General features: G+C 32.7%; 13 protein-coding genes and 2 long non-coding RNA genes across 22 annotated transcripts; 2 read left to right on the top strand and 13 right to left on the bottom strand.

The window, feature by feature from the left end:
- Positions 1-21,759: 21,759 nt before the first annotated feature.
- On the bottom strand, positions 21,760-22,719 carry LOC112706940 (uncharacterized). The gene is made up of 2 exons (XR_003155927.3): positions 22,374-22,719; positions 21,760-22,275 (listed from the first exon to the last, which is right to left on the bottom strand). It is a non-coding gene; the product is annotated as an uncharacterized lncRNA (long non-coding RNA).
- Positions 22,720-25,956: 3,237 nt separating this feature from the next.
- LOC112706939 (uncharacterized) lies at positions 25,957-29,145 on the top strand. Its single transcript, XR_011865019.1, has 2 exons — positions 25,957-26,433; positions 27,602-29,145. It is a non-coding gene; the product is annotated as an uncharacterized lncRNA (long non-coding RNA).
- A 20,187-nt stretch (positions 29,146-49,332) lies between these two features.
- LOC112706938 (uncharacterized) lies at positions 49,333-51,777 on the bottom strand. 2 transcript variants are annotated; one of them, XM_025758469.3, is made up of 3 exons: positions 51,364-51,777; positions 50,907-51,008; positions 49,333-49,730 (listed from the first exon to the last, which is right to left on the bottom strand). In XM_025758469.3, the coding sequence occupies exons 1-3, from the start codon at positions 51,394-51,396 to the stop codon at positions 49,563-49,565; spliced, it is 303 nt and encodes a 100-aa protein (XP_025614254.1). In that variant the 5' UTR covers positions 51,397-51,777; the 3' UTR covers positions 49,333-49,562. The 2 variants fall into 2 exon arrangements, with proteins under 2 accessions (XP_025614254.1, XP_025614253.1); XM_025758468.3 differs by having other exon boundaries at positions 50,907-51,097; positions 51,364-51,759.
- A 6,450-nt stretch (positions 51,778-58,227) lies between these two features.
- On the bottom strand, positions 58,228-61,670 carry LOC112706937 (NAC domain-containing protein 89). Of its 2 annotated transcripts, none has more exons than XM_025758467.3 (4): positions 60,027-61,670; positions 59,687-59,940; positions 58,808-59,386; positions 58,228-58,703 (listed from the first exon to the last, which is right to left on the bottom strand). In XM_025758467.3, the coding sequence occupies exons 1-4, from the start codon at positions 60,217-60,219 to the stop codon at positions 58,356-58,358; spliced, it is 1,374 nt and encodes a 457-aa protein (XP_025614252.1). In that variant the 5' UTR covers positions 60,220-61,670; the 3' UTR covers positions 58,228-58,355. The 2 variants fall into 2 exon arrangements, with proteins under 2 accessions (XP_025614252.1, XP_072057798.1); XM_072201697.1 differs by having other exon boundaries at positions 58,560-58,678; positions 60,027-60,352.
- Positions 61,671-64,394: 2,724 nt separating this feature from the next.
- LOC112705232 (uncharacterized) lies at positions 64,395-66,993 on the bottom strand. The gene is made up of 3 exons (XM_025756071.3): positions 66,314-66,993; positions 66,096-66,221; positions 64,395-65,899 (listed from the first exon to the last, which is right to left on the bottom strand). The coding sequence occupies exons 1-3, from the start codon at positions 66,725-66,727 to the stop codon at positions 64,577-64,579; spliced, it is 1,863 nt and encodes a 620-aa protein (XP_025611856.1). The 5' UTR covers positions 66,728-66,993; the 3' UTR covers positions 64,395-64,576.
- Positions 66,994-68,315: 1,322 nt separating this feature from the next.
- On the bottom strand, positions 68,316-70,402 carry LOC112706936 (photosystem I subunit O). Its single transcript, XM_025758466.3, has 4 exons — positions 70,016-70,402; positions 69,843-69,921; positions 69,584-69,763; positions 68,316-68,640 (listed from the first exon to the last, which is right to left on the bottom strand). Exons 1-4 carry the CDS (start codon positions 70,071-70,073, stop codon positions 68,550-68,552), a joined length of 408 nt encoding a protein of 135 aa, XP_025614251.1. The 5' UTR covers positions 70,074-70,402; the 3' UTR covers positions 68,316-68,549.
- Positions 70,403-72,710: 2,308 nt separating this feature from the next.
- LOC112706935 (F-box protein At2g27310) lies at positions 72,711-74,482 on the bottom strand. Its single transcript, XM_025758465.3, has one exon. The coding sequence runs from the start codon at positions 73,780-73,782 to the stop codon at positions 72,802-72,804; it is 981 nt and encodes a 326-aa protein (XP_025614250.1). The 5' UTR covers positions 73,783-74,482; the 3' UTR covers positions 72,711-72,801.
- A 6,805-nt stretch (positions 74,483-81,287) lies between these two features.
- On the bottom strand, positions 81,288-84,546 carry LOC112706934 (uncharacterized). Its single transcript, XM_025758464.3, has 10 exons — positions 84,325-84,546; positions 84,167-84,238; positions 83,993-84,085; positions 83,538-83,619; positions 83,276-83,332; positions 83,101-83,165; positions 82,916-83,011; positions 82,667-82,753; positions 82,481-82,561; positions 81,288-82,395 (listed from the first exon to the last, which is right to left on the bottom strand). The coding sequence occupies exons 1-10, from the start codon at positions 84,421-84,423 to the stop codon at positions 81,718-81,720; spliced, it is 1,410 nt and encodes a 469-aa protein (XP_025614249.1). The 5' UTR covers positions 84,424-84,546; the 3' UTR covers positions 81,288-81,717.
- Positions 84,547-84,842: 296 nt separating this feature from the next.
- Positions 84,843-87,533, top strand: LOC112706933 (uncharacterized). Its single transcript, XM_025758463.3, has 9 exons — positions 84,843-85,168; positions 85,365-85,531; positions 85,659-85,766; positions 85,908-85,964; positions 86,110-86,190; positions 86,346-86,380; positions 86,528-86,617; positions 86,880-87,039; positions 87,134-87,533. Exons 1-9 carry the CDS (start codon positions 85,003-85,005, stop codon positions 87,245-87,247), a joined length of 978 nt encoding a protein of 325 aa, XP_025614248.1. The 5' UTR covers positions 84,843-85,002; the 3' UTR covers positions 87,248-87,533.
- Positions 87,534-87,898: 365 nt separating this feature from the next.
- LOC112706931 (mRNA-decapping enzyme-like protein) lies at positions 87,899-92,517 on the bottom strand. 3 transcript variants are annotated; one of them, XM_025758461.3, is made up of 9 exons: positions 92,119-92,517; positions 91,979-92,019; positions 91,844-91,893; positions 91,201-91,345; positions 90,979-91,035; positions 90,023-90,149; positions 88,740-89,207; positions 88,473-88,538; positions 87,899-88,359 (listed from the first exon to the last, which is right to left on the bottom strand). In XM_025758461.3, the coding sequence occupies exons 1-8, from the start codon at positions 92,275-92,277 to the stop codon at positions 88,482-88,484; spliced, it is 1,104 nt and encodes a 367-aa protein (XP_025614246.1). In that variant the 5' UTR covers positions 92,278-92,517; the 3' UTR covers positions 87,899-88,359; positions 88,473-88,481. The 3 variants fall into 3 exon arrangements, with proteins under 3 accessions (XP_025614246.1, XP_025614247.1, XP_025614245.1); XM_025758462.3 differs by having other exon boundaries at positions 87,899-88,205; XM_025758460.3 differs by having other exon boundaries at positions 87,899-88,538.
- A 1,712-nt stretch (positions 92,518-94,229) lies between these two features.
- Positions 94,230-98,895, bottom strand: LOC112706930 (OVARIAN TUMOR DOMAIN-containing deubiquitinating enzyme 6). Of its 4 annotated transcripts, none has more exons than XM_025758456.3 (10): positions 98,578-98,789; positions 98,352-98,382; positions 97,416-98,268; positions 96,605-96,766; positions 96,376-96,453; positions 95,647-95,725; positions 95,422-95,579; positions 95,146-95,211; positions 94,885-95,056; positions 94,230-94,620 (listed from the first exon to the last, which is right to left on the bottom strand). In XM_025758456.3, the coding sequence occupies exons 3-10, from the start codon at positions 98,088-98,090 to the stop codon at positions 94,421-94,423; spliced, it is 1,590 nt and encodes a 529-aa protein (XP_025614241.1). In that variant the 5' UTR covers positions 98,091-98,268; positions 98,352-98,382; positions 98,578-98,789; the 3' UTR covers positions 94,230-94,420. The 4 variants fall into 4 exon arrangements, with proteins under 4 accessions (XP_025614241.1, XP_072057796.1, XP_072057797.1 ...); XM_072201695.1 differs by having other exon boundaries at positions 95,422-95,567; XM_072201696.1 differs by having other exon boundaries at positions 94,230-94,617; positions 95,422-95,567.
- A 3,469-nt stretch (positions 98,896-102,364) lies between these two features.
- Positions 102,365-103,684, bottom strand: LOC112706929 (casparian strip membrane protein 5). The gene is made up of 3 exons (XM_025758455.3): positions 103,249-103,684; positions 102,999-103,122; positions 102,365-102,721 (listed from the first exon to the last, which is right to left on the bottom strand). Exons 1-3 carry the CDS (start codon positions 103,572-103,574, stop codon positions 102,503-102,505), a joined length of 669 nt encoding a protein of 222 aa, XP_025614240.1. The 5' UTR covers positions 103,575-103,684; the 3' UTR covers positions 102,365-102,502.
- A 507-nt stretch (positions 103,685-104,191) lies between these two features.
- Positions 104,192-108,244, bottom strand: LOC112706928 (mitochondrial fission protein ELM1). The gene is made up of 10 exons (XM_025758453.3): positions 107,712-108,244; positions 107,377-107,621; positions 106,728-106,824; positions 105,768-105,917; positions 105,531-105,657; positions 105,323-105,435; positions 105,154-105,217; positions 104,978-105,071; positions 104,724-104,832; positions 104,192-104,602 (listed from the first exon to the last, which is right to left on the bottom strand). The coding sequence occupies exons 1-10, from the start codon at positions 107,916-107,918 to the stop codon at positions 104,501-104,503; spliced, it is 1,308 nt and encodes a 435-aa protein (XP_025614238.1). The 5' UTR covers positions 107,919-108,244; the 3' UTR covers positions 104,192-104,500.
- A 2,409-nt stretch (positions 108,245-110,653) lies between these two features.
- On the bottom strand, positions 110,654-112,631 carry LOC112706927 (capsanthin/capsorubin synthase, chromoplastic). Its single transcript, XM_025758452.3, has one exon. It carries the CDS (start codon positions 112,349-112,351, stop codon positions 110,849-110,851), a length of 1,503 nt encoding a protein of 500 aa, XP_025614237.1. The 5' UTR covers positions 112,352-112,631; the 3' UTR covers positions 110,654-110,848.
- A 14,110-nt stretch (positions 112,632-126,741) lies between these two features.
- On the bottom strand, positions 126,742-128,216 carry LOC112706926 (NAC domain-containing protein 90). The gene is made up of 3 exons (XM_025758451.2): positions 127,965-128,216; positions 127,593-127,885; positions 126,742-127,383 (listed from the first exon to the last, which is right to left on the bottom strand). Exons 1-3 carry the CDS (start codon positions 128,122-128,124, stop codon positions 127,042-127,044), a joined length of 795 nt encoding a protein of 264 aa, XP_025614236.1. The 5' UTR covers positions 128,125-128,216; the 3' UTR covers positions 126,742-127,041.
- Positions 128,217-143,561: the final 15,345 nt, after the last annotated feature.

Genomic DNA, 143,561 nt, shown 5'->3' with positions numbered 1-143,561 from the left:
AGTCTTTGTTCCTTTAAAAGCCACCAAGTTTTGGGCCCTCCAAATGCCTTAACAAAGAGTTGTGAAGAGAATTAAAAATAACACTCTACCAGTTAGCTCCATTAGGGAAAGAAATTTTCTCTCAGAAGAAGGAGAGAAATTGAATTGCCTCAATAGGGAGAGACAACCACAATTCACCAAATCTTTCATCTTCTAAACCAAACCTTTTCCTAACTGAACCTTTTCATAACTATATTCAAGTTCAGATTCCTCCTAGACCTGAAACAGAAGCATAGAGACAAATGCATCACAACATCATCATTAAATCTTTTAACCACTATCGACAAAACTAGATGGTTGGAACATACCAAATTTCTATTGAGGGTAAAACAATCAGATTCAAGCAAGAAGGGCACAGAGTTTTCAGAACAGACTGCCTCAATCTTATAGAAAAGTTTATAACTGAGAATAGAATACAAACAAAGAAAGCATACATTCATGCAACAATCATAATAGAGAAAATGCACAACCAAGTATGATGCATGTCTGCCTATGCAGGCCATGTGCTCACGTGTCAGTTTACGTCCTGCAGCCCGACATTACCTAGGAACAAGTCCTAGATATGGTTTCCCTTTATGTCCTTAGTGCATACGTGTCGGTGGTAAGAATACCACTCCTTCGTGACTACCGGCAGTCGGCGCAAAGCCCGACCCCTTAATATACGCACAAGGGGAAACAGTGATCTTCAGTTCGTGGGCGTCCCCGAGATCAATTCACAAATAAAATAATGATCCTCAGTTCGTGGGTTTCCCCGAGATCAACATACAACAACAAATACGATCCTCAGTTTGTGGGCTATACCCGAGATCAATACTCAACAATACAGTAATCTTCAGTTCGTGGGTTATACCCGAGATCAACATACAAACAAAACAACGATCTTCAATTCGTGGGTTATACCCGAGATCAACATATAACAGTTCGTGGGTTATTCCCGTAATCAATGATTATCAGTTCGTGGGTTATTCCCGACGTTACCCAGTAACCTCTGTCTAGATAAGGCTTTCATGTTGGTAATATCCACTGCAAGCAACCTTTGTCTTGCAGGGCGGAACTTATTAGCCGATATACGCCCAACACACTCACTGTAAGCAACCTCTGTCTTACAGGAGCACATTGATCTCGATACCTCTGTAAGCAATCTCTGTCTTACAGCAAAACATTATAGCAAGGTATCCCAGGAAAGCATTTTTTGTGGTCATACTACCATCCATCTGGCTGCCACAATGCAACAGATGAACACATAGATATCTCTGGGGTTGCCTTAACGCAACAAATGACCTTTCAACATGCTCTTTACTTGTTCTCTATTCTCTTTATCATATTACTCATTTCTCCATATATCTTTTTACTCTGTTCTGGTTTCTCTTTTCTCTGTATCTCTTTACTTTTCTCTGATTACTCTTTTCTCTGTATCTGTATTACTCTTTTTCTCTTTATCTCTTTACTTTACTCTGATTACTCTGTTCTCTGTGTTTCTTTGCTTAACAAATGTATTTAAAGCTTATGTAAATTTCGGTATGAATGGTTAGTTTGTCCCAAGTATAGGTTCATTAAGTCTATACTGAAACATTTTAACTTTTCATATTATACCTAACCCTAGTCGCAATTCAAGGACTAACTAAGTTGCCCTAGTTCGTTCACTAATCTCTGTCTATTTTTCTATCATTAAAACTTTACAGACTTTTCTTTGGTTTTTATCTTTTCTTTATCTTTTTATCTTTCTTTTATCTTTGCCTCACTAATATGTTCTTACCACTCCCTAAGTGTTTTATGAAGGTAATTATGAGATTCTGCACTTAAAGTTGTCTTTCTAAAGCTTTTACAGAAAACTGCCTTTTCCGTATTATTTTATTATTTTTATTAAAATATTATTTTTAATTAAATATTATTTAATATTTTATTATTATTTATTATTTTATTATTAAATTTTTGAAAATTACCCCACTTTAACCTTTAACCTTTAAAAATTCACTTTTTACCACCCGTAACTTTTAATATATCTACTTTAACCACCCTAACTTTCAGAAATTACCAAATAACCCCTCAAACACCAAAATAATTAATTCCTTGCCCTTTCTAAGATCTAAAAGGTGTTCTTCAATGTTCTTCACCACACTCAAAGTGTTCTTCGTGTTCTTCGTAAATTCTTCAGATTCTTTCTCTGTTTTTACCTAATTTTCAATCTTTTCAGCAACCGATTTTTACCATAATTCATAATAAATTTTTAGCCACTAAAACCCCATCATTTCCACATGATTTTAACACAAATTGAACCCTAATTTAAGCTATAGGATTCATTTTTCCAGAAGCCCTCAAGAACAACATTCATAGCTTGAATATCATCAAATTTCATCAAAATTTCAACAAACTTTCACCAAGAATAACTCATAGAAGCAATCAATTTCAAGCATAACCAAACCATATCATAATCACACATCTCAAATACAATCAATCAAGATTAAATTCGTCACACCCTACCTGGTTTTGCTGCTCCTAATTCGGTTAGACTTTCAGGTGGTCCTTAAGCACTTTTTCCTCCTAAATCACATCAAGAACAACTTTAAATCCAAAAACTCTCAACTGACCAAATCTCACTCAGCATGTTAGGAAGGGATTTCTCACCTTAGAGTTGCTGGAAATTAACATTTCTTGGCCCTCAAGTCAAGTTAAGCATGATTCCTAAGGAAGAACATCAAGAAAACACATGTTTTGCATGGTTTTCCTTGAAAACTGAATTGAAGAGGGAGGGAGACAGCCATATCACCTTATTTTCAGCCTTGATATGTTATATGGTTATGTAGAGGAAGAAGAGAGGATCATTTTGGTGAAATCGGAGTTTTGATTTGAGTTTTAGTTCAGAAGAAATCAAGCTTTGAAGATTAAGTATTCATGAAAGTTTCTCTCTTTTCTCTCTTCTCATTTTCGTCCAAAGGGAGTAAATGACCAGCCTTAGAGTGTCTTGGGGGTGTAGAGTGAGTTGTGATTGGTTGGTTTGGAGGTGGGTTAAAATAATATTAAAATATCTCAAGTATATAACTACTAAAACTAGGTGTATCGGAACTCTTGTAAAAACATCTCTAGAAATTATTTTCTGAGCTACTAGCATAAATGACACTAGTAACATATTTATTATGAGAATAGAACATGTATGATGAGGCCTTAGCTTTGCTAAAGTCATCAGAGAGTGCTAGTGCTAAGCTGCACCAGTAAACTGTGAATCCGGTTAAATTGATTTTCTGTTTTTAACTAAAACTGACCAGGTAACCTTATAATATCATTCAAGCATCTTCTAATACTAATGTAATGATAATATTATACTATTATCCCTCTTCTCTCATGAATCAAGTCTTGTTCGTCAAACTGAGACTATTTACGAAAAATAAAATCAAAACTCCTAACCGATACGGTTCAAAAACTAGGTTCTTCGTGACTACGTTATTGAGCTTCCCTCAGAAAAGGTTCTATCTTAAAGATGACTTAATAACAATGAGGACTGTGATACTTGATGATATAGCAGAAGTTCTCCCCTTACTGATCTTTCGGAGAAATCTGTATTTTCAAAAAAGATCTCACATACTCGAAAATCGCTGTTGTTACACGAAACGTCTTCAACAGGGACGACAATGGAAGAAAATGCAGTGGGTATCGCAGCAACCATTTCAGAAGAACTGGAGGCGACAGATACCAACCGGCGAAGACTTCTTCAATGTTGGCATGTTCGGGCTTCAAGAGACCACGGTGATGCGGGCTACGACGGCGTGGCGGGCAGAAACGAAAGGGCAAGCGACAGAGGCAGCCAGGCAGGGATGGCAAGTATCATGAGACATGCACAGTTGAGGTTGCTATTGACAAGAATGATATAGGCGATGGCAACGTGGCAGACAAAGGCAATAAAATGGACGACTGCGGTGTGATGCAATTTGAATTGTATCCGTGTGTTTTAAAATCCGGATCGGGTTGGAGTTGGAGCTTCGTTAGTATTTGGATCTGGGCCGGATTGGCGGTTCGGGTCATGACAAAAAAAACAATCTACCATGCATTCTATTGACCACCTCCTGCCACCAAGCTTCGAAATTTGAAAACCCATTTTGTACAATCGAGTTATCAATGGGGGCATATCTCCAGATTTTAGGAGCTGGGACACACCACCTCAAATAATGCATGACCGATTCATTCTCTTCTCTACAACGAGGACAGAGCGCTGGGGTTAATGGAAACTAATGGTTGAGGATATCCATCACATGTAATTTTTCGTCAATAACTCTCCATATGAATATCTTCTCTTTCGATGAGATTTTGAGTCTTTAAAATCATTTTCATATGACTTGATTTTTCATGACGGAGGAAAGTTGTTCAATAGGAACGTGGGAAAAGCTATAAGAAACTCAATACCCATATGCAACCTCATATTATTTGATGTTATTTTATGACAATTGGATTCTATCTCTACCTTTTTCATTCACCTGGATGGAAAGGATGTAATCTACAAATTTCGGTAAAAATAGATTATTGATCATCTCAAAATTTTATCTTCTATCTAGTATAAGTAAGTCCCTCACTCAATAAACTCATGTGCCTGGATTGTTGTTGAATATAATCTGAAATAGATGAGGGCAGAAAGAGCCAAGAATCTTGCCAAATACAAATGTTCTCTCTACTCCCAGCACTCTATCTCAAACCCTTTTCTATTATCTTCCTGTCCTCCAAAATACTTTGTCAATTCCAAGATAGGTGGACTCCTTTATCAACATGCAATGAGTTGGTATATTTACCTTTAAGCATTTGTGCAAGAATTGAATTGGGATTTATTGTTATACATAAAAATTATTTTTCAAGTAATGCCAAATTTCATGCTCTGAGGTCCTTGAAGTCTAATTCACCCTGGTAGTTTAGGTCTCATCATGTAATCCCAACTTATTTGCCCCATTCTCTGTTCCGAATCTTTTTGTCCTCACCAAAACTATCTTAGAATACCATGTATGTCTTCCAATAATAAATCAGGAACAGGATATGATGTACATAGGTATTACTTCCCCTACTTCTTTTATAAGCATGTGCTTGCCTCTTGATGATAACAAGTTCCTCTTCCAAGTCTGGACCTTTTTTTAGCCTTATCCTTTATGGCATTGAACGTATTCTTCTTAGAACTTTGATCGATAGAAGGGAGTCTCATGTACTTATTTTGAGCTCCAACATGTCCAATATTTAAAAGTTTTACCAAATGATGTCTACGATCATAGGGGTATTGTTACTAAAACAACTGTTGATTTATCTAAGTTCACCTTCTGGCCACTTGTCACCTTATAGTCATATAGAAGATTTTGAAGATTAGAGCATAAAATTTTGCTTCTATTTGGACTGCGAGAATGATTATGTAGGAGACAATTTTATTTTGTCTCATAAATCATGAAAAACAAAATTAGAGCAGGGAAGAAGAAGATGACACAGTCATGTATCTTGGTTCAACTGCCTTGTGCAATGCAACCTACATCCAGTCTCCACCACAGTTTTATTATCTTATCAAGTATTACATACACCAAAGATTCTACTTAATCCTATCAGGAACAAATCAAGTTTCATTATAAACTTGACTTGGCTACGTAACTCTCTAGACTCTTAACATACTAAGTGCTCACCCAACTTAGCAAGGGATATCTCTTAGGTACACATGATACAAAATAGAAATACAATCAAAAGAGATAAGACATAAACCTTGGTTTTTTCTTTCCAAGTTTTTCTCTTTGTCTTTTCTCTCAATGGCTCTTTTTCAATGCCTTACTTATATGCCTTTTACCACTGAATAAAAACAAAAAAAAAAATGCAACATACGAACATAATAATTAATAATAAACCATGAAGGAAATGATGTTGAAGAGCTCAAACTCTATACGCTTAACCCAGTTTTTGAACTCTCAAATGTAGCTATTCATCTTGGCGGAATGCTATTTTTTGTGTAAGTGTAATGCCTCTAAGACTTCAAGCTTTGATTTGTGAGGTTTCTCTAAATTCTGATTTCGGATTCTCTCTCTTTGCCTTTCAAACTGAAGTGATTTTTTTTATGTATGGAGTCCTTTAGCCACGACTAGGATTTGCTTTCTTAAGTCAAATTCTTGAATTTTGAACCAGCTTAAGTTTTCTTTTTCTTTTCTTCATTCAGGCCAGAAAATTAGGAATTTAGAATTAGAGTTGGTCACAACAGTGGAGAGATGAGCAACATCAACTTGCTTACTTAATGAGTTTGCCAAATTCAAACTCTTAATTTTGTGCTTTGACCCCAAAATTCATTATTAGCTATTGATTTACAGCAGAGTAAAATAGTTACCACTTTCTTTATATTGTTTGAAATAATTGTGCAGAAAGAAAAAAAAATCAATAAATAATTAACCTGCATGTTAATGGAAACTTCATACCTTTATCCTTTGATTTTGCTTAACTTGTTTATGTTGATTTTGATTTGACATAGCCTTTTTAATTAGTTTTTCTTTCTTCTATTTTGGCTCTTGATAAGAGAAAATAAACTTCATTTTCTTCTGTGTGTATTACCCAAGATGACTAAGACTAGAACCTTAATCTAAGTAGTTATGCCTCAGATACTTGGTTTCTTTTGTTTAAACTGCTCAATGATATTTGAGCTTGCAACACTATCTAAGCCATCAAAATATTTGTGGACTTTCAACCCAACCAAAATCATGTTTGTCATCACAAAAAATGTTATTAAAATTTACTAAACTCAACAAGTGTCACTGCTGGTGTTGTATTCATCAAGAGCTAATTGATCTTTTCCAGCCTCATTGCCTTCAAATTACTCTGTTGCCCCTTCTGTTGGCTATCACGTATGATTATAGCACTTTCATTGCCACCTTCTTTTTTCAGTGTCTTCATCCGTCTCTTCCACCATGTTCCCCTTATCACCTCTCTTACCCCTTTGTTTTTCTTTGAAACTATGATTAGAGAGCCCCTCAATTAGACATGATGACAGCATCTTCTTTCTATGAGAATTCTTGCTCTATTGATTTACCATGTTTCCTTTTGTCTTTTCTTTTTTCCAATTTCCACCCTTATTCCCACTTGATCAACACGAACCAAATCTCCTATTTTATCTTCTTTTAGTCGTTCTTCTTTCAAACCTTTCATGAATTGTTGATATTTTATGATCATGCCTAATCTTTACACAATAACTGTAGATTGTTCTCATTCCTTCATAACATAAAACCACCACAGTTTATATCCACCTCCACTCGAGCTTTGATGATCTTTGATTCTCTGGCTTTCACATTAAAGAGCCTAATTATGAACCTCTACTCTCTTTTTGTCCCCTTTCTCCAATCAAATCAACTTTTTTTTTTATCTTCATCACTTTTTATCGTTGAAACTCTACGTAATTCTCCTTATGTCTGCAATGCAATGATGAGTTGAGATTATTGATAATAATCACAATGTTGAGTGAAAAGATTTGAGCAAATAACGTTGACTTAGACAGCACAAAAATTCTGTTAGTTTAAAATTCTGGTAGAGCAAATTTGACCTATAAAAGGCATAAAAAAATACATATGTTGAAAAAGAAATGATGGTATTTATATTTTATAAACAACTTAAAAAAATTGGAAATAACACTCTAATAGACAAATATGAGAATAAAGGAGTAGTTTAAATTTAAACCTATAAACAATATGACAACAATGTGTATACGCATCTATTCTTGAAATTTCTTGAGACGCCATCCTATACATGCCCTATAAATTTGCCCTTCAATTTAACGTTGCTAATTGTAGTTTTTATTTTATACTGGAATGTTGCTTAGCCTCCATAATAAAAGGAATGTATGAAACTCTTGTCTGATAATTTATTAAAAATATTATTTATACATTAAAATTAATTATTAAAATAAATAATCATATATTTATGATAGTAATAAGTGGCTAAGAGAAAAAGGGTTGAATTTTAATCCCTTTTTGCCATCAATATTACTTTATGACTTTTAAGGAAATTTCAAGAGATATTTCTGTTTTTTGTCTCATGTTGAGTTGAGAGACACTTTTGTTTTGTTTCGTGCTGAGTTGAGAGATATTTTTGTTTTTGTCTCCTGATAAACAAAAACAGAAAAAGGAGTAGGGAAGAAGAATTAACACTAGATATATACTGGTTCAGCCACTAGGTGCAATGTGGCCTACATCCAGTCTCCATCACAACAATGATGGAATTTCACTATGTTTTCACAATATTACAAACACCAATTTCTCCCTAAGAACTACCCATTCCTATCTGGGACAAATCCAGATTCTACACCCAATCTAAATTTGACTAGGACTCAAAACCTAGCTTTCAACCGTAAAGTGCTAACCCAACTTGTAAGGGAATCCCCACAGGATCATGAAACACAACAGAAAGATGTACAAAGAAACTGAGACATCTTTGTCATTTTTCTCTAATTTTGATCACTGCCTTTTTTCTCTCACTGGCTTTTTCTTACAAACCTCACCATGTTTTCCTTTTTCACCATGAGACAGACAAAACTAAGAAAAAGAAAACAAAATGAACACCATTGAAGGAGAAGAACTGAGGAAGCTTGGGTAGCTATGAGAACTCTGTGCTTTTTCACTTTCTCTCCTTCATCTCAACTCTTGGCCGTTTACCTTTAATATAGAAGGGGAAGCTTACAAGGTTGAAACCGGTTCAACCAAGCAACTTCTTCTCCAACTAAAAACAGCAGCGGTTCGGACAAAGAGAAGAGAGAGGAAAAATTGAAAACCAACATGCATGTAGCTCTCTCAACCCTTTTCATTAAACTTCTTCAATCTGAAACCTTGATCTTGTCTTTGACTCCAAGAAAGGATTCGGACCCTTGATGAGCTTTTGACCTAGGACAGCTTCTTGCCTTCCATTTTTGTTTCTTCCTACGTGTAGCTCAGTTGCTATCTTCTTTCTTTGATGAACAAAAATGGAAATAAAATTTTGCAATTGAGATCTTCTTCCTGACAGAGACGGATTGCTTCTATTTTTGGTTTCAAAAATCTTGAAGCCCTTCTTCAATTCATGCCTTCAATGGCAAAAATCTTACTTTGCCTTTCTACATATCTTTGAGGTGACGATCTTCATTAGACTTTTTTTTCATAGGCTTCTTTGTGACTTCACTTTTTTTTTCTCTGTTGATTGATATGACCGAAAAGCAAAGAGAGAGGAGAGAGAAGAGATAAAGCTTTCAATGCACAATAAACTCAATTTAATTTTGAGTTTCGGTTACCAAGGAAAGTAATCAATTGAAATGAAATTTGAATACCATTCACCAAAGGAAGTGGGTAACCTAACCAAGCTTTGGATCAATCCTTTCTCACTTCTTCCAATTCAGACCAAAGATGATGTTGGTCCATGATAATGTTGACTTGAGTTTTGTATTACTTTCTTGGCCCAATCTGTTTTATTATCCTATTAAAGATTCAACCACATAGTATGAAATAATTTTGGATAAAGGCTGAACATTCTTTAATTACATTGGGCTTGATTTAATTTGGCCCAATACAAAATCTGCACACTAACAAACCTATCAACCAAACAATTGGAGGCAAATAATAATTTAATAATTTTTTAATCAATGTTTAACAATGTTTGATCATCAAATTTGATACAAGTTTTCCAAACTCAACAATCTCTCTCTTGATGACAAACATTATTACACTGAATTGAAATTATTAGGATTAGAGAACTTTCCTTTGATGGTTTGGCCGAATCCTCCCCCCTTTCTTTTATTCAATATGCTCTCCCTTTATGTGTGCCTAGTTACCAAAAAATATTCATGGAAGCATCACCTGTATGTATGTTCTAGAAGTTTCAAAATGATACAAATTTTTAAAACATGGAACCTTTAAAAATAGAGCCATATTTTATCAAATAAACACCTTTATCAAGATGTTCACAGATTCAAAACAAAGCACCAACAGATCAAAAAAATAGAACTGAGTGCATGAGAATAATAAAACAAAGCAACCATCCATCTAAACATCCAGCCATCAAAACAGAGCACAAAAAATAATAAATCAAAGCAACCAGCAGCGCTAATTTCAATTTCAAATAAGCCATCCAGCCATCAAAACAGAGCACAAAAAAAATAAATCAGAGCAACCAACAACCCTAATTTTAATTTCAAATCAGCCCTATTTTTAGTCTTTTCCTCCCCCTTTTGTCATCAAGGAGGGACCCTATAAAAAATTAGAGAAAGACAATGCAGTCCATAATATATAAAATCGTATCAAAGTATTTAGTTACAGTTATCCCAAATAAAAACAGTTCAACTGAAAATAAGTTTAAATGTAGAAAAATAAAGTGTATCCATAGACAGAAACAGCAGAGATCAAATTTTAGGCATCAGACAAGTTGGTATCAGATTCAAAAAAGTCTTCTTCTCCTTCAGAATTGGCCGCGTCCTTGTCAATAGATTCAAAATGCTTGATAAGCTAGTTCACTCATTCACGGCACTTTGTCCAGACTTTTTCATTCTCAAAGGCTTGCTTTCTAGCCTCTTATATGATTTAACTATCAGATTGGACATATTGGGAAATTTAGTGAGGACATCCTTTATTGTTTTAGAGAACTGAGTTTTGTCAGAAGTTTCAGCAGGGGGAAGACTTTCATCTTCGCTTTCAGAAAATACAAATGCCTTTGAACTTTTAGCCTTTTTTTTTGCAGATTCGGTAACTCCCCCACCTTTGATTGTAGAGACCCTATTCTCTACCAGCTCATTACTAAGATCAACTTGAAAGTACTAAAAAATACATGTAAAAAATATGTCATAGGGCATATTGCATTTTTTGTCACTACAAACACAGTCCCACATATGCCTAATCATGAGATATGTAAATGAAATAGGGGCAGAAGTTAAAATGACAAATAATACAAGAGTATCACAACTTGTTACTCTTTGATAAGAGCCACTCTGTGGCACTATGACATGATTAATGATCCGATGCAACAGAGCTCACATAGGACCGAGAGCCTTCTGAGTTAAAGTGGTGTCATCTAGAGAAGAGAAATTCTCACTTATCCGAACCAGGGTGTCTTTTAGGAAAATACCAACATGTTGATCCCATTTTTCAGACATATAGGCCCTGGCCCCCTCAACTTGATATCCCAATGCAGTACTTATAGTTTCATTATTCAGAGAAAGATGAACCTTTTTCACGTAAGAATGGAGTTTATCATCATGAAAAATTAAGTTTGCATAAAACTCACACACCAAGTTTGGATAAACATGATTTAAAATTTTAAAAATGTGAGTCTATTCTAAATCATGAAAATATGTTGTAAAATCAATTCCTTTCTCAGCAAGATTTTTCAGATTAATAACAAATGAGGCACATAAGAGGCAGTTTACCAAAACTTGGGAATGAAACTCATAAGCCGCACAGGAGATAAAGTGGTAACGGTCATAGTGAGAACGGTTTTTACCATATTTGTTCTTGAAATTCAGAGAATCAAGGTTTGGTGGTTCTCGGGTGTCATGAAGAATAGTCCGTTTAGGATGCTGAGATGGGCAGAGCGGCCCGAGGGATGAGGGGTGGAGCGTCGTGGCGGTGGTGAACGACGAGAAGGTGATGAGGGGGAGTCTTCTTCCTCTTTAGGCATAGGCCCTTCCCCTTTGAAGCCTTCTTTTGTGATGATCCTACTTCCTTGCGAGTTGAACCTCTTGGATGTACGACTTTTCTAGCCATAGAATCAGCGGAATGAGAGGAGGGTGAAGAAGATGAGTGAGTGTGAATGTGTATGTGAGTGTGGGTTTGAGGTCCTTTGGATGATGGAGGATTTTTAGGAATGGGATTTCGGGTACTTCTTCGGGTAGGAAGTTTCTTTCTCATGTTGAAGGAAGTAAAATGGAGAAAAAGAAGATGAAGAGAGTGCCGAAGAGAGTGGAAGGTGGAGAGAGGTTACACCATCATAAATGCTTAGTGAAAGATATCTCATTTAAAGCAATCAACATTGAATGAAAACAGTTTTCAATAAGGAATTTAAAAATAAAAAAGAATAACCGAAAAGACCTTTCCTTGAAAAGCGGGAGAAGTTATAGGAAAAAGATTTGATTTGAAAAAACTCCCCTTTTAGAAGATATGATGTGAAAACCTTCTTAAAATAAAATATTTAAAAATAAAAAATTATGATACCCAAAAGATAATGAGCCAGTATCATAGAGTATGCCCCAAGGTGGTTGAACAGGCTTGAGTTCAGGGTACCAAATTTCAGTCTCTCCCTATTTAATGACTTATTCATCACTTGCCCATATTTGTCTCCTTGTTGTCTACGAGACAAAAGCAAACAGAGGCATGAAATTCACATTTTTCAATAGAACTTAAGTCCATCATCCCTAAACTTTTTCTCATGGAACAAAATCTGTCTTCACACAGGGGTTTAGTAAAAATGTCAACAAGTTGCTTTTCGGATTTAACAAATTGAATATTAATAGTTCTCTTTTGCACATGTTCCCTAATGAAATGATATCTCACTTCAATATGTTTAGTTCTAGAGTGCAACATAGGATTTTTTGAAATGTTTATTGCACTCATGTTGTCACAAAATAAGGGTATACTATTGATTCTCAATTTGTAATCTTCCAATTGAGTTTTAAGCCATAAGAGTTGAGAGCAACAAGCAGCCGTGGAGATATATTCGGCTTCAGTTGTGGATAAAGCAACAGTGGCTTGCTTCTTGCTTGACCACATGTTAAGTGAACTTCCAAGGAAGCAACATATTCCAGACGTGCTTCTTCTATCCACTCGGTCTCCCGCGTAATCTGCATCACAAAATCCTACTATAGAAAACTCATTAGATTTAGGATACCATAAGCCAAGATCACATGTGTCCTTAATGTATCTAATGATGCTTTTGATGGCTGAAAGATGGGATTCTTTGAGATGAGATTGAAATCTAGAACACACACCCACACTTTGAACAATATCCGGCCTAAAGAATGTAAGATACATAAGTGATCCTCACATTCCTCTATACTTTGTTTCATCCACATCTTTGCCTTTTTCATCTTTGTCAAGTTTAATGTTTGGATGCATTGGTGTTCTCATTAGTTTGGAATTTTCTAAACCAAATTTCTTGATTAACTCTTTGGCATTTTTTTCTTGGTGAATAAAGATACCACTAGGAGTTTGTTTGATTTGAAGACCAAGAAAGAAAGTTAATTCTCCCATTAAACTCATTTTAAACTCACTAGCCATTAGTTTCCAAACTCTTCACACAAGGACTCATTTGCCGATCCAAACACAATGTCATCCACATAAACTTGAACAAGTAAGATATCATCATTAGATTCTTTTATAAACAAATTAGTATCGGTGGTACCCCTTTAAAAATTACTTTTCAACAAGAAGGCACTAAGCCTTTCATACCAAGCTGTAGGTGCTTGCCTAAAGGCATAAAGAGCCTTTGATAGTTTAAAAATACGATTTGAAAAATCTTCATTTTCAAAACCGGGGGGTTGAGTCACAAATACTTTCCTATCTATAAAACCATTAAGAAAAACACATTTGACATCCATTTGAAATATTTTAAAGCCTTTGTGGGTAGCATAGGCAAGAAACAACCTAATTGCTTCTATTCTTGCAACTGGAGCAAATGATTCATCAAAGTCAATGCCTTCCTCTTGATCGTAACCTTGGGCTACTAATCTAGTCTTGTTACAAACAATACTATCAGCCTCACCCAATTTATTTTTGAAATTCCATTTTGTATCGGTTACCTTTTTACCATTGGGATTCGGTACAAGGATCCAAACCTCATTCTTATGAAATTGTGATAGCTCTTCTTCCATGACTTTAACCCATGAGGGATCTTCAAGAGCTTGCTTCATATTAAGAAGTTCTAATTGGGACAAGAAGGCAACATTGCTTAGTTCCATTTGCTTTCTACTTGAGGATCTAGTGGTTATGCCTTGTGAAGGATCTGCAATGATGAATTTATGAGGGTAATCCTTCAGAAATTTTCATTCACGTGGCCTTTGAAGAAAGGTTTTACCTTGATGAGTTTCAGTAGGCAACTCTGTTTTGGATTCTCTGATTTGTTCAGGAGACAAAACAGAAATGTCTCTTCCGTTCTGAAGAGAAGTTTTTGGACTGACAGATTTAACAGTTAGGACATATTTAACAGCTGGGATAGATTTGGAATTTTCTTGATTGGCTTGTTGGTTCACATTAGTTTCACTACCTGCATCATCATCCAACACAGCACTTGGAATAGAGTTAGAATCACAAAAAGACACATGTATGGATTCCTCAATTGTTCTATATTCTTTGAGGTAAACTCTAAACGCTTTGCTAGTGGTGGAGTATCCAACAAACATTCCTTAATAAGATTTTGGATCAAAATTTTCAAGATTTTCTTTGTTGTTAAGTACAAAATATTTGCATCCAAAAATATGGAAATACTTAAGATTAGGTAGGGTTCCTTTCCAAAGCTCATATGGAGTTTTCTTTAAATTTTTTCTAATGATGGTTCTATTTAGAATATAACAAGCTGTGTTTACAGCTTCAACCCACAAAAATTTTGGAACATCATTTTCACAAAGCATTGTCCTTGTCATTTCTTGAAGGCTTCTATTCCTTCTTTCAGCAACCCCATTTTATTGGGGTGTTCTTGGGCATAAAAAGTTATGTGCTATTCTAAATTCATCACAAAAATTTTTAAAATATTGATTTTCAAAGTCCTTTCCATGATCACTTCTCAAGCGGGCAATTTTTAAATCTTTTTCATTTGGATCTTTTTTCAAAGAGATGAGGAAGCATAGAACGCATCATTTTTGTGAGCTAAGAAAAGAACCCAACCAAATCTAGAGTAATCATCCACCACTACCAAACCATAATGTTTTCCTCCCAAACTTTGTGTTCTAGTAGGACCAAAAAGATCAATATGTAACATTTCCAATGGCCTTTTAGTGAAAATTCCATCTTTGAATTTAAAAGATGATCTTACTTGTTTGCCTAGCTAGTTGACAAGCATCACAAGTAATATCTTTATCAAATTTAATATTTGGAATTCATCTAACTAAATTCATTTTAACAAGCTTAGAAATTTGGTACATGCTTGCATGTTGCAATTTCTTATGCCAAAGCCATTTTTCAGATTCAAGAGAGGTAAAACAAGTTACTTTTTGATCCTTTAAATTCTCTAGAGTTAATCCATACACATTATTGCATCTTTTTTCTTCAAACAAAATATCACCGGATTTTTCACAAAAAGGCAAGCAATCCAATTTTCTAAAAATAACCAAATATCCAAGATTACACAATTGGCTAATGTTTAGTAGATTGTGCTTTAATCCATCAACAAGCAAAACATCATTAATGAAATAAGAGAAATTCTTACCCACTTTACCCATGGCCACTATTTTTCCTTTACCATTGTCACCGAAAGTAGCAAAACCTCCATCATACTCATTAAGTTTGATGAAGAATGTTGACTTTTCGGTCATATGCCTAGAGCACCCACTATCCATATACCACATGTTGTCCTTTCTTTTGGATGCTAGGCAAACCTCATTAACTATGCAGCCATCAAACATGTTTGGGACTTGGATTCTGTTTTATCTTCTTCATCTGAATCAGTCTCCAAGTCTTTCCATGATGCCATGAGTCCTTTCCTCTTTTCTCTTTTCGCTTTGTCCTCCTTCTTCAGTTTTGGACAATCAAACTTGAAGTGTCCAGTTTCTTTACAGTTGTAGCAGATCAGCTTGCTTAGGTCCTTCTTTGGTTTTCTTGAACTACCTCCTTTGTTCCATTCCTTCACCTTCATTATTTTTCTGAATTTCTTATCAAACAAAACAAAGTCATCGTCAGATAAATTATCACTGGATTCATCATCTAAAGATTCAGTGACTGATTTGAGAGCAACTCCTTTTTTTAGAACATTTTGTAGTCTCTGTTCAGCATGTCTATTCTGGATCTTTTGACTTGGGTTGTGCCTTTATGATGATAATCAGTGAATAAGAGAGGGGGGTTGAATCTTAGCCCCTTTTGCCATCAATATTACTTTCTGACTTTTAAGGGACTTCAGGAGATATTTCTACTTTTTGTCTCGTGTTGAGTTGAGAGACACTTTTGTTTTGTCTCGTGCTGAGTTGAGAGATATTTTTGTTTTTATCTCCTGATAAACATAAACAGAGAAAGGAGTAGGGAAGAAGAATTAACACCAGATATATCCTAGTTCAGGCACTAGGTGTAATGTGGCCTACATCCAGTCTCCATCACAATAATGATGGAATTTCACTATGTTTTCACAATATTACAAACACCAATTTCTCCCTAAGAACTACCCATTCCTATCTGGGACAAATCTAGATTCTACACCCAATCTGAATTTGACTAGGACTCAAAACCTAGCTTTCAACCGCAAAGTGCTAACCCAACTTGTAAAAGAATCTTCACAGGATCATAAAACACAACAGAAAGATGTACAAAGAAACTCTAAGACATCTATGACTTTTTCTCTAATTTTGATCACTGTCTTTTTTCTCTCACTGGCTTTTTTTTTTACAAATATCACCATGTTTGCCTATTTCACCATGAGACTCAGACAGACAAAACTAAGAAAAAGAAAACAAAATGAACACCATTGAAGGAGAAGAACTCAGAAAGTTTGGGTAGCTATGAGAACTATGTGCTTTTTCACTTTTTCTCCTTTATCTCAACCCTTGGCCGTTCACCCTTAATATAGAAGGGGAAGCTTCCAAGGTTGAAACCGGTTCAACCAAGCAATTTCTTCTCCAACCAAAAATAGCAACGGTTCAGACAAAGAGAAGAGAGAGAGAGAAAACCAAAAACCAAAATGCATGTACCTCTCAACCCTTTTCATCAAGCTTTTTCAATCTGAACCCTTGATCTTGTCTTTGGCTCCAAGAAAGGATTCGGACCCTTGATGAGCTTCTGAGCCAAGACAGCTTCTTGTCTTCCATGTTTGCTTCTTTCTACCTGTAGCTCGGCTGCTATCTTCTTTCTTTGATGAACAAAAATGGAAATAAACTTTTGCAACTGAGATCTTCTTCTTGACAGAGACGGATTGCTTCTATTTTTTATTTTAAAAATCTTGAAACCCTTTTTCAATTCATGTCTTCAATGGAAAAAATCTTACTTTGCCTTTCTTCAGATCTTTACTGTGAGATCTTCTATAGCCTTTTTTTCCTTAAGCTTCTTTATGACTTTACTTTTTCTTTTGATAACTTCTATCATCTTCTCTGTTGATTGATATGACCAAAAAGCAAAGAGAAAGGAGAGAAAAGAAACAAAGCTTTCAATGCCCAATAATAAACTCAATTTAATTTTGAGTTTCGGTTACAAAAAAAAGTAATCAATTGAAATGAAATTTGAATTTCATTCACCAAAGAAAGTGGGTAACCGAACTAAGCTTTAGATTAATCCTTTCTCTCTTCTTTTAATTCAGGCCAAGAATGATGTTGGTCCATAATAATGTTAATTTGGGCTTTGTATTACTTTCTTAGCCCAATTTATTTCATTATCCTATTAAAAATGTAGTTATATAGTATGAAATAATTTTGCATAATGACTGAACATTCTTTAATCACATTGAGCTTGATATAATTTAGTCTAATACAAAATTTGCATACTAACAAATCTATCAATCAAATAATTAGAAACAAATAATAATTTAATAATTTTTTAATTAATATTTAATAATGTTTGATCATTAAATTTGATATAAATTTTCTAAACTTAATAATTTATATTTAAATATATATAATTTAATTTATTTTTAATATATATTTTATATTTTAGTATATTTTATTTTAATAAGTAATTTTAATAGTTAATTTTAATATATAAGTAGCGTGATTAAATTCGAAATTCTGATGCAAAATAATAGGTAATTATTAATACTTGTTTACCTACACGGTTGCAGTGATTTCACATTTGCATTAGAAAAAGAAGAATGGCTAGCACGATTTACGCGTGCCAGCAATCCCTTTCGTGTATTACAGAAATCGCTCTTATTATAAAATAGTAATATGATACGATTATAGAAATGGCGGCGACTAAGTGGTTGATTATTCATTTTTTGCACACATGATAACCTTGCCTAAATTTAGATACCATGAAATGAATCATGTTGTGTCAATATCTATCCATATGATATACGTAAAGGGTACCCCACTTGGCTTCATCATGATATAGAACAAGGCCAATTCTATGAATTGATATATAATTTTTACTATTAGAAAAATGGAGTTCGCAAATATAATTTTGAATTTATTAAAGATCATTTATAAAATATAATTTTGAATTTATTATTTAAGTTATTCACTTAAATCTTATGTTTTTGGTGACTGTACTATTTATATATCTTATGACAACAAAAAACACAAGCCTAAGAATATTTAGTAATAACAAATTTGAGTCTGGTAGGTTTTAGCTAGAATATGCGACAGTTATATAAAAGATTCTAAGAGAATATATTAATCCCAGTGATTATAATAATTATTTTGTGTTGTTTTAGAGATAGGATATATGCTTTATTAATTTATGAGATAAAAAAAAAGATTTGCCGACTCAGCAAAATACTCGTATTATTTATTGTTAGGATTTGGTTGAATTAGTCCCACATTGCTTAGGATAGCAAATGGAGTGGGTGGCCTAGGCTATAAATATGAGGCTAAGTTCTCCATTTGTTTTTGCACCAGTCAGAAACACTTTAAGCTTGTATCTGATTTTTCTTTTCCTCTGTACTCTTTGATTAGAGAGTGTTGTGAGGTGTAGTTAGATATTTGCTTTGAAAGAGTGTGGGTGTACTGGGGTGCCGGTGAGAGAAAGAAGTCTATGTGTTGTAACAATTTTCACATAGTGATATTCTCTGGTTGTCATTTGACAACGGCCGTGGTTTTTTCTCCGGTAATTGGAGTTTCCACGTTAAATTCTTGTGTTGTGATTGTGTCTATTTTATTTCTCTGTCAAAGGTGTTTTCTCAAGGGGGAATTGTGTCTTATTCCCAACAAGTGGTATCAGAGCTTCGGTTCGGTGGGATTTATTCTTAGTATGCTCTGTGGTTGCAGCCTAGTCTAATCTCTTTGGTTGCTGTTGTTGTTGCTGGAAGGCAGTGTGACTCTGTGAGAGTGCAGTTTGGAAAAGGTTCTGGCTAAGGAAAGACTTGGTATTTAAGTGTGTCCATTGTGACCCACCTCTCTTTCCTGGGGACCCTTCCTAGTGCACGGTCTACAGTTGAGTTATAATATTCCAGTATACGGTTGCAACAATGTCAGGATATTCAAGTGCTGTGAAGCTTGAAATAGAGAAATTTGATGGAAGAATCAATTTTGGCTTGTGGCAAGTACAAGTCAAGGATGTGTTGATACAATCAGGTTTGCACAAGGCGTTGAAGGAGAAGATCTCTGGTTGCTCTCTCTATGAGAGAAGATGATGTTCTCTAGAAGACAAGAAGTATCCTCATGGTATTACCGCACTGCCATGGATAAGGATGAGTTGTGGCAATCAGGTCCACAATTGCACACGGGCATTGGTTGGCGTTGAGATGCAAGGTGTGTGGCGGAGTTAGGTCGATGGCTGAAGAACTTCCAGGAAAAGCCAATTTGGAAGTTGCACCATGAATTTTCAGCAAGGTTTCGATCTGTACCAAGGCGAAATTCTTGGAGTGGTCTAATTCCAAGTGAGTATACTTTCATGGTGGAGTATGATAGTTCTCTGAACTATGATTGTCGGTATAGACAATGGCAGCAAAGAATTGTCGGTGTTGACAATGGAAGCTGAAGATGTGTGACTATTTCAATCAAGGTGGAGATTGTTAGGATTTGGTTGAATTAGTCCCACATTGCTTAGGATAGCAAATGGAGTGGGTGGCCTAGGCTATAAATATGAGGCTAAGTTCTCCATTTGTTTTTGCACCAGTCAGAAACACTTTAAGCTTGTATCTGATTTTTCTTTTCCTCTGTACTCTTTGATTAGAGAGTGTTGTGAGGTGTAGTTAGATATTTGCTTTGAAAGAGTGTGGGTGTACTGGGGTGCCGGTGAGAGAAAGAAGTCTATGTGTTGTAACAATTTTCACATAGTGATATTCTCTGGTTGTCATTTGACAACGGCCGTGGTTTTTTCTCCGGTAATTGGAGTTTCCACGTTAAATTCTTGTGTTGTGATTGTGTCTATTTTATTTCTCTGTCAAAGGTGTTTTTTCAAGGGGGAATTGTGTCTTATTCCCAACATTTATTAATTAATTCAACGCATGGTTTCAACGACCTACCTCAAATTAAATAATGTTATGAAGACTCAACTGGAGTATTTGCAACAAGCTAAGTAGTATATGGGCACGTGCAGTTTGTTCTTCTTATAAAGAAAATGTCAACTTCAACTTTAGGTAGTGGTAATATTTTAAAGTATATGTATTGCAAAGTGTATATAAAAAATAACTAAATAGGGATTAACAACATGATTATAGTGTGCATGCATAAACCTGAAGTTATTAGTGATTCAACTTCGTTCTTTGTTTTCAAGTGAAAGGAAACATCCAACAACTAACTTGGCCGTCCGCCAACCATCTTTATGAAATAAAAAACCATAATAATAAATAAATAAATTTTTTATTTTTTAATTAGTCTGCTTCTATGTCATAGAAAAACAAAAGAAACAAATTTTAAGTAGCAGGAGTTAAGTTAGTTAGATGAGTTTGAAAAAGAAGCACATATAAAAATCAATTAGATAATTGAAATTGGATCAATCAATTTTTTATTAAGAAAATTGAAAAAAATGAAAATTTTAATCCTTAAAAAATAAAAGATAATAATATAGTTATTCCTATTTTTAATAATATCATTCTACACATAATATTTTGTATTGATGTTTGCATAAATTTATTTAAAAAAACTGACATTATTAAATTAAAATAGGAATCATGATATTCATTTTCTATAATAAAATGTTAAACATAAATAGGCGGCTAAACAAAGTTTGTTTCACTTACTGGTGCCTGGTGGTTGGCGTTTTTTTTTTTTTTTGGATTAACAGAGTTGACTAAATTTTCAATTTTTTAAATTAAATTAAATGGGTAAAATATTTTAAGAAAAATTGGCTAATAATTAATAGTATTGCGGGGATAACTCATCATTTCATAATAGTTTTAATTTTGGTGTCCATAATAATTTGGACTAAATTATTTGGAGTTTAAAATAATTGATACTTATGATTGCTCTAATAAAATCGAATTATACTCTGATATTGGACAAATTTAGTAGCGGCAAAAACTATCTTTATAAAACAGTAAGTAATAAGGAAGAGAGGTAGCTAGAGTGATTTTTCAAACCTTTCAAAACTTGATTCTAAACTAAACTTTTCCATCTTTTAAACTAGTTTGGAGGTATTCAATATCCATGCCAAAAAGTGATGATGAAGATAAACAATCAACAAAAAACAAAATAATAGAGAGATATATATAAGAATTTCATAACAATACAATAACAGTTAAATACTTGCAATTAGTACACATATATCATATATGGACTTAATGAAAGTTATAAGTAGTTGAAATTATTACATCATTAAGTTTCTACACTAAGTAAATAATTAACAAGTATATTTAAAAGGCCTTTGATCTGATAAAAGGCCTTGTAAAACATATTGAGGGAAAATTTGGAACAAATTTAAACAAAACATGTTGTATATGCAAAAGACAAAATTGGGTGATGGGTCCGCATGATTCTGATCAATAAACAAAGCATATATAATCATGTTTATATTATAAATCAAATCTCCTGATCTTCAATTCCCTTCATCATACACAAGAATTGAATACAAGATACAACGAAGAAAATAATATAAATAAATATAATCTAGGTACTATTATTAATGAACAAGCGGTAACAAAAGAAAAATAAAATAATCTGAAAGAGATACATGCATGCACTTTATTTTTGAAGTTGGAAGCTAGCTATGGAATTGGGTTGTTGATCTTCTCGTTCTTGAGGATATCAAGAAGGACCCTACTGTTGCAGTTGGGGCACTTAGGGTTGGGATCAGCACCTGAAAGAAGAACATACATCAAGCACCCAAGACAACCTACCAGCACCATTGGCTTTGCTTCTTCTGATGAAGACACGCACGACATCTCTGATGATGCGTTCGAAGATTCCAATGATGATTCATCCGTTGTTGATGATGATGATGATGCTGGGAAACACAGGTTCAGCTTCAGTTCCAACTCTGCACCACTCTTTGTTGTATCCCCTTTCATCTCCTTAAGAAAACATGAGTATGTAATCAATCATCCAAAGAAAAGAAAGATAGATAGATAGATATAGATGTATAGACTGATTGATTGATTGAGATGTTTACCTGCTTGCGGAAAGACAATATGAATAGAAGGTTTTGTGTGAGTGATTCTGATTCATACGGTGATTGTTATATAGTTGAATTGAATAATGAAAGGTAAATGTCAAGAACATTATACCACGCGAAATGCAATGTATGCAGTAGATACGATGATAGTTTATGGTGTGCCAGCTACCCCCTTTCATTAATTATGCTAAACATGCTTCCTCTTCTCCCATTTTGACACGCTATTATTCATGTAATTATAAGCTTCAAAGTCCAAACACTAGTTCTTTTATCCCTCCTGTGCAATACTTGTTTCTTATGTTAGCCTTTATAATATTTTTTAGTTCTAATTTGGTAAAATTTCAAAGATCTAGAAGTCTGTTCTTTGTTTACAATGGGATGACGTGACAACATTTTAGTATTTAATGCATTTCAATCTCAACAAGTTAATGATAAAAACTAAATTAAAAACTTTTTAAATTTTGTTAGATCAAAATTAAAAGAAATTTTTATAAAAAATTTACGTAATTTTATTTCTTATACCCTTTCTACTACTATAAGTACTTATTTAAATATGAATATCTTTTTGTTATAATAAAATATCTCTCTCCATAACATATACATATATATATATAGAATGTTAGAAGTCAATATATTTTGTAATTTGTAATTATTATTAATATTTTTAATAATATAAAAATATATATTTAATGATATAGAATTATATATTTTTTATGGTTAAATGTTAGTTAAATTTTAATGAAAATATTAATTTTAAAATTTTTTCATATATATATATATATATATATATATATATATATATATATATATATATATCTTAAAATATCATTTTATGAAAAAGCAAGTAAATAAATAAAGCAAAATTCATCTGATTCTATTAATACCCAATATATTTTTTCCACAATGCCGATAGAGTCTTTTATACATCATCACGGATCTTAATTAATTAATGCATTGTACATGTTAAGTGGAGAATAGACTAAAAGTCTCCTTAGTATTTATGGAGGTACAGTGCTAGGAGAACAATGATTATTTTAAACAACATGAATAATCATCAATTAAATATAAGTATATTACATCTTAATTTAATGTTATTTATTAAATTTACTCTTCTAACTCTATTAATTCACATTGTACACGTATTATTCAAAAATGTTATTAGTTACTTATACTTTTTCTTTATGGAATGATGATAACATGGCCGGGGGATATACATGTGGAATCAGGAATAATCAAAGCATTAATTAATATAATAGATATTTTGTTTTGAGGCCAATAGCATCCATAAATTGCGAAATTTGACCATTCTTCAGTTAGAGAGTTTGACAAGATACAAATTGTCATCACAAATAATTAAAATTTGCACCTACATTTGGTTGAGTTATAATCATACATATATACAAAAAGTATTAGGTGTCTTTGTTGAGTTTCTCGTATTAATTTTCCTTTATATTTTTCGTCCACGTACAATTTGTGCTCATATTGCGTGTTGTTTCTAAGTTCTAATTACTAATATTGATCATAGAGTTGAAGGAGTTGCAGTCAACTCAATTGTTAGAAACTGTCATACTTAATTTCATGTGTGCCGGTGCCGATTTAATGTAGTAAGATTATTATTTTTAACTTTATTTCAAACTAAATGTGCTTGAACTCACTTCACTATGCTACACTACTAGAAATAGGGCTTTTTTGGACGAAAATTTCAAACGAAATTTATTCCGTCTGAATGACTTTTTCATTTCAGACAAATTTGAGACAAATTTTGAACAACTTTTAGTGGAGGCATTGGAATAATATATTTTGTCCTAAATTTGTCTAAATTTTGTCCCAAATTTTGGCGCCAATTTTTTTTTGGATGGCGCCAAAATTTTCATACAGATTAGCAACACATTTCGGACAAAAGCTATAATTCGTCTGTATTCCATCTGAATAACTTTAGACAGATTTGGGACGAATTTTAAAAATATTAATTCTATCCCAAATTTGTCTATAATTAGTCTTAAATACTTTTACTATAGCTAACTCTTCGAAATAGCCAAAATTTTTTCCCACAAACTTGGGACGAAAATAGCATCATTTGTAAATTCCGAATAAAAGTACATCAGTTTTCAAACGGATTTCATATGTTTATTGAAAAATTATAACATTTAGTATATATATATTAAATTTATCTATGATTTATCCCAAATATTTTTATTATTCCAAAATAAAGTTTCTTTTTCCTAAAATAACCTTAATTATATATAACTTATAAAAGAGTACACTTTTTGTTTCTAAAACTCTAAACAAAAATATCCATACTATGAACAAGAAAATAAATAGAAAATTGATAAAAAATAAAAACTTAACAAAGAATACTAATAATGATATTAAAAAATTATTTGTTTGTAAAACATAACCATGAAAAAAATTCAAGAACTTTGACGATTGTTTCTAGTATCTCTTATTACAAATGAGATTAAATGACAAAACTGACAAAAAAAAATAAAATTTTTAATTAATTTTTCAATTTAACAATTGAACACAAACGCTAAACGCAAAAAACTATAATTTATTGCTTCTGATGAACGGGAGTTAAAATCCAGAATCATGTTTGTGTTTAGAGAAAAAAAAATTGCCAAATAAAAAATTATAGTGTTCAAAAAGATTGAACGAGCTTCTTGTGTTTCTAATGCTAAACCAAACACATCCTAAATATTTTAGAAACTGAACTAAACTGCTTTTTCATATAACAATTGAAAAAAATGCTTAGTTTTAATATTATTACAGTAAAATTAAATACCAGTTTTATTTGATTTAACAAACTAATTTTTATAAAAGAAAAAAATGAGCATTAATACACACAAAGATAGTTACTAAAAAAAGAACCTTCTTATATAGAATTTCTTTCAAAAGACTTCTTTAACAGATTTATCCAAATACCGTAGCTCAAAAAAGAATTTACCGTAATCCCTACAACAAAATTATATATATATATATATATATATATATATATATATATATATATATATATATATATATATATATATATAAGTGTAACTTGTATATGAATTTATCTATTGATTAATGATTGTGACACGCAGGTAGAAACTATATAAACACCTTCAGAAATTTGAAAAAAAAAATTACTTATAATCTTAATTGAAACCTATTGACATGCATCATCAAAAAAAAATATATATATATATATATATATATATATATATATATATATATATATTCCATATATTCATGCTTTTTTAAATAATTATAAATATATTTTTTAAATATATCATAAATATCTTTAGCTATCAGCTAGCATTAATATTAAATTTAATTTTACTAAATATTTATTTTTTAAAATTATTATATAATAAAAATTTAAAAATATAACTTAAAATTAAATTTAAATTTAATTTTATTAAATATTTATCTTTTAAATACCAATATTCCAAAACTTATCTTTTAAATACTAATGATATAATCTTATTTTTTTAAATTTATTGGTAAAGTTTAAAACTTTAGATATAATTTAATTTTAAAGTTTTAACATATGTAGTTGTTTCAAAACCACCTCTTTACTCTGAGCCAAAAAGCCAAATTTTATTCCAACGCGCCTTTTGGTTTCAATTTTTATCTCCTTTTTCAAAACTGCTCTGCCTCCTTATGGTTTACAGAGAGCCTTCACTCACCCACACTGCTCTCCTACCTGTGACCACCATCAATCTTCCGGGTCGCACTCCAGCCAACCTCCGCCCTTGCAACTCAGGCGACCTCTACCCTCTCTCGTTCTTCACGCTCACAGATTACAGAGCCCTAACTCGCTCACCTGCTCTGCCTTGTGGCCGCCGCGGCGCTTATGATCTTCCGGGTCGCACTCCAGCCAACCTCCGACCTCGCAACTCAGGCGACCACCACCCTCGTGATTCGCGTTCACAGGTAATAGCTCTCACCCGCTCACACTGCTCTGCCTCGTGCATGTGGCCGCCTCCTCCGGTCTCGGACCTCGCACCGCCACCAGCCTCTAATCCTTGCCCCTTTGCGTCTTTGTGCGATCTCTGTCAAGTCCCAATTTTTTGTGAGTAGTGATGTGATTCTTGTTTGTTTCTTTGTCAATTTGCTTGTTAATGATGGTTCTCATTATCAGACTATGGCTTGGAGTTTTATCAATGGCCCTTTGGTCTTTCTAAGGATAAAATTAGAGTCCTATTAAAAAATTTAGGGTTTGTTCTTAACTCTTTGGATATGAATGATACTCTCTTCTGTTTTGCATCTATTGGATGTCTTTTATTTCATTCTTGTTTCTCCTTTTCTATCACCATCTTAGTCATTATTTCCATTCGTATATACATTCTTTTAAATCTTTCACCATTTAAATTCTTTTTCTTGTTTATATTTACACTTTTTGCAGTAACATTTCATTGTCTTCATTTTAGTATTCATCACAATTTTAGTCATTATTTGTTCATTCTAAAATTTTTCATATGTATGAAAGTTTAGCAAGGTCAAATTGGATTAATTAAATTTAGAATTATATATATGGAGTCTGAATGCTAATGGTTGAATAATTGGGGGAAAGATGGTAACATTAGCCGCATTAAGCCATAACCCAGGGCAATAGTGAAAAAACCCATAACAATCACAATGCATATCACAAAAATGGAAATACCCACAATTAAAATGATTATAATTGTGACAATATATTTACAGTCGTAACACAGCTACAATTTGAATTAGAATTGTGAATTTTATCAATGATGTCAGAATTCTGTTTGTTTAACAGTGAACACCATGTTTGAATCATGGGTTCAATGACACGCCTCACATTAATAAGCTTACTGTAAAATAGTTGTAATTCAAATGCATGGAGTAGATGTATATTGTGGTGTGGTGTAGTGTGGATCAAGATCATAGCAACAGGAAATATTCTTTTTTTTTTAATTAACTTTAATTACCATATAATTTTAGTATATTCAATTATTCATCATTTATTGTAATTTTGTTGCCAAATTAAGCTGAAGTAATCAACAATGTTAAACCAGACATATACTTATCATTTGTTATCTTACGGATTTTTAAAGTAGATCACTATTCATATCTTCTAAAGGTATGTGCACAATAAGACTTATATATACATGAATATATGAGTGTATAAATTAATATTATCTATGGAATCCAAATTCAAGAATTACTAATTTTCATTATTAGCTAGCATTATATTCTCTGAATGCTTAATTTCCATGTAGTCAATCGGCGCTCAATCCTCACCATGAATAGTACGAGGTAACTATTTCTTCCCTCTGTTTCTCTGTTCTTATGATAAGGGCTATTATTTTGGTTCCCTGGCTGTGAATCTGTTCTTGTGTTGCAGATGTGAAAATGAAAGTTTAAATTTTGGCATATTAAATTTAGGAATATGTTAGGATCCAATATTTTTACCGAAAAAAAAAAAAACTAGAATTGACTTGTTGTGAATCTGTTCTTGTGAATCTATTCCTGTGTTGCAGATTGTGTATCATCAAGTTTAATTGTGCTTGCTCTGAAAATAATATATATCACAACATAACTTTCTCTCCAAATTCAACTATCTTCTTTTTTCTTTTTTTATTTTTCCCCCAATAACCGTTGGTGCTTGTATTACTATGCTAAAAATAAGAATATCTTCAAGTTAAATTTAAGTGTCAGCATTATTGTTTGCCATGTATGTAAGCTTGTAACTATAGTTTCTATGTGTATATATAAATCATGTGGGATAGAGAAAATAGAAAGAAAGAAATGGTGAATAGTTTGCTCTGAAATTAAAGAATCTTGTTTAACTAGTACTCATCTAGCATTTTGTATTTTGTTGTTTTGGGTTTAGAGTCAGTTAACCTTCTCTAATTTGATTGCATTTATTTTGTTTTGTGTCATGTGACAGAGCCTTGAGCAAATTGGTAACAGAGCAGAACGCCTTAGGGTTAAATCAGATATATATTTATATTCAAGTATTGATATTGAGGTGGAAATATGGATTTCCTCTGATTAATTTGGCTGCTAGCATTCTTCTTGCTATATTATTTTCTGTTTTATACATGGATTTTTATAGAAGTTATTGTCTGGGTCCTATTAAGCAATTATTTCATGTAATAGCCTTAACTTGCGAGAACTGTATGGTGAAGTCTAGATACTTGTATGCTTTTTTATCTTAATTTAGTTTTCAATATATATTGAAGAAAGCTCAGCTTTTTTCCCCTCATGCTATGGTTGTTGATTCAATACAAACTCTTGATCCTATTAACACTGTTAATAGTTTTCCTTCAACTCTATTAACACTTTTCTTTTTCTATCATTTGCCAATGTCTTTGAATTTAATATTTTGTTTTGATTTATGTATTCTCTAGTGGTTAGAGCAAAAGGTTAAGTTGAATGATGCTGAGCACAAGTTAAAAGATCAAGGACGTCAACTAAAGGTTCAACAGAAAAGAATTGGTTATACTAAAAAGACAATTCATGCTTTGTATAAAAAGTTGAATCTCCCGCTTCCTTCAACCTTGTCTGATCCTGCAGAAGATGAGCTTGGGACAGGCTCTAATGATGATGAGGATGATAACATAAGTGATTGATGTCAGGAGTATATGTTTTTTCTGATTTAGATTAAGGAATTTTTAGGTGAATTAGTTAGTACATTTTATTATATTCATGATATTTGACCTTTTTAAAGGCTTTCTTTGTTTTAGTTTAAGTATTTTTTTTTATTTTAATTTGATTACATTTATGGACAAAAGTATTTTAATAATAAATATTTTTTTAACTCTTTTATGGTAATTAACTTTTTTATGATTTTATTATATGTTTATAATTTCGATGATGTAATATGAAAAAAATGATTATGATGCTCTTAATATAAAAATTAGATCGAATACAATTTATTTTCTAAAATATTTATATATTAAATAGCAAATTATTTTGTATGAAAATTATTTAAAATATTATATTAAATTTGTAGAAAATTTGTGCGAAAATAATTTTTTATTTTGTCTGAAATTTAATTGAAAAGAAATATTTGATTTGTCTAAAATTTGTTCGAAAAAAATTTGTTATATTTGTCGAAATTCGTTAGAAATTTGTCTGAAATAAAGTATATTTTTTGTTTGAAATTTGTCTAAAAATTAATATTTTTATGTTTGAAATTTGTTTGAAATACGTTATTTTTATGTTGGCTAATCTGTCTGAAATTCGTCTAAAATACATTATAATAGTTAGAAATCTAGCAGATAAATGCCTATTCGAAATCTGTCACAAAATCGTCTGAAAAAAATTTCGGACGAAATTTCAGACAAAATTTAAATTAGCAACAAGGCTTTTTGGGACAAAAAAATTTCGTCCCAATTTTGTTTGAAAAAAAAAATTTGTCTCTAATTTGTTCGAAATTTATTTCAATTTCGTCTCAAAATTCGTCCGAAAAAGCCCTATTTCTAGTAGTGCTATTCCCATTCATTTATTCATTTCTCAAAGTGGTTGAATATGTAAATATCATATTTCAAAGTAGGTCGAAAGCTTAAGGTATCTGAATATTGCTCCGTTAATCCCAATCAGTTAATTATATATCATCAGCTTCCTCAAAGGATAGGTCTTTCTCTTCTTGTCTAGGACGTAGTATATACTTTTTGGAAGATTTTGCATGTAACAAAAATTCTGACACTCAAATTAGTATAGAAAATATATATTTTTTTTGTAAAATCTTAAAGGGAAAGTTTAGAACAAAAACATATTTTGCGCTGTAAATTGGATGTAATCCAAATATAATGATCCCATTAAATAGAGTAATACTAGAAAATTTTGTAAGCATATGTAAAAGAAGGACAATTCTGTCATGCTCATAAATTTTGTATCTAAATTGTTTAAATGTGAACGTTGGGAAGTGAAATTTACGTTTTTATAAAGTTGAAACATGTGTAATTTGTAAGCACTATAGAACACCTGCTAAAATAGATTCTGACCTTAAAATAGTATAAGAAATATTCTTTTTTGTAAAATCTTAAAAAAAGTTTAGAACATAATATTACTTGCGCTTTAAGTCGGATTTAATCCATTTATAATGATCCAATTAAATAGAGTAAGGTTAGAGAATCATTTTTTAGCCATCATCAATTAATTATTTTAAAATTATTTTATCTTAAATTAAAGATCTTAAATCATAAACTCTTAATCCTAAATACCAAATTATAAACTTAAATTTTAAACTTGGCTAAAAAATTTTTTTAATGAAAAATAAGAAAACTCGAACCCTAAATCTCTTAGATAATGAGATAGGAAGACTATGTTATTTGAGTTATATCTCATTGACAAGTTGACTAAAGTTGAAAAACTAAAAGTTAGTTTTTATACACTTTCGATTAAATATGATTTTTTCAACCTTATAAAGGGGAAAAAAGAATTAACGTATTTAATTAATGACACTCAATAACCAACAAACCAACGTGTAAATTATAATTTCGCCTGCAAAAAATTTCTTTCAACGAAACTTTGATTTAAAACAAAGAGTAGTCATATGTTAATTGTGCATATGTAAACTTGTTTTAAGTGTTGAAATTAGCTTCCAACTTGACAAATAAAGTACGCAGAAAGTACAAAGACAAAAGAAAAGAAAAATTAATGAAATCAACTAACAGAAGAAGTTTTACACATATTGAAATAGTATATATGACCAATGTCAGTAGTCATGATAATTTTATAGATCACAACTAACAACTAATTAATCCTCTTATCTTTGTATGTGCACTTAGAGATAAAAGATGACCTAGAGAAATTAAACATTCCAGCTAGACAATAATTATTGTTAGCTAGCTAGGTGTTTTAAAAAGATTTAATTATAATTAGCTCTTTGTAAGTTTCGATATTTTTTGAATAAAAATAGTACGTAGAGAACCCTAATCCAAATAAGTGGTTTATTGAATGAAGATTGAAGAGTATCAATAGATTGATGATGTTAATTATTTGCAGCTAAAGTTAGTTCAAATTAAACTTGGGTTACCAACTCAGTAAATACCTTACAACTCAATTCATTGAATTGCTAATTAATTAATTAAAACGGAGTAGAGGGGTTTGTTCTTTGGCATGCATCTGCCGGTGGGTTTGCTATGATCAAAACTCATCAACCACAACTACTGCTTTTGAAGCTAGTGATCATTCAAGAAAGTAGATTGTTAGTTTCTGAATTATATAGGCTCTAAAACTGGTGGCGATGCTGTAGATGAATGAATATATAATGTTGATGTACCAAATCTTTCATGATAATCACATTTAATTTGATAACTCCTCTTAAACCGCTCATCTAATTCAATCCAAATTGAAAATCGATTAAAATCGCATTAATTCGGATTTGATTGGATTCTATTTTTTGCAAACCGCTAGATTGGATCAGATTTCGGATCTATTTTTCATAACCGATCCAATCCAATCCAAACCGCACAATGTGCTTTAATATTATTATTTTATTATTATATTTACAATTATACTTATAACATGTTCAATTTGTTATACATTTTTCTATTATTCATGTATTATTATTATTTAATAAATATTTTATGTTCAAAATATTATTTATTTATTTATTTTAACTAACATATAATTTTATTTCTATTGTTATGTTATCGTTAACTTTTTAAGATATTGTTAAGACTTGTTATGTCATTATTGGTTATTTAAAATTTGATGTTGAGACTTGTTATATGTATTTAGTTTTTTTATTTAAAAAACCGCAAATCCAAACCAATCCAAACCGCTTGTAATCGGATCGGATCGGATTTCGAAAAAAAGTTCATCCAATCCAAATCGCACCGCACATAAATTAAGCGTTCGCATCGGATGACTTTTTCCCTTAAAACCGAACTAAACCGCACCGCGAACACCCCTAGCCTAAACGTCATCGCATTGCATCTCCGTTATTTCGCTGCCGCTATTTCTGTGCAATCTTGCGATCGTAGCCGTGCATTTTTCACGAACCTGTGCTCCTGTCGTCACTGCGATTCACGATACCAGAACTGCTACCGCAAGCTGTTGGCTCGTGACCACTGAGGGCAGCGCCACTACTGCTAACCCAAGCTCATTACACGTTTTTTGTGTTGAAAACATGATATTGAGACTGTTGATGGAATCATCAAAGGGTGAAAGGTATGTCATGAAAATTTTATACGCATGTAAATGGTTATTTTTTATGTAAATGAGATATTTATTCTTAATATAAATGGGATGTTTGTTTTTAATACAAATGGAATGTATGTTTTTCACGCAAATGTCATTTTTGTTCTTAATATGACATTCGAGGTTGGTGACGGTGGAAGACGGTGGTGCTAGAGAGTTTTCTCGTCGGCGAGGGAGTCTTAGGATAGGTGACAAACAGCTGACTGCGTTGAAAATGAGGTTTGAATTAGAATATGATGTATTTAGATCAAAATGAAATTAGGTAAAAGTGGTAAGTTTAGAATAGAAGTGAAATTAAATTGTTAGTGGACTTAAACCACGACCTATTATTCACCTAGCAGAACTGATAAATTTTAATTGAAGTAATGTTGTATTGTTGTTAAACAAATTTTCTTTGTTTTTTAGTTCTTTGATATATTTTTATCATTTATTAAAATAGTTAAGATTTCATTTTAATTTTAAATTTTAAGTGTATACTAAAATCAATTATTAAAATTAGTTATTATGAATTTGTGTATATAAATATAAAATATAAGTGTAGTTTAACTCATTTTTAACGTATATTATATATTTTAATATATATTTCATACCAATAATTAATTTTAATGTACATCTAATATACTTATTTAAAATATATATAACATGACCGTGTATAAATATGTATTATTATTAATGAAATTCACCATCTTTGGAAAAAAAATTAATGTATTACATTACGTTGTTCAATTAAATCTTTCATTGCAAATATATAATTTTTACCGTGACTAATATTAAATAGAAAGATATATAGACGTAGAAAATAAAATAACAAGTTCGTCAATTTTCTTTTATGATACAAATCGAATGTTCCTAAAATATTATTTAAGTGAAAGTGAACACATACAGGTCATTAACTAATAACAAAGTAAATAAAATCATGTAAATATTATTTTATTTGAATTAAGCTGAATTGATATTTATAAACTTAAATTCAAACTTCATTCAATTAATGGCATTGATTTAACAAAAAAAAAAAGGGAAAACATGTAATCAAATTCAAAATTTTGTAATTTTAATTACTTTTATTTTGTAAAATTAGTTTAATACTTAATAGTTATGATTAAATTGATTGATTTTGAACACTTCTGCCCTTTATATGAGACATTGGATGCTTTCAACAATATTCAGGTGAGCATAAGTACTATGTTTGATGCGAACCATGTATGGCTTCTGACAAATTATGCTTCCTCCTGCCAGAGCTCCAGTAACCTGTTTTGTTCTTTGTCTTTCCTTTTCTACGCAAGATATAAAATTGTGCACAAATAAATTTTATTTTCACCGTCTATCTAATCCATCTAAATATAGTAAAAGTGCGTTAAGTGCTGGGTTTAAGAATATAGCACTAGCAGTCACCTATTTTTACATTGGTGAGAGTGGATATTAATTTATTTTTAATGCTTACGGTAGATGTTAATTTGTGGTTTTGGTTAGGCAATTTACTTTGGGAGCTACTCAAATGAAGATGCAAAAAACATCTTTTTATGAAGATGCTTTGTATAAAAATGTGATTTATTGATTTGGCCACACTTCAAATAAAAACAACACTTTTATAACATATCAAAATCTAACCCTACACTCTATCATCTAAGGGTCAAAAAGAAAAATCATCACATGAAGATAATTATAATATCTTCATGGGAGTACCCACCATTTACTTTACCAGGTAAATAAATTAAATACTTTAAAAAACGTAGTACACAAAGTAGTTGAACAGTTATTGCTGTGATTTTACGAAGCTACACCCGAATGGCAAGAACTTGTTGGTCATCGAGTGTGTAACATGTTGTGTGTTGACTGCGGATGTGAGAGGATGTAGCTTTCATAATTTAATTATTCTCAATTGTTATATCATTGGAATTTATTATGTGACATTTATTTTATACAGGGTAAATATATTTTTTGTCATTAAAGTTTGGCTAAAATTTTAAAAATATTTTTAAATTTTATTTTGTTTTAATTTTGTCTCAAAAATTTTTTATTTGCATCAAATATATCTTCGACGATTAAATTTTCAAAAAATTTAAGACCAATACAATAATAATGCATGAAATTATGCTTGATTTACTTGTGTTGAGGATTGTTCTTATGAAATTGTTCTTGAATCGGTCTTGAATTTTTTGAAAAATTAGCCGTTAGAAATTTATTTGAAATAAACAAAAAAAATTTGGGACAAAATTGAAATAAAATAAAATATAAGAATATTTTTAAAACTTTTATTAAATTTCAAAGACAAAAAATATACTTTTTTTTTTACCAAAGATACAGAGACTCGAATCCACGACCTCTTAAGTGAGTATGAAGATTTATTAATGCTTTTTTTTTACCTAACAGTGAAAATAGAATTGAATAGGTATAAAATATTTAAAATATAATAAAATAAAAAATAAAAAAATATTAATATTTATTTCAGATATTCAAAATAAAATAAAAACTTACGTATAACTATTTTTATATAAAATTGATAATTAAAAAAATGTTAGATGCTAATTTAATTTGGATAGTTTTCACCTTAAGACAAACTAATCTATTTTATTCATTTTATTATATAAAAATTAAATTTTTACATCTAATGATAAAACTGATGTGACATACTTTTGGGAAATGGATCCTCTCCAGTGAAAAAATCATTTGAGAGAATAAAGTATGATCTTTTACTTTTAATTCTCTAAGTGGGATCAAAATTAAATAGAAAAGAGAAAGTAATAAATGGTTAGATTAAACATTGGAAAGCATCCAATTTTTTTTCACTGGAGAGGATCCACCCCCGTACTTCTGAAAATATTTTCTAATTTATTTCTTTTAATTCATTAAATACAATTTATTATGATGACTTAATTATATTAACTAATTAATTTGATTAGATATTTAAGTATCACACAATTTAATATTATGTATATCAATTAATTAAATATAGGGTAAAGTATATTTTTTATCCCTGAAGTTTACTAAAAGTTTCAAAATTACCCCTAAGTTTGAATTTGTTTCAATTTTATCCCAGAAGTTTTCGATTTGCATCAATATTATCCTGTAAGTTGACGTCGTTTAAATTAGTCACAAACGTTAGTGATATGGCAAAATATGGTGTGTGAGGTGGCAAAAAACGTGAAACTCCCAAAATACCCCTAGCTGAGTAACCCAAGTATACCAATTAGCAACTTTTTTCAAACATAACCTGTTTGTCTTCCCTTTGGCAAGAAGCAACATAGCCAAAGAAACAGAGTCAGACGAAGAAGCTTGGTGGGTGGTCATACTTGGCAACGTTGTCTTCAGGCCGCCGTGGTGACGTGCAGGACGGCACAAGTTGCGACACCGTGGAGACTGAGGGAGGAGTCTGGGATAGCATTCAGTCATCAACGATTCATTCTGGGGTAGCGCAATTCTGATCAACGTTTCTGACGAGGTAGGCCACCATTCTGATCAATTTTGCTACTGCATGTTTGAACAGTTAGGATTTAGGGTTTTTTTTTGTCACTCTTGATTACTGTTAGGGTTCTATTGCATTCAGGGGTTGAGAAATTTTTGTTCTGTTTTAGTGAAAAATATAATTTTTACGTGGTCTATATTTTTGAATGATTAGTTACTCTGTTCTTTGGTCTGAAAATAATTTCATAATGGCAAGATGGATGATTTCAGTGTTAGAGTTCATCACAAGGGTAGGTTTTGTAGTGATAAGGATAAAACTGAATATATTGATGGTGAGGTGACAACGGTTGACTGGTGTGACAGAGATAGATAGAGTGTTATAGAGGCTTATGATGTGGTTGGAAAACTTGGATACATTACTGAGAACATTGAGGTATTGTGGTATAAAGATACTGAATTAGAATTAGAAGGGTTGAAGTTGTTGAAAGGTGATGAAGAAGCAATGGAAATGGCAAATATAGGAGTTGAAAAAAAGGTGGTTGATTTGTATGTGGTGCATAAGGTTTCTGTCCCTGATGATTTTTGTGAGGACATTGGTTATTTAGATGTTGGGGATAGCAGCAAGGTTGTTGAGGAAGAGTGTGTGGATGCTAAAAGTGGGCCAAGTGATATTAGACAGGCCCAAAATATTGAAGTAGAAGCCCAAGGTGGAGGGGCAGATATGGAAGCCCAAATGTAGGGATTAGTTGATGTCCATTTAAATGTTGAAGAAGTGGTATAGAATGTTGGTGATGGGGACAATAGTAAAGAAGAGGATGACACTGATGACCCAGATTATGAGGCTAATTCAGATCTTCATTTTAGTGATAGTGAAGATGATTATTGTGGTGATGATGGGCTATTTGATGTTGATATAACTCTTGGGGAGATGCACCAAGATATAAGAAAGTCTAAGGAAAGTAAGAGTGCTGTCGAGAAGTTAAAGAAAACTCAAAAGGTGGCTGTTGAAAAGAGAAAGAGCTCTCATTTAAGTGATGATGAAGGATTAAACAGTGATGAGTTAGAGGAGGTATCGAATGAGGATGATGAAGCCAGCAAGAAGAAATTTCACGTTCACAAGGAGTTAAATGATATGAGCAAGTATAAGTGGGAGTCTGAAACTCTCTATGCAACAAGAGAGGAGTTCAAAGAAGCTGTGACATCATATGCTGCTCATACTGGGAGAAACATAAAATTTTCAGTGGTGGACAATGTCCGGGTGAGGGCTAAGTGTGGAGATGGGTATGAATGGTTTGCATATGCAGTGAAGATGGCCAATGAAGATAGTTGGCAGCTAAGAACTGTTAATGATCAACATTCTTGTAACACTGTATTTGACATAAAAGTGACGAAGTCGAAGTGGCTGGCAAAAGTCTTCAGGAGGAAAGTAGAGGAGAATCCGAAGTTGAAGCTGGGCACCATACAAAGTAGGACTCTTAGGAAGTGGAATGTGCAGATTTCAAGAGCAAAGACATTTTGGGCCAAGCAGATTGCACTGGTTGACATTAATGGAACTTTTAGGGAGAAGTATAGAAGACTTTACGACTACTGCCATGAGTTGCTGCGCACCAATCCTGGTTCATCTGTGAAGCTGCAAGTCCAATTACCTTCAGCAGCCCAAACTGAGCACCCCGATACATCAGTTGACTTAAGTCCACGATTTTATAGGATTTATATTTGTTTAAAGGCTTGCAAGGAGAGTTTCATGAAGTGTAGGCCTATGATAGGGCTTGATGGTTGCTTTTTGAAGACACCATATGGAGAATGGCTATTGGTTGCTATGGGGTGGGATCCAAATGACCAGATGCTACCAATCGCATATGCAGTCGTAGAGGCTGAAACAAAAGATTCATGGACGTGGTTCCTCTCAAACCTGATTGATGATATAGGAGCGGATAAATTATTACGTAGCACGTTCATGTCTGATCAACAAAAGGTAATCTACTAACATGTATTTTAGTGTAATTAATATTTTGCACTACATATTAATGTATAGTTGAAAACTCTTGTGAATTACTTCATCATTTGAAAACTCTTGACCACTATATTTAAATGATGGTATTTGCTGCTGTATTAAACTGTATTGATAGGATTTTTTAACCACTATTTGATCATTATATTAAAATTGTGCACTTTAACCAACAGGGCTTGGTGCCAACTTTTGATGAATTACTTCCAGGTGTTGATCACAGATTCTGTGTGAGACACCTTTATGCCAACTTCAAAAAAAAATTTCCAAGGCTGAATCTTAAGAAAAGAATGTGGAGGGCTGCAAAATGCACATATCTAGCAGCATGGAAAAATGAGTTGGCCGAGATCCGAGCCATTAGTGAGGGTGCCTATCGACACTTGATAGGAATTTGTCCAAAGTATTGGACTAAATCAAGGTTTGAATTCTATTCTAAATGTGACGCTCTTGTCAATAATATGTGTAAAAGCTTCAACTCTGCAATTGTTGAATCAAGAGAAAAACCAATAGTGACCATGCTAGAAGACATTAGAGTTTATTTGATGAAGAGATGGGCTGAAAATAGGGTACTTATTGAGAAGTATAAGGATGATATTCTTCCTAGGATTAAACTTAAGTTACAAAAGGAAATAGATGCTTCTAGGTGGTGGTTTCTGGTTGCTGCCGGTATTTCAAAATTTGAAGTAATAAGAGGTAGGGACAAATTTGTAGTAGATCTTCTGAAGAAAGAATGTATTTGTAGAAAGTTTCAAATGACAGGTTTACCTTGTCCACATGCAGTTAGTGCAATTAATTGTGCTAAAGATGATATTCGAAAATATGTTGCAAGCTGTTACACTAAAGCTGCTTATGTGGCTTGTTATACACCTATGATTAACCCTTGTAATGGACATACAATGTGGGAGAAAACTGCTCATCCAGATGTGATGCCTCCACCACACAGAGTGCCAATTGGGAGGCTTAAGAAGAAAAGAGCTAGAGGGGAAGGTGAAGAACCACAGGGCCAAGCACATCTAGGCTGGGGTTACAACAAAAATGCTCTCGTTGTCTAAAATTGGGTCACAACAAGCGAGGTTGCCCTATTAGAAGGCCAAGCGTGAGTACTTGTCTATTAAATATGGTTCCTTACATAACACTGTTTCTTATGCTGTTTACCTCTTTATGATTGTAACTTGTTGCTGTTTTTTGTTCATATCCATCATAGGAAACAACTGCTGCCACATCGTCAGCATCGCCAGCCCAAAACGATAATGTTGGAACTGCTACAGCATCACCAGCCAAGCACAACACTACTAGGAAAGCTGGATCTACTGGCTCAGTTTATAAGAGGACCAAGTTGGCCAATCCTCCGGCAGGGCCTAATACCCAACCAAGTGCACACAAAAAATTCCAGCCACCAAGACCAACTAGAATCCTTAGGAGCAACTCCACTTCAACTGCAAAGGGACAACCCTCATCACAAGGGAGTCAGACTCAGAGTGCTTTCATAGGGTCTTAGTTGTGTCACATCTTGTGTTTGGTGTTTGTTTTAAAAGATTGAAAAATGTTAACATTTTGTATTATGACTTTTGACTTATTACTCCAACTCTTTTTTTGTTGCTGAATTACTTTGCTTATGACTTATGTAATTAAGCTTTTACTTTGGTTCAGACTTATGTTAATTACAGATTATGTTGATTAACAATTTACGTTATTTTGATAATGACTAATGTGATGGATTCATTCATGCAAATTTATTTTAGTACACTGTTGAAATTATCTCTCATTACTTGAGTTTGTCTTTGCCACAACAAGTTCTTAATGCCAATTTTAGTGCCAAACTATTTTAATCCTTTCATGGATATTTTTAAAACATAATTTAAATTTCAGGGACAACTACATTAACAAGTTTTTTCGAGTTGAGTACATTGCCGTAACTGAATACAAAAAGCGACCATATTCTTACTTCTGCTAATTTCAGCTGTCCCAAACGCATTAATACCCTAATCTCAAATGGGTTCCATTCTTCACCCACAAATAAACCATTAAAATCACCATAAACCAACCCAACACAACAAAAATAATAGCCACCAATAGTTTGCATTTAGCATAAACTAATTTAGCCTTCAAGGTGGAAATCTTCATCTTCAACCTTGCAATCTCAGCCTTTTCTTTCTCTGCACATCCATCTGCCCAGGAAAAAAATGTGCATCCCTTCCCAATCTGCAACAAAAATAAGAAATAAGAACTTGAAAAACTCATGAAGACATCAAAATTAAAATCACTCAAACTTATATCAAAGTATACACAGCTCCAAAATCTCCGGTCGAAATTTTCTGGTGTCTTCGACCATTTTAGTATAGGGGGTTCACCACAGTTGCATGTCAATGTTCGTCGTCGCCGACTACTTTTTTGTGATGACACAAAGCCTTGGGAATCCTTGGGAAGAAGATGAAGATGTAGACGTACATGAAGAAGTTAACTTTAGTGTTTGAGGTTGGAATTTTTATTTTTGTAATATAAATTTTTAAACAAAAATTAAAAATTATTTAAAAAAACGTTTTAGAAATGACTCACACACATAATTGCCACATATAACTCCTTTATTGCCACGTCACTAACATCTGTTAATGATTTTAACGCTGTTAATGTTCAGGGGCAAAATTGATGCAAATCGAAAACTTTTGGGATAAAATTGAAACAAATTCAAACTTAGGGGTAATTTTGAAACTTTTAGTAAACTTCGGGGACAAAAAGTATACTTTACCCTTAAATATAATTGTTAGATTATAATTAGGATCAATTAGATCAATTAGCATTATTCAACATATCTGATATTTATTATAGGATATTACGTCTTTATTATTTCGATTTTTTTATCACCTATAAATACCCTTCTATATTGTATCGTTCTACACAACTTAAATACTCACAAACATTTTTTCTATTGCTCCCTCTCTCCATCCTAACATGGTATCAGAGCTATAGTATCCTCCTTGAAGAGGATAAATTGATTTTCTTCTGATGAAATCACCATACTTTTCATACTTTTCTTTCGTGTCATTTTTTTTCTTCTCTTTTGTCAATGCTTTGATGCTTTTCTGACCTTACCGATTAACTCATCCACTAACCACTACTTATTCTCATGGAGAAACTATATGTTTTTCGTCACCTGCCTTCCGATAGTTTGTCATCTCTTTGCACTTTGTCACTTTTCAACAGTTTTTCGACAGTTTGTCAAATTTTCAGCAATTGGCCGCTCTTGCGGCAGTTCCGACTGCGTTCTCTTCCGGCAGTTCCGTCTATGTTTCCTTGTGGCAGTTCCGTCTACGCTTCCTTGTGGCAGTTCCATTTGTGCTTCCTTCCGGTAGTTTCGTTTGTACTTTCTTCTGACAGTTCTATCTGCGCTTTCTTCAATCAGTTCCGTCTGCACCTGTTCTATCAGTTTATGTATTTTTTTATTTGGTTGTTTCAAATAAGTTTCAAATGAGGGATACTAGAGTATAATTAGGATTAATTAGATCAATTAGTATTATTTAACAGAGAAGTGTTAGGAGGCCAGCAACTTTTGTGTTTTGTAACTATCAATTGGTCATTAATAGTATTTTTAATGGTGTGAGATTACATCTAATGGTGGAAGATCACTCACTTTTCTCTTGATGGTTAAGTGCTGGCCACAAAATACAAAAGTTGCTGACCCTCTAGACTTTTTCTATTTAACGTATCTGAATATTTATTATAGGATATTATGTCTTTGTTATTTTGATTCTCTTATGATCTATAAATTCTCTTTTATATTGTATTATGCTACATAACTAGAATACACACAAACCTTTTTTCTACCACACTCTCTCTTACCCTTTCTAATAATAAATAATATAATTTAATTTAGTTATAAGTTTATTGTTTTATAATCTTTTATATATATATGAAATATGACAGAATAAAATTGTAATAATAATCTTTTTATCACTTTGAATATTTTAATTCTTTTTTCTCTTTACGTGTAATTTTGTGTTTCGCGTTAACTTTGTTTATTTAATGATGAAATGTACTCATGTTAATTCTATTATATAATAGTTTATTTTTCTCCTATGTATTTTGATTATGTTTTTATTTTGTTATGATTTGATAATTTAAATAAAAAACAAATAAAAAAAAAAACCGATGACCAAAGGCAGAGACTAAAAGCTTAAAGCAACAACATTATTCCTCAACATTATTATTATTAATACAAACTTTATTATTTCTTTTCTAACATTCTTTAATATGAACTTCATTTATTTTTCTTTATTATTATTAATGCTTTTATTATTTTCTTCTCTAATTATAAATTTCCTTATAATAATTCCTTGATAAAATATTTTTTTGGTCTAATAGATTTTTTTTTCCTATTTTTTTATAAAAAATAATCTATATTAGAAAAAAAAGATACAAATTAAATTTTAAAATTCAATTTTTTAAATAAGAGGTGTAAAGGGTAACTATTGAATTAATTTGATAGATTTAAACTTTTTGTATTATCGACATTGAAAATTTCAAATACTATTATAAAATTCTACATATTTTTTATCTTATTGTTCTTAAATTATATATTATACGGTGTATTTGAAGAATTTCATCTTTTTTAAAATAAGTGTGACGTTATATACTTTTTTTGGATACAAATTGATAATGAAGTTGAAATGAGTAACAAAATTAATTATATAATAAGATATAAATTTTTAGAATTTCTAACACAATTGACAAATTTTTATTTCAAAATAAATTTTTACTCTTTTTTTATCCTTTATTTAATTTTTTTTATAATTTTTTCTTGATTTTCTTAATTAATTACTATTGTAATAATTTCTCACAAATTTGTGTTTTGTTGAAAAAATTTATCAATCATAAAATATAGAAGAGTTAAGAAAAAATTTTAAAAATATTGATTAATTACAAACTAAAAAAAACTATGAATTGTGCTTTAATTATGTTATAAAATACAAATTGAGACTATTTAAAATTAATTTTTTACCATTAATGTTAACTTAAATTATAATAAGATAAAAAGTAAAAATTATATATAATAATTTAATTTAATTATTTATACTATCAAAATTATTCTTTATTATATTCTATCCATTTTTATTCATAGGTGATCTTTAATTGTCTATTTTAAATAAAAATTTGAATGGATTGAAATGATTTTTTCAATTAGTAATATAATTATTGTGACATTTGCTTTGCTCAATAATAATTTTTAATTTATTTAATTTAATTAATCATTTTTTCTTATTTTATGTTAATTTAGCTAATTAAAATTAATAAATTTTTAGTTATTTTAATTTTTATAAATTTTTATTCTAATAATTTATTTTGATTAATGTATTAATACAATTTTAATATTTATATGTCATTAATAAAAATAATCTCATTTTAAAGTGAAGTTTTATCTCTAATATATATATATATATATATATATATATATATATATATATATATATATATATATATATATATATATATATAATATGTCTAATTGTAGAAAATTTACTATTTCTTGATACGATTAGATTAGACGTATTTATATTTAATTTATTTGATTACTTAATTAGAATTAATTATATTAAAAGATTAGATTAAGATTTTAGTAGACTAATTATATTGCTAATAATTAATTATATTAAAAGATTAAGATTATGATAGATTATTATTATTATTTTATTATTTTTTATTTTGATATTAATTTAGATATTTAATTTTTTTTTCTCTTATTTTATGTGTTTATTTCTATAAAATCTTGCTAAATTAAATAAAGTACCGTATATTTTTTTATTTCTCTTTTATATACATATAAAATTTATTAAATTATTTCTCTTTTATCTAATAATTTTATTTCTCTTCTAGTTATATTTCTTTCTTTCAATATTTTATTGATTCGTATTTTTTTAAATTTTATTTTAATTCATATATTTATTTTTATTATACATAATATTTTTTATTTATGCGTAAGTATAAATTTTAGATAATTAGTAACTAATTAACTAATAAATTAATTATTATTTAAAAAATTAATAAAAAATTTATAATTTAAAATATTAAAATAATTATGTTTTTAATATTAAATATATCAGTAATTCATATATTTATTTTAATAAATAAATATATGTGATTTAATATATCTAATTTTAATAATTATTTTTTTAATAATATTTTATAATAAAATTCATCTTTATAACTTCAGAAAGTGCCACGGTTCACCTTATATAGCCACGTCGTCATATATATATACACACGTTCATAAAGTAGTTTAAATCCGGAATGCTTCTTTATATATATATATATATATATTCAGATGGATATTTTTGTTTCGAAATTCACTAAGCAAAATAGAAAGAAAAGAAAGAGAGAGAGAGAGATCGTGAAAATCTCTGGCTTTTTGGTCTTGATTTCTTGAAATTTATTATTTTAATAAAAAATTTAATTTGGTAAAAGTGTTGTATCTTTTTTTTTAGGTATTGGCGTTATTTTTATTCGGTAAAAATTGATGGTGACATAGTTCTCTTTTTTTTTGAGTTCGGTCAATTAGAGTTCTAAGAGGCATAGACGATTTCTAACGTTTTTTTCTTCATCATCTCGGTTGAAAATCTTCTCTAAAACTTCGAGTATTTTAATTTCGTACGGAGGTAGGATTTGGTAATTTTATAATAATTAAATGTGAATTTGATAAATGAATGTTGGTTTGACTGATTATTGTTGAATTTGAATGAGTTTATGTTGAATTATTGTTGTTTGTGATTTGTTAGTTTAATTGTGAGGAACAGCTCGGTTGTAGTTGTTTTAATAGTTTTATGACTGTTGTGATGTGCTATTTTGAGGAAATTGAGTGCTGTTTGGGTCTTAGTGTCAAGTGTCTAGTGAGGACGGCGATGCATAATACTCACTTGACACTATAAGGACGACTCAGTGGAGACGGCGATGCGTAACACTCACTAAAGATCAAAAGGAAGGTTCTCCGTGAGGACGGCGATGCGTAACGCTCACAGAGGAGACATTGGTTGAGATAAGGACGGCGGTACGAAACGCTTATTTCAGGACCAGTGTCAGGAATCGAGAAACAAACCGACACATGAACTCACGGCCTGTATAGAACTAGACATGTATCATATTTGTTTACACATATTTGTTTTTGATTGTGTTTTCTATGATTGTGTGTGCTTGTGATTCAATTCTATGTTTTGTAATTGTTGAGTTGGATTATACTTTGTTGACTGCTATTATTGACGAAGAACATAATAAAACGAAGTTAGCTTCTAACTCCGACCCTACTAAGAACTCCCTAGTTTTTATCCCCTATCTCCGCCTTTTCAGCTACAGGTGCGAAAGTTTAGTGCGGAGCTACAGGAACATAGAAGATGATTTTCACAAGTTGAGTTTTTAGAATTTATTTTTTCCTCGTCGTTTATTGTTTTTAGTTTTTAGATGGGATAGAACTTGTATTTAAAAATCTTGAAATAAATCTATGTATATAATGCTATAATGCTATATATATATATATATATATATATATATATATATACTGTGATTAAAAATAAAACCTTTCTATTTTCTTATTTAAACTTTTAGTTCATACTCGCGAAATCTCAATATTAAATAAACATAGTATATAATTAAAGGAATAGAAGTAAATAGCACTTGGATTTTTAGTGCGATCATGAAATGCTAAAAGTTAGAATGTTACATGTAATATACATTCTTATATATATTATAGAAATATGATTTAATTCCATTAACTTGTCAATTTTTTTTGAAAAATCTAAAGTTAAAGCATAAAAATATATTTATAAATAATTTACTTTTTTAACTAAAAAATATAATTTTTTTGTCATATTTATTGAAATTCTAAGGTAAATATGAATATTAATTTTTGAAATAGAATAAATATATTTTAAATTTTTTACATTTAAAAATAATATTCTATTAATGTTAGAATTATTGAGATACATAAGTAATAGTGAATATAGAATTATTTAGAATGGATAGAACTAAGTATATTTTTTTATTAAAAATATAAATTTAAAAATATTATATTCAATTTTCAATGGTCAACCTCTCATTGAACTATTGTATGTTCAAACTATTTTTGAAGAAATAAAATAATTTTAGGTATATAATTCTTTGTAAAAATTTAATTAATTAATTCAAGATATTTATTGTCGTTGATTAAAAAAGTAAATTGAAATGACAATTTAATATTTTTATACTCTTAAAATATTATTTATTTATTTTTTTAACATTCTTTATCATCCAATGATCATATTAATATAATTTAATTCAATAAAGTTATTTATCATAATTTAATTGAATAAAAATTCTATTTTATTTAAAAATTTTAGGATTTCTCAATATCAAAATCATTTATGTTAAATCATTAAAAAATATAACTCAGAGCACGGAAGCGTCCCTTCATTCGAGAGCATGATTGAGATCAGAGAACTTGGCTCTTGTGGTTCTTTGATCTTCGTCAACCAAAATTTTCTGTATCCCTAATAGGGCTGAATCACAACTTCACTGCGGAAAAAGAGCTACGAAGACGAGTTTGATATGTTAGAGACCAAAATCCTAAAGTCATTATTTATATTTGAGTGTGACACTCATTAAACCCTAAAACTCAAATAAAATAGTATCTATGGTTTTAATATCATTTATCTAAATCAAAAGTAATAATGACTTATTTAATTCAACATTTATGACAATAAATGAGATTACCGTTATATAAGTCATTTAATGTGAAATTACTTAATTTACATTATAATTAATATATGTATTGTCCATAAATATATTAAAAAATAATAATTTCTTAACAATCTTCACTTGGGCTATACATATATATTTTTCTGAGATAATCACATCTTATAAATTTTATGCGCACATCTGAATGTTATTTCTCTGATTACTTTAATAATCTAGTTTGTCTCATATGAAATTACCGTAACTTTTATTACATTAGTATCACAACGAAACCAGGATGATCGCCATACTAAAATACTAAATCACATAGATCAAATTTGGATGAGAAAATTTAGAAATTACATGCAAATATGATCATGCATGCCTATTTTCAACTGGTCCAACTTGAATAAAAAATTTATTTTACTCGGTGATAGACTTAGATGAAACTGCAACAGCAATACCCGAGCTCATAGCGACGGCGACTAAGTGATGGGTCTGTGGAAGAAGAAGAGAAGAACTTAACAAACTCACAGAGAGAGGGGGTGAATCTACCTAGAGAAAAGGAACTCGGTAGGAGAAAGGTGGCGACGGGCTCAACAACGACAGTAACGTAATAAGCAGTAATGATGACATGAACTGTGAAGGGATAGGCAGTTATGGGCTCAACAACAACGATGACGACGGAAGTTATAAGGTTTTTTGTGAAGAAGCCCAGAAGAAGAAGACTTTGGGTGAGGATGACTGGGTTTCTCTTGCATGGCTATAGAGTATGGACTGAAGTTGTGAATCACTGAATCTGTAATATGAGGCAAATCCTAATTCCTAAAAAGTGTTTATGTGTATATATTTGGGGCGGGTACACCCTAAACCCGATCATGCCCTTTTCTAAGCAAAATTTGTCCCGACTCGGGTCAAGTGATTACCCTCCCCAACCAAGATGGACAGATCGGGTACTCGCATATTCAGGTACTCCTTTCAAATCTAACCACGTATTGATACTCTATTTATTAAGAGTTTACCATTAGCCAATGAATTGCTACACACAGGCGAGATTCTAACTTGTAATAGTTGCTTAAACGGACGAGTGAAATGATCACTCAATAAACTCAAATTGATTAAGATAAATACTAATTATTTTTAATATTTTAATATTAAAAATTCTAAAAATTTAATTTTAATTATCTTTATAAAATCTTTATAATAATAATTATTATATATATTTTATTTAATTTTTTAATAAAAAATTTTATATAATTTTATATATTATTCTATACAGAATGCAGAAATATACACTAATAATAAATAAAAATCATCTTTATTGATCCCAATAAAAATGAAAGTCACAATTCACCGATGCACTGTTTAGCTTGAAACGATTTTGCATTTACCCTTAGGAAGAAATTTTATTTTTATGAATTACTTAATTTAGTAAAGTTTTTATTTTTTAAAAATAATTTGTAAAAAGTAAAAACTAATTTGGCATAGGATTTAATGGTCCCAAAATATTTGGATTATTAAATAGTCTAATAATAAAATATATTTTTTAAAATCTTTTAATAATTGTTAAATAGTCTTTATTTAATTTTAACAATTTAATTCTTTATATATTATTTAATTATTAAATTTATCCTCTATTCTATAAATTATTATTTTATTATTCATCTATCAAATTTATTAATAATTAGAAACAAAAACAATAACAAAATAGATTTTTCATTAATCGTTACCTTTATAAATATTTTGACAATGCAAATCAACGAGTTTTTTTTATCCTTGATCCGTTACATCTGTAAACGCCTGAAAAATCGTGTTTCTTGGTGATTCAATCGATTGTAAAAGCCTAATATAACTTTATATATTAGACTAATTTAAAAACCTAATATAACCTTATATGTTAATTAATTTTTAAATTATATATAACGTTATATTAGACTTTTAAATTTTGAAAAGTACAAACTAATTTTAAAAAGTTTTACTTTAGATCCTTTCAAAAGTACTCCCAATCTTTTAATTTACCAAATACAAAATGAAGACATTATGCTTTTAAAGAGCACAAACACCTCTTCGAAAAATTTTAGCAAACCAAAACCTAAAAATAGTTTATACTTTAAAAAGACGTTTAGAGTTTGTTTGAGTAAGTTTCTAAAAAAAAATATTTTTTCAGTTTTTTTTTTTTAAAGATCTTATGGAAAAATAAAAATAATTTTATATTTGATTATCCCGTACAAAAAGATCCTTTTATCTATCAATTATGTTTATATATAACGATATAAAAGTAATTATTTATTTATTTATTTATTTTATGAAAAATATCCTTTTTTTAAGAAAAAAATCTTTTAAAAAAATATAAAATACAGTTTCTCAAAAAAAATATTTTTTTATTTTTCTAATATTTTTACTTTTACTATTAATAATTTACCAAATACGTTAAAAAAAAATTTCATTGAAAAAATATCTTTTTCTATCAAAATAATGACGCCCAAACAAGCACTTAATCATACATTGTCCTATTAATAAAATTAACTACTTTTTAAATTTACAAGTTGAATAATAATAATAATAATAATAATAATAATAATAATAATAATAATAATAATAACTACTTTTTACTAGCATCCTAACATTTATGCTTTCTTAATCTCCTGCTTCCAGCTACTTGGCCGACAATAGTTGGAACTCGGAATCACATCATCATAGTAATCCAAGCCATATTTTGTTATTCATTGGTTAACAGATGATTCAAACAATTTGCACCTTCCACTGGATGAGATTATGTGGAAATCGCATTGAGATGGAGTTCAAAATCGCAAATCATACAGGGAGCAAATCTTTTACAACATTCCCTTGTAACGAATTATAAGATACAACTTTACAAATGGGGCAGAAAGATGAACACCATGAATATACTTGCCACATTTTGTTTAATCCTCTAAAATCTGTTGTCGCTCGAGCTCCAGAATCCGCTCTGCTAGAGGGCTTGCAGTGCCATTTGTAGTTCCATTGCTTCCTCTACACTGCTGCAGTTGTTCCTGGAGATGCCGCACAAGCTCGTTCAGTCTTCGTATATTCTTTTCTTGTACTAAAATGATCTGCAGAAGCAACAAGCATTAAAAGAAAACTTTAAGTAAATAATAGATAGAATGGCTACACCAGATAATTTTATAAGTAAATATTAGTTACATAGAATAATACATGGAAAAGAAAAGCTAGAAGGTATGTGATTATGTAAACATTTAACAGTGCTACTATGATTAGTTTAAAGGAACTAGTATAGCCACCATAAACTCAGACTATGTCATTGTTGGTGAGAGACAAAATGTATGTACCACTAAGCAACGTCATTAATGGTTCCCAAACATATCACATAACTAATCAACATTCAAACAACTAACTAATGGTTTACTATGCTTTTGGGGAAAAAAAAACCTAGAAAGTTTACTATGGCTTCTACAAGTCCATATGTTCACTCAAAACAAGGATCCAATATGCAGAGAGATGCCAATCAAAGCAATATATTATACAACTAGAAGAATATCCTCTAAGCTTATGTGAATAGATTTTATCGGCTATAAGCAAAGAAGACCAAAGGGGCAACAACACAATTTCTTGTCTTACATATATAAAGCAATTTGTTAAGCTAAAGAGCTAAAAGATGGTTATTCATAATAAATTACCTCCCCCTTTCCCATTAATTTCATTGTTTAAAGAAGCAATAACCAACAATCATGAGATTCAAACCAAAGACATTAACCCCAACCCCACAAAAAAACCTTGCTATCTGTGGTAACCTAAGGAAAATATAGCTTCCACCAGTGCGGCCAGTCTTGCCAGACCAGCAAAAGTTATCTTCTTGTCAACAAATTCATAAACTTCTAGTGCACGACTTATCGAGTCTCCTATGTCCTAACTTAGCAGCATGAATGTTTTTTCAGGAATCCTCCTCTCTCTCTCTCTGATGTCGAGATGTTTGGGTCACCAATCTTGGTGGGGTTAATAACCATAAACAAAAAGGGTACATATGTTGGGAAGATGTTTTTGGCATCTTCATTGAAGTCGGTGCCATGTATATTTATACTCTCTCTCAGAGATCTCTCTCTCGTAAGAGAAGTTGATAACATGCATCTTGAATCAAAGTGCAACCTAACAGACTTAGAACAACAACACACCAAAGAGATACTGGATCATAGCTAAAATGCTACAAATTATAAAACAGAGATGCACAAAAACCAAACAAAGTGGAGAATGGGGATAAACCAAAACAACACCTTCTCCTTCACAGTTTCTTCACCCTTTGTAATCTGATGCTGCTTTTGAGATAGAGCGGTATTTGAGTCAACATCGGCCACTAGCTGTTGCTTCCACTCGAACTGCGAAGTGATTATGAGTATAAGCAGCAGAAAAACAAGCAACATGGGCCTCGACATGATTCCCAATTAGCTAATTACACGCTAAACACCTGCTTAACATTAAATAAAGAAACACCAAAACAATAGTAATTACTTCAGTTGCTTCTTCCTGAAATTAGAATGGGGAATTTGGGAATTCTTACATAGTTATGCTTATGTACAATATAAGTAGCTAAAAATCCCAAATTGCAAATGGACAAGTCAAAGGAAGTCAATGAGCGAAATCAGATAAAGGTCGTTGAAATTAGGGTTATATTGAGAAACTCAAATGGTATTAAAGGGGAAGAAATCGAGATCAGCGTGAAAAAGAACTTACAGATTGATGTGAGCGAGAAAACCCGAAATTCATTATGGATCTGCAACCTACGTGCTCTGTCCTGTGAGGGAGAGGTTTGTAAAAGCGCTAAAAAGAATTAAAGGAAGCAGAGAGAAGGCGAGTTTTGTGGGAATATCGGAAATGGGAATGGAAACAGTTAGAGGTGATTGAGGAAAACGGAAAGGGGATTCCGGGTAGTAATTTAGGGTTTTAGGGATTGGGAAGATGAGAAACGTAAGTAAGGAACAAGAAGGAGTGAAGGACCAAGGAGCAAGAAGTTTCAGCTGCTTCTTTTTCTTCTTCTTTCCGTATAGCTGCTCACCAATTTACAGTGGTAACTTTGGGAGACGAAGGCTTATTGTGATTTGCTGCGCACCCTCCAGGGAAATACCCCCAAAAGAGTAAAGGTAAAGGTCAATTCTATAACAAGAATATTGCATGAACATTTAAATTAATCACTAAAATAAATCATTAATATAAAATATATATTAAAATATAAATATATATTAAAAATAAATTAAAATATATTTTATATATCAAATACATTAATAATTAATTTTAGTAATTAATTTTAATGTATAAATAATATTTTTTAATTTTCTAAACATAGATGTTAACATATGATATTCTTTTTATTTTTATGCTTATCTAATTTTCACTTGAAAATTTAATTAAACATTTAATAAAATCAATTTTACTAAGTAGATAATAAATTTTTGTGAACAATTAGTTTTAGAATTGGCCCAATAAAATAAAAAAGTAACCTATTCTCAAATTATCTCCTAAATCCTAATATTAGGATAACCATTCGTAAATACAGTGAATTGAACATCCAGCTATTATTAACTGTGCATGAGTAAACCAAATCAAAAGGAATAAATATCCAATTAAGAATCAACATAACCATCTGCATATCTATTAAATTAAACATCCGACATATGTTACTAGTGACTACTTAATCAAACTAGCTGCATAAATATTAGACTAACCATCAGTATACCTAATGAACTGAACATTTAGCTTATTATCTATTAGTAACTACATGTGAATGAGAGAAATTTTCGTTGGTGAATGACGATGGGGCATCACAAAGTAGTTCATTCAAGTTGGACTCCATTTACGTACAAGTGACTAATATGCATGTATGAAAATGTAGCAAGGTATGGCGCTAGACGTCGAAAACACTACCATGCACGATGACGCTGCAATGGGACCTGCACGGCCGGCGACGGGTGGACAGCGGAAAGGAGGATGCACGGGGCTGCGCACGCGATCTCGCATCGCAATAGAATGCAAACGGGATGAGGAGAGGCTTGACAGCGGGGATGTGCAGCGGCGCTGGAGTGACTTGGCGGACCGGAGATCGCAAATGAAGAATGAAAGGTTAGTGTGATATTGGGAGTAAATTTTGTTAATTATGATTTTGTTTAATTACAAATCTTTATTTTTTAAAATTCAAAATCTGAAATTAAAAATAATTAATTAATAATTTAATTTATGATTTTAATTTTAATTTTTTATTCTATTATTCACATTGTTTACTATTCTCATTATCTCTTTATACTTTTTCTTTTGAGTATTTGACTTGTTCAATAATTTCGCATAAGTTAAAATTATTCTATCGAAAATTTTCAATCATCATCCAAACCTTATTTTAAAAAATATATATATACATTTTCAAAATATAAATACAGTTGATTTTGTCTAAAATAACTCACTTATATAAACACTTCAACAACAATATAACATAATCTTAATTTTTCAATAATAGTATAACATATTAAAAAAAAAACATAATAACAATAAGATATAACTCTACTCTTAATTATATTCTCTTAATAGAGAATAAGCAAAAACTGTTACTCTAAGCTCATATTGTATTATGAACTTCGCTTAAATGATATTATTACACATGATGTTTATTTATACATTTGAATATGCTATTTTTTTAATCACCAAGTCATGGCTAATCAACTCCAACTAATATTTCTGCAAAGTTCTCGCATAGCAGATTGGCAATCCGTTTAGTTTTACGACTTAATAATAATTTCATTACATGATAATATAATTGTGATAAATTCTAGTCACAAATTTTAACTTCAAACAGTGAGTATTGTTGAGGATTAATAATATTGGTTTGGTGGATTTTTTAGAAATTTAGATGAGAATTTATAATATGTATGTAGTTTTGAGTGGATGTTGATAAGATTAGAGAAAAAGAATAAAGTTTTTTGGATTTAGAGAGAGAAAAGAGGTTAGGAAAAATAGTGTTGTTATGTTTAAAAAGGGGAAGGAGGCTGAATACGTATAGTTACCAGAATTAATATATAGCGCGTTTCAAATTTCAATCGATTAGATTATCATACTGATGGTTTCAGTGGCTAAGAGAAGGGGGGTTGAATCTTAGCCTCTTTTTGCTTGCTATCACTTGCTGAACTTAGAAGAGACTTTTCTGTTTTTATCTCGTCCCTAGCCACGAGACATTTTCATTTTGTCTCGTCACTTGACACGAGACATTTTTTATTTTTCATCTGAACAGTAAAAACAGAATTGAAGTAGGAAGAGAGAGAGAAGATTACACCCAGATATATCCTGGTTCAGCTGCTAAGTGCAGTGCAGCCTACATCCAGTCTCTATCACAACAATGATGGAATTTCACTATAATCATCCAGATTACAAGTTGTAAAGTGCTAACCCAACTTACAAGGGGATTCCCACAGAATCATGAAACACAACACAGATGTACAAAGAAACTCTAAGACATCTATGGCTTTTTCTTTTAATTTTGCACTCTCTGCCTTTTTTCGCTCTACGGCTTTTTCTTACAAACCTCACTGTTTGCCTTTTTCCATGAGACTCAAGACATGACAAAATTAAACAGAAAAATACTAAACAGAAAACATTGAAGGAGAAGAAGAACTGCTAGCTTAGGTAGCTTTGAGAACTCTGTGCCTTGCACTCTCAAATCTTACTCCTTGAGTCAAACCATGACTGTTCACCCCTTTTATAGAGAAGTGAAGCCTTCACGGTTGAAACACAAACCCGAGCTCAGCTTCTTTTCCTTCACAACAAAACCGGTTCGGCCACAAAGAGAGAAGAGGTAACTCATGCAAAAACCAACATGCAAATACCTCTAGTCCTTCCTTAGTCATCACTCTTCATCAATCCGGGCTCTCCATCTTTGACTTGCTCTCCAAGATGGATTTCTGGCCCTTGATGCCTTATGATGATAATGACTTCATCTGCTTCAATCTCTGCCTTCAACCATCACTTCGCCACTCTAGCTACTCCCTGTGGTGGTTGAGCAGAATCAAAGACAAGCCATGCCTCCAAGATCTTCCTTGCTGGCCGAATCTTCATCCTTCTTTTTTGAGTAAGAAGGATCCGAGATTACCTCACCAAATCTTACCAGATTAGGTGATAATCTCAGCCACAGCTCATTTTTATTTTAGTATGTTTTCTTGCCATCATTAGCTTGATGGTCTTGATGCATGCTTTCCTTTCCTTTCGGTAGCTCCAAGTAGCTTCCATGGATTCCTGGTTAATAACCGAAGAAGGAAGAAGAAAGAGATGAGAGAGAAGAGAGAAAATATTCAATGGATTTGAACAATAATCAATGAACAAAGAGAGAGAATAAAAGTGAATTAAAGTTTCCCACTTCCCTTTGTTGAGTAGCGTGTAGTGTCATAATGGCCATCAAATCAATCTTCTCTCACTTTCTTATGTTTCCAATGCATTAATTAAATTTGAATTCCATTCAAAGAAAAGAGATGGGATCCGTTGAGAAGCATGAAAGCACTTCATTTGCTTCATGGATTCGAATAAGGCATGGAAACATTCATCAACATTGGGCTTGGTAGCAATACATTTCATTTTTGGCCCAATATCATTTTCTTCTCAGACCATAGCATGCCTTAAAACACATTGGGCTTACTGAATTTTAGCCCACTAAAAGCATTTGCTTTCCTGGTAAGTTTGGTTTCGGATCAAACACAGGAAGCTTTCATCAAAAATAAATATGGGTTCAGTTGTGATAACATTTTGTTTTTCCGGCCCAATTAAAAAAACTGCATCACAAAATTATCAATTAGTATATGATTAATGAAGATTGAATTAATAATTTTGTAATTAAACATTTTAATAATGTTTGTTTATCACAAATATTAATTTGGAGTTTTCCAAACTCATCACATACCAATCGATTGGATGCAGATAAAAACTTATTTACATCACATTTCAATCGATTGAATTTTCGTACTAATCGATTGAATTGGAATATGTCATTAGTCACGTAAAACTTCAAAACATAACCAATCGATTAAATTAATTAAACTCATATTGCTTTGATGAGTTAAATCGATTGGGTAATAAGACCAATTGATTGATTTTTGGGTAAACCATACTGCCTTACAACTTTCAATCAATTGTTTTGTGATAACGATTGAGTTTTGGAAACCTGAAATTCAATCAATTGTTTTGTTAATCCAATCGATTGAGGTAACGGATCAAAGATAAACTTTTAATCGATTGGGATTACCAAAAATTTATTACGATCAATGAAAGATCTAATTTGTTATTGTTTTTATTTTTTATTGTTAATAAACATAATAGATGAATAATAAAATAATAATTTATAAAATAAAAAATAGTTTTTATAATTAAATAAAATATATGAGGTTAATTTGTAATTAAAATTATAAATAAAATAGCTTTTAGTCATTCCAATGAATTAAAAATTATAACTCAATCGATTGGATTACAGTCGACTGAAAATTGCAAGACAGCATGATTTTCGTATAAATCAATCGATTGATCATAATATTTCAATCAATTAGTCCCATATAAATTAAGACAAAAAATATTTACTTAAAACTATATTAAATATCGTAGAATAAACAGCACCCTCTAATCATTTGAAATTTCTCTTAACACGTCAATCATTGTTCTAATGTTATCGCATCTTAACCCTTTTTTTAAAGAGAAGGTTCGTGCTCATTGGTCAAATGTTTAAGAAAATTAATGGCCTCATTTTTATAGAGAGGCTTAAGAAAATTATCGATTAATCATAGTATTTTAATATATTAAAATACTATGACCAATTGATTGATTTATGCGAAAATTATGCTGTCTTGCAATTTTTAATCAATTGTTTTGTAATAAACTGTAATACAATCGATTGAGTTATAATTCAATCGATTGATTTTTAAGAAAACACGATTCCACGGCCTGGACGAATGTCACGGATCAAATATAATAGTTTTATTACGATCAATGGAAGCTCTAATTCGTTATTGTTTTTTATTGTTAATAAACATAATAGTTGATTCATAAAATAATAATTTATAAAAAAAATAGTTTTTATAATTAAATAAAATATATGGGGTTAATTTGTAATTAAAATTAGAAAAAGACTATTTAGCAGTTATTAAAAAAAACTTAAAAAACATGTTTTGTTATAGGAAAATGTTCTAGGACCACCAAATCCTTTGCCTGATAAGTTTAGTTTATTTTAACCATTTTAGATCAAACTAAACTTTGAGAAGAATTAGCATGTTTATTTTTTAAAAATAATAGAAGTTGCAATTAAATAAACTATTCCTCTTTTCTAACTTGAGCTATTCATTCCTTAACAGTTTTACAAGTACATTTAAAATCGATAAATATTGTTATGTGACGATATTGTAAATTTTTAAATAATTTAACATATTTGACTATATAAATTTAAATTAATCATCTAACGATTGATGATATTATTTTTTATAAAATATCTCTTTTAAAATAAGAAAAGAATCTGCTTTTAAATCTAAACTTTGACTTAAACTTTTAGTTAGGATTTTTTTTAAACAATTTTGTTTGATTTTGTAAAATTGCTTTTATCACAATAGGTGGGAACTAGGAAGAAACTTGCTGCTTTGCCTCTTTAAAACATGAAGTCTAACAATGTATATTATAAAAGATCAACTAAGAGGTCCGTTTAAAAAGTTTTAAAAGTAATTCTTTTGAATTTTTGACTTATAAAAAGTAGTAGTATTAATGTTTGGTACAATTTTTAAAATAAAGTTACAATTTTTTAAAAAATTTTTTCAAAACTTATAGAGAAGTTAAAAAAAAATAACTTCTATCATAATACTATTACTTCTTATCATACCTTTATAAAATAAACATTTTTAGAACTAAAAATCCAAACACAAAATAACTTATCTATAAACTACTTTTAATATAATTATTTATTATTTAAACTATTTTTTCAAAAAAAGCTTAATTAAATTTTTTACTTAAATTAAGCTTAACAAATTAATTATCATATATTTATGTATAAATATATATTATTTAATTTATTTTTAAAATATATATATTCTACATACATAACCAAGTTGATAGCTACATGATTAATTTATTAATACACCGTTTATGGTATGGGCAAGAATGTGTGACGTAGTATAATATAAGTGGCATTTATTAGAACGGTGTTGCACTTTATAATAAGTAGTGAATATCCATTAAAAGTTCCCGGTTATATGTTATTTGTGGTTGTGGACAAGTACTAGCCTTCAAAAATAAACGCAAAATAATGGAAATGGTGCAATTTCCCATATATAAGAGCCAAATCTGTGATTAACAACATACCCATACGGCCATATCTATCCATCTATCCCAAGATCCTCCTTGCAGCGTCAGCCACGTGCCATTGCCCACACCTTCATACTTGATTGGCGATCCAAGCATGTATGAATAAGGAAGGTGCTAATCAATTGATTTAGCTTGCTTAATCATATATTTAGTTATTTAATATTAATAATGATGTCCATGCATTCAACGTTGGTTTAATATGTATTCAGATGCAAAATAAAGGAAGGTAACGAATAATATAATCCTTATCCTTACTATTTCACTATGAAGAGTGCATATTTGTTTGTAATTTTGTATACAACGTAACATACTAACATTGATCCAAAGGCTATGCAACACTAAACACTAATTAATTAATAGTCTTAATTAACTCTAGAGAGGTCTCGAGAATATTGCGCAGTAGTTTGGGACCTCCTAATAAGAAAGAAGCCTAGAGCTAACAAAGTGAAAACGAAGAAAGTGAAGACCACCAAAGCATATGGCAGGAAGGTGTTAATTTTGTTTGATGATTGCGTGGAGCAATGGCAACCATTTCCTGTTGGAACCGTTGATTTGGGAACCCTTGATTTGGGAACTGTTGATTTGGGAACCCTTAGCCTGATTCTCCTGTTTGCTGTCCCTTGTGGTGGCGATGGCCGTGAGAGTGTTGATTCATCTAACTTGATGATATCATCATTTAGGATCTCTGCATAACAATCATCTTCGTCCACCTACATGTTACCATAATCTTATTCAATTCCATCACACTTTCCAACCACACATCACAACATATCAAATCATTTTTCTGTTTTTCTTATGCAATTGTTCAAGTTACCTGAGGGTGATTTCTGGGATTGGCTTGATTGGCTACATTGGCTTGATTGGCTTGATTGACTTGATTGGCTTCATGGACTATATTGACTTCATTGGCTTGATTGACTTCATTACCTATATTGACTTCATTGGCTACATTGGCTTCATTGGCTTCATTGAGTTGAATGGTTTCATTGGCTTCATTGAGTTGATTGACTTCATTGGCTACATTGACTTCATTGGCTTGATTGACTTGATTGACTTCATTAGCTATATTGACTTCATTGGCTACATTAGTTTCAATGGCTTCATTGACTTGATTGGTTTCATTGGCTATGTTGACTTCATTGGCTTGATTGGCTTCATTGACAACTCTATGACTGGATTCAATTTGGCCAGTAGTAGTAGAAGGAGAACTATTACTACTGCTAGTTCTCTTGGAGCTGCATCCAGTTTCTTTGTCTTGAATAGGCACATAAGTGCCCCCTTGAACTGTAGCTCCTTCTGAGACTCCACAATCACTATCATGTGAAGTTTTATTAGAATGATCATTAGCACGAAATTCTGTATTTTTCTTCAGCCGACAAATCACCAATGAATCCTAATTCAGAACACAAGATGAATACCAGGTTTGATGTCATGTAAAGGTAGTGAATTGGGAAGTACAGAAATTGATTTTACGAAAATATATGCTAAATTAGTATTTAAACAAATCTTATACATAGCTATTTATACGGAAAATTAACACATGCAAAGTGCTATGTACTCTCAAAAATGAAATCAAGATTCACTCTAACTAATTAATTCACAGCTACTTAATCAAATTTTGATTTGGTTTAAATCTTAATAATACATGAATTCTCTTACACAATCAATAGAAGAAAAATATGAACGAATGAACCTGAGATTTGTCATTGACACAGTACTCATGCATAATCCATTCAGTTCTTTCGCCTTTAGGAGCTCGACCAAGATGAAATACTAAAGTGCGTTTGGTACCAATAACATCCTGACCGGATTTTACGATGCGTTCTTTTCCTGTGGCCTTCCAATACCCACATTCAGTTGCCCTTTTACTCTGTGAACCATTGGGATACTTTCTCCCCCGTGGCGAGAAGAAAAACCACTCGGTGTCTGATTGAATGAAAGATTTTCCTGTTTTCAAACATTCTTATAATAAATATTTATGTGGCTCAAGAAATAAGCAGATACATCATTCAAAAAGAAAGAACAAGACTGACCTGGCAAATCCCAAGGCTCAAAAGTGCAAAGTTCAAGCTTCGAAATGACTTGAACACTGTCTTCATCACCGTCCAGCTTTTTCCTGAGGTAATAAGAGATCAACTCCTCGTCAGTGGGACAGAACCTGAAGCCAGGGAATATGGAAGAAGCTGCTATTGACATGTGTGCTTCGCTTGAATCCGTGTCCACCATGATTCGAAGGTGAAGATAAAAGGGTTTGGTGTCAGAGAGGGTTATGTTGTTCTGTTCTTTACTTGTTTGTGAGTAACAACAACTTGGTATGGCAATTTAGGCTTTAGACTTTGAGTGAAACAGGGTCGGCTAGAAAACCAAGCAGGTTCGGTGTCATTCTTGTGACGTGGCATTCGCATGTTATCTACTTCGATGGCAACTAATCAGTGCTTCCGCTTTTATCTATCACCCCATTCTAACATCCCACCGTTTCCTTAGCTGCTTCATCTCATTTTTTATTTTCTTGTCTTAATCCGATTAAGTATTTGTTTGTATTAATGCTTACACACAAAAAATTTATATAAAATTAATTTTATAGATTTGATTTTAATAAGAAGTGAATTAATGTTAAATGTAATTTATGTTTAATAATTTTGTATTAAAATAAATTATAATAAAATAAATATTATTTAGATTATATTATTTAAAATTATGTTTAAATAAAAATTAAAATATAAATTTATATCATTTAAAATTATAATTTTTTAACATTATTTGATTATATTTAAAAAAATTAAATTTATGTATTAAAATTTAGTATTTTTTATCATAATTTTTTAGTATTGTTCTTTATTAGTACTCTTTTTTATTTAATTTGACATTTTTAATAAAATTAATAATTTATATTATAAAAAATAACAATAATAAATAAAATACATACTAATTTAAAAATATATAATAAAAATGATACAAAGTCAAACAAAAAATAATAAAATTTCATAAAAAATATATATGTTAATAAAACTAATTAAAAATTCTATTAAAATAATACAACTATATGCATTAGAGAACGTCAAAGAAGAAGCTTTAAACAAAAACATGATACTATGAACAAAAAAAATGAAAAATTGATAAAATAAAAATCAAAACTTAAAAAAAGTACTAAAAATGATAGTATAAAAAGAATAATTGTTTGTAAAGTACCGACCATAAAAAATACAAAAATTCTAATAATTGTTATTGATATCTTATTACCCATGAAATTAAATAGCAAAATTAGCATAAAAAAAATTCTTCAATTACTTCTCAATTTAATAATTGAATGCAAACACAAAAATTACCACTATTTATTGTTTTTGGTGAACGAAATTAAAATACAAAATCATGTTTGTATTTAAAAAAAATAACCAAATAAAAAATTTTGACTTTCAAAAAGATTGAATTTATTGTCTTTTTGTAAATTGATTAACATCACCTTAAAAATTTCTTCATGTTTTTTGATAGAATTTCAAATATATCAGATTTTGGTCAAATTTTGAACAATAAGATAACATGTTAATAATTTAATAGTAAAAAAAATACGATCATCTATTTCATAACTTAACTAGTATAATATTTGTCTTTTTTTCTTGTTTTCAGTTTTCATAAATACGTTATCATCTTACCGCCTGATAAATACACAATTTTAGCTTAAAATGTTGCTCATTATGATGTTTAATTTATAGCACTGTATTGTGTTCAAGAGTACATGTGTGGATGACCACTTGGTCGGGAATATTTTTTTAATAATAATGCATTTCTCTTTACTGATTAGTAATACAGACTTTTTACGTAACAAAAGTAACTTTCCATGCACACAAAAGCTCTAATCTCTGGACAAGGAAAAGAAAGATACCTTAAACAAAGTAAAGGTTAGCATCTACTTGCATCATAAGCAAAAACAAGTAGAATTTAGGAATAACTATTAGAATATCTTAACTTAGTCGTTTCAATTTGATTGCAGGTGCAGTTAACATGCTTGGATATCTATGGTTCCTACTAAATGAAGCATATTTTGAGTGATTGAATTTTTGGTTTCTACTTAGAAAGTCAATTAATTAATACAATTGTTTTCTTTTGGTCAAGTTTGTTGTCTCCTGTTGACAATTTTCAATGTCCATTAATATTAATCACCGAAAGTTATAAACTAGCGGTGAACATATGTTGTTCTTTTCTTTATTTCATTTGTGATATGAATGAGGAACTCATACAATATAAAAAAGGCCATAATTGCTAATTAAATATATATAGGATTTAGCTAACGTATATTCTAAAAATAAAAAATATTATAAATTTATTATTAATAGAAAATTTTAAATATTTTATATTTTTAATAAAAAAATTATTTGTAATTTTAATATGTGTGTTTATTCTTTTTTTAGTTCTTTTTTCTTTATAATTAAAAAAAATCAATTTTCATTTCAATAAAAGTAAGCCATCGTCAGATTTTTTTGTTGTTGGGAACTATCTTTGGTTTGTCCTCAGTAATCCATAGCGGATAATTTTTTTTTTGGTCTTGAACTTCTGTATCCGTGGGAGATGGGTTTTTCTGCTAGACCATTTTTTTGTGCAATACGAGGCCAGTTATATATCCATTGCCGTAACTAAACTAATGGGTCTCGTTGAACTTGTTTGGGCATTGTTTGGCATCACTAAATAAGTTGGTATAGATAGATAAAAGTTTGTGTCTTTTAATCATCTTTTCTAGGTGACTAGGTTCTATATTCATTGGAGAATAAGAATAAAACTTACTTACTTGGGAAAGTCGTTCATTTTATCTCTGTAGTATATGAGAGATTAGTCATTAAATTTCTAGCCTGTTGGATATATTGATATAAAAAAAAAACACAATATTTTTTATGCATGATATGTTTATAAGTTGTTGAAGTGCATATCATGCATAGGAGATATACGTTTTTGGTGATGTCAAACAATGTCCAAACAAGGAGTAATATTCTAAATTAGTTCTTTTAAAAAAATAAATGAAATATTTTAATAAATTTTAATTATTGAAAATTTTTTTAAAGTTTTATTTTATTATAAATTAATTTTTATATCAAATTTTTTGTTCATAAAGATGAATTGATTTAAAAATTTTAAAAGTTTTTTAAGATTGATATATCTTTATTAAATAAGATAAAAAATAATGTCTAATGATTTTTTATTGAAATTTAATGTAAAATTAATTTGTCTCAAGCAATAAAATGTTAAGAATTGATTTGATAATTAAAATTTGTTAAAGATTAAAATATAGGACTAAAAATATTTTGACAAGTGATTTAGGTATTATTTTTTATGGAGTGTTAAAATTTCACTAAAAAACTATATAAGGAATGGAATATAGAAATAACGGGAATCTTGATTTAGGGATGTATATGATTCGTTTGGATTTAAAGTATTTTTGTATATGTTGGCGCGGATTTAAAGTAGCTTGGGTTTGACCCGAAAAAAATATTTGAAAGAATATCTCAATTGGGTTTGGATTATAATTCAAGTCACCCGATCTTATATTTCAAAAATATTTCAAAATTAATGTTTTGTGTTTTGGAAGTATAACTTTAGATTAATATATAATATTTTATATTATTTATATGTGACTTAAATATTTGGTGTTATTAATATTAATTTGTGATTATATTTTAATTTTAGAATTTGGTTAGTATTTATTTTTCTATATTTTTTAAATGAATTTCATCATTTGAAATTATTGTTAAAAATTTAGAGATTCTTCCGTACTAATATTTAAAAAAATAATAAATTGTCTTTAAATTTGTGTTTTTTAATTAATATTGTGTAATATTAATTATAAATTAATCTATTTATTTTTAATAAAAATTATAAAATTAAAAAAGAGATACAAAGATATATGAAATTATAATTTATGAAAAAATATAAGTTTAATATTTGCTACCAACTTTTTCGTAACAACTAATAACTAAATTTTTTATTTTTTTTATAAATTATTATTAAAGGTCCAATTTTTACTTAATTTTTATCTAGTATAATTACGACTCAAATATGTATAAAATTTATCAAATTAAAATCGAGTTATAATTTAAAAAATAAATTTAATATATATTTAAGATCCAATTTAAATCGAGAGAAATCCGGTCCACATCATGAACACCCATACCCTGGCATATGTAAAAGTAAAATATACCTGGTGAGAATGTATTTTACCCTACAAAATGGTTGATCCAGGATAAGGCGGCAGATGGAAAGTATTCAATAATATGAAGTGATGTGTCAGCCGGTGACACCTACTACTTTTCTCATCCAACTCACTTGTCTTCTCACTTCTCAGTTCTCACACTACCATCACCAATATACTACTTTGCTCTTTTCTCATTTTGATTAATTAATTAACTAAATAAGGAGATCCAAAACTGCTAGCATTTCAATTGTAGTCAATACTTACATTTTGTTGTTGCTATCACTTAATTAAGACATAGTGACATTGGAAAAGCCTTGAACATCATTCAAGAGAAATAGAAACAGTTTCAGACACAAATGGCATAATCTATCTATATGAATATGATGCTAAACTACCAAAACTCTTTTAACACGTGAATTTTCTTCCAGCAACTTCTTGCTTCAGATTGTGTCCCTCAGCTTCACCATTAATACACTGCAAATTCAATGGTTGAACTCTTCCTTTAGCAGGACTAACACATGATAAACAATCTCTAAGACTCGTGATTGGCACATTGCCCTCATTTTCTTCCTCCTCATCATCATAATCATCTTGTCTCTCAGCTCCATATAGAAATTCAGTTGACTTTTCTCCATTACACTGATCAGAACTTCCCTGAATGCTTATAGTAACGATGTCCCTCTTCTTACAACTAGAACTACCCTTGTTGAAGCAAATACTTCCCCACTGAATTTTCTCAGAGATAGATCTCCTCCCTCTTTCTTTTTCAACTGAAACTCTTTCTTGAGCATCATTTTCACAAGCATAACTCCACTTGTAGCTCTTATTATCATTGTCCATGTTCAATTCTATGGACTGAAGATCACTATCATCTCCATCTAAACCATTATAGTCTTTCACTGGATTTTGGAATTCCCAGCATGATGTGTTTAAATAAGACTCAAGATCCTTGAATCTTTTCAACTCAGGATTAACATCAACATCACCATTTTCTTCTTCTTTAGTCCTGATGAATCCCTCAAGCTCATTTCTCAGATTTTCCAACAGAGCATTTTTCTCCTCAAATTGATACTTAGCCTCTGAGAGCTTCATCTGAACTCTCTCCTCGCGCAAAATATCGGCTAGCTGAAGCATCTCCCTCTCCTTTTCAACCTCTTGGCGGACTTTAGCTGATTCCCTCTTGAGCTTCTCTACCTGCTCTCTGTCCTCCCCAATGCCTTTGGCTAGTTCATCACAAACTTGCTGCAAAATCTCTTTAGCCCTTTTCTCCCTTTCAAGATCTTTGGAAACTTTTAAGTAGGAGGCTTTTGCACCAGCCATTTCTCTGGCAATCTTCTTGTTTAACTTCTCTGTTTGCCTTCTTAACTTCTTCTCCACCTCAAGATCTTGTGCTATACTTGTTATTGCTTCGCGAATCCTTTCTCGTTCTCTTCTTCTCCAAGCAGCCTTCTCTTCTGCAAAATTCTTCATGAGACACTCCATGTCATTCTGGTTTGATCCCTGATCTTGGATCAGTTGATCGATTTGGTTGCGCACACGATCAAGCTCACTGCGCATTGCCAAGATGAGGGGTATGCTTGATGACTGCTGCTCTTGAATGCACATATCATTCAACACCTTTACCAGCTTCTTGCATGTAGATATTCCATTTCTAGCTTCCTTCATAGGGTTCTTGAATCCAACCCTGCATTTACCACAATTCTTCTTGTTTCTTATCTGATTCCCTTCCTGTTGAACATTTCAAACATTAATTATTGGTAAGAATCTTCAAGCATTATGCAGAATACAACCCTCAATTATTGAACCAGATCTAGATATATGCTTTTGGATCATGCTATTAGCTTCCCAATGAAACCAAAATTTCATGTGAATGGCATATCAATTTTGAAATTGATGATTCTGAGACAAATTTGTGTGCTGATACCTCAATGAAATTGAGAGTAGAATGAGCATCATCCATGCCCTCCAAGAAGTAATTAGCCAAGTGAAATTGATGAGATGAGGCTGAAACTCTTCTTTTGCATTTCTTATTTTCCAACCTTTCAATTCCCTGTCACAAACAATTATAGAAACAAGAAACCTAATTCATGCTAAACCCATTACTAACTATCCTTCCAAAAAAAAAGTTAAAAAAAGAATTACCTCATAGAAATGAGTATATGATGGATCTGAGATACGTGGCTTCAATAATCCTGATCTCAATAAGGCAACACTTTTATCTTTTATGGCTTTGATTGGCTCTGACTCAAGCTCCTTCTCCACCCTTGAAGGAGGCAAATCATTGATTTCCCATAGAGTAGCAGCGAGTTTCCTTGCAGACACATACAGCTCCCTCTCTTTAGAGGGTACCCCATGAAGAAGATGCGCCGCCATAGAAGGTGACCTTGATTTCCTGGTTTTCCTAACCAAAATAGCTCTCTTGAAAGGGCACCTTCCCACCAAAGAGGAGGAAGAAGAAGAGTTGGTGGTAGAGGAGAAAGAACAGGCTCGCTTCCTGATGATACTGTTGTTGTGGTTATTCTTCTGTTTGAGATTACTTGTGTGGCACGAAGACATAGTTTGAAGAAAGAAGATCGTGTTTTAGCGCTAATGTTGAGGGACCAATGATGATTTTTGATTTGGACAAGGAACGAGGGAAGTATGTTTAATTAACTGCAGAGAGTTCATAGTAGTAATAGTAGGTGATGGAAGCATCATGTGTCTCTTTCGAATGGGTGAGAGAACTTTTAGACCTTAAATTTAGCGAAGTGGGTCATCCAAAGATCCTTCCATATATATACTTTCCTTTCTTTCTTTCTTTCTCCTTATTCCCATTCTATGGCGTCATATATATTTGAATCTGTAAATGCTATATAGAACCTGCTGTCATATTCAGATACGTTTTGATGGAAAGCTTTGAGAGGGAAAGAGGAAAGGACACTGTTTATTGGTCGTTAATGACTTGAGAAAGAAAATGCTATTCACTTAAAAAGACGTTAATGGATGACGTGGCAGATCCAATCAGGGACGTGCATGTGAGTGCGTAACATTAAAATTTACGTTGTGTCTTCACTCTTCACTCTTGGTTCTAGTATGTTTTGATTGATTCATTTAATTTGTGAAAGAAAAGATATGTAATTAACGTAATGATCCATTTCTAGTATGTTTTGATTGATTCATTGAATGATAATGCAAGCGATGATTTGATGGAAATTAAGAGAGATTATTGTAGCTAAATCCAAAATTAGAATCAATCATGGCACTATTATTGTTATTATGAAAATAAAGTGAAGGGCTTGCCATAACTCAAAGGGCACGAGGTGGGGCCCCACCAAAGGGCACAATAATGTTTGGACTTTGGAAAGTCATGGCTGGATTTTACAGGTTTATTTATTATTTATTATTGAAGAAATGAATGGAATGGTCGTAAAGTAAACAAACACAGTGGCCTCATGGGTGTGATGCATGGAGGACCCCGCCACCACCCCAATTTGGTTCTCTTGCCGATTTGGTCACTCCATTCTTTTGATCCTTTCTCTTGCTAGGGAAACATACTATGTGGTTATTACTTGTCCTATCTCCACTCTGCCATCACTATTCAAGTACCAAGGTAGGGTACTTCCATTTCCATATACCAATTGCATTTTCTTTTTTCTTTTTTCTTTTTAAATTCTACTAATCATATTCTAAAAGGTGACTACTCATCATTTCATATTATTCTTAACACATAAACATTTTGAGTGCCAAGTAATTTTTTTTTTCTTTCATGTTATATTTGCAAAAGGCCCATACCTACATAGGCATTATTGGACACATGAAAATATGTGGCTAGGGAAGTGGAATACGTTGACATTAGCGCTTGGTGACATTATTAAGATAAGAAAGAAAAACCAGTTTATTGGAAGGCAGCTGAGAGATTATTAAAACTTAAAGTTGCAAAAGAGATAATTTTGGGCACTCACATGTTCAGGTTGCAGAAAGACGTCATTAATTATTATTACAAACATTGCCAACAAGGCAAATAAGATATGCTCACCATTATGTTTTATTCCTTCACAGCATGCTATGAATGTATAGTTAAATGAATTAATTAATTTAAAAATTGCAGGCCTAGCATGAGACATTAGCATACTTAGAGCTGAAAAGTAAAACAATAGAGGGAGGGTTAGGCAATTATATTACACACACCATTTTTTTCAAAGTAACAAAGAAGAAGGAAAAGGCTAAGAGAAGAAGGAATCAGAATCCAGTAGATTACGTTACATTAAATTACAAAGTCCAAAAACAAGAAGAAAAAGGAAAAGGGGGAATATATATATATATATATATATATATATATATATATATATATATATATATATATATATAGGGTATGAGTAGGTCATAAAAGTTGGGGAATTCAAAAGTAGTCTTCAGTCCTTCCCTTGAATCCAATTTGGCCAAAGGTGAGGCAGAGGAAAAGGCCCAGGTGCCACGTAACCAGCCACAACCTGCACATCATTAAGCAAGGTTCTTAAATTAGATATATGTCAGATACAATGACGGTGAGCCTTCAAATCTACTCAAATCATTGTATATGCCTAAATAAATGGCAATTTTTAATATCTAATTAGGACTATGCTGATGTGAGGAGATGTGACTTGCTACTTGTTGCTAATAGTACTACTATTCATTTCGGAATCAATACACATTGAACTTTTTTTTTAATTCAGATATTTTTAAAATAAATTATTGAGTTAATTATTAAATTAATTTAATGATTTATTTATTTATTTTTAGTTATTCACGGTATCTTTTAATTCAGAAGAACAAAGATTCATTTGTGGTAATGGTGAATTGAAATTCTATTTGAATTGTTTGTATGCATAAAGTGAAATTTGAATTCTTAATACTTATTTTGGTTTATGAGCTCCATTCAAGGGTCTGTCGTTGGCCAATGAGTTGTTGCATGCACAAGATTCAAACTCCCGACACTTGCTTAAGCGGACGAGTGAGCTGACCACTCGACCAACCCAAGTTGGTTTTTATTTATTTATTTAACAAGTGGTTTTCGAACAAGATGTCAATTTCTTCATTGGGGAAACATCAGCAAAAATTTACGGGCTGCAGGCCGAGTATTGGGCTCAATAAAAGAAATGGGCTTACATGTTAACAACGTCAAAAATTGGGTTTAGAATTATAGGTTTAAAAATGGTCTTACATGTCTGATAAGCGTAGGTATAAAAATTGAGAGGGAAAAAAAAGTGTAGGTTTAATTTATTTAGAATATTAGTTTTTAGTGTATGTATGTATGTACAAGACAGAAACTTCAAATTGTAATTAATGAAATTGGGTGGAAGTGTGGTGTGTATCTTAGGCGTTGAGAATAATGATGTAATTAGAAGAATGAATGGATAGAAAGTGAAAGGGAAAAGGAAGGGAGTAAGTAATTACCAAAACTGGGAAGTGAGAGCAGGAGGGGTAGGGAAGTGAGCAAGCTCAGCTCCAATGCTCTCAAAGAAGAGTCCAGTTAGACTGTTGCCATTGATAGCCGGAATGCTGGAAGGTGCTAACCAACCAATTAATCCAAACCCAATCACGTTGTAATCCGTCCTCAACCAGTTCCTCTCGAAGCTTCTCTCATCCATCATAATATCACATTAGCATCTTAATAAATACTAATTCATGTAAAACACAAATAATAAAAGCATACCAGGTAGCCTTTCCTCCCCGTACAGATGGGCAAGCTAGCCTTAACGGGTTCCTAGCATTCACTGCCGATCTCACAAATCCTTCAAATAACCATAAAATAACCTCTCATCTCATCCAACATCCATCCATCCACAATTATTAACATAAACAACATAAAAATAAAAGGCATGATACCTGAAGTCAGGCGACTTGTGCTGCCAAGTCCTACAACGCTGCCCAAACTTGCTGCCATTGCTCTCTTGTATTGTAATACTGTTCTTGTTTTTCCCCTCAATCACAAAAATGTAAGCACACTTGCTCAATATTGGATTTTCTTTTAGTTTTTTTTCAGCGTACAAAATGGATTTTAATTGGATTGTGTCTATGCGGTTTTTACTCAATAACGTTCTGCCACGTAGGAGGATCAAGATAAAGTGGGCTCTACATTCATCTCTTCACGATAATATCCACTCCATTTTGCAATTCACACACTAAATATATAAAGAGAAATCATAGAGTGATTATGGATCCAATTTAAATGGGCCTTCCCCCCTGGCTTAGCCCATTTGTATGGTTCCCCCAAAAATTAGAAAAATAAAACCACGTTATTTTTATATTACATTTGCATGTTGCTTCTTGCTTGATCTGCTTCCTCATTACACACAGATGAAGTTTAAGATTAGGTAAAGCACGTGCAAAGCTGAACACAATGGATGAGATCAATACCATATCATTTTCAAGAGCGTTAACCACGCTTTTGATATTACATATATTAGGTCACTTTTTGTTGTTTATTATATCTGTAATTGTCGGCACTAATTGGGAAACTGGGAGCTAATATAATATGATAATCGTAGGACTAAGAAATTACTTTTTTTTATTATTATTTTCTTTGAAAAGTGTGTTTTTGTGACGGTCAATTATATTGAAATCTAGCTAACTATAATTCGTTAGATTAAGTTACTATATATAGTAATTACAGAGACTAACGGAGCAAAGCTAGTCCAAGTCAAGGTGATGCACATCCCCGGTAAAAAGTCTAGGTAACAGGAGACCGTATTAGGTCAAATTCTAGATAATCCATGACTACTTATAAATTATATTATAATTAAAAGCATCACGATTATATATTATTTATAAGTGTAGGACCACAGTTTCGAATTTTCGATAAGTGTATATCATGGAGAAAAGAATGAGATAAGACTAAAGAGGTGTGAATGGTGTCAGCGTCCTCATTATTAATTAATTAGTATTAATAAAAAGAAAACACAATTAGGGTAAAACATGCAAAGAGAATTCTTACTTTTACCCCTATATTTTATTTGTTAATTAAAAAATAATTTAAATATAAAATTAAATAATAATTATTGTATTTTTATATATGCGTCAAGAGAGTTTGGTACATGAATAATAGTATTGTATATAATTTAACAATAATAATGTTGTAAAAAAACCCATGGATCGGCAAGTTTCCATTAAGTTTTTCGTGAATAATGTGTTGTACACCAAAGATGCCTGTAAAGTGTAAACTAATTAACTTCACTTTGTGTGTGCTGAAAAATGTGCACAATGCATATAATATGGAATAGTATAATCCCATATCAATTGACTGAATAATTGTGAATTTCAGTCTTATCATATTGTTAAAATTAAATGATATTCTTTTTAAGAAAAAATAGATATAAAATTAATGAGGCATATAATATAGGTTTAATTATTCTATAGTTTTGCAAAATTTTGAATCAGGTCTTTATACTTTTTTTTAATTGAGTCCTTACACTAATTTTTTTTTAATTGAATTTCTACGTTTTTTTTTTATTTAGGTTCTTATACCAATTCTTTTTTTTTTAGTTGAGTCTCTATAAAATTAAGCCAATTATTATTAAGAAAGAGTTAATTGAAAAAAAAAATTTAGTGTAGAGACTCAATTAAAAAAAATATATATAGAAACTTAATTAAAAATTTTAGATAACTATAAGACCAGTAGAGTAATTAAGCCTATAATATATGTTTTTTTTATTATTTTAATTTGGTCACCAATGATGAAGTATGCAATGAATATATCCATTGAAAATATAAGATTACACAGGATATTCACGCCTTAGTTGGAATTCCACATATAGTGGTTGTAGACTTGTGTACTCAATCATCCAGCGTTCTGCTACCATTCTTCCTCCCTCCCAGCGTCCCTATATTTAGTTATTTAGTTTGATTTTTGAATTTTCTTTCAATCTATTCCAAGTATATTTTGTCCAAATTAATATTTTAATATATATCTCAAGCATAGTTCAGAGTAATGTGAAGAAGGAATCAAATGAAAAGAAAAGAAAAGAAATACTCATGTATTTTATTAGAAGCAATGCTTACTGCTATTATAGTATATGTTCTTGGGGGTATAACTCGGTTTAATTCAGAATTAATTTGGATTTTGACAACGATTATGAAACCTGTTTTTAGTCCGACGATGAGCTTATTAGTTTTAAAAAGAGAGTGCTAAGTAAATAATGATTATTTTTAAACAATATGAATAACTATTAATTAAATAAAAATACAGTACATCTTTAAATTAATCATTTAAATCTTAATATTAAAATAACCATCTATATATCTAGTAAAATAAATATCTAATATATTTATTATTCACATTATTTAATATTTTTATTGTCTATCTATACTTTTTCGTTTTAAAATTACATATAAAATTGTACTGAAATTTTGCATGAGCAATTAGATTAACAAGAGCTCTATATCTAGGATTGAATAATTAATGTTTGCGATGCTGAATTACAAAGCTGTTGATAAGGACGCATTGCAATCAAAATTGTGCACTTATTAAAGTAGTGGGTAATTCAGATATATAGGAAAACATTATTATCATTGTACTTAGGAATTCAGAAATGTAAATTTTTATTGCATTAGTGTAGTATTACATTTGTATGTGTGAAAAGAAAAGAAAAAAAGAATGAAGAAATAATAAATAGTCAAACACAGACATAGAACCTGAGGAAGCAAAACAAGGTAACGAAGACGGTGAAAGCCACGAACATGGCAACAGTGTCCATAGTCTTCTCTCTCTTGATCCTCATCTCTCTCCTCTCAATCTTCGTATCACAGAACTTTTCATACCTCTCCTTGGCTTCTACCACATCGACCTTCTTCCTCTTACTACTCTCCATCGCCCTCTGCAAAATTACCATGCTGTCCCTCCCCATCACGTGCCGCCCATCAAGGTCCTCCATCGTCAAACTCACCTCCCTCACCTGCATCTCCCCGCCCGATTTTCCGCAGCATGTCACCTTCACGGCGCACTGCGCCCCTCCTTCCTCCACGCCCACGGCGTACACAACCTCCGCCTCTCCGGTCAGCCAGTGCCGCCGGGCAGACACCGCCCTCCGGCTCGACAGGTTGGCCGCGCGCTTCAGGCTCGGGTCGATTAGGATCCAGCTGAGTTCCAGATTCTCCTGGACGTGCCTGAGCCAGTCGTCGTCGTCTTCGCTTTTGGCGAACTTCAATGGCGTGGGAACCGTCTCGTTGGGTTCAAGTATATCGATCCAGAGAGGGGAGCAGAGGAACCATCCCTTTTGGGTTTCGGTGCGGTGGACGCGGGAAAAGACGGGTTTGCCGTTGTAGTAGATGTCAACGGCGGAGATGAGTTCTGGCGAGGGCGATGGCGGTGGTTTTTGGTTGTTATGGAGGGCGGATGGGTGAAGGGAGGGGAAGGAGTCGGAGAAGATGGAGCGGTGTTGATTGGGGAGAGTAGAGATGAGATGTGCGGCAAGGGGGTGGGTGAGGGAGGGCCAGGTGGAGGTGCAGATGGTGGTCCAGAGGTGGTGCTGGGTGCAGAGACGGCGGAGGTGGGAGGAAGAGGCGGCTGCGGAGGCGAGGGTGGGGCCGTCGAGGCGGGTGAGGATGTGGGAGTTGATGATGTCAGAGTGAAGATTGGTGATCATATCGATATCCATTGAATTGAATTGAGTGTTAAAAAGGAAAGGGGGGGGAGAGTGGGTATTTATATTAAGTGACAAGTGTGGAGGGGAGACCGTTCTCGTGTCTGGTAGGAACAGCGAATGCGAATCAGTATTGAAAGTAGAGTCAATACTGGTTTATGCGCGGTAAGCTCGGCGGAATATTCAACTTGGAACCATCCTACGCATTTCGCTCTTACATTTCTTTTTCTCATCTTCCTTCAAATTGCATCTTTCTCCACCAATTCTACTTATTCAACTCTACTATTCGCTCTTACCCAACTAATTCGTTTTTTCTTTAAATAAAACCCGTTTTAGCATTTTTTATCTTTTTATATCACTTATGTTATGGACTTAATTTAATACTTTTTTTTGGGTAACATTTTCATTTCTAAAGAATGAATTAAACTAGTTTAAGGTATGTTTGGTTTTGCGATGGAGAAGAGAGAAGTGCATTTGAGTTTCTTGAACGCTTCATTTACATTTTTATTCTATAAATGCAGAAGTGATTTCTGTTTTTAACTATGGTTTATTAAAAGCTACAAATTTTAGTTTTTTTGTTGATATTTTCACGTTGGATTGAACTTTATATTCTATATACCAGTGATGTCCTTCATATTCATATGTTTATTGTTTTTTTATAATATTTTTTTTAATACTCTCTTATGTATATTATTATTTTTTATAAAATTTCTGATTTTTTTATGAGTTTTTTTACTGTTATTGTTATTTTTTTATATGAAATATTTTTTATTTTGTATTATGATTCTATTAATCCTATTAGTGTACTAAAGAATACTGAAGGTACTAAAAAAATATTAAAATTTATTTAAATATTTAAAATAAAATTATAAGATAATATAAAATAATTATTTAAATTCATGTCCTTTTCTATAATTTTCTATCTAAAAGTGATTTTAAATAATGTAATCCAAACAATATTTAGTTTACTATAATCCATTTTAAATAAAAATTACTAAACATAAACTACGTGTATTTGTCAAGGTTGCGAGAACCGGACCGATTAATAAACCGATGAAGTCACTGATTTAATGGTTCACTGGTTCGACCAAAGTTTAACCGGGATTCAACCGGTTTAATTAAATATTAAATAAAATTATTAAAAAATCTAAAAATAATTTTAAATATATAAAATCAAGGCTTAGCTTTGAAGTACTACAGTATCACTAGTGATTGACACAATAGTAAATACTAAATACTACTAGCTTTTCTTTTTGGCATTACAAGGGTGTGGCTACTTTTCTCTGCCAAAGATGTTTATAGAAAGCATTCAAGTCTTATACAGATACAAAGATACTCAGCAATAAAAGTTTCATGGATAATGTTCTTTTCAAGATTATTGAACAATTTAGCCACTGCTTTGTTATCACCTTACCAATTGATTTCGGAGTATTATTGTTCCAAAGCTTCAAATGTTTCCGGAGCAGGTAAAGATCATGATGCTTCATCTTGAATGGTTGAGTCCTGTTGTGGAAGGAGTGTTCTCTTTGACAAAGATAGATGACATTGCAATTGCTCAAGGTTCTAAGACTCGGCCAATTTTTAAAGTAACTGCTCATTGGAGGAAAATTTTATTCAAGCAAACTTCTTATACTTTGTGATTGTTCCATCTATAACAATCAGAAAATCAAAGACAAGAAGCAATAAGAACAAAGTGGCAAGAAAATAGAAGCAAACAATGGATGAATCATGAATTACCCCTATACTCGTCACTGAATCAAACAGAAGCAACAAAACCCAATTTCTAAACAGATTCATGAAGCAGCAAAAAGTAAAAATATTCTCAAATCCACAACTATTGGCTATTGATTACAAACACACACAGTAACAAGAAACAACTCTATAAATATTAATAAGCACACATAAACACACAGAGAAAAGAAAGATGACAAATTTCCCAGCTGCCTTCAACGCCCCAGCCTCAATTTGCTTGCAATGATCATCATTCAATCCCAAAAACAGATTGAAGATTCATAAAAAAGAAACCAAAATCATGTAATCCAGATAAACATGAAGCAGCAACTCAAAATCATGTAATCCAGATAAACATCAAGCAACAACCAAAATCATGTAATCCAGCATGAACAAATAGGAACAGAAACATGAACAGAAAAATCAAATTATAAACATGTTCTGAACTTCTGATGAACACAGCTAACAAAACATGAATAGATGAACACAGACTTAACAAATCATGAACAGAAAAAATCAAAAAATTATAAAATCAAGCACAGAGTAGGCGACGATTAAATAGGAGCCGAGGTGGAAGGCAGAGTATTACCGGCGACGACGGTGGAGGTGGAGAGCTCCGCGACGGCGAAGAGGGGCTGTGGAACGGCGAAGAGGGGCTGTGGGATGCGGTGGCGATGGCGGTGGGATGCGGTGGCGATGGTGGTGGCTATTAGGGTTCCTGAGAGGGTGAGAGGGTGAGAGTTGAGACTGAGATACTGAGATAGTGAGATGAGGATTGGGACCGAATTAGCCATTAGGGTTCGTGGCTTCTGCGTAGCCCTTTTCTTTTTTTTTTTCCTTTTTTTTTCTTCAAAACGACGCCGTTTTGAAGTTTAATATGCAAACCAATAAACCGTAAAAAAACTGGCTGGTTCTCCCGGTTCACCGATTAACTGCCGGTTTAACCGATTTTTTACCAATTTTCTGTTAGACGATTTCTGACTTTACTCGGACCGATTAGGTGATTGGTTCCCGATTTTTCCGATTGAACCGGCCGGTCTGGTTTGGTTTTCAGAACCATGGTATTTGTAACAATAATAATAAACGGGAGTTTGCATAAAATTGATTATAAACTCATTTTATAAAAAACAACAATATACATAAGTAAACTCATAAAAAATAACAAGAGTAAACTCATAAAATTGATTACAAACGGGAGTTTTTTTACTATTATTGTTATTTTGAAATCCATTTTAATAGTTAGTTCACTTTAATTTTCCACTCAAAATCTATCAAAATTATTAGGCCAAAAAATCACCCACTCTGCTCTCTATCTTATAAAATAAAATAAAAAAGATTAATAGTTCTTTGTAGTTTTTCTTTAAAGTAATTATTCAATATGCCTAATAAATGTTTAAACACCTTTAAGTTTAGACATTTATTATTAATTTATGCCCTTTTTTTCTTTTTCGTTTTATATTGATCACAACAGGATCATGGGGTCCATATTTCACTCGGACATTAATATTGAGCTTTTGTTTGAACTTTCAAGCACCACAACTTTCAGCACATGTGAATTTGTGAATATGGGGAACCAGAAATAAGGTAAATATACTTGAATATATTTCAATAAACGGAAAAACATAAAATAAAAATATAAATCACATGTCAAAAATGCAGGCAATAGTACGTATGTTCTACAAAAAAACACGTGGCCTGAGAAAGAATCTCTTGATAAAATGCATAACCATCACGTTGTCAGATCCAGCGTACCATGAACCAAAATATATGGATGACAAATAAAACAGAAATTGCAATTCACAATGTTGAAATCATTATATTAGTGTTGTACGATGAAAAACTTTTATAAAAATAAACAATCAAATAATAAGTTTTAGGCTCCCATCTATATCTCTATGTCTGTATTTAGGCCACATTAATATGAAGATGGTGCATGGTGTCCCGGCTCAGGACGGTGCCAATCGAACAAATGCTGAGTCATCTCAGATTACTATTGGGCCAAAATTCAACAACTACTAATGATGATTAATGACGATGTTAAATAATATTATATCATATAATTAAAAAAGGTTGTTATTAACCGTGCCACTGTGAAAAGCATTGTATGTACACAGACTAGACATTCGAAAAATACAAATAAGCCGCCCCTAGAATGAATATTTTCTACATACTAATATTTATCATTAATTTGTTAAGCCCCACCTGATCTATTCGTTGAATAACAATACATTGACATTGCATCAACTATGATGTATCCCAATAGTTAATTAGCAAGAGAGAAAGATAACGCGCTCGCACGTCGTACACAAATTTGCATACATTTATAGCTACTACATTATGGTGCAAGTGGCTCTCTTGTTAGTCTCTTATGACTTATTATATCCCCCTTCTAGAAATGTGTGTATACATATATATATGCCGTGTTCTTTCGCAAACTATAATTGACATTTAAGACTACGTTTCGCAAGAGAGTAATGCCACAAACTTAAATTTAAAAGAATGGGGGAGCGGGTTGAGAATTATATATATGTGTGTGTGTCAAATTAAAGAGTTATATAGTTACAACTTACAAGATGGTATATTGGTATTAGTCTTAATGATTGAAAGGAAAATATAAAGAGAATAATTATTGGTTTACTTTTACTCTATTTTCTTACAACAGTTGATAGACAAGTGAAGAATGTAAAGCGATATTAAGAGGTGATGATGAGGGATGGTTTTGATTGATACGTATATCCACCAATAATACAACGCAATTTGCTTCTATTAGTTGCTAACTAGTTGAGGACTCCACTGCGTGTTTGTACTGGTTCGTTTAGAAGTAGTTTCATATAGATAGACGACATATACCCTCCAACACTTTTCAATTTGCACAATTGCACACCAATTTTGTGTGTATGCTTATCTGAATGTTCATACGCGTGCATTTTGCTCAATATCTTTGGTACCAAGTGGTTCCACCATCAATCAATGCAACTTCGCTTCAATATTAATATCTTGACTTTTTCGTTTTTGGGTTAGGGTATTAAGCCCATCTCCAAAAGAGCATAATATATACCATGCATATCACATTATCACCAATCGACTCGAATTTAGTACATCCTTCGTTAGGCTGCGTTTGATTAAAAGACGGCAAAACAAGGTTAGATGTGATATACTATATTTAGAAATATTAAATTAATATATTTTGTGTTCATTTTAATACGAAAAAAATAAAGATACTAATAAAAAATATATATTTTTTGTTTTTCTTTCATTATTATTCTTATTAATTTTTTGTAATTATATTTTGGATAAAATATAGTTTTTGTTTCTGAAGTTTGACAAAAATTTTAAAAATATGTTATTTTGTTTTAATTTTGTCCCAAAAAATTTTTATTTGCATCAAATATATCTTCGATGGCTAAATTTTTAAAAAATTTAAGACTAATCTAACAATAATGCATGAAAATTATGCTTGATTTGCTTGTGTTGATGGTTGTTCTTATGGAATTGTTGTTGAATTGTCTTAAATTTTTTGAAAAATTAGCCGTTAGAGGTATATTTGAAGCAAATCGAAAATTTTTGGGACAAAATTAAAACAAAATAAAATTTATGAGTATTTTTAAAACTTTTGCCAAATTTCAAAAACAAAAAATATACTTTATCTTTATATTTTTCTATAATTATATTTTTTTTTCAAATTTTTTAAATAAAAAATAAAAATAAATTAAATTTTTATAATTTGTTATAATTTATCATTAAATAAAATATAAAAATATTAATTTTTACATTTATGTTTTTTTGTTTTATTTTCAGTAACTTGTCTTAACCCGTTTTCAGAACCAAACGCAATCTTAGAGTCGAGTGATTTTGTCTATGACCACTTGGGCATCTTGAAAGTAATAATCATATAGTAAATTAATTGGTACAGGCTATTCAAGGCTTATTTGATAAGGAACTGGCCTTCTTCTGCGTACCATCGCTTTTATAAGACTTAATTCTGCATAATAGACTTTGAAACCATAAAAGGCTAACACTAAATTACGGATAAGGCTACGATATAATAATCTTGTTGGTTAAATATCATCCTATTATTAATTTATTAGTATGATATTTACGCGATTCAATTTGCAACTGTTGTTTTCCCCTTTTGCCTTTTTGGTTGGGAAATAAGTAGTTAAGTACAGTATTCAAGTGCATTCGTGTGAACTGCTACTACTTAAATAGCAACCTCTTTAGTTTTATATAAATAAAGGTTATGTTAAGCAACCAATGAATTTTTTGAACAAGATGAACAACGTGCCTTAAAATTGACTCAATTCAAGTAAAACACCTTACACTCTAAAATACTCACCTAAATCTTAATATTAGAATAACCATCCGCACAACTAGTGAATTGAACATCCGATATATTCATTGTTCACATTGTTTGATATTTTCATTCTACTTATACTTTTCCTATATTAAATTATAGATGATGAGTACTTTTCTTCAACTAAAACATAGAGTAAGCATAAGTTAGCTGCAATAATTCATATTATTATTACAAATAAATTAATTAAAGCACCCAATAATGCCTCTTAACTAGCTATATATAGATGCAATTGAAACCAAAAAGCTACTAGTACATATTTAAATAGCAGTTAGCACTTAACATCTTAATTGGTCATGCTTTAAGATTCTTTATGCACCCCATCTCATTGACATTTCAAAAATTACCTAACCAATCGATAAAGAAATTAAATTAAATTTGAATTGATATATATAAGGCATATAGTTTAATAATTTATAAACGAATTCTGAATTGTTTTGAGCATCAACTACAGTGGTCAAACTAAGTGTATCGTTCTGTATCACCAGCAATTACATACATGCATCTATCTTGTGAATTACTTTCAAAGACATAGAAGATATTATCTGCAGTAACTCGTGATAAAGTCAGAAACAACTATAAAACGTGCGTAAGAAAATACAGTTTCATATCAATAATATCTTCATTTGCTGATATTTCAAACCGTATACCGCTGCCGTATTATAAATGGTGTTTCAGACTAATTTGGTCAATCAAACTTGGCGCCTTGTATATTTTTTTATATAGTATACTATACTTGTTTGAATCAGACAAATCACTTGATGATTATATCTTGTGTATAAAAAATGACTGCGTACAAACTAGGAAATGAATGAACTATAATAAAATTATAAAATAATGTGAGAGCAAATATATGTATTTCTAGCATTCTTCTGCTTTTTATTTAATGAAGTTGTTTGATATTTAGTATAGTCACGTAACTGCATATTAAAGTCAGAAAGCCACATACACAAAAGGCAAAAGCCATGCGGAAAATAAAATTGTCCTTTATCTCATTCTCGTGCGTGCTTTCTTTTTCTTTTTCTTTTTCTCATTATTTTCAGTCAAAGTTGACTTATGGCGTGTTCATATTTTGGATACAAGTCCAATATTGCTTCTTATCTAGAACAGTTTCGGTCTTTCGGATATGCACATTTTCGTAATGACTTGTTCAACCTTAGATAGTTAGATTGTTGTGCGTGTGCTAATTGGGGTAGCTCGAGTGTTTAAGACGAGACTAATTTTAACTGTTTTCATATTAACATTGAACAATAAACCAAAGTTAAAAATAGAACAAATGTGCAATTTTTTTAATTATAGACAGATGTCTCTGCATGTTATCATGATGTAGTTTCTTAATGGTAAAAATTCTAACAAAGTAACTACTCCTAAATTAAATTTCGAAATCAAAATAGCATTTGTTCTAATATACCAAGCAGTTACTAGAGACATGAAGTTGCAAATATATCCACTCTTTTATAACAAAAATTAAAGGCTCCCTTTCAAAATTTAACATTACATTAATATAGGAACGGGGGCATGAAACATAAAGTAAAATACTTTAATAAAATGGTTCTAGCTACTGCTGGAATTAAACTATTTGAGGGGCAGTAAAAAGTATGATCAGTAAATGGATCCAGACTATGATGTTTGCACACCACAAAGTAGCAACATAACCCAACAACTTGGAGCAAAGCAAACTTACCCAGGAACTCAGTAGCAAAGAGTAAACAATTTGAGGGGCAGTAAAAAGTAGCAACATAACCCAACAACCTGGAGCATTGAAGAATAACAAGGAACTCAGTAGCAACGAGTTATCCCGAGTGAGAAAACTAGTTGCACTGAATGGCTCAAAGCTGCGGTATCTCCCTAGACGTTTCCACTTGTCAGTCGTCGCCCCATGTTGATGGCCCTCCCATTCCAATTTCTAATAATGGATCCGACTGAGACTCCATGTTCTTTGTCTTAGTGCTCTTTCGCTTGGTAAATGAGATCGATGTGCTATCCACCTGTTTTGCATCCTTAGGCACTTTCTCCTGTTTCGTTTCATCAACATGATTAAGATTTTCTGTATCTCCAGTATTAAAAAGCTCCACAAATGAAGCTTCTGCATCATCAATCACATCAAGTTCACTTTGTTTCTCATTCTTTTGTTTTTTCTTATGTTTCTTCTCAATCCTAGTAACATTCTCCTGCGGAGCTAATTCCTTGTCCGTGGGATTGTCATCATTCTTGAGCTTTTTCTTAGTTGATTTCTTGTTATGATCTGTATTTTCCTCGTCAGTGACTCTGACTTCCTTCTTGAAATCATCAACAGTTTTCTTCTTTTTCTTACTTGATTTTCTCTCAAATCCAGGATCACCAACAATTTCAGCATGATCGTCGTCATTCTCACCATGGAATCTTGCCCTCTTCTTGTCTTTGGTGCTATCTTTCATATTTTGACCTACTTGATCTACTGAAAAATCATTACCACCATCATCCTCGTCACATTTCTCATTCTTTGCATCTTTATCTACTGGTCTAGCATTGAATATACGAAGTTTTGGCAGTGCTTTCTTAACCTGCAACATAGCACCATGGCTGTTTAAGGATGAAATTTTAGAAGCAAGTGTGAATTAACATAAGAATAGAAAATAAAAGGATTACCTTTCTAGTAACCTTCTCAATAGAAGCAACTGGATTTCCTTGAAGATTGAGATTTCTCAGATTTGTGAGGGATTTAAGCACCTACAGGTGCAACAACAGCAATGAAGATACAGGGGTTGGAAAGTGTCTAGATAATTATGAAACATTAGACAAAGAGAAATGCCATATATGTATACTACGTCAAACCTTTAGTTCTGACCACTTTGTGATCACATTATTCCCCAAATCTAAATTCTGGAGCTTTGAATTCTGTGCTAATTCATCTGGGAGAGACTGAGAATCCAAAACGTAGCAAGATGTTATAAACAGTAAAACACAAAAACTCTAAGCAATAAAGTCATTAAAAAATGATATGAAAGCACACTATGGAATATTGCAACAGCAAATTTTATCTTGAACTGGAATTGAAAAAGGGAAGTCACATTCAAAGCACACCTGAATTTCATTGTGGGCGAGGCGGAGTTCTCTCAACTCAACACAAGACTTGAGTGAGCAGTCTATTCCCTGAAGCTGGCAATGAGAGAGGGAGAGCTACAACCAGGAAAGGTATTATGAGCAATGGGAATACAATACTGAAATAAACATTAATGAAGGACCTTAACATCTTGAGGAACCTTTACCTTTGTGATAGATTTCACCTTTGTCAGAGCCCCGCCAATTTTCCTGATTGGATTTTTGGATAGAACTGCATGAGAAATTAGAGATATTTCAGGATTATTCAAATGCGAGATATCCCCTTAGGTGAGTTCAGAAGTATTGGAACTCATAGGAAACAGAGAGTATGGTAATTCTTACCAATGGTGTTCAATTCTTTCAATTCATCAAGCTTGCAAATGGAAGCAATCTCATTTTCTGCCCAAAGAAAACATACAAAAATAGGTAAGAGCAAAGGGATATATATATATATATATATATATATATATATATATATATATTCTTTACCAGATAAAAAACAGATGGAGAAAAGAGGTCTTAACTCCTTCAAAGAATACAGAAATATTCTCACAATGTTCCAAGTTCAACCTTCAAAGTAGATGGTTAGCAAAAGAAGTCTTACCATTCAAAATCAGTGCTCGGAGGCTAACAAGCGATCTGACCTCATCCATAGATCTAAGCTTATTTTTGCCTGCGTTTAGCACCTGGTTCGCATATACATACAAATGTGACTCCTAAATCTTCAAGATGTTTCATTAGAAGAATTCAAGCATAAAAGATTGGTTGACTTGAAATAAGCTCATCACTTCAAATACACACATAGGCAAACAGCAAAGTACACAAATGGAGACAGAAATGTACAATAAAACTCAACAGAATCCACACACCAGGAAGTAGCAGCAGCACAAGAAAAGCTAATAACTAATCTTACGGTAGTTTTCAAAATAACCATAAAAATTTTAATAAACGAAGTCTTAAATCCAATAATAAGGTACACAACACACAGGACTAGCAACCAGAAAGTAGAATAAATTCCCAAGCTCAGGTAATATTAATATTCACAATGCAGCTACTTACAGTGAGCTTAGTAAGCCCTTGAATTCCTTCCAAGGTTTCTAATTTGTTCTCCAAAACGGATAACCATTTCAAATTAACGCATGACCTCAACCCCTGCGGTAACCATAGATAAGAAGCCAATCAGAATGCCCATAAGATTTATTCTTTCAGAAAAGAAAGAAAAAGAGAGAGTACCTCTAGTGAAGTTAGGTTGTTGAGTTTGAGGTCGAGCTTCTCCAGATTGCTGAAGCTGGACAAACAAGAGACCTGGGCATTTACCAAAACCGAAAAAGTTAATATCTTTGGTGGTTCCAAGTTGAAATAAAAAAGAGTAGGATGGAAGCCTAACTAACATCTGAAAGTGCCTTGTGATTGAGCTGAAGACTGGTAATGGAACTTGGATCATCGCCATTGTTGTCCTTCAATACTTGCTCTAAGCTCAACCGAGCCATTGATTCCTCTCACCGATTCAACCCGAGAGGCTTATAACTAATTCTGAGGGCATCAAAAACCCTAGCTTCCCCATGTCTTGTTTACAAATTACTAAAATTAGATATATTTTATAACATTAGTTAAACCCAATTTTCCTTTAAAAAATGTATTAACATTATAACAATAACCTTCTTTTGAAACAGCATTTTTAAACTTTTTTTAAAACAGAAATAATAATAAATAGCGAGAAATTCTTAAAAATATTCTACAATACATATGTTTTTTTCCCTTTCACGTTGATATTAAACATATAAAAAAGAAAAATAAAAATGATAATAAAATATAATACAATATTAAATCTATAATTAAAAAATAAGTATAATTTGTTTTTTATACTTAGAAAATGATATAGAACTTGTCATTAGTTTACCATTATGTCATGTAAATTTTAAGGTTGAAGTTGTGACAGCGGATAATGTTACTTTCCAAAGTGATGATAGATCACTCCTCACTCTACTCAGCTCAGATATTTTTTGAACAAATAACACACAATTCTTTCTTTACACTGAAATGAACAATTAGCCTTTCATCCATCCATAATGGATGCTCTTTCAAGGATTGGATTCTTACCCTCTTCTTCTTCTTCTTCTTTTTCTTCTTACAACCTTCAGCTCCCCAGAATTCATGTCTTGTCTCGTTTCCCAAGTTCTTTTTCCACTTCTATTTCTCCATCCGTCTCAGTTTTAAGAGCTCCTCCTCCTTCAGGTTAGCACTTACCACCTCTCTTCTTCATTTCCCCATGTTTTGAGAATTCAGATAGCGTTTTTGTCTCCTTTCTGTGGATAATGCTTCCCCATGTATGCTCAAGTTTCAAGCTTTCATTATCCTATCTCTAAAAAGAAATAAGAAGTGATATTTGTTTGTAATGAAAGCTAATGAGTTGAAACTCGTTGATTATCAGTGACAGTGAGTGATGTAGAGGAGGATGTCTTGCAAATATTTCTTGAGGAGAGAGAAGTCAATGGGGATTTCATATCAAGGCTGTCTGATATGTTATGGCAGAGAAAGTTCAGAAGTACTTCTCTTGAATCTTATGATATTGGCAACACTTCTCAACAACCAGGGCAGGTTCAGTTTCAAACTTCGCTTCCATACATTGTTTCATTGAATTGCTATGATTCAATTGTATATCATGTTGTGTATGATTTCATTGATCAGGCAATTCAATCACATCAGATGCTTGTAATATTTGTAGATCACTGAGAGTAATATTGATGATGATGGCTTTTTGAAACTTTCAAGAACCCAGGAGTGGGTATTAGGTGAAAATTCTGCCCCAATAAACAAGAAACTGAATGCTAAGGTATACTTTTTAACATGTCTAGAACTTCATTTTGTGTTTCATCAGGTGAATACTACGGCCAGCTCCCCTTTCTTCGGTCAATAATTATAGTAATTCAATCATTGAATAATAGAGGATGCTTGTCTTCATGTATATTAACAGATGTTGCAGGATAGCAGCGAACGACGGAGGAAACTGAACATTCTGAAATATGAATCTGTATGATACTTATCTTGAAACTCAGTAGGTTTATTGTCTCAAAGACAATGGTGTGATGTTATCTGAGGCATGTAGCTTTGATTAAGCAATTGTTGTTCAGATGTTAAGGAAGCTTCTGATTCTTTTCATGATTTTGTAATTGTAGCTCAAGAGGGAAATACTTCTCATATCCATAGGTATTGGACTAGCTTGTAGTGGATATTGCTTCATAAGTTTATCAGCACAGGTAAGCTCTTTGTTTAAATAACTATTTTCTCTTCTGTTGCCAAAAAGAAAGAAAGAAGATTTTACAACTTGCAATCAAAGTTCATAAATCATAACAAAGCTAGCATACTGATTCTGATCTCTCAATCATTTTTATTGTTGCTTTATGATGTGGAGGCTGCTGTGAGTTATGGGATTGGAGTTCTTTTCAGGTTTGATTTGCATTTATTTAATTTTCTGTAGTGAATGTGATTTCTTTTTAAGTAGGTGCTTCTCTATGTGGATGAGAAGAAAATAGCAGCTTGTTTTTCTGATGATTGTTATGGTATTTAATTAAACTGATATAATCTGCAATGCAGTTGCTTGTATCTTCGGCTATTGTATCAACATGCAGATAACCTCTCCACTGAATCTGTTGCTCAGATATTCAGAAAAAAGAAGCCCAAGAAGTAAAACCCAAACTTGTTTACAATTTCATAATTAGTAAGGGGTCTATTTGGTTTGAGAAAACATTTTCTGTTTTCATTTTTTGTATTTTTTGTTTTCAGGATTTTATAGAGAAAAAATTAAAACAATAAAATCTTATTTTCTTTTTTCATCTTGTCTTCACAAAATTCTAAAAACAGAAAATATTGGAAATAAAAACATAAAGAAGTTCTTATGTTGTTGTTGATCATCCCTTGTTTTGATAAACAAGTTCTTATAAACCAGGATTGGTATAAGGAGTGAGGACCTACAAGATTCATTGGAGCGGTTGATAAAGGGTTGTAGCATGTCCCTCTCATCTCCAAGGCTTGTGATTCCGGCAGCAATCTATGGTATTTGGGTTCTGTCCCATCAGTATTTTACCAATGATTTCTTTGATTTTCAGGTAAAATTTGAAACTTATGCTATAAAACGTTTGAAGTGCACATCACTAGACAAAACACATGGTCATTTGCATTAATATATGTTGTTCATTTCAGCTTGTGCCGGCCATGTTTGGGATGTTTGTGTACAAGGCTGCAGTTCTAGTTCAAGTTTACAGAGACAATGAAGACTTGCAGTTAGTATTTCCAGAAAATGACTTACTCAATTGAATGATATTTTATTTGAAGGGAAATGAAGAGAGCTATGGCCAAAGCTATGCACTGCTTAAATCCCTTCAAATTTCAATGGTTGAGGCCGTTGTTGGCATAGTTATAGTTGGTTCACTTGGGAATTATAAAATATCATTAATGATATCCATATACCCTTTTTTTCTTTAAGTATCAAGCGCTGCATCAAAATAATGTAATATGAAGAACAAATATGCCTGTAAAATCCTAATATCCTTAGGATACATTACTTATTTTGTCAACGATTTTTTCTCCGTCTTCACTATCATCGTTGGCTCATTCATTTTTATTCATTATTGTGAATTACTCGAGCTCAATTTCTTGTCTTGCAAACGTTATAAAACAATTTTTAACGAGAAAAATTATTTGAAGTCCTAACTCATCTATTTAGTTATCTTTCTAACTTCTAAAAAAAAGAGTTTTAGATTTCTTATCTTTTTAAGTTAAAAAAAAAACATTTAAATTTTTTTCTTGTAAATATTAAAAAAATAATTAAGTGGATGAATTAAGACTCCTAAGCCTTATTCTTTTAACAATATTTAAAACATTAAAAAAATCTATACCACCAATGGAAGTAAATAGTGGGAGCAGCTTATCTCTACTTTCTGGATGACAAAATGTACAATAATCAAATAGTGCCACAACTGGTTTATCACATTAAAATGTCTAGGTGCCGTATAGTCCATCAGACACAATGTGATGCTTACAATACTATATTACTTGCATTATGCTGCACAGTCCATTTTCATTCAAACAACGACCCCTGATGCTAAGCAAGTCTTCAACATACAAAAACAAAATAGACAAAACAAGGCTCAATAACAACACCATCACCCCCTCTACAATTTGGAGATTTGCTGCAGTCAATGAGTCAATCACCATATTTTGTTAAATCAATTCCGTATTTCTGTAACCATTCATCGCGGTCTCTCACCATTTCCTGCCATGTCATATATATATCACAATTACAGTAGCTATGGCAGATTATTTGCAATCAATCAGTTTTTGGAAGAAAAAATAAATGACATTTTCAGGAAACTTAGCTAGATCCAAATGGTCAATCACAACACACCCCATTTTTACATACATAATGCCTGAAACATATCAGAGTTCAAGAAGCGATTAAAGCCTGCCCTAACTAGTATACTAAAAGTAATTCAGCCGGAAAAGAAAAAACACTTCCTTCAGCAATTTGGTAAATAGACACCTCATGAAATCATGATTGATGAGCATTCAACAGCGCTTTATATACCATATCAATGAATTGATTGTCCTGCATAAACAAAATATATATATATATATATATATATATATATATATAAAAGACATTAGAAAATAATATATGCTTCCTATTCATGGCAGAGAAAAGAATACAACAAGCTCATTCAAACTTGTTTGCTTCCTATCAGTCATGCTTATGATCATTATAGTTGGAACTTGGAATATCAAGCACTGGTACCAAAAGCAAACTAACCTGAACAAGCACAAGAAGCGCCTCGCGGACCTTTTCTCTCGAGATCACTGGACCAAAGTTTGGAAGAGAAGCTGAAGTGGGGGTAAGTGAAGGTGGTGGAGTTGGAGGTGGAAATGGCTGTAGCAGTGGAGCACCGTATGGACGCTGTACGCTAACAGCAGGATGAAGTGGAGGAGCGGTAGGTGTGGATAAAGACACAGGCGGGACCACCATTGCTGAAGATGGGGGAGGAACAAAAAAGGAAGAAGGCTTCACCAGGTTTGCAGCCCGTTTGTTGCTGTTATTGGATTCAGGAGCATCGTGTTGGGGCAGTAAAGGAGTAGATGCTGAAATAGAGGGTGCCTGCAAGGATGGCACAGTGGGAGCAGCAGCATGACTTGGCACGGAAGATGAAGAGATTGTAGCAGAAGACTGATAAAGTTGTCCAGTAATTGGAGCATTTGCAGTATTCCCAATGGCCATAGCTTGCTGCAATAATAAAAGTATCAGGAAATATTAACCCAGTCAGACATGAGTTACGAAGGTTTAACATACCATGAAAAACTATGTTTGCAATATCATTGTGCTGAATATTACAGATAAACGATCATGGGCAGGATTATATGGGTCCACAACAGATGATGTTAAACTCAGGTAAAATATAGCTCACTGTAGAAGTTAATAGAAAAACAGATGATGAGTGACCTTGGATACGTCAAGTACAAAGATTATTGGTGAAAAACATTTTGGACTACTATAATATGCAAGAGACTAGATAATTAATCATAGATACGTGAAAACACACCATTATTTCCTCAACACTTTGCACTTCCCTGCTTCCATAGATGATCCCCATCTATGACCAATATTCAAATGAGGAAGCCATGGCATAGTCTCTTTCTGAGAGTTGCAATTCTAAATGCCAATTGGACATGAAGAACTACAATAATGCCATAGACATCAGTAGATCCTATGGTTTATTAAGTTTGTCCAAACAAGTCCAACAATCAGCAAAGGCAAATAATGTGCCAAAAAAAAAAAAGGGACAATCAAATAAGGTTAAGACTCCAAGATATATCAATCATAAACTGAATCAATTATAATGAAATACAAAAATAGGCAAGAAAAATTTTGTCAAGCACCACAGAAACATAGAATCCCAGAAACAATTATTCATCTCCCTGGCTCAGTGTCATCTCATCATATCATTATGTTTGTCAATAAATTTGGAATCAATAGAAGACTCTGTTGACAAATTTTTAGACGTAGAAAATGGAAATTAAAACCTCCACTATGGCACATACACTGAAGAAATTTACAAATGATGGATCATCGACAGCATCAGCTACATTGGAAACATTTAATGCTGACGGTTCAAGAGGACCATCCATAACTGCCAACGTTGGAACTGCTTCAAGTTCCTCAAACTCACTGCAATAAATGTAAGAAAAACATCAATACTAGAATTCCAAAAACACAATGTGCCAAGATCCACCATAATGATTAATGTAAGCTTTTTAAGCTATAATCCTCCAAGCCTAAATGATATAAATATTAAGAAGCAAGAAAACTGATAATGTAACAAGGCTACCCAATATTTTCATATCAAAGATCTTCCTTGAAACATGCATAGGTGGTGGGAGTATAGAACATAAAACGTAAGCAATTTATACATGTTGAAAACGATTGATTAAAGAATGGAGTCAAACAGACAAATGATCTTAGCACCTCTCCCAACCAAAAAAATTAAGATAACCATGTCATAACATAGCCTAGTCATAAGTTGCTAGTCATTAGACCTTGCATGCAAGTTAAGCTCACCCAAGATAAAATCAAAACTGTAAACCAATAGTACATAGGGGTCTCTCCATCTTAGTTTATGTGTTTTGTTTTAGAAGTTAACTATCAGAGTAATTTAACCTGGTCTGTTATTTGTAGTTAGTTAGAGACAGCTGTCAACAGCTTCTCAGTTGGTAATTTATACAAAGTTGTAAGAAGTTGCACTTCTAAGTGCTACTATTAATACATGGGCCTGATGTGAAACTTATTCAACTCAATACGGACAAGTCTCAACCTTCAGAATCAGCTCACTTTTATCTTTTCTGTCAACTTTCTCACTCTTTCCTTCATATGATGTAATAGAAGAGCAGAACACCATATGAACCAGAAGAAAAAAGACATAATAGATAAAACGAGCCCCACAATCCATGGGAACAGGATAAGGTAGTGGCGCCAGATAGAAACATAGTAGTATTATTACCTCTTTGTAGAAGACACCTTTGACTTTGGAGGCACCTTAGCATATGCATTAAGGATCCTGAAAACCAGCCAATTTTAGGTGAATAACACAATTGCAAGAAAATAATAGAAATTGGAGAAAAAATTTGCTGTTAGACTAAGGCATAAGTCACAATATCAATTATAATAATTGAAAAAATTGCAAACTATCTGTGTGTAACTCGGCATTTCCATGTTTCATTACCTGTTAAAAAGATTTGCAACCTCTTCACATTCACGTGCATTATAGAACCAGATGCCATTCACTTCTTGAGCAGCATTTCTATACAATAGATAAGGAACCTGAACTTCATACTCGAAATCCCCCAAAAGATTTTCCACCAAATTTTCTGCTTATGCAGACAGACCATGGTTAAATATAGGGATATTTGGAAGTTCTCAACCACCATGTACAGTAGCAGCAAAGTATATACCTCACCCACAAAATAATGTCTACAAGGCTTATATTTACAGCTTGCATAATTACTAATTTCACTGTACTCGCAATATTGACCGCAACATAACAATTGTGGTGGAATTCCAATAGCCAATACCTAAGCCCAAATCCTACAATATTAGGGGGCAAGATCACAACTAATAACTAAAATCGTGCTCTACCTCGGACCAGGAAGCATATGAAAAAAAAAAAAACCCTTAATTACGTTACCGACAAGAACCCAAAATGAGAAAATGAGAAATGATACTCGCAATACTAAATTTCCAACAACCATCGCACCAAACCATGCCCGATTGCCTCAAAAAGGGAAAAGAAAGGCGAAATTATTTCTATAAAATAATAAAAAAAAGTTTGTTGACGACAAAAAACAAAAGCAGAAGGACTAACTAACCAGTATTGCGACGGTTCATCACAATAAACTGAAATCGCGGTTGCGTGTTCCTGAAAAAATCAAACAAAAAGCAATCGGATCGTGGAATTCATGAATTGTTGCGATATGATGAAGGAAAAGGAACAAAAAGTAGACCTTTTGACAACGAAGAGGGATCCCTCGACGTCCTTGCGGCTCTGCAAACGGTAATCGCAGAAAGAAGAGAGAGAAAGCGTTAGAGAGAGAGAGATAGAGAATGGAATCGATAAAAGGAAGGAGATTATAACGGAACGAACCCATTGGGAGAGGTCGATGTTGAACTCGTAGAAGGTGACGTGTGCAGCGGTGATGAGGATTTCCTCAACGAAGGGGTCGATGCGCTGAAGAACAGTGAGGTTGAGGAGCTTGGTGCTGTGCTGGTCGAGATTGGGCATGAGCTTCCCGTTCTGAGACATTTTGGAACCGCAAACACAAACCCTAGAATTTTGCGGGTTGGGTTTGGGGTTTGGATGTGTTGTGTGCCTGAGAGTGAGAATGGAAAAGATGGAATGGAATGGAGAATCAGAGAAGAAAGAGAGGTGAACCAACTCAGCTCCTTGTTTTGGAGTCGTCTATCACTCTCACCTTCTTCCCCAAGCGAAATTAAAACCCCCTATTTTCCCGCAATTACCAAAACAACCTCTTAACTAATTTACTACTTTACCCACTAGACACTACTATATAAAGTACTATGCTTTGTTTAATTCATATACATGTACATGTAGTTTCTTAAGATTATTATACTTTACTTTATATGTACTAAAATTTTTACTTCGCTCTATATTTATATAACAAATTTAGTAAAATACAACTTTCACACTCTTTTGTTTTTTTTTTAATTATTCGGTTGGTCTATGTAATTTTATTAAATTTATAATTAATTTTTTATATTTTTTAATTAAATTTATACACTATTTTTGATTTTATAATTAAATTATTTTTGTGTTAAAAAATAAAATTAATCGAATATTATTCTTAAAAAATATGTGGTTAAAAATCCAATTAAATTCTTAATTGGTGATACTTTTAATTTGGATAAAAATATTTTATTAATTTCAATATTTTTTATAATAACAAAATCCTAATTACAAAACTAAAAAAGTGTGTTAATTGAAAGGAAAAAAATACAGCAATTTAATTGCGAATTTAATAAAACTATAAAGACCAACAAAATAATTAAACAACTTTTTTTCTTATACTTTTAACTCTATGTAACTTATTATAATTGCTTTTCTATAAGATTTTTAATTTACAATGCATAGTTTACAAAATACTTTTTTTCAAAAAATAACATATTTTAATAACCATTAAAATATAAGTAAAAGTTGTGAAGAAAATGGTAAATTATATTTAGTCTAGATTGTTATCCTTGTTTAATTTCGTTATATTAAATGTTATTTTTAATCATATATGTTTAAATAGAAAAGGTAAATAATAAAACTTTATCTCAAGAAAATCACTAATATGTATTAATCCGTCCTAATCCAAAGATTTAAAAATCAAACACTAGTCACTTAGACCAACTCTGTTTATTTTTTAATCAAAAGTAGAGAGATTCAAACCTACAACCTCTAGATGAGTATAAAAAAACTGTACCATTTGAGCTATAACTCATTGGCACTTAGACCAATTCTATTGATAATTAAAATCATAAAAATCTTAATATTAACCAAAGTGATATTTTCCAAGTTTATTTAAAAAAAGAATTCAATAAATACAAAAAAATATATATTTAACATCTTAAATATAAAAAAATATACTTACATTAAAAGTTAGCATAAAATCTACCACTATATATTTTTATTTATTTATATATATCAATTCGGATATTTTTTACTAAATAATTAATTAATAAAATAATCAAATTTATTATAATATATAAAATAATTTTTTGATAAAATATTAAATATGTATTTCTATATACGGCATAATAATTAATTGATGGCTAATTTTTATCGTATGCTATTAACTGGCCTTGTAAAAATATTTGATACATTTTATGTGATAATAATGAGAAGATTTAAAAATAAACTCAGGTTATATTACCGAAACATCAAAGTGATCAAAGGCTGAACTCTGAAGAGAAAGCGGTACACACGTGGACACGTCATTATATTAATAATGGCTTAAGTTGACAATGGCTCTCTTAGCAGATACATTATAGTCATTAGATACTTACTTGCTGCTATGCTAGATTCAGGTTCAGTTCCTTAGATTTCTTAAATTCCTGCGATCAACTACTTCTAGCACATGCAATATTAGTTGACCATTGATATAAGTATAAACTATCTGGTAGAAGCAGTCATTTATGTTCATTGTTTCAATTCCTATGTATATTTTTTCGCATCACACAGCACACAGGAACGAGTAAAAGGAAGCAGTTAATCTTTTTATGTAACTATTCAAAGTGGAAGTATATTATTTCCTCAAGTTTTTCCTACTACCAGTTCTACTACACGTGGACAAGAGCAAAGGCATCTAATTCTAATACATGATATTTATTTATTCATTGATATATCTAATTTGGATGTAATCGAAAGCTCAGAGTTTTTTTCTTATTTATTCAGCGGCCTTTCCTTTGCGTCTGCTACTAGTACCAGTTTCCAGAAGGTAACAGACCATAGAATCGACATCATCCCCAAATATGCTGTATGCCTCAATAGCTTGAAGGTAAGTGAATCCCATACACATTAGAAGTTGTATGCTGCTGCTTTGATTTGTGTCCTGCTCTTTTCCCTGTTCCATCTTCGATGACCCTGCTACTCACGTACACATTAAGCACACTTAGCTTATGCATTCCAACTTTCAATCACAAGGGTACAAATCATAATATCTATACATCATCATTTGCAAAACAAAAACTTGCATAACAGATTAAGGGGAAAATTTCTAATTGCTCAAAGTTTTATTTGATTTCATAGTTTATGAAGGCCTTAAACACTGCACCAACCTACAGAAACTAAAATAATACTATCTTGGAAGCAAATAGACCAACTAGTAGGAGGTACAGAGTAGACACTCACTAGCTCCAGAAGAAGATGGCTCGGCATTTGATGTAGATGACTCTCTGTGCCCAAGTTGTTGCTTAATACCCTCAGCAAGATACTCAGCACGAGAAGCTTCCATCACAGAACGTTCAATTTCCTTCTCTGTGAGCTCAAGATCAGAGTAGAACCGTCCCTCAGCTAAAAGTGCCTGTAAAAAAAAGTTGGAAAACAGGGTGTCGTCAACATCAACTGAAATATAGAAACCATGTTGACACTTTTGCAATTTGAAATACTTGCATTATCAATCTGATTGTTTTGTTGAGCTATGATAGCAGCCTTGACTTGATCTTTGTCAACATTTGTCTGCGTTGCACCAAAAGAAAAGGGTACACTTAGCCAACCAATATAGTGAGAGATATAACAATGATTGGTGAGTCAATTTACAAGTTGCAGGGTCATTTTCATAGGCCTCATAAGATCCTTGCTTAAAAGCGATGTTTTATAAATATTTAATTGATGTAAAATTCAATCTACCCATATATATATAAAAGAAGTGTGCCATTAATTACTTACCCCACGAAGAGAGCCGAACCCAAGTCCAATGCCAACTGTTGGGCGCCGTGGGTCAACCAGGGAGTTATAATGATGTCCGTGGTGATAACTAAGCCGTATTGGTGGTGTGTCAGTGTTATAGCTTCTTTGAAATATGTTGATCGGTTCTGCATCAACAGCTAACATTACTATTAGCAAATAATTTACAAACCACAACCACAAGAGAAGTATAGACAGAAGCAATACCTGTAGAATAGGAGTATATATGAATTGGGCGATTATACATTTCACAGATGGCTTGGATCTCAACATTGTTACCATAGACCTGCCAACAAATATAGGGTTAAATAAAAAACTTAAAGTACCTATCTACACATAAAAACCAAGTAAAACTGCATGTAGCATTAAAACGGAATATAACCTGACATGGTAATTGAAATTTAAGAGGAACCAGAAAGATTGATGGGTTGCACACATAATAATTTGGATTTTATCTTGCCATATTTCAATTCATTAATCTTAAGTTGCACAAGATGTATTATGATTTAAAAAATCATATCATTCAGCAGTCTATCGCATGAAATTGGCTATTTCCACATATTTCAAAAGTCAGCAATCAGCACGAGCACAGCCATCAGAGACTAAAAGCCAATATTTTACTCTATTTAACATATACAACTTTACGAATAAGAATAACCAACCACTTCTAGGTTAGAACTAAGATAATTGCTCTCAGAAAAGGGAAATGGCAAGTGAGTGAATGGAATACAATTTATAGAAATGTAAACTGTTTTGAATTGAATTAAAACTACAAAAAAACATCAACTAAAAAAGCACTTAATATCCAAATGCAAGAACTTAAAATCCACAAAAACTGTGGAGTTGGTTTATCTGATCAGCTCAAAAACAAAACAAAAAATAAAATAACAGTACAGTACAGAAGAAAAGCTGCCCAAACTAAACTGTGATCCCTACCTTATCTCTTCTCTTCCTTTTACAATATGACGTGAAGCCTTCTGTTATAAATTGAGAAAAGTGGTCTCTCTCCTTTTCCTGAAGACATAAAATCAGTAATACTTATCTTACACCATCAAAGTATTTAAGCAATAAAGTGATAAAGATCCAAAATATGGTGTTAGGAACTAGGGTGCAGATTAATAGTAAGGATGAAAAGACATATATACATAGTGTAGTGTTATCATACCATGTAATCTATGCACAGCTGTCTGACCTCATCATATAATTCAGAGTCCCCATACACCTGGTCTGCAATGGCACGGAAAAGGCAGTTTCCATCCTCTAACATTCTTTTTACTTCATAACCTTTCACCCTTCTAATATCAATTTCAAACTGTCGCTCTTTCTCCTGAAATGGATGTTGATGTCATTTGATGTAAAATGATTATCTCAATGATGGCCATTAAGAAACAAAGTTGCATTAATAAGGTGAAGTAATAGCCTTCAAATAGAAACTTTGTTCCGTAACATATAAATATGCAATGCAATATAATGCATTACAAAATTTTAAAGCAAGGGATCAAGATTTGATCATACAACCACACCCAAGATAACCTTCAAAGGAAATATAGCTAAAGATCTTTGATGAATAGGTTGTATTAGGCCAGTGAGTTTGAGCCATAGCAGGGAAGAAACAACAAAAGAACAATTCTAAATCCTGTTGGGCTTTTTAGACTAACTTATGTGTGTACTTTACTTCATAATTATCCTCCTCACAAAATGTGGTTATGGAACAAATAATCACCTCATTTGAAAAGTACTCTTTGAATCAACCCACGAATATCAAGACATAGGTCAAGAGATTCCTGTGAGAAATCAGGGCAGACATGAGACTATCATGTAATCATGTACCCGACCTATAGTGGGATAAGGTTTTGTTGTTTTAGTATTGTTTTATCCACTAATCCGCATAGAACAACTCAGGATAAAGCACTGTGAATATGAAGGAAGGGATAAAAGAACAGATAATAAGTAGTCACTTAATAAGATAAACTTACCACATCATCATAAGAGGACCCCAAGCATGGATTTTGCTCGTCAGCACTATTGTACCCTTCGTTTTCACTATGAGCCCTCGGAGATGATGGTCGAGAGCCCGCAGGTGAAGTCCTAGCCGAAACCACAGGCCACGCAGCAGCTTTTCTAGGTGATCCTAAATGGACAGCATTTGAAGTCCCTGATACATTCCTTCTTGTTAAGTTATTTGCAGAAGGCTTAGGAGGCGGAACAGGTGGCGGTGGTGGGTGCGAGCTACCGCTAGTAGAATCCCCAATACAGGCCTCAACATCTGATGCAGGTTTTTCTCCACCCAACCCTCTCATCAATTCTTGGTGGACCACAGCAACCTCTTCTTTAACATCTTTACCAGCATCATCATCAGCTACTTCATCACCTGAGACGGTGTGACTCTGCTCTAACCTAGGACCTTCCAAGAAACTGTCATCACTGTTTGCCTTGCCACTATCACTGGTCCCACCATACTCCAAAAGATCATCACCAACAACCTGCTCCACCGCCTCCTCTCCACATTCCTCATCCTTTCCAGCTGGAGGAACAGGCAAAGCCGGCTCCGGCCGAGGCCCGGAACGGCCCTGATTCTGATTCGGGTTCTGGTTAGAACCACTACCTGAAGAACCCCCAGAAGACCCTCGCTGAATCAGTATGCGAGTCATCGTTAATCAACCCTACCTACACTTGCCAAAATGCAACCTTTTCTTTCTGCAAGAACAGCACTGCACCGCCACCACCGCTTTCTTCTTTCCCAACGGTATGTCGCGTGTTCTAACCTTGGCCGAACAAGGACCGTTATTTCTTCTTCTTGCAAGCCAGTTCCTTCACGGAAAACGATCTCTGCATTTCCGTAAGAATTCTCATCAGACCCTAAGATTGTATGAAGAAAACAAAACCCCCTCTTTTAGGAAGTCGAATTTTACCCAGAGGTATTCACAGCTTCGCGACAGCAATCTGCAAACAAAGTCACCGTTACAAGAGAGATAATTAATCAAATTAAATGCACATGTTGTCCGTCTGAGGAGCATAATAAAGACGGATGACATAAGAAAGAGAAAGAACAAAAAAAGAAAGCGCAGAAATTGGAAGCATTAGAAAGAGAAATGAAATTTGAAGCGGAGAGAAAGAAATGGGAGGTAAAGTGTTCACCGGAGGGAATGCGCAGCGATGATCGCGAAGAAGGAATTGAAAGATTAGGGTTTTGGTTGTGTATTGATGGCGATGGTGAGAGAAAGAGAGAGAGGGAAGGAGGGAAATGAGGTGAGGGGTGAGAGAGAGCGAGAGAGAAGGGGGGAAAAGTGGAAAACTGAGAAGCGAAGGGAAGGATAGAATGTTTTGTTTGTGAGAGAAGAGAAGAGAAGGAGACGGAGATAGAAAGCTCTCTGCTTTTAACGGTGGATTAACCTCTCAATACGACACGTGCTGCATTTCCACACTTAGTGGAACACACAACACTCAATTTTCTGCACTCTATAATCTCATTTTGGATCAAATTTATATTAATTGAACTATTTAATTTTAATATAATTATTTAATTATATTTTTTTAATGATAGTTCAAAATATAGTTATAAAGAATACTATTTATTAATGTTATAATACATAATTAAATAATAATTGATCTTTGCTTTTCATTTTGTTATTATTCGTTCAACTTTTAAATATAATTAAATTTTCACTCGAGATAAATCTTGGATATGAAATAATTGTGAATTTTTTTAAAAAAATATTATTTATATACTAAAATTAGTTATTGAAATAAATTATTATATAATTTTTATACAAATATATAATTTAATTTATTTTTAATATATATTTTATATTGATTATTAATTTTAATAACTAATTTTAGTATATATCTAATATAATAAAAAAATTTAGTCACTTTATTAACTTGCCAAAATAAAATTTAAATGCATGTATTTAGCTCAATAATACTTAAGTGTATAATTGATTTTGTTTTGGTAATTTAATCAGGCTTAAGAGTATAATTGATAGGTACTGCAATTCGTACAAGAATTTTTAGTAAAAGATTAATGATTCAAATTCAGCAAAAATCATTTACACAATCGTACACATGAATTATACTTTTTTCAGCAATTCGAAGAGTGTTAGAAGACACTAATTTTTATGATTATAGTTATTAAACACCTATTAATAATAATTTAAATGGTGTAAGCTTGGTGTAAGATTTTATCCAATGATTCATTTTTTTTGTTGATTACATGTTGGTCAAAATTTAATAAAGTTACTCGCCCTATATTTTTTTTTTCGTATATTTCTTTCTTGTTTTTTTTATTGCTACTATTGTAAATGTTTTATTTACTTTTTTTGGTGTTATTGTAGATTTTTATATTTTTTGTTTGATTTTTTTATTGTTTTTCTTATTTTTATTCTTTTTGAATGGATAAAGTAATAAAAATTATAAAAAGTTAAAACAAGAAAGAAAAAATATAAAAGAAAAAATGACAAAGAAAAAAAAGATAGATGATGAAAAATAGTACATAATTTTTTATTAAAAAATACAAAAATTTATCGAGATATTACTGAATTTTTTTTACATACTACAAAAAAAAAAACTAAATCTCAATACTTCATATTAAGTAATTAGAGTGATGAAAAAAATTTCAAACCTCCTCTTAAAAGAATTTAAAAATTAATAAAACTTAGCAGAAATATATACACACAAAAATTTATAAAAATTAAAATTTTAAACTAATATATAAAAATTTATATGTTGATCACATATAATTTTTGTGCTGTATATTAAAATTTTTGTACTTAATAATTTTATTGAACATATAAAAAAAAGAAAAGACAAAAAAATCACACAGGAGAAACTTTTAGATAAATTTTTATCAAATAAGTAAGATTATATTTTAAAGAAATTAACGTCATTTATTATTTTTTCTATTATTATAAATTTCAAATAAAGAATTTATAAAAACAAACAAGAAAAGATTTCCAGGACTCGCTAGACATCTATATTTCATAGTATTTTTTTACTATGATTTTATGGAAATTATTATATTAAAATAGAGAATAAAAGCAACACAAAATATATATTAAATTAATCTGTTGTTGATGGCACGTGCCACCTTAGTGAGTGTGAGTCGTTAGCAAGTATAGCAAACTTAGCATGGTAACAAAGAGTGACATGGCAAAGTTCACTTTGTGCTTGGATTGGGCATGGGAGATGTGGCTGTTAATAATAAATTACTAGCTTTCTCACCAGTCACCACCATCTACAGCTGATACGTGGTGGTATCGCCGCCACCTTTTTCCTATTAGAGGAGTGTTAGGAAATAGTAATTTTAGTGATTTGTAACTATTAAATAGTTATTAATAATGATTTTAATGGTGTTACTTTTTTTTTGTTGGTCATGTAACCAGTAAAAAAAAGTGAATTATTAGATAAAATCTCACACCAATTTCACACTATTAAAATCATCATTAATGACTATTTAAAGGCTACAGATTACAAAAGTTGCTGAAAAAGGTCTAAGAGACCAGTAATTTTATTAAAAAGTGCTAGAAAAACGGCAATTTTTGTGATTTGTAGCAATTAAATAACAATCGATGATAATTTTATTATTTAACAAAATGTGGCAATAAGTGGCCACTTCTTTTATTCGCACTTGGTTTAATAATAGAATTTTTAATTTTAATATAAAAAATTTATATATTAGTACAACTACAATATTTTTACGATTATTTATATAGTTAATATATATAAGAATTATTTTTTATTAATATATTATTACATAATTAAACATACATTAAAATTAAATGTTTAAGATAACAATAATAATAAAATTTAATTCTTATATGCCAATAGTATAAAATTATTTTATACAAACATTTAATATTAGATTACCACCCCAGTAAAAATAATTAATTTTTAAATTTATTATTTAAAAAGTCATCTAAATATATAATTAAATTTAATAATTGAATAACCTAAAAATTTATTTTATATTGTTAGTATGTTAAAATTAAACTAATAATAATAATTAATCATATTTTTGCTTAGCAATGAGCCAATAATAATTTCTCTGATTCTTTTGTTAAATGTAAAATTGATCAATTGGCAATCAACCAAGTGTTGTGCCTAAAAGCATAGAGCACACATATTTAATTACTAAATAACCCAATTGCATGTGTTGATAACCTTTATAAACTGTAGCATTAACGAAAATTATGACAAATGGCCACTAGTCCATTTGCATCATGATCCAAGTATAAAATAACATGCATAGGTTATAGGTATACTAGATGATAACCTAGACTTGTTACTGCTACAATCTAGGCGCTTATCAGAAATTATATAAAATTAATATATTCGAATGTAATTTTGTATTTGATTTTTGCACTGACTAATAAGCTGAAAGAAAGAACTTAGATAGAAGTCTAACAGTTCAACAAAGTGGAATGGTTATTTTCAGCGCTCTATATAATAATAATGATTCATGCAAGCGTGAAGCTTAGATAAAATACTTGAGTACTGCTAAGGAACCAATGGTCTAAATGTACAATGTGTATAATGGGCTATTGAGTTACAAAATGAACATCATCTATACTATCCAGAATAACCATTTGAGTACTAGGGATAATAAACATCTCAGGTCATGAAATCACTCATCCCAAAAACTTAAACTGATTTTGGAGTTCACCAAAGATCAAACTCTGGACCTTTCGGATCTAAAGCTCTAATACTATGTCATGATACTACTCATCCCAAAAACTTCAGCTGATGGGAAAAGGTAACTAATGATTATATCTCTAATACTCCATAAACCTCTATTGTACACATTGTACAAATATTTCATTGGTTTTCTATACTCTCTCAAAATACTTTTGTTGAGTTCAGTTCATACTATCATATATTCATAATAGTGTGTGTTTCATCAGACATCACTTTTGTGGACACTACCATGTATGAAGTATTAATATAAGAAGGAGTCACTGGAAATCACAAGAAGTTTGAACATGATTTTACACACAAGACAGAGAAGTTAACAATAGTTAGGAGTAACATGTAACAATCACAACCATCTCCATCTCTTTTTCAAGTTTCAACCACCTCTTTTGAGAGCCAAAGAGGACACAAAAACCAAGAAAGACAAGAAAACCGCCGCGACAAAAGAAACAACCACCGCCTCGCTGGTAACCTGGCAAAAGTCCGTGAACTGCTGACAAACAGCCATCCAGTTGGCGTCTTGGCTGCCGTTGTGAGCTAAGTATACAACAGCAGCAGCAGCTGAAGCAGCTGCTATCACAAAGGCCATCATAACCTGCAATTTTGATCATTTCTCTTTCTAGTTAAGTGCATTACATGAACAAATTCATTATATTGCTATCATGAATGGACGCATTGTCTTTTCACATTGTTGTTCCAAAAGCTTAAATTGATAGAAAGATATCTAATGACTCTCAATTTTGCATAGGCTTCTTTCTCTTTTGATCAATAGAAACTCTCCTACCATGTCATAAAACCAATTTTCTCAAAAACTTAAAGAAGAGACACATGAACGATTATATATTTAATTCACATGTTGAGCCGAAGCTTACTGTATCGATGATCAATAGGAGAAGCCTTGGCCCTGCTGCAAGAGGCCTAACAATGCAGACAATCGAGAATGGCAGGGAGAGTATGAGAAATCCAGCCACTGCTGCATTTGCTACCACAAAAAACCTGCTTGTAAAGACCAAAGTTAATACATGATATTGAATTTTTGAAGAATTCTATCTGAACATAATATGACTAATCAGACAGAAAATGGGTTCATATATATATAGTGACATATATGAATAAACTTACCGGAACATAGGAAAATCATCCCATTGAGCATGGAACTGAAAGAACTGAGTGAAGAATGGAAGAACCTGTTCATTGTTCCCCATAAGGATAGCAGCGCCAAAAGCGGCCCCAATAGCGCCAAGCCTCAGGATGAAGTCTAGGATTGCAACACCCTTTTTCCATCCACCTCTTTGGAGTGGGGTGGCTTTTGTTGAAACTACGGGTGCCAAAGGTTGAGCATCCTCAGCAGTGGATTTGCCTTTGCCATTGTTGGACCTTGTCCTCTTGGATTGTGGCTGCAGCGAGGTAGCTGCCGGTGCATCAACCTCTTTGCTGGGCTCCATCATGATATTTCAGTGCTCTTTTGAAGGGTATGGAAGAATGGTTTTCTTTTTCTTGGTATGTGATCTTGAAGCTGTTATATATAGATGTGAAAGAAGGTTGTACCATTCAATTAACAGAGTTAGTTTGTGTAGATTTTTACATTTTCGTGGAGTTGGGGTTTAGATTTTTGTTCTGATCATGTTTCTGACTAAGGAGTTGTTAAGAACTCACTTGCTCCAACCCGTACCAAAAGCATTTTCCTATGATTTCGTCAGGTTCTTGGTGCTAAACTCGTGTGACAACTTCACCTACTAAATTTACAAATGATTTAACAAACCAATACGTGCAGAATTCAAGAAAAGAATATTAGAAATAATAGATAGTACCTCAAGTACCATACGAAGGGATTTGTAACTCGTTAATTGGGAGAGTTCATGCATATGTTTATATCACAATTGCAAATTTGCCACGAAGTCGGTGTTTTCTTTATATGTAGTTAGCAGACCTACCTGGTATCGTTCCTTAGTAATCTTTCTCCTGTGACCGAAGCTTTTAGCATAGCTTAGAACAACATAATCACAAGATGAAGAAAGACCTGATAGCAAATAGGTGAAATAGGGAACCGGAGGATACTATAGAGTTTAAATAATCAGAGTTATTCTTTATTATTCACCTTAACTGAATAAAATGCCATTTTGGCATACACGTATGCCAACATCCTCTTCTCATTTTACAAGCTGCAATCATACAGCAATCCGTACTTTACATTATATCCTCAAAAATTGACATGGTCGAAACTCAAAAGAATACAGTATAAACATTCCATCAACGTTTCCTATTTGTGCCATAAAAGACATATGTTCAAGAATTTCCTTACGAACGACAAAGGATTCCTACCCTTAAAAAAATAGAAACAAAATTTAGTATCATGTCCACTAAGAAATGTACTCTATGTCTTCAGTTTCCACCCTCGTGCAGCAAGCGATTCACGGACCTTTTTAGCTGCATCAGCAGTGTCATTCAGGGGCGGATAGCTCCAACTTTCTGATATCTGAAAATTTCAGGAAACATAACCAATGAAACAGTAGCAATGGAATGCCAACAATGCAATATATATATATAGCATAATTTTCAACCCTTGAATTTGATAGATAAGTAAAAGAATAACGTACATCTTCTGAACCCGTAAAAGGCCTGACAACCCCTTTTTCTCTCAATAATTTGTGGAATTCTGTGAACTTCCATTTGCACCTCTCAGCTCCGATAACATAAACAGGCTTCCTGTGGGAGGAATGAAATTGTTTTCTTGTGAGAGAAGGTATGCCAGAAATTAAATTGAACAATAAAATTGAGTTTTCAGTAAAGTCATTTAGTGGTTAGGTAAGCCAAATTAATTGAACTGTAAAAATACTTCTAACAAGCTTACCCAGTGCTGCAAGCTTCACTTATCATGCTCACGGAATCTGCTGTGACAACAAACGCATCTGCCCAAGCTAGATGCCCCAAATGTGGGTTTGGTTCTGAAAATTGTGCTCAACTGTCAGAGCTTACTATCAAAACAAATCTCTTAACAACCAAATCTAAACCACAATAAATCTTTACCTTGTCCATCCCAAATATAAACTTTGGGATTACCCCCAAGTTCCTTCAATATAGTATATGACACCTGTTTCAAAGGCAAAAGAAAGAGAAGAGTGAGTCAGAGATAACAAACAAAATAAAATAAAATAAAATGGATATTGTATGAACCATCAACCATGGAATGACTAACCTTTTGTGGTGTTCTCTCTGAAAAGGATATTCTCACACTCCCGCAACTAGCAAGGACATTAAGCAAAGAGGCTGCTAACTGCTTTGCAAGATCAACACCATATCGACAGTTTCCTGTATCCATAATGGAAATTAAGCAAATTACTACATTCTTTTGACCATTGCAGTTTTAAACACAAATCCTGAAAGACAGGCATAGTAGAAATTACTTGTTGGTCCTCCAATGTTGACTACAAGCAAGGGCTTAGGAACACTGGCAAACACATCATGCCATGTAATGGCAGCATTACGGAGTGAAGCAAAATCTATTTGATGCAAGGCTCCCATGGTAAGAACCTGAGTTTTAATTACCACATATCAATCCTCGGAAATAGACAGTAGCTAATACCATAGATGAAATCACAATTTCTCAACTTCAGTACATGCACGTGGAACATTATACATACCACATGACTATCTGCAGGCTCGCGTGGAGTTATCCACCTTCGAAGAACCCTAGGAACTTGTTTCTGTGCTTGTGGAGTCAATGGATAATAATCATGACGAGGTGTAATCACCATGTCAAATCTGTGCAAATGCACCCTTGGATGTTGTATCTACCAAAGCAGAAATAAATTCAGACTAAATATCAAGCCAATCTTTATTATTAACGATAAATATCAAGCAAAAATAGAGCAGAAGAAAGCATTGCTACATGCAAACAGAGACAAGGTAATACACAATCCAGCATTTGTAAGGAGCAAGCACATCTTTATTATTGTTAGTTTTGGAAAAATTAAGTATACACAACTGATGGTCTGATATTAACCCTTGCAGTATTTGCCCACAAATTTCTGCCATACAAACATTAGCAAGTTGAAACAAAGCAAGGTTCTCATATATTTTCTCACCTTGAGAGAGTCAAATGTTGGATTTCACCATTGATTGTACTTATTAGTGGGTGTTATATTTTCGTTAACCTAGTTAATCAATGGTGAGGTCCAACACTCAACTTTCACAATTGAGATGATCCATTCCCAAAGGAAAGCTAAGCGTCCTGCAGATTCCTGTCAAGAACATCCCAGGGAATAGTAGAACTAAACAACCTTAAAGAGTGAAAGTACAATCACCTTAATGCATTGAACTTATTTTATTACTATATCATCTTACAGATTCTATTTAAAAAAAAACAAGTAAATTAGAAGCTATACCATCAAAGAAAAATAAAAACAGGGCAAACAAAAGTATCACAAGGCAAATTGACAAGTGCTTGACATCATATGACTTGAATCATAGTGCTTATCTATGTATTATGGTGCATCAAAACAACATCTAGAATATAATGCACATGAATTTATCATACCAACTAAAAGGATATCTCAGCAAAATACAATTTAAAAAAAAAGTTATGCAGGAGATTTGCGGACCTGAACGACAAAAACACTCTCAGATGCCAAACGTTTTATCGAACTTGCAGTAGAAATGGTGTCCCTTCCAGATGCAACCACCAACAACGGTCCCTCCCTAGATGAAAAAAAAGCATCATTTATATTGTTCTTTCTATGACACAAACTGCCAAATATTTTAAGCATGCAAGACATGTATGTCCCATAAACCACTTAACATACACTAAAAGGACACCTACGGGGTTTTGTTTTAGATGAAAAGTAATCAGTTGAAACCATAGACGAGAAAATTAGGGAGCTCAATTTCCACAACCTCATAGTTTATCATATGTGTGCATATATTTCCTCATCCTCTAATAACACAACAGGGAATACTGGTGGATTCCCTTGGGGTTAAGAAAGCCTAGAGAGTGAAAAGCTGAGTTAACTAAGGGATTGGTGTCCAATTTTCATGATTCAAAAACGCCCCTTGTTCTAAATGTCAACTACATAGATGTTCTTTGATGGTTATAAAGCTTTTTCCTCATAACTTCCAATAAGTTACTATTTGAGGAAGTTAGAACCATTCTAACTTGTAATTCATAGCATACAATAAGACAGATAACTGTATAATGATTGGAAACAAGGATAAGAACGATTCAGTTATAAAGAGGGAACAAGAATTCAATACTTTTCAAAAGAATCACGAGCCAAATTGACTATGTGCTTGACATCAGCCTCTAGAACCGCCAACAATCCTTCAGCAGCAGAGTCACTGAAACCGTTTCGACCAAGCTTGGCGTGTTGTATATGAGATTTGAAGACAAGTTGGGAGCAAGCACGGAATATCCTTATGATATAATCGATCTTCTTGTGGAGAGACACCGGAAGCCATTGAAGCAACTCGTTGATTCCACCCTTGGGCCTCGTCACACGCTGCACGAGTCAAATTCACAACGAAATCAGTTAGAAGAATTTAGAAAGAGTTAGTTGCAGAGAGAGAGAGAGGGAGTTGGGAGGGAGTACATAGAAGAGGTGGTTATCAGAGAGACCAAGGGCTCGAACCAATCCGAGGGACTGATTCTCAGAGGAAGGGAAACCGTTGCCGATGACGACGGCGCGGCGGACGATGATGGCGGAATCAAAGACGTCGGGAGTAGACCTGGGGGCGGTGGGGCTTGGCGGCTCAGGAAGCTGAATTGGCCTCATCCACGCTGATTTCATTCCATTCATTGAATCTTCCAAAGCATCCCACACTCAAATTCGAAGAAGAAGAATGAATGAATGAAAGAAAAAGGTTTTGTCGTTCAAGTCTAAATTTCACTTTCACTTCACCTCGGTTTGTTAATTACTTTGCTCGTATTTCGTAAATGACAAGCAAAACCAACTCTGCTCATTCTGTATTTCTGTGTTTCCTTTTTTGGGTCGCTAACTCTCTTGATTCATAATATATTACCGGGTAAAGGCACGAGGCCCATGGGCTCAAAAGCACTGTAGATTTATGTTAACCAAATAAAAATTGTAGATTTATTCACGTATGTTGTGTTTGATTCGTGTACGGGATGAAATATAGACGCTATATATATATATGAAAATTTTATTTTATAATATACCGATATATTGATATTTTAATAATTTTTAATTATTAATATTAAATATTAATTATAAAAAATATATAATATATATAATTAAAATTAATAATTAAAATTTATTGAAACGTTGATAAATCGGTATACTTAAAAAAGTTATATATATATATATATTAGATTCATCATCATCTTCCACCACCATTACTAGGAGGGAGAATAGGTTGGGTGGAGGGGCCTATGATCTATGCTTATGTTTAGTCTAAACTAGTTTATCTTTAATTTCTCATAAAATAAATAGGAAGGAGAATAAATTAGACAGAGATATTTATCACTTATTCTTATGTTTAGTCTAAATTAGTTTGATTGGTCGTAGATCTAAACTTCGATTGATTTAAAAGCTTTAATTTATTAATAGGTCATGTTCAAGTCATAAATTAGTCTAATTGATTTATTAAATTTGTCTGACTCTATTAAAATATAAATAATATATAATTTTTTATAATTAAAAGTTATTAAACTTTGTTAACTTGTTATATTTTATTATAGATATTTTTACATATTTTAAATACTATTCTAAACATTAAATTTAGTATATTATATATAAATAGTGTTTTTATATAATTTCTTTTATAAAAATATAAAAAAAAGAAGGTTTTCAGGCAAGAATAGTTGCTAAAAAGAGGAAGAAGAGGCGGTGTGACAAAAGTAGAGAAGTGGCGGAAGAGAAGAAGAAAACAAAAAAGTGATGCAACAAAAGAAAATGGCAATGCAGAAGAAGCAGAAGGGAAATACAGTAGGATGAACGACTAAAGGAGGAAGGAAGTAAGGAAGGGGATGAGGGAGAAGGGAGAGAATATAGGGCAAATGTTGGAATTTTCAAATTTATTAGAGATAAAAATGTCAAAAAAAAAATGTGTCTTATCTCTTATGTTTATATTTTAGTCTCCCCATATCTTATGACTTATGTAATACATAAATTTTGGGTATTTATCTCTTGATTGTGGCTCAACATACTAAACAAACACTGTCTTTGGCTTGATTGTTCACTAAAAATTGTAGATTTATGCAAAGAGTGACTTAATTGGGCACTTCTTCATTTATCCATAAATATAAAAAATGTTGATTAGAAAAAAGATCGTTCAAATTTGAAAGGGTATGGCGAAATTGGAGTGACAAGTGCATAAACCAACAAGGAAAAGCCGAAAAGAAGCAGCAGAGCAGCGTCAGCACACGGACACAAACCAAAACCAGTGTTTTTAAGTGGTAAGTGCCAACCATGAATGAGGCCCCAAAGTTAGCACTGCCATAAATTCAGTCCTCGCCTTCAATCAAGACAGACACATATTATTTCCATCCCACCACTTTGCCGCAGCTGAAGTTGACACTTACCACCATCACACCCATATCTTTCTATCTCACTCTCACACATGCCACTGTCAATGCTTCACTCTTAGATATATTATTTGTACTTATTTATCCCCTACATTATAAAATCCATACATATTTCTTTAACAATATTAAGAAAAAAAAGTGTTACCTTACTATACAATACAAAATGAGTACCTCAAACAATTATCTAACTCCCCTCTATATATGGCTAAATGTTAGTCTTACTTTTCTTCCTGCCCATGTTCCTAACACACTCATAATGGTTATTACCTCAGGGACACGCCACCCACCCTCATCCTCTTACTTCCCCCTCCACCGCATCTCGGTGGCCCTCCGCCACCTCCGCCACTCCACCTGGCTCACACATCTCCACCTCCACCACCCCAACCCCCAATGCCGCCGCCACGTCAACCGCCTCTTCTGCCTCATTGACCAACTCCAAGAGTATATCCGCCACCACTGCCTCCTCCCTCCCAACCCCACCAACTCTTGCTCTCAACACCTTCCCCGACGACAAAGCTTGGAAGAGAGGCGCATGCACCAGCACCAGCTCAGAGAATCACTCACCAGAATCCGCCAGTGCTTAAGGCCCCTCCAACAGTACCTCAGATTTCACCAACCAAACCAAATCACACCTTACCACCAAAGCATGACCATCCTCAGCGTTTTCACTACTCGCCTATGAAATTTCAACCACCCCATTATCTAGCCCACCATCAATTTTTTGCTGTGCTACATTTTCTTTCTGTTTCTGTGGTATATGTGCCATTTTCTTGTTTCATGCTTCCTTTTGTTCTTTTTCTCTTCAGGCTGTAGTTAGTTGTAGCAATGCACTAGTTTCAAAATTATTCGTGTTGTTTATAGATGCATCTATATAATGTAAGGTAATTAATCTAATATTTCTTTTATTTAGAACTTCGTTATAGGAGAAAACAGGATTAAGCCTATCCTATGCATAAAGAACACTATCACTATTAGAAAAAGGCACCCTTGCGGTCAAAAGAATCAAACTTTCTTTGCATAGGTTGTGATGTGGATGCATGTCTGTTTCACATTCAACAAATCTGAAATAATTTCCAACAGCTAAATTATTTTGGAACAAAGTTCGACAAATCAATATCCAACTTCAGCTACGACTAAGATATGAAAATACATTGATTATGGTACATGTTTCACAACCTTGCATCATCTAATGTATTCCAAGGCAATATTGCCCATCATTTTAGCCAATGGTGCTGGACACTTGGTTACAATGTCAAGCCTGGAACGGTTTGAAGCATGTCCAAAGAGTGAAATGCTTAACCAAGCGAGTTCCTTTAGATTCAATCTTGAAGAGAGGAACCCTTGCCAATAGTAAGGTTTCAAGTCAAAAAATGCATCAAAGAAACGCCTGGATCCATTCAAGTCAAGCTTCAACAGAGTCTCCATTCCAAACGAGTAGAATTGCCTGTTGAGCTTGCTCTCAATTGGCCACATGCTATTCCAAATCTTAGCATAGAGCTGTTTCCCCCTGATCATTCTGGTTGAGCCAAGGCACTCTGCTATGGCTGTGGCTACACATGGTGCAACGGCCATTGTTCGAGCCACCATGTACCCTGTTGAAGGGTGTACTATCCCTGAAGTGCCGCCAATGGCCATCACATTCTGAGGGATCCTAGGAAGAGGTCCCCCCATTGGAATCAAACACTTCTCATCCTCCAATATCTTGTTCACTCTGATTCCCAAGTGCCTTAGCCTTGCAACCATCCTCTTCTTCACCTCCATGTAAGACAAAACCGGACGGCTAACAAGGGAAGTTTCCTCAAGAAATATCAGATTGGAACTGAAAGGCATTGCATACAAGAAAGTAGGAAACTTGGAATTGTTAGCTCTCAAGTAAGGCTCATTCCCCATATGGGAATCCCTCCAATCCATCAAAACCATCTTGTCCAAATCAAAAGGGTGATCATCTACCTCAGCCAGAATCCCATGAGCAATCTGAAAACCATGGTTCCTCGCCTTATCATACTCTACAAAAGTACTTGCAAATCCACTAGCATCAATAATTAAACTCCCTCTCAGTTCTGTGCCATCATCACAGAGAACTGTTGACTCAAACTCCTGATGCTGAATTTGCCATACCTTTCCCTTGTGAAATTTAACCCCATTGGAGACACACCCTTCAATCAACTTCTGCTTAAGCTTCTTCCTACTAACTCGGCCATAACCACGGTCCAAATACTTGGTCTTTCTTTCATTAATATAAACACAGGCCATCGGCCATGTTTTATCCAAGCAATCCTCAAGATCAATACTCTCAAACTCATCCACCCACACACCATAGTTGTTAGGCCACATGGAGAGAGGGTCAGGATCAACACAACAAACCTTAATTCCATAGCGGGAAACTTGCTCTGCTAGGCGAGTGCCTGCAGGGCCAGAACCAATGATGATCACGTCAAAACGAGATCGATCAGAAGGATGGCACCATGGGAGATCAAAATCCAAGGGTTCAGGTTGATGGGCAGGCTTCAAGTGGAGGAAATTTCCAAACTTGCTGGTGTTGCTGTAGGCCCTGACTCTGAACCTTCTTGAAGTTGAAGAACATGATGAACTTGATGTGTAATGAGTTTTTGGGAGAGGGAATGAGGGAAGTGTGGCTTTGGTAGGTGGTGGTGGGGTAAACAACGTAACAGTTGTCGTGACCATGCTTAGAAGGAGAGAACTCCAAAGAAACTAAGGAGAAAGGGAGAAGCGTTTAGGAAAGAGAGTTTGGCAAATGGCAATTGGAAGATGGGAACATCAAGCATATACAGACAAAGAGGTATCATAGAGATAACTCCCCTAACTTATGCTTCCACATCCATTTTGGCGCAAGTTTTAAAATGGAGTCGGTTACTTTGCGGGAATATTATAACTTATAGGTCAGTCGGCAAGCCAAAACGACAGATGAGTAAAGTAATGCAATTAATCTAATACGTCTTCATTTCTTTTTTCTTTGGTATTATCTACTTCCAACTCTTCTAGTGCGATTATAGTATACACCAATTCACATAAAAATGTGTGTGTGTTGTATTTAATATTATTCACATTTATTAAATAGGACATTTGAAGCAAAAAAAGTATTCAATCCTCCATTCTTCCCCATCAAAAATAAATAAATCGTTGTCCACTCTTGATGCAAAGGTTGCACTTCCTTGTCCAACAGTCCACTTAAACAACCAACCTCCCATCTTCAGCTATCATGAGGAAGAGAAAGGGGGGGGGGGGGGGGTTGAAAAGAGAATCCGACATTTTCCATCAAAAGAGATTCGAAGTGTTTCCTGCAGTGAAACGCATTGTCTTGCATTGTTCCTATCTTATTAACAAGGAGCTCAATTCGGTCACCTTATATTCCACCATCATACTGCAGATCAAATTAACAGAATGGAAAGGAGACAACAATTAAGTCAAATACATTATGGCATCCATAAAATTTGAAATCCAACAGCCTAATCAGAAGCATGTTTATAAAGCAAAATATAATTATTTTCCATGGATATATTATGTAAACACTCTAGTCACTTAGCCAGTAAAGGCTTTCTTTCCATCCCTCCTTTGGAAACAATCATTCTCCTTAAAATGAACTGGAACCTTTCAAAGAAAGGGTTATAAATTGTCTGCTAGCTCACCAACATTCTTTCAGAGATAATTATGTAGTAACAACTCATATCATGGCATTTTAAGCAGAAAGTACTTACTGGGGAAGAAAACAAATAAACAACAACAACAAAGCCTTGTCCTACTAAGTGGGGGTGGCTGAAAGAAAACAAATAAATTATAATCAAATTATATTGATTTTGTTTATGTTTTTGTTTCTTCTTCATATCTATTTATGGTCAAAAAAAGAAATTGTATTAATGATCCACATAAAAAGGTAGAGGGAATTTGAGTTTAACTAGATTATTCCACAGTGGCGTGAGTAATTAACTAGAATAATGATAAATTCCAATTGCTAAGGTACATTTTTAGTTTTAACTTTTCAGAAAAGACCTTGAAGATAATTAGTCCAGCAGTCAACTATTTGTTCAATAAGGAGAAAACAGAAGTGCCTTCCTTTTTCAAAGAAGGATCATGACAAGAGATTGAGTCCTAGATTATTGCGTCATAGAACACTTCCAGACTGGAGACAGCTATATACTAAAAATAGATGACTCCTGAGTAGGATCAATCTCTGAAAATTTTAAGTCAACCCAAATCTTTTTCGTTTTGTTTTTCAACAACTTGCAAATAAGGATAAGACCTTTCTAATTTCTATAGCTGTAAATCTATAACCTATGACTATAAGTCTATAACCGACATACCAAATTTCCTGAGAAATCTTGTTTGAGGAAGTAGCACTCTATCTGACTAGTTCTTAGAGCCTTTTTGTTGAGATTTATTACTTTCATGTCTCGTATGCTAAAGTTGTGCTATAATCTTAGCCCCCCAACCAACATTCTGAAGAAGCTGCAAATTACAGTGAAACGCATTTATCTGCACTGTGATTAAGTACCATAATTTTATGGTTGTGTTCATAGAAGTGTATTTATAAATACATATTTTTTAGATGTATTTTTTTATATATATATTTAAAATATAATAATTAATTATTATTGATAATAAATTAGTAGATAATATATTAGTATCCTATATTTTTCTTTAAACAATATTAATTAATTTTTAGGGAATCAGGCACCGCTAGAATTTGACCGTGAATAGGAGATGATTTAAATTTAAAATGGAAGGATAAAATTTTTTTATTATTGGAATTTAGGAAGTATTTTTTATTTTTTAATTTATTGTAGTCTCCTATTATACGCATTGTCAAAATTTTTCAATTGTTCTCCTAATGGAGTTCAATATAAAATTTATGCAAATGTTTTTTTTTTCAATTAATTGTTATATCTAAAGACTAATTTCACTAAATTTTATGCACAATCCTATTCAAATTTTACATAAATATTTTACATTTAGAATCCAAAATCTTACTAAAGATAACAAATATATATACCAGTTAAACTCTTTCTAGATTAATGATTATTTTTTCTTAATAACTAGAGAAAAAAAAGAGCACTATGTTTTTTAATAGATAATATCAATACAAAAAATTCGAAAAAGATCGTTATTTAGAGTCAGTAATTCGATATAGTTTGAATTTATCCAAACACCTCATTTTGCAAGTAAATCAGTTTCGTTGTTTATTCTTTCTCGTATCAAATTAATTCGCACCGTTTATAATTAGTGAATTTTTATGTTTAAAATCCACATGATTATATTTTTTTGCATGGTCTAATGATAATTCTAATTCTTATCGTGATAAAATTATGAAAGTAACTGAATTTATGTATTCTGTTTAGTTAAATTTGTGAGTTATAATTTTTTTTTTTATTATCATGAGTTAAAATGGAAGAATGGTTTAATGCGTCTCGCAAACTAGAAGATAAAAGAAATCAAAAACATCAAATTTATTGAGATTAAGATGGAAGAATTGAGAAGACAAGGACTTGGTGAGAAATTTTATCACTTCAACTTAAGCTTTTTGTTGAATCAAGTGATAATCAACCTTTAAATGTTTAGTCCGTTTATGAAAAATCGGGTAAGTAGCAATATGAAGAGCACTCAGGTTATCACAATATAAAACTGGTGGGCGGATAGGAAAAATGCATAAAAATGGTAACACATTTAGTATCTATTGAAGTTCATAAGTTGTGTTGGCAAGTGGATGATATTCTGCTTCAGTAGATGAGCGAACAATGGTAGTTTGTTTTTTGGTCTTCCAAGAGACTAAAGAACTATCTAAGAAGAAATAATAGCTTGTTAAAGGTCGTCGAGTGTCAGGACATCCGATCCAATCAGAGTCACCGAAGTCGAGAAGTTGAATTTCTGATTCTCTTAGAAAAAAAAAAGGTCTTTTGCCAGGGCTAGTTTTCAGATATCGTAACACATGCTTGGTAGTTTGAAGATGAGATTCAGTAGAAAATGCCATAAATTGACTTAATTGTTGAGTGGCATACATGATGTATGGTCGAGTAGTGGTGAGATAGATAAGAAACTTTTGTCTTGACATAGTCTTGTGATACTATCCATTGGAACAGAGGCAAGTTTAGCACCTAATAAACCCGAATCCTCCAAAAGATCAAGACAATATTTTCTCTGAGATAAGCAAATTTTTTTCGCTGATTGAGCAACCTCAATACCCAAAAAATATTTTAATGGACCCAAGTTTTTAATTCGGAAGTGTTGGCGCAAAATAGATTTAATGACAGCAAGTTCAGAAATAGAATTACCAGTGAGAACAATGTCGTCAACATAGACTAGAAGGATAGAAATTTAAGTACCAGTGAATTTAACAAATAGACTATAATCAGATAAGGTCTGCTGATATCCATGAGATAGCACAAGATGAGAAAGTTTGTCATACCACATACGACTAGATTGTCGTAAATCATACAATTACTTCAGCAACTTGCAGCATTGATTCGGTCGAGGAGATGTAAATTTGGGTGGCAGAGTCATATAAACATCCTCAGAAATATCCTCATGTAAGGAAGTATTATTGACATCCAACTAATGTATGAGCCAATGCTTCATAGAGGTCAACGCCAAAACTAATCTGATGGTGGCAGGCTTGACAACAGGGGAGAATGTTTCCAAGAAATCAACACTGAGTAAACCCTTTTGCGTTTGATGCAATAGACCCATTTACAGCCAACCGGCTTAACGCCTGCAAGGCAATCAACAAGATGTCAAGTTTTGTTCAACTCAAGAATATACAGCTCATCTTTCATAGAACTACGCCAATTAGAGTGTTGATTGGCGCCCTTAAAACACATTGACTCAATATCATAATGTAGAGATAAAATAAATGTATGATGAAAAGATGAAAGAGAAGAAAAAGACATAAATGAAGATAGAAAATAATGACATTTTGAGGGAGAGAGATTCATGGAGGTGAGAGAGGAATTACACAAGTAATCAGAGAGATATGCTGGAGGTCGGTGAAGTCAGTCGGAATGACGAGGACGGGGTTGCTCAGGTGGCGAGGAAGATGACGTGGGATGAAGAGGTGATGGTGGGTTAATGTCTATTACAAAAAGATGGGAGGTTGTACGACTTAAAATAGATTCGGAGGTCATGGGTTCAAGTTGGTTAGGACACGACAGTGAGGATGAAGGAGGGATTGTTGGAGAAAAAAAAGAATTAGATGGAAGTGGGTCAATGGGTATGGGTGAGGGTCCAACTGGAAGACTAACTGAATCTTATTTTTGAGAATGTGTGTTTGATAATGTTGGGTTAAGTGTATGAAATTGGACATTTTTTATGGCTAAAGGCAAGATCATTTCATAAAAAATCACGTTTCTAGAAATCTCAATTCTTTTATCTTCTAAAACATAAACAATATATCCTTTAAAATCATGTTGAAAACTGTTTCGAGGGTTACCTGAAACTGTAGGTCGATCTCGGTCGAGATCTACTGTGCTGGTCGGAGATGACGTGTCCGGCGTGTAGGTGGTGGCCGGAGCTGCTGCGTCCGACTTGTTGGACTGCCAATGCTGCTGATCCTTTGTCACCGGAGGGTGGTGGTACCTGCAAGAGACTCCGATACTTAAGTTAGCAAGGGTTTTAAACAGGTTTTTAGTAGAATTAGAGTATGAGTTATACATGGGTGCTCCAGTGTATTTATAGAAGTGTGGAGTGACCTTTTTAGATAAGATAAGTTAGTTATCTTATCTTTATCTTATCTTCAAGTGAGGTCATCTTATCTTCAAAGGAACCGCCCTTCTCTCTGTAGGCTTTGGGCTGCCTTAGAATTTGGGGCGTGGTCCTCCGTTTGGGCCCTTTTTGGGCTTTCCTGGTGATTTGACCAAGCTCTTTGAGAAGAGGTCGGATTATCCTGACCTGAAAAGGTCGGTCGAGTTGTCAGTAGAGCATCCCGGGTTGGACAGCTCGACCCAGGGTATGAACAAAAACTAATAACCACAGCCTTTTTGGCTCTTGGATAATATTTTGATCTGTTTGCCATTATGGTAGAAATAAAACATAAGCATCAAAAAATTTTAAGGTCATGATAATTTAGTAGATGATTAAATAAAATCTCAAATGGTGTTTTAAAATTAATTGCGGATGATGAAACTCTGTTAAGTAAATAAACAGCATGTTTAACAGTATAAGACCAAAAAGATTATGGTAAATTACATTGAAACATAAGAGCACGAGTTATATTTAAAATATGTTGAACCTTGCATTCTACCCTTCCATTTTGTTGAGGAGTTTCAACACAACTACGTTGATGAGTAATGCCCTTTGAAACATAAAAATCATGTAAAATAAATTTTGGTCCATTATCGAAACGAATAGTTTTGACTTTAGAGTTGAATTATGTTTCAATTAAAGTAATAAAATTTTTTACATGATTTTTTACTTTTTCTTTTGATTTTACTAAAATAACCCATGTAAAGCGACTAAAATCATCAACAATAATAAAAAAATATTTATGATTATGAATAGAATTTTGTCGAAACGGACCCCAAATATCAAAATGTAATAAATTAAAACTTGCATTGACTTTGTTAAAACTTTGAGAAAATAAAAGTTTTTTTGCTTAGAAAAATGACAAACTTCACAAGCCTCATCATGATGCATAGAAATAAAAATAAAATATTTATGTAAATGATTAAGTTCTTGTCCAAAAAAGTGTCCTAAACAAAAATATCATATATTTGAAGGCGTAACGAGTGGGGATTGGATGGAATTTATGGAATGTGTAGTGGATAAATTTTTACCGAAATTGGGTTCAAGGACGTATAATTTCTCTCTCATTCTGTCCAAACCAATCGTCCCGAAATTGTTGCTCTATAGAGTGCAAGAAGAAGATGAAAAAGTGAGTACACTCTTTATTGCTGAAGTAATTTCTGAGATGGAGATAATATTAAAGTTGAATCATGAAGAACAAAAGATGGTAAAAATTGAACAATGCCTCTATAAGAAACAGTAATTTGAGAACCATTTGGTAAATGAACAATAATAGAAGAAATTTGTGTGTAAGAAATGAACCAAGACAAATTTGATGCAATATGATCTGTGGCACCAGAATCAATGATTCAAGATTTCAGATGTTCAAGAATGAATCTCGATTTGAAAAATTGTTAACAATAGAAAAAGTACTGAAAGAGCAAAGATAATGAGTAGTTGGACATGACAAAAGCCCAAATTAGTTTGAAGGACGAGTTTCTTTATTGGAAGAAATGCCATGAAAGAAAAAGTGTTAGGCTAACGAGATGTCCAAAAGAGGCTCATGATGAAGTTGTTGGTGTGCTCTTTTCCTTGACCTAGGATAGAGTAGGGAGGTAGCTCAGCAATTCAAAAAAGATTGTTTTGAGCTAAATTGGAAGGTTGATTATTCATTGTAGGAGGGGAGGTTGAAGGGGTTTTAAAATTGGTTGGTTTATCTATGAATGTCAGTAGAGTTCAAGATGAGTTATGATACTATGATAAAATTATGAAAGAATAAAAAAAAGAAAAATGAAGAATGTTGTACTTTATATTTCTTGATTAATTGAATTATGAAAGTAAAACTAAATAGATATAAAGCATTATTTATAAAAAATAAAAGTAAAAATAAGATAAAATAATAAAGATTAAAATTATAATTGAATTAATAAAGACTAAAATTATAACTGAATTATATATTTTGTTAAGCTAAATTTATAAGTAGTAAAATTTTTTTATAATTGTCATGAATTTAAGTAAAAAAATAATTTAATATATCGCATTTCTTACCACTGAATTCACGTCAAATTTCCCGAACTCATTCCCTAAATCAGCATGAATTTATGTCTAATCACAGAGTTTCAACCTTACAACATTCATTAATGATATAATGCCTGATTTTATATAACTGTTAAAATAGTTGAGACTTAATCAAATATTTTTGTTGATAAAATAGTATATAATTAATGTATTAAAATATTTTTATAAGTCTAATACTAAAAATTAACTTTAAAAGTATAAAAAATTCTATAAAACGGTTTGAAAATTAAATATTTTCTTAAATTTTAAAAAATATATTATAAAGAGGATATTAATTTTTTATAATTCGTTCTAATGTCTAATAACTCAATTTATGAGATTAATTGTTACATTGTAATTATTATTCTACTATTAAAAGAAAATGTTATAGTATTAACTATATAAAGACCTAAGAACATTATATGAAAGAAGATACAGTGAGACATTAAAGTATCTTATGATGAGAGTATTTTATGAAAAGAACAATCCCATAAAAATATTCATAATCTCATAATATATACACTATTCTAAATAGGTGCATTAAGGTATGTATGATCTCTAATTTAGTTTCTATTGTGACTTATGCTAACTTGAGCGTCAGAATCCTTATAAAAACACTCCCACCGTCGAGACATTAGAAATTCAGAATAGAAGGATGGCAGCAACATCATATCATATCTCCAATCTATTCTCTACAATTTTATTCATGTAATTCTTAAATTCAAAAGAGTAAAAACAATTCTGAACAATTAAATATCTAAATATAACTTTTACAAAGAAGTTAATTTTTTTATACATTCTCCACCCCTATCCATATGAGAGAGCAATAAGCATAGTTGAAATAAGTAAATAAATAATAAATAATGTAATAACATGAAGTTGGTGTCGAAATATGCATGTCTCCTCCTATCTCAGGTGAGGGGAAAGTAGAGTGAATCTGACATGTAACCTGGCCATCACTATATGAGTATAATATTATCGTAAATCAATTGACTATGGCCTCTATATATATGTTCTTCTCAGAAGTCATCTTTAAAGAAAATCCTTTGCCGCCGAAGTTCATGCATTTCAAATTCCTGCCGAAGTACATGCATGCTCTGACTTTATGTTAAGTCAGAAACATATCTATCAAACTTCAAACCACTACTAATCTCCCGCAAATTAGCAACTAACATACTTCATATAAAAAAAATGCGATCTTTCAACTCTGTTACTTTTTCCATGAGCTAATTATTTTGTAAATCATTAATTACCACTACTCAGTATCAATTATAATTTTTTTTTTCTGCGTCCATAAATTCCCGTATACAAAATAATACCAACAAACCTCCATTAATTTAGTCCAAAATTATTATAGATCGGTATAATTTATTATTTTTGGCTAGCAGTTAGTTATTAATATTTAAAATATAGAATAAAAATATATTATTAAATTATTAGATTAAAAATATTTATAAAAAAAATAATAAATTTTAATGATTTTTTAGATTTTTTATAATATTAGATATGAATATTACATCAAACTCAAAATTTAGTGCATGTCATTATCTAACGTTCAAACATAGTTAATTAGGTTGAAACTAAAATTTCTAATTAAAACATTTACCCCACATGTCATTTTTCAAGAATTTTTTTATTTTTATAAATAAAATAAATATTAAATTTACCAAAATAAATAAATTTGAGAGAAATTATCGAAATAATTTTTTTTTGTTTATCTCGTTTACACTGTAAACGAGATATGACACGTAAGCGTGATACGTGTATATCTTGTTTACAGTGTAAACGAGATACGTGCAATGTCATCTCGGTTATACTATAAACAATATAAGCAAGGGGACACCCCTATATATGGAAGTTGTTTACAGTCGACTTTCGGGCCCCAGTTTTACTTTCTCGACATCTTTCTCCTCTCTTTTAACCCTTCTGACTACACCTGTGACCCGAGCGGTAATGGCGCGTCGAGTGGGGAATGAGGGGATATAAACAGACTGAATGAGACGACACATTACGCTGGGGTGGCCGACTTTGAGGTTAGTTTCGTTATGGTTGTTAAATTATTTTTATTTTGGCATTGTTAAAGTATTCATGTAGATCTGGAACATTGATATATGGGTTAGGAATTAGGTCCGTAGGGTTAATTTAGAACTGTATCCGCTTAGGCTAGGTTCGTATGACATCAATGGTATCAGTTTGGAACTCTGTTATTCCCATACTATGTTGTTAGTGTTTATAACTGTAATGCCATTATAGTATAACACTGTGTTTATTATTAAGGTTATCTATTTTTATTTTATAAGAAATATAGTACTTTATTTGGTTGTATTACGTTATTTAATTTGTATATAATTTAAATATTATTTTTGTTTGTCATTAATTAGAGGCCTCGCCTCCTACTGCCTCGGCGAGTTAGCCATACTTTACCTCTGCTGGATGCCATCGTCCCGTATCTGGCCGAGGCCGGATTCGGCGACATCGTGCCACTCAGGAATTTTACTTTTGACAACTCCCTGATTTCGGCACTGGTGGAGCGATGGCGTCCAGAGACACACACATTCCATCTCCCGTAGGGTGAGGTCATTATCAGCCTACAGGATGTGGTGTACCACCTGGGCCTACGTGCACACGGTAACCCCGTGGAGGTGCCTCCGTGACTTTGATAGGTGGTACGGCACAGAGACGTGGGCATTGGTGGAGCAGCTCCTCGGTGTCAGGCCTCCCGTAGCAGCACAGCAAGCGGCTCAGAGGAAGGAGCCGTTCACGCTGAAACTCGTGTGGCTACGGGATCGTGTTCGCCAGATGCCCCAGACAGACGATCCCGAGATCCTCTGATAGTATACCAGGTGTTATATCATGTTACTGATCGGAGGGTATCTGATGACCGACAAGTCCAACAATCTGGTATACCTTCGTTGACTGCCGCTGCTCCAGGACTTTACGGAGTGTATGGTGTTTTTGTGGGGATCGGCTGTGCTGGCCTGGACGTATCAGTCCCTATCTTTAGCGGCTCAGCGGGGCGTCACGGACATCGCTGGCTGCACTCCATTGTTTATGTCCTGGATCTATCAAAGATTCCCCCAGTGGTGTCCACCAAACAAAGGCGTCTACCAGGACACCACTGGAGGAATCTCTGATAGATCCAAGACATCAACATCGGAGTGCAGCCAGTGATGTCCGTGACACCCTGTTGAGCCGCCAAAGATAGGAACTGATACGTTCAGGACAGCACAAGCGAGCCCCACGAAAATGCCCTACACTTCGTAAAGTCTCGGAGGAGTGGCAGCCAACGAAGGTGTACCAGATTGTTGGACTTGTCGGTCATCAGATACCCTCCGATCAGTAACATGATATAACACCTGGTGTACTGTCGAAGGGTCTCGGGATCGTCTGTCTGGTGCATCTGGCGAGCACGATCTCGTAGCCACACGAGCTTCAGCGTGAACGACTCCTTCCTCCGAGCCGCTTGCTGTGCTGCCACGGGAGGCCTGGCAACGAGGAGCTGCTCTACCAACTCCCACGTCTCCGTGCTGTACCAATTACCAAAGTCACGGAGGCACCCCCACGGGGTTACCGTGTGCGCGTAGGCCCAGATGGTACGCCAAGTCCTGCAGGGTGATAGTGACCTCACCCCACCAAAGATGAAACATGTGCATCTCTGGACGCCATCGCTCCACCAGTGCCGAAATCAGGGAGTTGTCAAAAGTAAAATCCCTGAGTGGTACGGTGTCGCCGAATTCGACCTCGTCCAGATACGGGACGATGGCGTCCAGTGGAGGTAAAATATGGCTAACTCGTCGGGGCAGTAGGAGGCCAGGCCTCTAACTAATGACAAACAAAAATAATATTTAAATTATATACAAATTAAATAACGTAATACAACCAAATAAATTACTATATTTCTTATAAAATCAAAATAGATAACCTTAATAACAAACACAGTGTTATATTATAATGGCATTATAGTTATAAACACTAACAACATAGCATAGGAATAACAGAGTTCCAAACTGATACCATTGATGTCATACGAACTTAGCCTAAGCGGATACAGTTTTAAATTAACCGTACAAACCTAATTTCTAACCCATATATCAACGTTCCAGATCTACATGAATACTCTAATAATGCCAAAATAAAAATAATTTAACAACCATAACGAAACTAATCACGAAGTCGGCTGCCCCGGCGTAATGTGTCGTCTCATTCAGCCTGTTTATATCCCCGTCATTTCCCACTCGACGCGCCATCACCGCTTGAGTCACAGATATAATAAAAAAAGGTTAAAAGAGATGAGAAAGTGAAACTGGGACCGGAAGTCGACTGTAAATGACTTTCATATATAGGGACGTCCCCTTGCTTATATCATTTATAGTGTAAACGAGATATACACGTGTCACGCTTACATGTCATATCTTGTTTATAGTATAAACGAGATACGTACAATATCATCTCGTTTACACTGTAAACGAGATAAACAAAAAGAATTTATTTTGGTAATTTTTGTCAAATTTATTTATTTTAGTAAATTTAATATTTATTTTATTTATAAAATAAAAAATCCCATTTTCCAACTGGCTAATCAATATATTTGTAATCACCTTAGATTACAATACACACAGAGAGATATATAGACGTATGTGATGACTCATTTTTAAACCATGTTTCTTCTGGGAAGAAATATTGTACTTTTTGTTAAATTAAACAAATCTTAGTATTTTATTTATTATATTTTTATATTAATTATTTAGATTTAAAATAATTTTTTATTCTTCTTTTTAAAATTTAACATGTTAATTTTCATAAATATTGCACTTTTTATCTCCTATAAAATATATTAGTATTTGTCCATATGTAATATAATATAGATATAAGAATAAAATAGTTCTTTTTTTATCCATAGAGAGACTCAAACTCACAACTTTTTAGGTGAGTATGAGGAGACTATGTCATTAAAAATTTATTTTAGACAAATATATTTTTTGTCATTAAAAGTAACATAACATATAAGATAAATTTTGGTTTGGGAGTTAATTGGATAAAGATGTTAAAAACGTTTTTTTTTAAGATGTTTTTAAAAATTAAAATTTGACACATATAATCAATTAAACTGAGTTACTTTTATTAAAATTTGACTGGACAAATCAGTTTAGCCAAAAAATTAATAAATTAAATTTTAAATTAGTCTAAATTAATATTTTTTATAAAAAATAACAACAATATCCCTATTATAAAAAATAACTAAAATATCCTTATTTTATATATATATATATATATATATATATATATATATATATATATATATATATTTATTGAAAACTTTAAAATCTAATCCTACGGTGATAGAGAAGAAAATGGTTAGAATTTAGGATTTTCAAAATTAATATATATATATATATAATAAGAATATTTTAGTCATTTTTTATAATAGAAGTATTATATTTATTTTTTATAAAAAATAATAATTTAAACCGATTTAAAATTTAATTCATTATTTTTTGATTAAATTAATTTATTTAACCTAATTTTAATAAAAATAACATGATTTAATTAATTATATGTATTAAATTTTAATTATTAAAAAATATTTTTAAAAAAAATATTTTAAACATTTTTATCGAAATAGCTCCCTTTTCGTTTTATATCTTCATCAAAGTACATAAAACACGTGCTTCTAATTTTTTAGTGTGAATTAGTGATAAAACAATACACCTTTTCAATTAGTTGGCAACTTTAACTTTAAAAAAGTTACGTTCGAATTTGTACATTTATGCGTAAAAATTAAAGTTAATTCATTGGACCATATGCAGCAGTTTTGTTTTACAAACGATGAAAATGATTTATACCAGATAACTTTTATTTATAATAATTCATATAAAACGTGTGTAACTTTTAACAACGTCACTAAAATTAAAAAAAAAAAAGTAAAAAATAAAAATAAAAAACAAATACAACATCTCATCTTTATTTATCTAATTAAAGTTATTGAACAACTTTAAATTGTTTAAATATCACAAATCCGTTGAAGAGCTAGGTTTATTATAGAGAAAATTATCATAAAGAATTGTTAGAAACATTTAATTATTAAAACGAACTTTTAATATTAAAATCATTTAGAAAGATTAATTTTATAATATTTAAAAAAAATCAAATTTTTTTATAAAGAGATAAATATATTTTTAGATTATTTATTTATTTATTTCTTTTTTTGTAAACATATTTTTTTTTAATTATCTATCATACTCAAATCCTTATTCTTCATTTATAACTCATAAAAACATTTGTTATTGCTAATCACAAAATATAAGATCTGGGAGTACCTGAAAATATACTAATATCTTACTATTATCATATACAGAGTAGTTAACAATGAATATTAAATAAATCATTCAAAATTTGTGAAATTTGTCTCGAGATATCTCTTTTTTCAATTATTCAAGACTTAGCCCTTGAATCAAATACAATAATAAGTGCTAATCTAATTGATATCTGGCGTAAAATATTTGTATACTTTTGCAATAGACACCCGATTTTTAGTAGGTAAGTTGATTTTCCAATGCTACATTTGATATACCTTTGCAGAAACATTTTTATTGAGTAAACCTCTATTACCCCTAAGGCCTCAGGACTTGCTTGTTCTTGAGGAATTTAAAAACATTAAAATCTGAAAACAAATTTGAAAGAAACATATTACTCAATAGCAATATTTTTGCAAAGATATTACAAATACAGCATTAGAAAATTAACTTACTTGTCAAGAGTCAGGTATTTATCACAAAAATATATAAATATTTTACGCCAGACTAATTAAATCAACACCGATTATTGCATTTGATTCAAGGGCTAAACCTTGAATAATTAAAGAAAGAAATCTCTCGAGACAAATTTCACAAATTTTAAATGATTTATTTGATGCTCATTGTTCACTACTCTATATATATGATAATGGTAAGACATGACAATAACAAATGTTTCTATAAATTATATGAGTTATAAGTGAAGAATAAGGATTTAAATATGATAGATAATTAAAAAAAATGTTTAAAAATAAATAAATAAAAAAATAATATAAAAATATATTTGTCTCTTCACAAAAAGAATTTGATCTTTTTTCTTAAATATTATATAATTAGTCCTTTTAAATAATTTTAATATTAAAAGTCTTTTAGTAATTCAATCTTCTTAATTGTCCTTTATAATAATTTTCTCTTTATTATATATGAATTTTTGAATGAGAAGAATTTGGTTACAAATTAACCTTTATGCAAACTAAATAAAATGATACAATATGCTTAAAAAAAGTAAAAAATTATACTTTAGCTTCTAATTAAGTTCTAATATTACATGATCTCTCCTTAATTAGAGTTACACCTACTTTATTTTCTCGGTGAAAATCAAATCCTGATAGTGTTACACATGTTAATTATACAAATACCCTATTTTACTATTTCTAAATAAATGAAGTTAAAACGAAAAAGTGAAAGCGACCATTAATTTAAAACAGAGGAATTATTGAAGTGGTGGAGAAGGGGTCTTGATGAGAGATGAAATGCATGCATGGCTTGACGAATTGATATTCTTATTAGTCATGCTTATAGCCAATCGAGTTGTTCCCATTCCCATAGTGGTTCTTGAACTTGAGCTTGAACTTGAACCTCACTACTATTCCAATTGCTACATGACCCTCCTCCTCCAGTATCTGGTGGCAAATCAGGACCACCTGATGAAAGGGAAGTTTCCGACGAGCTCGACCCATTATTATTATTATTGGCCTGCACCCTTGCTGATGATTCTCCTTGATGCTGCTGAGCACTTGTTGTAGAAGAACCATGATGAAGAACTCTTGGCACTACCACCTCCCGTGGCCGTCGATCAAATGCTCTGAAGCTTCCGGATATCACGTACACGCGACACAAGCTGAATTCGTGCCTCAACTACACGTATAAAATTAAATTTAAAACTTAAAAAAATATATTAGTTAAATTATAAAGAGAAATTCTATAGACTATTAGAATTTACTATTTTAATCATCAATTTGATGATTAAAAATAGTAAATTCTAATAGTCACTTGAAATTTCTCGTTATAAAATATTTACCAATTACCATCTTAACTAATTTCACATTGACCTTATGTATGCATACCTGAGGAATAGCCGTGGGAGATTGGTTAGGGGCTTGAACGATGGCGCGGTATTCATGCATCTTCCATTTAGTTTTGCGACCGGTGGGAGCTTTTCCTTTGTAGAAAACCATGGTTTTCTTCACTCCGATCACTTGGTTATCGGAAGAGTATACGTACCCCGGTGATCCGGTGGCTTTCCAGTAACCAGAAGCAGTGGTTCTGTTGATCCTCCCCCCTCTGGCTTCCCTCTCTTGGCGAGGCACAAAGAAGAACCATTGTTCCTTCTCTTCCCTACACAGCTCTCCCGCCAGTGCTGCAACCAATACAAAATAACTAACTGTCTTAAGACAGAGAAATACAGAAGCATACATATATGTGTTTTGGTTACGTACATGGAAGAGTCCAGGGCTCAACGCCATTGATGTCAACCACTGGAATGACCCTGTTGATGTGAGTCGTGTGGCCTTGTAGTTGAAGCTGGGTGTTTAGGTAGAAAGCAACTAGCTCTTCTTCTGTTGGATAGAACCGAAAACCAGTTGGTGGATCCTCCATATACTATATTAAAATGGTGATGTGTACTTACACTACTTTATGTGTTGTTGCACATTTTGGAAGCACAGCTAGCAGGGACAAACATATATATATAGATGGAAAAATCACCGAGTAAAATTAGGTATATTTATTTATTATTTTCTTCTGAACTGAGACGATGTATGTATGTTAGAAAGTAGAAACTTCCACGCGGTTGTGGGAACAAGAAAGCGTCTTACTTAGCTTGCCCCCAATATTAATGCATTATTATGGATTATTTATGGTATAGTTATGCTTATTAGGACGCACATATGTGAATGTGAGTGTGACTCTCCCATAAAGGAATCGCTGAACGAGTCACCAAAGGCCCAAACCCGTCAATCTCATATCCTTTTGCTTATCTGCTGGGCCAGATCATCTTATAGGTGGAACAAGTCCTTCATTAAATCAAATCACAAAGCCTAGCTACCACATAAATTAAATAATAAATAACAAAAATATTAGGAATTATTAAAATTTATTATTTTTTGTTATTAATTTAATGTTTTAGTTTAATTTTTTTAGTTTAATAATTTAATAATATATTTTATTCTATATTTTTAAATATTAATAACTAACTAATAACAAAAAATAATAAATTTTAATATTCTCTAACATTTCTCATCAAATAATAATATCTACCACAAGTATAGTAATTCTCTGATTTACTTACTATATCCTAAGTTTTGTAGATAATTTTTTATTCATCTAAAGGTGCAATTTTGTAACACTAAAAATTTGTTTTACTCCAATGTCTAGTAAAATTGAAAAATATAACTTAAACGTAAATTATATCAAAAGAAATAAAGAAGTTCTATAGATAGAATGAGAAGCAAATTAATGGGATTCTATAGTATGTTTTTGCGCGAATTAAGTGTACATATCTTAATACATTATTGTAATTAAATATTTAAAAGTGTTCCTTAATTACTAATAAATAATATGTATTGTATATACAATATATAATTATATACTTTTAAATATGCTTTGGTTATATTCCCAGGCGTCAATGTTATATGACTTAGTAATATTAAAATAGCCTATTAATTAATAATATACCAGCTTACCACATTTTATTAATACTTCAATTTGATATTAAAGATATAATTATTTATGTGTCTCTTTTTATCAGTTTAAATTTTTTAAAAAAATTATTTTATGATATATATAATATCAAAATTTTTATGATCAAAATAAAATTTTATCCTTTTATTTTAAAAAAAAAATAAAAAATAGCATAAAATAAATAAAAAATCAATGCAAAAAATTTATGTAGATCGAAAAGTGACTATTATATTAAATAATGTGTTAAAAATATAACTATTTATGTATCTTCTTCCATCAGTTTAAATTAAAAAAAAAAAGTGATTTCACCATAGATATTAATGGTGTTTCTATTGGTAATATTACTCTTTAAAGACATACCTGAAACAAATTTAAAATGAAATGGAAATAAAATTGAAACAAATAAAATACCAAAGATAGTTTAAAATTTTGTTGATAATGTGAATAACTAATTTTATATGATTAATAAAAAATATTATTTTAAATTAATAATTAGTTAATAAATATATTTTTATATGTAATATTCAAAAAATATAATATTAATTAAATTTTAAATTTTTGAATACTAAAGTTTAAATTATAAATTTTAGTAATTAAAAAATATAATATTAATTAATATTAATAAAAAAATATTAATCCTTCGTATACATTTTCATGCAACTCACGAGCCACGAACCTTGAAGCATTATTGATCTCTCATGAGAAATAGAGAGAGGAGTTCATTATAAACTATTCGAAGCGAAATATGAGCAATTAAATAATGCATCATCATGACGTTCAATGAAATAATAATACGTAATCCTCACATCAAAATAAAAAGAAATAAATACGTAATAAACTAATAATCACGAAGCGTGAGCAGCCAGGGCAGGGGAATAGGTCTTTCCGATTTTGTGTTATAGGTTATAACTTCACTAAATATTCATTTTGGTATCTGAGATTCACGCGATTACTCAATTTAGTTTTTAAAATTTAAAATTATCTATATTAGTCTTCTAGATTTAAGTCTGGGCACTAATATGGTCCCTCGACTCTTTCCGGCTATAACTAGACAAATAGAATGCTGATATAACACCTTCTCTATTATGCTGGATGATGAGTAAAACGTCATTTACCCTTAACACTCAAACAAGTCAGAAATGAAGAATAGTGAAGGTAGAGAAGAAGAAGAATGTTTTATTTTGGGTCTCCGTTGTTTTTTCTCCCTTCGTATACAAAGCGACGACCTTTCTGACTTATTTGGATGCCAAAAGTAAACAACGTCGTTTATTCATCATTCAGTGTAGCAGGGAGCATGTCATTTTGGCATTTCATTTATCTAGTCATCGCCGAAAAGAGTTGAGAGACCACATTGGTGTCGAGACTTGAATCTGAAGGACCAGTATAGATAATTTTAAATTTCGAAGACCAAAATGAATAATCACGTGAATCACAAAGACCAAAATAGATATTTAATCTTATAACTTTTTTCTTTTCCTTTCTTTTTTTATGAGGAGGGTTATAACTTTTTTTTGGAACTAGAGAGAGTTATAACTTTTAGCTTGGTTTTTTTTCGTTGAATGAATTTGATAATCCTCGCCAATACATTTTATACTTACATACATATTTAAAAATTCTATTTATTATTTGATCATCATTAAAATTTGAACCTAGATACAATATATTAAGAAATAATATATCTTTTTTTATATTATCTTATAATTCAATTAGTCAAGAATAAATTTATTGTTGTGGAGCTAAGTTTAATTTTGGACTCATATACGATGTCAAAAATAATTTAAATGAAAAGTCCAATATTATTAAATGTGTACATTAGTGGTGTAGGCCTATTATTCAATTCTCAACCCAACATGTTGCTTGAATATTCTTTCAATGCTTTAAATTAATGCACAAGTCTAATGCACTTAACAAGTACCATTTAGCAAAAATAGAAGCCTATGCATTTGCAAAGTAGAAAAATAGGCATTTGTCTTCATCATGGAGAAAGGAGGACAGCTAGAACAAAAAAGAATTAACAACACAACAAGGACAATTGTGGCTCTAGTAGAGCAACAAGACAAAAAGATAATTTCACTACTCCAAGAATATCAGTAAAGCAACATTCAGAATATGGGAGAAAAAAACACAAACTTACAAGAATGCAAAAGTAGTAGAGCAGCTCCTCAAATAGCAGAGGTAATGGAGTAGAGGGAAGAAAGAAATGCATGCCAAGAAAAAAAGTAAATTCAAGGACAGCAAAAATGGTGGAATGGCTCCTCAACCAGCAGAGTTAATGGAGTAGGATGAAAAAGGACTGCATGCCATCAGAGACAGCTCCAACAGGTTGAAGAAACAAGGAATTGAAGAGGCAAATTGGAAGAGCAAGCAGATGATATAAAACATACCTCACTTCAACATTTGAAAAGAAGAAAAAGAGAGCAAATTCATGAGCATCATCTCAACATACTTGAGACGAATTCTTTTTCTTCTATTAGTGCTTCATTTCTGATTTTCTTTGTTATGGCTATATTGTGTCATCTTTTGTATTGAGAAAAGGTTGATGATGTGAGTGAAAAAGTCATGAGAGAAAAGACAAGAAAGATGCATGAAAGAGCTACTGAAAATTCTGTATAATTGAGTTATTGAACTAGGACTAGTTTCCCTTGCCAAGTTGGGATAGCACTTAGTGAGTTTGAATCTGTTTAGATTCTCCTTCCAAGTTGAGACAGCACTTGAAAAACTGAGCTTTGGTGAATAAAGTTTAGTGGTAGATACTAGTCGAATTAGGTTGTGATTCAATAGTATTGATGAATGTAATCTATTGATTATAGTGAAAATTCTACCATGGTTGTGGTGGAGATTGGATGTAGGTTTCATGGCACATAAAAACCGAACGAAGATACTTGCTGGCCTCTATCTCTTCTTCTCTTCTCCGATTAAGTTCTGTGTATGAGATAAAATGAAAAAATCTCCTGCATATTTAGCTTCCACAAAACCAAAGCAAAAGAAGTTCAGTTTTGAACTAACTTGATTCAACTCCCCTTTCTCAAGTTCTAGCAGTTCCATTAATTGGTATCCAGAGCAAGGTCTCAAGGAGTCAAACTTCACAGCTTGGAGCGAAGATCCATGACCAACAATATGGGTCCTAACATCATGGCGTACACACTCACTGAGGGGCAGTTGAAAAATAGACCTCCTTACTTCAATGGCAGCAATTACTCATACTGGAAAGAGAGAATGAAAATCTTTGTGTAATCAATCAACTACAATATTTGAAAGATTATTCTCAACGGAGCAGACGTTCCAACTAAGCAAAATGCTGATGGAGAAGTTGGGCCAAAAGAAGACAATGAGTGGACAGAGGAACAAAAGAAGAAGGTTGAACTCAATGCAAAGGCAATCAACCTAATGCACTACGCAATAAGTTTTGAAGAATACAGAAAAATTTTAAGGTGCAAGATGGTTAAAGAAATCTGGGACAAGCTCAAACTCACCCATGTACTAAACAAGTGAGGGAGACCTGAATTGATATGCTGATGAAGGAGTATGAAATGTTCAATATGAAGGAGGATGAGAGCATCGATCAAATATTCGAAAGGTTCTCAATAATCATTAACAACTTGGATGCCATGGGGAAGAGCAATTTCAAAGAAACCTTGGTAAGAAAGATCTTGAGGATTCTTACTAAGAAATGGGAAGTAAAAAGCACAGCCATCTCTGAAAGAAATGATTTGATCAAAATTACCTATGATGAGTTAAGAGGCAAGCTGTTGGCCTATGAAACTACTCACATGTCTCAAGACAAATATGACAAAAAAAGTATAGCACTGGAATCAAGAATGACAGCCAAAAAAGAGAAATCTGATGACAATTTCTCAGATGAAGAAATGGTGCTCTTTGCAAGAAAAATGAGAAGATTATTGAGATTCAAAAACAAAGGCAAAGGAAGTTCTTTATGCAAAGACTTCAAGAAGGATCAAACCAAGTTCACCTGTCACCAATGCAAGGAACCGGGTCACTTCAAGTCAACTCTTTCTTCTCTTATGAGATTTCTAGAAAGAGGGAAGGATCACTCCTAAATGCGGCCTTTCTCTTATATACGATACCATTCGCCATGGTTGAAAAGGGATTTGTTTTTAACTCTAGCTCTGACTCAACGTTGGGATTCAAACATTTCCGATGAGATCCATGGAGCAATTCTTAGATAGCAAGCACTAGCTCCCGGTGCGACTTCATAAAAAGCAATAAAAGATAAGATCGAAGAGAATGAAACGCACGTAGTGGTCATAATAGCGGTTCCTTCTGATCCTAGAAATTGTCCTCAATTAAAGAAAGGCGAAAAATCAAAGAAGAACAAAAAGAAAGTGATGATGGCAACATGGGAAGACTTGGAAAATGACACCCGTTTGGAAGATTCAAATCAAGAGGTTCAAATATGCTTAATGGCTAATGACGCTAATGAAGATGAGGTAGATCTTTCTAACCTGTCTATTGATGAATTGCACTACATTATCAAAGATTTTACTGTGAAATCGAAGAAATTCTTAGATAAATATATTAAATGCAAGAAAGATAATGAAGCATTGAGAGCTGAAAGTGAATTTTTATTGGAAAAAGTAAAGGCAACCGAAGCTTGTGATGAAATTTTTTTAAAAGAAGAAAACAATGCTTTAAGAGCTGAATTAAACAAATTCAAACTTAAGCATACGGTGACTGCCTCCACTGATTTGATTACTGAAAATGAAAGGCTGAACAAAAAAAATAAAAACCTTAATGAAGACTTAGCAAAATTTGTTCAAGGTTCACAAAATCTTGACAATTACTTGTTGGTCAAAGATTTGGTTGTGAAAAATCTGGACTTGGATTCAAAGAGGAAAGTAAGGCTATTTTTAAACAAAATGATAAAAAAACTAAAGTTTTCTCTTCCAAGATTGTCAACCTAAAAATTTTCAGTAAGCCACAAAAATCAGTGAGCAAGAACCATTGCTATAAATGCAATAGAAAAGGTCATAATCCTCAACAATGCTTCATCTTTCTAAGGTCTTTTGGTAATGATAGTAAATTGTATAAAGTTGTTTATGATTATAATGCTCTTGGATAACTAAGAAGATTTCACATAAAAGGACCTAAATGGATTTGGATATCTAAGGCTAGTTGAAGAACATGCAGGTTTGCTTTACATTCAAGAAGAAATTGGACATGTGGTATCTTGATAGTGGATGTTCAAGGCATATGACCGAAAATGATACTTTCTTCATCAAACTCAATAAGTATGATGGAGGATTTGTCACTTTCGGAGATAATGGTAAAGGTAAAATAATTACTATTGGTAAGATTGGCAAAGATTTTTCTACTTGTATTGATAGTGTCTTTTTAGTAGATGGGTTAAAGCGTAACCTATTGAGTATAAGTCAATTGTGTGACCTTGGATATGCTGTAACCTTTTGGAAATTAGATTGTAAGATCATTAATGAGAAAACATGGGCTGTTTAATTTGTTGCAAAAAGAAGTGACAATGTTTATGGTCTCGCACTAGATGATCTTAAAGTTAAAAATGTGACATGTTTCTCTTCAATGAAATTTGAAAAATGGATGTGGCTTAAGAGATTAGGACATGCTAGCATGTTACAAATCTCTAAATTTGTTAAAAAAGGCTTAGTAAAAGGTCTTCCTAACATTAAATTTGATAAAGACATCACTTGTGATACTTGTCAAATGGGTAAACAAATAAAAAACTCTTTTAAACCCAAGGAAAATGTCTCTACTAAGAAACCATTGAAGTTGTTGCATCTCGATATGTTCGGACCAACTAGGACTCAATGTCTTGGAGGAAAACGTTATGGAATGGTTATTGTGGATGACTACACTAGGTTTGGTTGGGTGTCCTTTCTAGCTCATAAACATGAAGCATTTTCTGTTTTTGAAAAATTCAACAAGAAGATTCAAAATGAAAAGAGTTCAAAAATTATTTCAATTAGAAGTGATCATGGCACAAAATTTGAAAATCAACATTTTGAATCTTTTTGTGATGAACTAGGCATATCACACAACTTCTCATGCCCTAGAACATCATAACAAAATGGTATTGTGGAAAGAAGAAATAGAAATTCACAAGAAATAGCTAGAGCTATGTTGTGTGAATATGAAGTTCCCAAATTCTTATGGGCTGAAGCTGTGAATACAGCTTGTTATGTTTTAAATTGAACCCTCATAAGAAAGTTCTTGAAGAAAACTCCATATGAACTTTGGAAAGGACATCCACCTAATCTTAATTACTTTCGTGTGTTTGGTTGCAAGTGTTTTATACTGAATATCAAAGAAAATTTAGGAAAATTTGATCCTAAAACACATGAAGGTATCTTTCTTGGTTATTCCACAAATAGCAAAACTTATAGAGTATATAACAAGAACTCTAAAACTGTTGAGGAGACCATGCATGTTAGATTCTATGAGTCTAACTCTGTTCCTAGTGTTTGTATTGATGATAGTCCAGGTTTTGAAATTGAATTCACCAAGAATACTGAGACAGTTCAACAAAATTTAAGTCCTCAAGAAACTGCATTTGCAAGCAACGAAAACACTGATTCTGCAGGAGACAATTTGGAATATTTCATGTCGCAGCAAAATATCCTGATGCAGAGGCAATTATTGATCAAGAGGAACCTGAATCCTCAACCCAAACCAGAAGGGCAAGAGAATGAAAATTTCTGAAAAATTATCCTGAAGAGTTCATAATAAGTAATCCCTCCAAAGGAATGACTACTAAATCATCTTTGAAAAGAGCCGAATCCAACATTGCTCTTATATCAAAGATTGAACCTCAAAATATCCAGGAAGCACTTGCTGATCCATATTGGGTATTAGCCATGGAGGAGGAATTGCAGCAGTTTGAGAAGAATCAAGTCTGGACCCTAGTGTCTCATTCAAATGGAAAGAAAGTCATCGGTACAAAATGGATTTTCAGAAATAAATTGGGTGAAGATAGAACCATTATTAGAAACAAAGTAAGATTAGTGGCTCAAGGCTATAATCAAGAGAAAGGGATTGATTTTGATGAATCATTCACACCTGTAGCAAGACTGGAAGCTATCAGATTACTCTTAGCCTATGCAGCTCATTGCGGCTTCAAACTGATGCCAGTGCATCATGGCTTATTTTTCTATTCTTTTTCACCTTTAATTTTTACTAATCATGCTTAATTATTGAATATTTTTGTGCTTAAATCATAGATTACTTTCATCTCTTTGAGTTTATCTATTTTGCAGAAATTGATGAAAAAAGTAAGTAAAAGGCACAAAACAAGCATGAAAGAAGAAAGGAGCTTAAAAGGCAAAGAAAAACAAAGTTGGAGAACCAATGTTGGTGGCAAAGTTGGAGTGAACGTTGGAGGTGAACCAATGATGATACACAAATATTGAAGCACCAACGTTGGAGGAAACGTTGGTGAACCAACGTTGCTACTCCAACGTGCTCAACAAAAGGCAAGGAAGAGAAGGCAACATTTGAGCCAAAGTTGGTGCTCAAACATTGGCCATGGGAAAGTGCATAGTTGGAGCCAAAGTTGGACCTCCAACTATGCCTCAAACTACTTTTCAAGAGACCATAGTTGGAGCTAAAGTTGGACATCCAACTATGCCTCAAACTACTCATTTCAAGAGGCCATAGTTGGAGCCAAAGTTGGACCTCCAACTATGCCTCAAACCACTCCCATGGTGCAACGTTGGAGCCAAAGATGGTGCTCCAACGTTGCGAGCAATGTGCTTGATGGTTTTCAAGGTGCCATAGTTGGAGTCATAGTTGGACCTCCAACTATACCTCCAACTATGCTCTTGACAGCCTGACGGGGTCTTCTTCAAACAAGAATAACTTGAGATACAGAGCTCCAAATGAGCTGATTTCAAAGGCATTGGAAAGTAGACATTCAAGGCTTTCCAATCATATATAGCACTACATGGTGGACACTAAAATTGAGGGAGAAAACTGCCCCAAAAAGCACAAAGATCAATATAGTATCAACCTGTAGTAAGGCCAGCTGACCTCTACACTTTCGAAGGAGTATAACTCAAGCTATAAAGCTTCAAATTATGCGCTTCTAATGGCATTGAAAAGTAGACATTCAGGGCTTTCCAACAATATATAATAGTATAGGGGTGGACTGTAACACTCTATCACGTAGAGCTTTACGCTTAAGTCGTAAAACAGAGGTGGTGTGGTATTACGACCTCTAAAATAAAATGTATATATATAATAGCAGAAGAATTATAATATGCTACGAGCCTTGAAGAATAGAGGAAATAAAAATCGCGAAATAAAAGCGCAACGCTTGATAAACGAGTTAACTTGCGTGCTAAGAAAGCTACAGCTGTCAAGTGTAAAGTAACCCAAAATAGGAACAGAGATTCAAAGATACAAAATAACGAGTTCCTGACTCAGCATGCGAAGTCAAGACTGACCGGAGAATTTACACACATATATACATACATACCCAAAATCCAAAAGTTCATATATACAATCATGCCTCTCTATAAACCTCTAAGAGGATCAAAAGAACAAGTTATGTGTATATATATATATATATATATATATATATATATATATATATATATATATATATATATATAGTATGGAATGAGAACCGGAGATTCTCAGTATGTTAAAGGTGCCACACATATAATATATAAGGTCTTGGGAATGCCAGAGGCAATCCTAGAATGCCAACACTCAGATTATAGAGCTTAAAGTATTAAACATGAGCCACAAAAGGTGGTTTTCTAAGAATATTTAAACCTAACTTAACTTAACCTTAAATCTTGTCCCATACTGCCTTTCTTCCATACCTCCAACTCCATCATGTATTTCACAGACAAATAAACAGATAAAGGCAAGCACAAGAAGGTTACAAATACTGCAGGTAACAAATACACATTTAACATGGCAAGTACATTTAGGCACACCCAATTAAAGCACAAGCAAGTAATTCAAGTAATATGCATATGATTCATGCCTCTCCTATGACTGATGAGACTCATCTGTTGGTTATCCAGCCAACCTGACAAGTCTAAAAATACTTAGACTGTCCCCCGACGTGCATTCCCAAGAGTCTATGCATAGCTTTTTCTCAAATAATCAATATTGCTCAATGGGAGTTTCATTCTTGGGAATTTATAGTGCCCAGTCACACTTACGTCGTAGGGTCCACAGAGTATCGAGCTTTCAACCTGGTACAAGTGGTGGCAAGCCACGATACTTTATCCAGAGAATCTCGTATCTCAGATTATTCAAATTCATAAGCCATATAAATAATTCAATTATAATTCAACAACATCCACATCATTCTCAATCGCATCTCATTCATCATCATACATCAATCATATTCAATCTTTATCCTTCATTATCACACCTCCCATTCCGTCCATCAATAGTTCCAATTCAAAACATAATTCATTCTTTTCTAAATGGATCAAACTTAAAACATACTCATTTTCTTAATAACTCAAAATCAAACCAAATAACCTTTGAATCTAAATATTTTTAAATAATCATATAAACAAAATCTCTAATTTTTATAAAATTTCGGCAGCATCTCCTCTAAAACTTGGATTTTGCCACCTTTTTCGGGTCCAAACCTGCATTCTTTTCAATTCAACATACCCTTCCTCATCATCATAACAATCACCACAATAAATCTACCTTAGATCAACAATTATACTCATACAATATTCAAATCCAACAACCAAAATTCAACTAAGAATCATAGTTCACAAATCCTAGGCTTTTAACACAAAATACCTTATTATCACAACAACTTCCACAATAGTTATACCTCAAATCAATAATTCACCAAATCACCAGTTAATCAACAAGCATCAAACCAACCATATTCATCAATAGTGTTCATACCCTGGGCCGAGCTGTCCGACCCGGGATGTTCTACAGACAAAGCGACCGACCTCTTCAGGCTAGGACAACCCGGCCTCTTCTTAAAGAGCTCGGCCAAGTCACAGGAAAGCCCAATAAAAGGGCCCAAGCAGAAGAACACGACCCGAATCCAAGGGTGGCCCAAGCCTATAAAGATAAAGGTGGTTCCCTTAAAGATAAGATGACCTCACTCGAAGATAAAGATAAGATAAGATAACTAACTTATCTTATCTAAGAAGGTCACTTTACGCCATTATAAATACACTGGAGCACCCAGGTATAACTCATACTCTGATACTACTCAATACCTGCTTAATACCCTTGCTAACTTAAGCATCGGAGTCCCTTGCAGGTACCCCCCACCCTCCGGGGACGAAGGATCAGCATTATCACCAAGTCTCACACGTCGGACACCGCGACTCCAAACAACCCCGTAAGATCGTACTCAGCATCTCCGATCAGTATAAACGATCTCGTCCGAGATCGACATCTAGTTTCAGGTAACCCTCAGAACATTGGCGCCATTGCCGGGGAACCTAGAAGTCATCCCATTACCATGGCGGACGACCATGACAACGAACACACCTCAGATCTAGAAGAAAGAACGTCGCACAAAAACGTGGGCACAACACCAAAGGATACTCCTCAAGTCAATAATAAAAACTCCCCAAACGAGGGAGCCCTGGAGGCATTCCAAAGTCGGTTAAAGCAACTCAAGGAAGACGCTCTACGTCAACGAGAGGCCGAAAAGGATCTACAAAGAGAAATAAGACGATGCCAGGAATTGGAGAACAAATTCCTAAAACTTGAGGCCGATGTCAAGACTAAAGCCAACCATCCCACCCCCGAAGATAGCACCCGCAAGAAACAAAATCCATTCACCAGGGAGATCATGAAAACAAGAATCCCAAAAGACTTCAAACTCCCAGACATGACCTTGTACGACGGCACAATGGATCCCAGCCATCATCTCAGCAACTTCAGAAGCAGAATGTACCTCACCGATGCCTCAGATGCAGTTCGTTGCAAAGCCTTTCCAACCACTTTAACAAAAACAATAATTAGATGGTTCGACAACCTCCCTCCTAGGTCCATCTCAAGTTTCGACGACTTGGCTAAAAAATTCCTAGCCAGATTCTCCATTCAAAAGGTCAAAGCAAAACATGCTCCGAGCTTACTAGGAATCAGACAAGGGGAGCGGGAAACCCTGCGAAACTACATGGAGAGATTCAACAAAACATGCATGGATATACAAAACCTTCCAACAGAAGCTGCCATCATGGGTCTCATTAACGGTCTGCGAGAAAGGCCTTTCAGTCAATCCATATCAAAGAAGTACCTCACATCTCTGAACCAGGTGTAAGAGCGAGCAGAAAAGTACATCAACATGGAGAAAAACTCCCGATTAGGAGAGACTTCAAAACCAGGGTTCACCCCTCGGGATAAAGACAAAGATTCCAGAAAAAAAGAAGATCGACATGGAGAAAAAATCAAAAAGTACCACAATTACACCCCTCTTCGGGTGTCTCTTGTGGATGTCTACAGAGAAGTTTGCAACACAGAAAAAATACCACTAGCTCGACCACTCAAAGGCAAAAAAGGAGGAGGAAACCGGGCTGAATACTGTGAATATCATCAGATCCGCGGACACTCCACCAATGAATGTTTTGATTTAAAAAACGTCATAGAAAAGCTCGTACGAGAAGGAAGGTTAGATCGATACCTGGTCACCCACGAAGATGAACAAAGGAAAAGAAGAAGAGCAGAAGATGTCGGACCTACTATGCGATCATCCCGGACACCAAAAAGACACGTCCACATGATACACGGCGGATTCGCCGGAGGAGGAATCTCGAAGTCATCCTGCAAAAGACATCTCAAAGATATATATCACGTTGCAGAAAGGAAGGAAGCACCCGACATCCCGGCGATCACTTTTACCAACGAAGACCCATCCGGCATCACATCAGGACATGACGATCACATGGTCATCACAATCATACCGGCAAACGCAAATCTCCATCACACACTGATAGACCAGGGGAGCTCTGCCGATATCTTATTCAAAACCGCATTCAACAAACTCGGCTTGGAAGAAAAGGAACTTAGAGCATATCCGGACAGCCTGTTCGAGTTATGAGATACCCCAGTTCAACCAATGGGATACATTCCGCTCCACACAACTTTTGGAAAGGGAAGTCAGTCAAGAACACTCAAAATAGACTTCATCGTCGTTGACGTAAGCTCAGCCTACAATGCTCTAATAGGTCGGACAACGTTAAATCAACTCGGCGCAATATTCTCGACTCCGCATCTATGCATGAAATTCCCAACCGCAGAAGGAATAGCCACAGTAAAGGCAGACCAGAAAATGGCGCGCCGCTGTTACAACAAAAGTCTAAACCTCAGAGGTAGAGGTGAAGAATTCTACACAATCGAGCTTGGTGGAGCTCGGAGGTAGGAGGAGCTTCGCCCACAACCTGAAGGAGAAATAGAGAAAATCCAGATCGGAAACATCCCGGACCAAATAACCAACATCAGCACACTCTTAAAAGGGGACACAAGAGAATCATTCATACAGTTCCTACGTGATAATGCCAACCTCTTTGCATGGAAGGTCGCAGACATGCCAGGTATAGATCCCAAACTAATGTGCCATAAGCTAGCAGTCTACCCAAGATCTCGGCCGGTACAACAAAGGCGCAGAAAGCTAGGACCAGAACGCTCTCAAGCGGTGGAAGAACAAGTACGAGCTCTACTGGAGGCAGGCTTCATAAGAGAAGTCAAATACCCGCTATGGATTGCTAATGTCATTTTGGTAAAAAAGCCAAATGGGAAGTGGAGAATGTGCACTGACTATACCGATCTCAACAAAGCTTGTCCAAAAGATCCTTATCCGCTTCCAAACATCGATGCACTGGTAGATGCCTCCTCCGGATACAAATACCTCTCCTTTATGGATGCATACTCGGGATATAACCAAATCCCAATGTACCCACCCGACCAAGAAAAAACCTATTTCTTAACCCCAAAGGCAAATTACTGTTACATTGTTATGCCTTTTGGTCTCAAAAATGCGGGAGCCACTTACCAAAGATTAATGAACAAAGTTTTTTCGGATCACATCGGAAAAATCATGGAGGTCTATGTAGACGACATGCTAGTAAAGACGCAAAATGAAGAGATGTTACTATCCGACCTGACACAAGTATTTGACACCATAAGACAACATGGCATGCGACTCAATCCCACAAAATGTACCTTCGCAGTAGAAGCCGGTAAATTCTTGGGTTTTATGATCACACAGAGCGGAATCGAAGCAAACCTGGACAAGTACAGGGTTGTACTCGACATGAAAAGCCCGACTTGTATCAAAGAGGTGCAACAACTCAACGGGCGGCTGGTAGCCTTGTCCAGATTCCTGGCGGGATCCGCAATAAGATCTCTTCCCTTCTACGCCACTCTAAGGAAGAGAAAGGAATTTGAATGGACAGTCGAATGCGATCAAGCCTTCCAAGACTTTAAAAAGTTTCTGGGACAACCACCTATATTAAGTTGGCCTCGGAAGGGGGAACCGCTCATCTTGTACCTCGCAGTGGAAAATCGGGCAATATCTTCAGCACTGGTCCGAGAGGACAACAGCGGACAGCAACCCATATACTTTATCAACAAAGCATTGCAGGGATCCGAGCTGAACTACCAGAAGATAGAAAAATTTGCTTACGCTCTCATAATAACATCTCGCCGACTTCGCCCATATTTCCAGTCTCACACCATTAAAGTTCGAACTAACCAGCCCATAAAAGGGATCTTACAGAAAACAGACTTGGCAGGAAGAATCTTGCAACGGGCAGTCGAGCTGTCCGAATTCGACCTTCAATACGAAGCTCGGACGGCAATCAAATCTCAATACCTGGCCGACTTCATTGCGGAATTTACGGACACACCGGAAGTCCCCACAGAATGGAATCTATACGTGGACGGATCCTCAAATAAAACGGGAAGTGGTACAGGCGTAATAATCGAAAGCAACCAGGGGACCCAGATCAAACTCTCCCTCAAATTTGGGTTCCCCGCCTCGAATAATCAAGCGAAATATGAGGCACTACTAGCAGGTTTGAAGATGGCTAGGGAGGTCGGAGCTCAAAAACTTATCTTCTTCAGCGATTCATAAGTAGTCACTTCACAAATAACAGGCAGCTACCAAGCCAAGGATCCCACTATGAAAAAGTACATGGACAAAACCAGGGAACAGCTCGGACAACTCGGAGAATATAAGATTCGACACATACCCCGAGAACAGAATGCCCGGGCCGATGCGCTCTCAAAACTAGCCAGCATCAAACCAGGAGGTAACAATAGAAGCCTTATCCAAGAAATTCTACAAAAGCCATCAATCTCGGAAGAAGAAAAGGTCCTAGCCATAACAGGTCGCGATCAGGGATGGATGACCCCAT

Source organism: Arachis hypogaea, chromosome 8 (genome assembly GCF_003086295.3).
Source record: "Arachis hypogaea cultivar Tifrunner chromosome 8, arahy.Tifrunner.gnm2.J5K5, whole genome shotgun sequence".
Taxonomy (NCBI): domain Eukaryota; kingdom Viridiplantae; phylum Streptophyta; class Magnoliopsida; order Fabales; family Fabaceae; genus Arachis; species Arachis hypogaea.
Note: the sequence above shows the minus strand (reverse complement) of the source record. Positions and strands in the feature narration are given on the sequence as shown.

Bases quoted from the DNA above. Each gene is read 5' to 3' on its own strand.
- LOC112706938 (XM_025758468.3), bottom strand. From the start codon at position 51,065: ATGTCGAGGCCCATGTTGCTTGTTTTTCTGCTGCTTATACTCATAATC. The intron at 49,731-50,906 runs GTGTTGTTTTGG...TTGCTTCTGCAG, and splicing joins AAGAAACTGTGAAGGAGAAG to ATCATTTTAGTACAAGAAAA.
- LOC112706937 (XM_025758467.3), bottom strand. From the start codon at position 60,219: ATGGTGGACACGGATTCAAGCGAAGCACACATGTCAATAGCAGCTTCT. The intron at 59,941-60,026 runs GTCAGTCTTGTT...GTTTGAAAACAG, and splicing joins TGAGCCTTGGGATTTGCCAG to GAAAATCTTTCATTCAATCA. The intron at 58,704-58,807 runs GTAACTTGAACA...GGTAACATGTAG, and splicing joins ATCCCAGAAATCACCCTCAG to GTGGACGAAGATGATTGTTA.
- LOC112705232 (XM_025756071.3), bottom strand. From the start codon at position 66,727: ATGTCTTCGTGCCACACAAGTAATCTCAAACAGAAGAATAACCACAAC. The intron at 66,222-66,313 runs GTAATTCTTTTT...TGTTTGTGACAG, and splicing joins CATATACTCATTTCTATGAG to GGAATTGAAAGGTTGGAAAA. The intron at 65,900-66,095 runs GTATCAGCACAC...AATGTTCAACAG, and splicing joins CTACTCTCAATTTCATTGAG to GAAGGGAATCAGATAAGAAA.
- LOC112706936 (XM_025758466.3), bottom strand. From the start codon at position 70,073: ATGGCAGCAAGTTTGGGCAGCGTTGTAGGACTTGGCAGCACAAGTCGC. The intron at 69,922-70,015 runs GTATCATGCCTT...GGTTATTTGAAG, and splicing joins CACAAGTCGCCTGACTTCAG to GATTTGTGAGATCGGCAGTG. The intron at 68,641-69,583 runs GTAATTACTTAC...AATGATGTGCAG, and splicing joins GCTCTCACTTCCCAGTTTTG to GTTGTGGCTGGTTACGTGGC.
- LOC112706935 (XM_025758465.3), bottom strand. From the start codon at position 73,782: ATGGATATCGATATGATCACCAATCTTCACTCTGACATCATCAACTCC.
- LOC112706934 (XM_025758464.3), bottom strand. From the start codon at position 84,423: ATGGCTCGGTTGAGCTTAGAGCAAGTATTGAAGGACAACAATGGCGAT. The intron at 83,620-83,992 runs GTAAGTAGCTGC...TATGCGAACCAG, and splicing joins AAGGGCTTACTAAGCTCACT to GTGCTAAACGCAGGCAAAAA. The intron at 82,754-82,915 runs GTGTGCTTTGAA...TTGGATTCTCAG, and splicing joins TCGCCCACAATGAAATTCAG to TCTCTCCCAGATGAATTAGC.
- LOC112706933 (XM_025758463.3), top strand. From the start codon at position 85,003: ATGGATGCTCTTTCAAGGATTGGATTCTTACCCTCTTCTTCTTCTTCT. The intron at 85,965-86,109 runs GTATGATACTTA...TTGTAATTGTAG, and splicing joins ACATTCTGAAATATGAATCT to CTCAAGAGGGAAATACTTCT. The intron at 86,618-86,879 runs GTAAAACCCAAA...CTTATAAACCAG, and splicing joins AGAAAAAAGAAGCCCAAGAA to GATTGGTATAAGGAGTGAGG.
- LOC112706931 (XM_025758460.3), bottom strand. From the start codon at position 92,277: ATGTCTCAGAACGGGAAGCTCATGCCCAATCTCGACCAGCACAGCACC. The intron at 92,020-92,118 runs GTTCGTTCCGTT...TACCGTTTGCAG, and splicing joins ACATCGACCTCTCCCAATGG to AGCCGCAAGGACGTCGAGGG. The intron at 90,150-90,978 runs GTAATAATACTA...CATTTATTGCAG, and splicing joins AAGGTGTCTTCTACAAAGAG to TGAGTTTGAGGAACTTGAAG.
- LOC112706930 (XM_025758456.3), bottom strand. From the start codon at position 98,090: ATGACTCGCATACTGATTCAGCGAGGGTCTTCTGGGGGTTCTTCAGGT. The intron at 95,580-95,646 runs GTATTGCTTCTG...TAGTAATGTTAG, and splicing joins TATATACTCCTATTCTACAG to CTGTTGATGCAGAACCGATC. The intron at 95,212-95,421 runs GTAAGTAATTAA...GGTGCAACGCAG, and splicing joins GGTTCGGCTCTCTTCGTGGG to ACAAATGTTGACAAAGATCA.
- LOC112706929 (XM_025758455.3), bottom strand. From the start codon at position 103,574: ATGATGGAGCCCAGCAAAGAGGTTGATGCACCGGCAGCTACCTCGCTG. The intron at 103,123-103,248 runs GTAAGTTTATTC...CTTTACAAGCAG, and splicing joins GATGATTTTCCTATGTTCCG to GTTTTTTGTGGTAGCAAATG. The intron at 102,722-102,998 runs GTAAGCTTCGGC...TCAAAATTGCAG, and splicing joins TCCTATTGATCATCGATACA to GTTATGATGGCCTTTGTGAT.
- LOC112706928 (XM_025758453.3), bottom strand. From the start codon at position 107,918: ATGAATGGAATGAAATCAGCGTGGATGAGGCCAATTCAGCTTCCTGAG. The intron at 105,436-105,530 runs GTAATTTCTACT...TTATGGATACAG, and splicing joins CAACATTGGAGGACCAACAA to GAAACTGTCGATATGGTGTT. The intron at 105,072-105,153 runs GTAAAGATTTAT...CACAATTTTCAG, and splicing joins TTATATTTGGGATGGACAAG to AACCAAACCCACATTTGGGG.
- LOC112706927 (XM_025758452.3), bottom strand. From the start codon at position 112,351: ATGGTCACGACAACTGTTACGTTGTTTACCCCACCACCACCTACCAAA.
- LOC112706926 (XM_025758451.2), bottom strand. From the start codon at position 128,124: ATGGAGGATCCACCAACTGGTTTTCGGTTCTATCCAACAGAAGAAGAG. The intron at 127,886-127,964 runs GTACGTAACCAA...TATTGGTTGCAG, and splicing joins TGAGCCCTGGACTCTTCCAT to CACTGGCGGGAGAGCTGTGT. The intron at 127,384-127,592 runs GTATGCATACAT...TTATACGTGTAG, and splicing joins CTCCCACGGCTATTCCTCAG to TTGAGGCACGAATTCAGCTT.